General features: G+C 37.7%; 1 protein-coding gene across 2 annotated transcripts; it reads right to left on the bottom strand.

Annotated features, from left to right (window-relative positions):
* Positions 1 to 27790: 27790 nt before the first annotated feature.
* On the bottom strand, positions 27791 to 141033 carry CCDC91 (coiled-coil domain containing 91). 2 transcript variants are annotated; one of them, XM_064730407.1, is made up of 13 exons: positions 140714 to 141033; positions 117369 to 117411; positions 117185 to 117263; positions 112131 to 112288; positions 109045 to 109212; positions 107062 to 107166; positions 90039 to 90116; positions 80419 to 80526; positions 68041 to 68133; positions 67811 to 67879; positions 65905 to 66081; positions 53539 to 53652; positions 27791 to 29003 (listed from the first exon to the last, which is right to left on the bottom strand). In XM_064730407.1, the coding sequence occupies exons 2-13, from the start codon at positions 117396 to 117398 to the stop codon at positions 28884 to 28886; spliced, it is 1299 nt and encodes a 432-aa protein (XP_064586477.1). In that variant the 5' UTR covers positions 117399 to 117411; positions 140714 to 141033; the 3' UTR covers positions 27791 to 28883. The 2 variants fall into 2 exon arrangements, with proteins under 2 accessions (XP_064586477.1, XP_064586468.1); XM_064730398.1 differs by having other exon boundaries at positions 140763 to 141032.
* Positions 141034 to 144179: the final 3146 nt, after the last annotated feature.

Here is a 144179-nt window from a genome sequence, read left to right as displayed (position 1 = left end):
GCTCCTTTTCCTGGCTGACTGCTATTCAGTGTTTTTATCAGAGTTCTCAAAGGCTACAGGCAAAATAAAAAATATGTGAATTAACAGGTGTTGGAACTGTGAGTGATGCCATATTAACCTGGGAACAAATTAACAGAGATCACAGAGCAGAGTGAGCTTACTAAAACGGGTGCATTACACACCCTATGAACAAAGAGAGGTGATCATGCCTTTAAAATACTCAAATCAATAGCTCTGGAAAGCATGAAGATTCTAAAAAATGGTTATTTGTGAGTTCTGGTGATGTGTTGAGATTGTCTTTGCTGATATAAATTTTGGTTACAAAAGGAGCAGACAACTGAGTACAAAAATAAATGGAATATTACTCTTCCATCTGGCACCAGGGAGAATTTTTGGGAGTCATCTATCCAGTTGGATGTCTACCCTGGCAAAAGAATGTAGAAAAACTGGAAGTGTTTAGAAAGAGCTGTGACAATGACATGAGATTACAAATACTGCTTCAGAAATACCACAGCCTGAAAGCAATTTCATGTAATAGATAGCTTTCTAATCCAGGACAGGACATAAACAAGATTCAGTGACTGGAAGTTGCAGTTAGACATAATCCAGACTAGAAATTTGCCTTTTTAACAGGGTGACAACTCAGCCATCGGGATTATGGTGCTTGTCTCTCAGCTGAGACCTTGAAATACAACCCCGGCCTGGACACTTGGCCTTTGTCAGCCTGAACTCTGGGCTTGAAGCAGAAATTTCTGGGAGAGATGATGTAGCCTGTACTATATAATAGACAGTATAATTTATAATTTTCCTGTGCAGCATTTGAGAACTGTGAGAAATGCTGTTTACTTGTTGTGGAAAACAGGACCAGAATTCTTGTGTCTTCAGGAGAGATGTGGCCATCCACTGAAGTGCACTCTGCAGAACCAGAGAAGGGGAAGAATTTTATGAGGAATGTGCCCCACTGGATTGTTTAAACTCACTGCATCTGTGGCAGACCTGAATGAGGTTTTAATGTACATTAAAATGATTCCGTAGGCAGTTATATACTGTGAAGCCAAAACATTTCCTTTCCCTCCCCCTTTCCCTCCTCCTAAGCCCTAAGGCTTTTGATTTACAGTAGAAAAATGGAGCCAGTAAATCTATACTGTTCTATAAACAGGGCAGCACAATGTGTGTTAAAATTCTGGGCAATTTCTTGTAATTGTATGTACTTAAGCAAAATTTACATGACCATTATGGGCTGCTCTTGGGCAATGGCTCTTTGTCAGCCTACAGTGATTAGCACGTTGGCGCTGCCAGGACAAAATTCTGTCAGCGCCACAAGGAGCAATTTCATCAGGTTTCTTTTTACACAGGCTTGCAGCTCGCACTGGCCCTGCAACCTACCAGAATTTTTATTTTTTTTTTTTCTCTTTTCCCTAGCCACGCAGCCTGACTCTTCAGATGGAAATTAAAACAATTTCAAGAATGAGGATCTCTATCCTATTTCTAAATATAGGCCTGATCTTCAGCAGGGGGTGTGATTCCTGGGCCATGTGCAACAAAGATGACCTCTTTGTCAGGTCTAGCCTGCAGCAGGAAGTGTCTGCTCCTGGTCTACTTTTACATGGGTTCAAAAATAAACAGGCAGTTCCTCTGGCTGGCCTCCCTCTCTGAAGGCAGGCAAGGAACATTCTGTACAAGCAAGCACTCACAATCATTCGAGGGGCCAAGCCTAATGAGGTTAATTGATGCATCAAGGACGTGTGTTAATCATTTAACTAGCATGTTCATGGGTTGCACAGCCACATGTTGTGTCAGGGCACGGTAAACAAGGTGCTTGTACATTTGGGATACCCTACGGACGTGAGCTGAGAGAGAATGCATTTATTTTTGCAAAATGGAGTCTTTGTGCTCGGATCTGAAACTTATGTAACATGCCAGGGACACCAGAATATATCACTTTTCTAAAAACAGTTGAGTAAACCAGAAATGTGTGTGATATTTTACAGAAGAAAAAAAAAAGTGAATTTAAAAAAGGGTCACTTGAGTTCTATATGAATTACATCTTTTAGAAAAACATAACAGGGAAGGGAAAATTTTAAAGTTAAAGCAACATGAAAGTCATGGCAACGTGAACATGGTGGAAAATTAACCCCTCTTTAAACAATCTTTAGTATCCAGGAATTAGAAAACTACATTGCAGCAACAGGCTCACTGGAAGAGCAGAATTTGATGTGAAGAATGGGTGTCCAGTGCCCCATTCTGGCAATGCAAAAGAATTAACTGGAATAAAAGAAAAACGTACATTTAAACATGAGAGAGCTGCTCAGTACTGTTAGAACAGAAATCTGGGTGGGTCACTTTGACAATTAGCTCCATTAAAATGAGTGGTTGGCCCTGAAAATATGTTAAAATGTGATCGAACTTCATCTCCTCATCTGCACACACAGGGAGGAACAGAGTGGGAGAACGCCACAAACCTCCTCAGAGAAATGAAAAAAACAAACCTCCTCAGAGAAATGAAGCCTCGGGCTGACCCCTCCATGGGCAGGCACAGGGGACTGCCAGCCCCAGTACCCTCCAGTGAGATAAACTTGGCGAGATTTTATCTCACCAAGTGGGATAAAATCACCCAGAGCATCTCTCCAGGCCACCTCACAAACGGCGGGGTCACAGCCTGGGGGATTGGGACACTTTACAGGATGCAGGGGAAGGGCATCTTGGGTCTGTACCAAACTTATGGGGTGCTTTGTGAAGGAAAAAAAAAAGCTGGGAAAGGGAGAAATCGAGGTGGTTTGGGGAGGAGGGAGTGCAGAAATTAGGGAGGAAGTGGACAAAAGGGGTTGATGTAGATGGTTTCTTGCCCATATTCTTTTCCATCTGTGCCCTCTGCCTGGCCATCCCAATACACACATTGCTCCTGAGGGCTTACCTGTATTTGGAGGTCTGAATGGCCCCCACTGAGAGGAGACCACTGGCCCAGGTCAGAGGCACTGCTTGGTTCTTCTTATGATAAGAAGCAAAATCTGCTTCCCCTGTGAAGAAAGAAGATTTTCTTCCATCTTTCTTCCAACAGTGTTAAAATTTAATTCAAATAATTGCAAAATTCAGTTTTCTGGAGTAATGATTGAATAAATAACTTGAACATGAACTTCAGCAGAAGAGACATAGACAAGTACCCAGAAGAGTGAGTGTGACTGTATGTACATTATTCAATGATTTTTCTGGGTCTCTCTAAGTATATTTTTCTTAAAAAAAACCCCAAAAAACCAAGCAACCCAGTGATTCCAGGTCACTTGGCACATCATATGGAAAGCATTTAGCAATAAATGTTGGTGTCATCATATAGACATTTGAACAGAGAGTGGTAAAGTGAGTCCCTCCTCTGCTGCAGTCTTCAAGTGCGAGCTTAGGTCTGCTGTTTAAATTCTTCACACTGCGGTTCTCCCATTTGTAAAGGTGAGATGTAACTCACAGTCATTTTGTTTGAGGCTAAAAGATGGTGTAGAGTGAGGTGCTGAAAGCTGTACCACTGCAAAAGACACAAGTGGGTAGGTAAAATGACAGTCTCCATAAAAAAGCAAAAATCTTTCCTAGTGAACTTCATAGAGGGAGGTGCTTGGACAAGCTGAACAGATAGAGAACTAGGTTCTCATTGTAGATTGTTATTTTATAAAGTTTTTAATCAGTTTTTCTCCACTTAAGCATTCTATTTGTCTCGATGTTTCCTGTTTTCTCTTTCCCTTTCCCTTTTTTTTTTTTTTTTTTCTGGCACTGAAGCCACCGTCAGGCATTTGAGCCAGAGAATCACAGATCTAAACTGTTTCAAAGGCTGGAAGATGAGGGATGAAAACAGAGTTTTGGCTCCTAAAATGTAAGGTCAGCTGGGGATTCAAATTCCACTGAGTTTCAGATTGTGTGATTGTGAGATTCCAGTTCAAGCCCATCTCCCCAGTCATAAGGTGGAATTCATGACATTAAAATTCTTTCCACAGCACGAAAGGGATGTCATCATAAACACTACATTATGACTTCCCTACAGGTTGCTGCAGAAGAGGAAACTAACCCAGGAACAGCAGAGACATTTAAAAAACATCATGACCTTTGAGTAACAGAAAACATGGGAAAATCTAAGTCTTAAAGAAACTAATTTGATTCTGGTTTGGCACTCTGTGCAAATCCCTGCATAAAGAGAAGTTTAGGCCAGGGATTTCTACTCGGCCGCCTCTTTAAACTTCAGGCACAGTTTTGCATATAAATGTTCTAAATCTGAGGTCTTCATTTACCCTAAACCAGGCATTGATGCTTCCGAAGCATAGCAATTAATTAGGAGAGTGTCATTGTGAGAAAGGCAACCACAGTAACACTCACGCTCTGAATCTGGACATGGAAAAAATAACAAAGCAGAAACAAAAACAAAGAAAAGAAACAGAGCCTGTGTTGGAGCCTTTCTAAAAATCATATGCAAGATTCCAGATGGAGAGAGTGCTGGCTGCTGTTCATGTCTAACATGATCAGCAGATACATGAGTGGCTTGGAGACGTGAGAAGTGGGCTAGAGAAAGTGCCAGACTGCTAGCTGGGATTTCAAGGAGTGTTTGTGGTAAGCCACAGCTCAGATCTTTTTTTTGCTGTGGCCTGAGTGCTGTCTTAGAGACCATGAATGGAAACTTAAGGACCAAATATTTTGGGGCTGGTCATGATTTCAAGATAGCGCTCCCATTTTCCAACCTGTAAGCCATTTCCCTTCTAAAATCTTGTGAGCACCACTGAATGAAAAAAACAAACCAGTCTCGCTTCACCAAAATGTTTGTAGCACTCAGACCACAGTATTAATAAAGAAAAGGTCTGCATAGGTACTCTTCCCTTCCCAAGTTTTAAACTTTTCTTGTAATTATCTTTAAATTCTCCTCAGCCTTAACTACCCCAGGGTTTGGGCTGGGAAAGTCTCTTTCTCTTTGGATCTCCCTACCCTGCTGCTTTTGGCAATGCCCTCAGCCTCCCAGCATCTTCTCCCAGTGGATATTTTATGTTTTAGTGGCCACTTTCAGTCTGTGAGATTGTGTCCAGGCTTGCCCAAGTGGTTTAGACTCCTTTCTTTGCTCTTTCACCACTGCTGTTACGTAAGGAGGCAGTGAAAGACAAACCTGGTAAAATTCCTGCTGTGAGTATGTGTGGTCAGGCTTTTGTGGACAAAAGTGGTGGTTTCCTATTCCCAGACTTGCTAGAGTGCAGAATAAAAAGGATAAAAGCCAAAAAGACATGCAGTGTTTATGCCATCCAAGCATCTCAACCCTTTGGTTGGCGTCAGGTCCATTGACTCAGCCACAGAATTTTTATTATTTGCTTAAAGAGAGAAGCTGCAATCACAATTTGACAGGTGACAATGTCACCTACCTTGCTTTCTGTACTCTCTGGAATATCCAATACCTCTGGAAACATTACATGGCATTCTGATTTGCAGCAGAACCTGAACTAACCCAGAAAGTGAGGAACCAATTGGCCTACAGCTTTTGCTTATTAATCTGCTAAATATTCTCTACCAAATGGGAAACACCAGGAAAGGCAAGGTTCCCAGATGTTGGAATGATGTTCCAAAACCCCAGGGAAAAATAGTCATTAAGGCCTGAGCATTTACTGCAGATGTCAGGTTGTTTTATAGGCTTGACTCAAAGCCCATTAAAGTCAACAAGCATCTTTATCTTAACAGGTATTGGACGAGGTCTATGCATGTGAAGGGCTCTAAAGCCACAGCTGGCCTGATCAGGACTGATAAAAACTCTTTAGAAAGTGTCATGCAAAGGGATTTCCAAGCAGAACACTCATGGATTTTCTGTCTCTGTACTCATGGCATGGGTTACTGTGATCCAGAAAAGGGCCCAGCCCTGTGTGTCAGTGCTCCAGCACCATCCATGAGCTGGATAGGGAGAAAAGCCCTTTTCCGGTTGGATTTCCCCTTCAGCACAGCTTTATGTGCTTGTATAATAGGAAACAGCCCTTTCTATTTCTGTTCAAGCTCCGGAGGCTTGGATTTCCCCCAGAATTTTTGATTAACAGCTGAGCCTAAATCAGATCTGCCTGGGGTCTCCTTTGCCTTACTTGACACATCATAATATCCTTTCATCTGCTATTCCAAGCCAGTCCCTGGTTCTGTCAGGCAGCTCACTCTCTCCAAGGGAGACCACATCAGTCCCTCTCTCTTTCTTAGACCTTCCTGAGCTGTTTCAAAGCAGGATTTCCATCACAACAGGCAGAAAACTCTTTGTTTGACTGCCTCTGAACCAGACTCCAAAGGACACGAGATTATGCAGGGTGTGAGATGGATTTTGATATGTGAGATGGATTTTTCTGTATGCTCAGCTGCACTTCAAGTTTACCTGGGTGGCTCAGGGGCCAGCACAGTAAAGCCACAGCAGTGGATTTTCACAGTATCTCATGTAAATTAAAGCACTCATGCAGCACTAGCTGGGATCTGTACATCATTCCTCACAATCAGTCACACAGAGAAAATCCTTCTGGGTGGTTTGAACTTAAATAGATTCATTTCTTGGAGGTGGAGGAGACAAGGCTAAATCAAATAAAACTCATTTGCAGTTTTAAATGGGCTGCCATTTAATCATCTCTGAATTAACTGAGTCATATAGGATTTTTTTCTGTTCTATTTCTGTAAACTTGGTGCAGCTTGATAGGACTGGCAATATAAACAGCAAAAACTGTAAAAGGTGAATGGCAAAAATTGTAAGATTACTCATGTGTGAATTGCATGAATAGGAATGCAGCCAGAGCAAAGCCAAAGCTCAGATGGAGTTGAAGCCATCAAGGAAGGTAAGAATGAGAAAGTTTTGTGTGAACATTGGTGGAAGAAAGGGCAAAGACAGAGTGAATCCATTGCTCAATGGGTTCAGGGTCCTAGTGACAAGCTACAGGGAAAAACATGTAATTCACAGCTCACATTTTATGTGTGAGACTTGTCCTCAGGCCTCCTGAATTTCTGAGCCTTCTATTACAGTCTGCCAGTACCCACAGGAAAAAGAGCTGGGGATCTTCTCACCCAACAGAGGCAGGTCCATCACAACACATCAGGGGCATCCCAGCCTGCTAAAGGAGCTGGCTGATGTCACTGAGGAGCTCATTTCTATCCCCTTTGACAGGTTCTGGCAATGAGGGAAAACTCCTAATTCCTGGCAAAAGGCAGATGTTGCACCGACCCCAAAACAGAGTAAGAATGATTCAGGGCTGGCCATCATAACTTCTGTCCTTGGGAAAACTGGTAGAAAATGCTCTGAGAAGCTACTTTTTAAACACATGAAGGATGAGAAAATAGCAAGAGGGAGCTGGAATGGTTTTACCATGAGAATGTGTTGCCTGCCCAGCTTCATTGCTTCCTACAGTAGGGCCTAACTTTGTGGGCAACGGGAAGGAGAGGAATGCTGAATGCCCTGATTTTCATCAGGCCCTCAAAACAGCCTCTTGTAGAATCATAATGAGTTATGAGATATTGTGAGATACAGCTGAATGGGAAAACTGAGTAAGATTTTACTATTACACTTTACACTTAGCATATCAGACCCTGAAGCATTCTCTAAATGGCATACACAGTCTGTTCCAGATTGCAAGGCAAGATGTATTCCATTACCATCTGTATGGCAGATTACCTTTGTCAAGTGGGCAGTTTGCCTTATCTCTCTCTCTGAGTGACCACAATCACTCCTCCCTCAGGAGGGGACATCTGCTGATAACAGACTATTGAATGTCACTGCATGGCTGATAAGAACTATCACATCCCACTGTGAGATGCTCTACCCAGAATGAGGAGCCAAGCATTGCTACCCAGATATAATCCAGAGGTTCTGAAACACCAGTATGGCTTTCTCCACTGGATTTCCCAGAGGAACAGCTGCCTCTTTTTCCACTGTATCTTTGGAGGAAGGCTACACCCTTCTCTACAGGATCCCTGCTCCAGCAGAACCACACCTGACACTGCAGGAGGGCTGCAGCCACATTTCTAACTGGACTGCCATCAACACCCTGACCAACAGGGTGTCAGGTTGGGTTCTGACTCTGTCAGTGTTGTTCTAGTGTACTGCATTGTTTATTTTAGCCTTTTATTTTTTTTTTCCCATTAAAGAACTGTTATTTCCTGCTCCCATATATTTTGCCTGAGAGCCCCTTAATTTAAAATTTATAGCAATTCAGAGGGATGGGGAGGGTTTACATTTTCCATTTCAGGGAGAGGCTCCTGCCTTCCTTAGCAGACTCCTGTCTTTCCAAACCAAGACACAGTCCCTTTGCACTATTCTTCATTGTGGGACAAGAGGGACAGTGGCTGTTCTAAGGAAAGACCTTCCCAAATACAGAACCTGCCGCCTAACTGGAGCCATGTCGAGACAGCTGTAGATGAGACTAGAAAGACAAGAGTGTTTAAAATGCTTTGCCTTCTGGTTATCCTCAAAGAAGACTACAGTTAAAAAGGAAATTTGGGCCAGAATAATTTAACAAAGCACTTATTTAAGCTGCACAAATGTCACCCAAACTTATTCCTACCTCCAAGTAAGCACCAGTTAAAGCCAGAGGGACATAATGATGATGGAAAACCTTCTTCCCATTCTATCAACCCAAGCCCAGCATTGAGGAAAGCTCATCCAACCCCCAAGCAGTCGTCCTCACTGAATATTCTTCCAGAATGTTGCATTTATGCTTTAAATGATGTTGGACACATTTTCTGACTTTTTCCCCTAAGGATACACATCTGTCAATCCTACCTCCTAATGACTCATGGAAGTTTCAGATGTTTCATTAACAAATCCATAATTGACAATTACATTGCTCCTTCTTACACAAAAAAAGGACACTCAGGTAATGACTTCAGCCATAAGCTCGCTCAAATTGATGGGAATGTAAACAGAGGCATGGAACAAAACTATGGAAAGGAAAAGAGGAGGAGGACATTACTGTAGTGTTAAATTTTGTCTGGTTATTTAAACAAAAATAGGGAATTTTTCCCAAAAAAAATGTGTCTTCTCACTTCACATTCAACACTTTCATTACATAATGTCAAATATGTCAAAACATCTCCAAATTCCTTCACGCTGACAATCAGGTTATACTTAAACAAAGTTTGTGTGTGTCCTTCTCTGGCAGATATCAATTAAACGTCACTGTTTTAAATGCTGTTTTTAGAACTGGCTTTTATTTGTTGCCAGATGAGGTCACAAACTGCTTCCTGTCAGTTTGCTAGACATTTTCCTAAAACTCAGAACTGACAGCAGATGCGCTCTCTGTTGTTTGCTTGATTGCTTTAGGTAAAAGGAAGGGTTTGGGGAGATGAGAAGCCATGGGACACTGGTTAAGAGGTTGGGAAATGTTCATTCTCTCAGCAATCCTTGCAGCCCAGGAATGTAGCTGCATTTCTCTTCAGAGAGATTCTTCCCAAGAATATTTCTGGGATTCACATTCTCTGAACCTCAGAGAAAGAAAAAACAGTTCTTATCTCATTTACTGCTCCTGTGCTGTTCCCAAGTAGAATGCATTGAAGAAAAATGTTTACCTGAAGGGAATTAGTAATTAGATTCTAGTGTGAGTTTTGATCCACTGACCAATAGAATCCATGTGTGTATGTCAGGACTGTGGGGTGACAGCCACGAAATTCTGAGCAGTTAAGTTGAGTTGAATGCTTATACAAATTCAGTTTAAATGTAGTGCAATATAGTACAGAATAATATAGTATAATAAAGTTATTCATTAACCTTCTCATAAAATAGAGTAGAATGCATCACTTTCTCTCCCCTTTTTCCCGATCCAGGAAGATTTCAGCCACTCCAGGTTCCAAACAGACAGCTGTCCCACTCCAGGTGCATCTTTCAGGATGTCAGGCTGCTTTATCACTACTTGCCACAGCACAGCCTTCACACCTCACACAAGTTCCTCACCCAGAATCAGATTTCTCTATAATGCCCAATTTTTGCCCAGAGGCAAAGTATCAGAAAGTTCACAGTCCTGTGTTCCAAGTATGGCCTGATGACGTGACCCTGGGATACTTCCAAGGAATTAATTTCTCCCCATCCTAGCAAGACTGCAGCACCCCATCACTCCCAAGGTGGGTGTCATATTCCAGCATTTTCCCACTCATACCTTCCATGGTCTATCCATGTGAGGACCTTCTGTTTATTCCCCAGAGCCCCTGTGTAAACTAACACTAACTCTTGATCCCCCGTGGTGCCGGCAGCCCATAACTCTCCCAGGCCTGGAGTGAAGGCTGTGGGAACATCTGCCAGCTGAACCAGAGGATATCCCCTGTCACACCCACTCTAGGACTCTGACAGCCCAGGTGAAGAGTGATATTGGCATCCACTACATCTGCACAGGCTGACACGGTGCTTTAAAATGTCTGAGACATCAAGATGAGACCCTAGTTGACAGCATGAAAAAAATAGCATTTTTAAAAACACAAGAAAAATTAATTCCTCAGCGAATTACATTCTGTTCACTGGGAAAGAGAAAGTTTTCCCACAGTACTTTACCAAAAGACAGTTAATCAAACACAGCTCCTGGTATAAAGTGCAAATCAAAGCTTCTCTGAAGCAACATTTACCAGATTGACTTCATATACAAAACAAATTCTCAGTGGAAATGGCTTAAGACAGCAAGTGAATGGACACAGTACAAACTAGTTGGGTCACCAGCTGATTGCAATCAACTCATCCAGATGAGATTTTGTGGGATGCTGTAGTGAAGACAGAGGGGTTTCTATTCAGTCTTTTTGGAGAGTATGTGATCTTGAAAAAACTCTCATTGCTCAGCATGTGTCTCTGAGCAGGAGAGCTTAGATGGCATTGTTCTTCACTCCTGCCACAACAGTGGTCTCTGCAAGAACGAAGATGAGGAGCTTTCAAGAAATCAAAAGAATAAAGTGATATTTATGCCATGAGGGATAGCAATGCAGTACTTTCCTTCACAGTCCCGTGCGCACCTTTGTAGGCAACTCACCTTTTCCCCAAAACAGCTATCATACCCAAGTCCATGACTTGAAGAGGAGATGATGAATCCAACCTCACTGAGGGCAGAGAGGAGGGAGATCTGGAGGGATTGCAGCAGCTCTGAGGAGTGTATGTTAGTTCTCACAGGCAGAGTCAGATTCTCAGAAGCTGCCTGCTAATTCCAGCATCCAAAGGAGGCTTATGAAAATGGTGAAGGGCTAGAGGAGAAGAAATATGAGGAGTATCTGAGGTCACCTGGCTTGTTCAGATGGAGGAGACTGAGATCAGAGCTCACATCGGTTCTGCAGCTTCCTCATGAGGGGAGCAGGAGGGGCAGGCCCTGAGCTCGGCTCTCTGGGACCAGGGACAGGAGCCAGGGAACGGCTGGAGCTGGGTCAGGGCAGGCTCAGGCTGGAGATCAGGGAAAGGTTCTTCCCCCAGAGGGTGTCGGGCACTGCCCAGGCTCCCCAGGGAATGGTCACGGCCCCAAGGCTGCCAGAGCTGTGGGAGCGTTTGGACACCGCTCTCAGGGATGCACAGGGGGGGATTGGTGGGGTGTCTGTGAGGGATTGTTGGGGTGTCTGTGCAGGGATTGTTGGGGTGTCTGTGCAGGGACTGTTGGGGTGTCTGTGCAGGGATTGTTGGGGTGTCTGTGCAGGGATTGTTGGGGTGCCTGTGCAGGGATTGTTGGGGTGTCTGTGCAGGGACAGAGACTGGTCTGGATGACGCCTGCCTGTGCCTCCCAACACAGGGTAATCTACAGTTCTGATTCTGTGAACTCACTGCAATCCCCACTCTGTGTGTGCCAAAGCACATCCCATGGTTTGGTGCCTGCCGTGCTGCTGAAGCTCTTCCCAGTTCAAACCAGCACCGTGCACCAGCACAAGCCCCAGCTCACAGTTCCCCACCAAAAGGATTTGGCAGAGTGCACACCCTGAAGTTTTAGGTCAAACACACCATTCCCACATTCCTTGCAGCTCCCCTCTGGTTCCAGGCTGTGTGGAGTTTGTGGCAGGAGTACATCAGCTGTTTATGCACCACAGTGGATAGCTGCATAAAGATAAACCACATAGAGCTTCCTTTGTCTCACACACATACCAGGCTTTCAAAAAAATCCACTAAAACACACTCACACATCATGAATTTGGGATTTTAGGAGTATTGGGGATTATTATGTTAATGCTCTTCACTCACTGACTCCCACAACATCTCAGGATCTGGATCTCTCACTGAAACCTCCCCATAACCAGTAATTAATATTTTCACTTTTTCCCAAGCACTTTGGTTGTACTGGAAATATTTTTAAATTATGAATATACTTGACTTAAAGTTGTCTTTCTGCTCATTTCAATCACTTTTAAATCTATCCCTGAATTCCCCTTGGAAGTGCATATGCAGTGACAGAGTGACTGGAGAAAACAGCAGTGCTGGTCTGAACATCTGTGAGATGGGAGAAAAAAGGAAAAAAAGTTCAAGTTACCCCTCCCAAAAAAAAGTGACAGATGTGAGTAAGAGGTACCACTCATGAGACACCTCTGTGGAGTAAACATTTTGGAATAATATTCCAGGCAACAACTACAGAGGCTCTAACAACAGATTGACCAGCCATTTATTACATTTCAAACAAAATGACTCAAAGGAAAATCTTCCAAACAGGCACCACTGGGCATTTGACTCAGCCCAAGGAGTGTTTTAACTATTTCTGTGCCACACAGCATGCACGTGTCTCCTGTAACCCACGCCCTTCTACACAGGCACAGCACATCTGAACAGTTTTCCCACCAAATTTCTAAAGCCTGTAGCCATCACAGGGTGCTGTTGTTTCCTCTCAGCGTGGGATGCCAGGTCCAAACGAATTATTTAGCTATTTTAAACTTTTTCTTATTTTGTTTCTTTTTCCCCCCCTCTTTCTTAAATAACATTAGCATTCTGGGTTAGCTGAAGAGCTAAAACCTGGTTTTAATTTAAATATAAATAAAACCAGAAGTGACTATGTGATTGTACTAAAAATAAACTGGTTTCTGCTCTAAATGTTTCACTGATCTTAGAAGTGGGGGAGGAGGGGAAGGGGACAGGATGTCCAGCTCTTTTTTAGTCTGAGGGTGCCTCAAATCTGTGGCATTCTGTCTCTGGAGAAGTGGGCTATTTCTGAGATACTATCACTTTATCTGGAAATGTATTTACCACACTTTACCAGCACATCTACTCAGAATGTGCTTCAGAAGTCATGAGGGGAAATCATACACTGTTAAGACAGAGCATTCTTGAGTGAGCCCCAGTTATGGCAAATCCAGCAGCAGAAAGAGAGGCTGCGGCAAGCGCGGTTACTGAAATTTTCCAAATAAATACAGCAAACAAGTTGCTCCAGGAACAAACTGGTACCTATATGATTTATGGCAGCAGGAGCTGGGCCATGCAGGCAGGATGAACCCAATGAACCAGCAATCACAGGCCACCCATGGGCTGCAAGGCTGCCTGTGGTGCCTTCACTCCTTGTACCCAGTCTGTGACAGCCGGGACAGAGCTCATCTGCTCTGAGGTGTGTGTGCCTTCCAGCAGGGCCCTGCAGCTCCCACTGCCCTGCAGGCTGCTGATGAGCTCCTCTGTGGCTTAGTATCAACAGGGAAAAATATAGGGATCCTATTTACAGCCTGCTGGCAGCAGATAGGTTAAAAAAAAAATCAAAATTTCCTCCTCCAAAATCAATGTTTGCTTTACTGAGGGCCTCCTTAGGTGTACATTGGAAACAATTCTGTCTGTCTTCCACCACAGTTCAGTCACCCTACAGTTCAGTGTGCCAGCCAGTAGTAGTTAGCAGTCCAGAATCAACAGGTTTCTGCTGTTTAGCAGTACCAGACCATACTGGCCAAAAGCAAATGGAAAATATTAAATGTGACATAGCACCTGATGAATGGTGATAAAGAACAAAAAGCAAAGTAGGTACTGTGGGCACCTTGGCTTTTTTTTACCCTATTTGTGGCATGGCACACTGGCCCACACCTCTGATGTGAGGAGTGCTTCAGCAGCAGAACTCTTCCCCTGCAGCATAAATCAGCTCCTCCTCTCATTCCTTCTCATCAGCCACTCTGAGCTCAAAGGATGCCACAGGATTGATTGTCTGGTGCTGTCACTGTCACTCTGTGCAATCATTTCATCCCTGGCCAAACCACTAAAAAAATTATCAGTGTGATCTCTCAGTTAATGTCCTTTGGTAGCAGGAGCTTTACCCCGGCTGTTCCAAACCATGGCTGTCCACCCAATGCACAGAGAATGAGGGAGAAGTGTCTAAACACAGGCTGAAAGTAGGACCTGTGTATTTTGGCCCCTTTGTGATTATCCTGCCTACATGTAGTTCTCTATGCTGCCCCTCTGCACACGAATTTTTCAATGTGAGAGGCTCCCATGTCCAGAAACTGTGTGTTACTAACTCTTGGCATACTTAAAATAATTTAAACCTTAAAATTTTTTCCTTTACCACTTTAAGTCATGTTATGGGGTTCCAGACATACTCCCTGTCTATCCTGACCTCATTCTTTGGATTCTAGGTGCTAATGGAAAGGTGCTATTAAGGCCCTTGCTAAGGGGTGTCTGTTTTTTCTCAGCAAGTCAGTGGAGTGACCTTTCAGAACCACAAACTCTGTCGTGTTAGATTTGCTGCCTGCTTTTCCAAGTGGCAGATGCTCCTCAGACACTGAATGCCATTATAGGAATGTGCCCCTTGTTGATGGAGTGACAAAACTATCTTTTGTCCCCTTAAAAAGGAGAGAAGCCCAGAAGTTTCTTTCCTCAATTAGGTGAAAAAGGCATTTCATAGGCTTGGGGGACTTCACCTCAAAACGAAAGATAGCTAATTGGATGGGAGCCAAAAGGTCTAGCTTGGCAATTTACTAGAAAAAGAAGAGAACAAAGAAACGAATGGCTTTTGTGAGGTGTGTTACCAAGAGTAAGAACCTCTTGCACCTAAATCGGCTTTTTTCTGTAAGTAGTTTGTTATTTGCCTTTTTATTAAAACCTTTTTGTTTCCAACAGTGCAACAGAAGCCATCTTGCTGATTTTATACCTCCAAAGGTAGCTGAGCTCCTTTGGCTGAGAAATAGACCTCCAAGAGCTTATGAGACCTGGCTCGAGAAGGCTCCTATCACTTTCCATGACAAACGGGTTTGTGCAAGCATAGCAATCTCTGTGTTTGCTAGCACAGCTCTACACCAGCAAAGAACCTGAGAAGCAAACATCTCTGACCCTGCTGGAGATGTGGTGCTGTTTGGTGAGGCTGCAGATGCAGACACAGAATGGAACAGGTGATGGATTTCTGGAGCTGGTCATGAAGCCAAGCAGCCCCAGGCAGTGAAGGCAGGGATGTGTTACAGACATCTTTTATGAAAAATCCTCTTTTTTTTTAGGATTTTTTCTCCCGAGAAGCTGATAGACCTCAGGAACAAAATGTAAATAATGGTTATCTGCTGCTGTGGAATGCAACAGGTGCATCTGTGATTGGTCTCATGTGGTTGTTTCTAATTAATGGCCAATCACAGTCAGCTGGCTCAGACTCTCTGAGATAAGCTTTTGTTATCATTCTTTCCTATTCTATTCTTAGCTAGCCTTCTGATGAAATCCTTTCTTATATTCTTTTAGTATGGTTTTAATATAATATATACCATAAAATAATAAATCAAGCCTTCTGAAACATGGAGTCAGATCCTCATCTCTTCCCTCATCTTTGGACCCCTGTGAACACGGTCACAGGGATGGACTTTGATTGATGTGATTTCATTGGAGACAGAAGGCAAAACAGTTACTGGCTACCTAAAAGCTATTTTCCAGCATTAGGTCCCCTGCTGCACAGCCTTGGATAAAAGTGCCATCCCAGAGACTGAGTGAAGCCAAAGGGACTCTGCACCACTCAGGTAGAGCTGATTGCAAGGTCAGGCTGCCAGTGTGGCAGGGTTTTTGTGCCACTGGAATCTCAGTGTGGGAGGCTGGAACTCCAGTCCCTTGAGCAAGGAACAACCCATGCAGTGCAAGCTGACTGCAGGAGGAGAGTGCTTGGAAAAACTCCTCCCTTTCAGCGTGCCACCAAAGAAGCGAAACTGCAGGCCAGCGGACAGAGATGCTGCGTTGCTAAAATAGTTATTTCACCTCCAGCTCACTGGTGGCACTGCACAAACCTTCCCCTTGGTGTTCTGCTAACAAACAACACACTCCTCAGGGCTTGAGCTTCTCCGGGCTGGCCAGGGCTTCATTTATGTGCCTGGCACAAACTTCAGTGAGCCACACTAGAGCAGGCAGCTAAAATAGGCTTTTTCCTCCTCAAAAAGAGAAGAAAGGGTTTGTTGCAAGTCATTCCAGTACTATCAGAACCCCTTTTCCTACCCACTCCCATGCCTTACTAAAAGGAACATGAATGGTTATTATACCGATTCCATGTTGTCAAGATTAGATCCTGAAAAGAATGTCAAATGTGCTTTCCCACATAATTTACTGCTTCCCTGTGATTCATGAAGCCTCTTTTCACATGAATAATTGGTCGCTTCTTGTTTATGTATCACCATGGAACACAGCTCCTAGCAGGCAAAAAAATAGGAGCAAAGCTGACATTTAATCATTAGAGCCACATGCAACCTTCCCCCCACCCTCACTCCCAGCTCCTTGCTTTTTACCTCCTCCCATAAAAAGAAAGCACAGATTTTTTTTATGGAGGAAATAGTTCCTAAAAAAAAAAAAAAAAAACAAAAAAAAACCCAAAAGTTTTACCTTCCTTAGCACTCATTAGCAATTTTTTTTGTTCCATGCTTATTTTGCATTTCACATTTTCCAGTGTAAAGAAAACAACTGAAGAGTCCCTTACAAACAAAGTGAGAAGGTGGAGAAGGAGGAATGGCCTGAGTGCATGGCTGCTGGGAATGGCAGCTTTCCAAGTACAAAATTGTTTATTTCTCAGGGGAGATACAGTGAGGACATCACTTACCAATGGTCACCTGAATTAGAAAGCACCTCAGCATGTTCTCAGAATAGCATTTCAGCCTCCAGGCACTTTAATGACACTTAGTTTTTACAGTGCAGTAACCTGAGGTACAAATTAATTTATTTACAGTGAGTCACTGCTCAAGCAACTCTGGAGTCAAGACTGATTTGCAGAACTCCTCCTCTGCCTTCAACTACAGCTTCTTAAACAAGCCTGCATGATTAGCTCACTGTGACAACATCTGTGATGGGTAAGTGTGGATCTCTGTGTGTGTGTGGATATTGGTGTTTCCTGCCTGAAAAGTTGAGGACCACCTTGTGCAGTATTTTGACAGTATTTAAAAAAAAAAAAAATGAAGAAGCAAGTCTATTTCTCCTGACAGCATCATACCATGGCAGGCCAAAAACACATCAGAAAACAGAAGTCAGCAGGGATGCTTAACAGCACAGGAAAAAAATATATTGGCTTAAAAATATATTGGCTATCTATCCAGCCCAGTAGGTCATGTGATTCTACAGAGTGAATGCAAAAAAACTGAATGCAAAAGAAAAGGGAGTATTTGTTGAGAATACACGAGAACATTAATCTCCTTTACACCACAAACCAAAGCAACATCAGGTTTTAAGGCTGGAGAAAAAACAAAAAAGCTAAGTGGTTTTTACCTCATATAGACATGAGACAAAACCAAAGCCTCAAGATCTGATCTTGTTAAAAAAACAGAAGAGTGAGTTGCGAGTTTCTGTTTTCCTTTTTTTTTTGGCAGCCAGGTAGAAACAGAAGGGAGTGAAACTTTCATGAGTGTTGGGGGTAGGACATGGGAGGAGACAAGAGGACAAAGGAGTAAGAAAAACAACTGCTCAGAGTTGGCTTTTCTGATTCAAATACACCTTAGCAGCACTCAGTGGAAAGCAGACTCAGAAGTGGAAAGAATTTCTGGATGCAGATCAAGACAGCACAAATATCTTAATCTTTGCTGGGCCATAATCTCCTGAGAAGGCTTGTGAGAATTTGATCCTGTCATTCCCAAACTAGAATCTTAAAACTGATTTGGACCAGAACTATAGTTGGTTTGAAAATATTATTACTTCTTCCTGTGGAAAAAAAAAAAAGGAACAAAAATGGAAAATAATTCAGCCAAACCCAAAGTGCATGGACTCATTACAAGCTCAGGAAATCAACTCTATTTAAATCCCTTTCAGCACCACTCTCCAACTGTAATAGTGCGTGAGTGGAAGCAAACATTACACAGAAGTTCATCGCGGTCTCCTCCTCCCTGTCCCCACCCCAACCCGAGTTCTGCATCTCAATGGTCACTGTTTGTTTCTTCATTCTGATCAGCCTTGTCAAGCCTTTCTCTCAGCAACCACCATCTTCATGCTTTTTGGTATTGCTCACTCCCAGGTTTCTGTGATCTCCAGTATCTCACCCTTGCTCTCTTGTCTTGGTCCCGCTCCCAGCTTTGCTGATTTCCCTGGTGCCAGCTCCCAGTGCTGTGTGCTCCTTTCTCATGAGCTGCTTTGCTGTTCTTTATTTTGTCTTTTCTATGGAATACCTCAATGCTGGCTGAGTCCACCCAACTTTCTGTTTGCTATTGTCCCGTGCTGCTGGGACCCTCATCAGGAAATGTGTGCCAAGGAAGGGAGGAGCAGCTTTTCCTCTGGCACTGGCACTGCATGCCAACCTCTTCCTCAAGACTATGCCCTTCCTCCCTGCTTCTCCCGTTTTTATTTCCCAGCTTCTGATGGCGATAGAACAGCAGAGTGAGATCATGAAAGAGGTGTTGGAGACTCCCATTGGTTTTCCAGCCCTGTTGGCACCACTGGAGTGAGGATCCACTTAAAGGAGCTGTGACTGAGGTTCCAGTGTCAATGAATGTCTGGTGGGTTGTCCTTGGCTGGCCCTGGATGCCCACCCAGCTGGTGACTGTCCTTCCTCAACAGAACAGAGGGAGAAAAACAAGACAAAAAAGCTCATGGGTCAAGGTACAGGGAGCTCATCTTGCTGTCAACAAATCAGGTTCATCTTAGGGAGAATGAATTTAATTTGATGGCAATTAAAATTGAATTGGATAATGAGAAACAAATTAAAAATTAAAAAATCTTCTCTCCCTGGCCTGTTTTTTAACCCCGGGTTCAAATTCCCCTGTGGGGACACACAGGCTGTGTCTGGCACAAGGCAGCCTCTACAATTCCTCTTCACCAAAACTTTGACACAAACACCCAGTACAGTATGTATTTTACTATTTTATTATTTTGTTATTATAAAGCTCCAGGTTCCAGCATCTAGAAGTTCACCTTTTGTTCTGAATCAGCTCTAACTGCTGCAGATGGATTCACTGATCTATGCCTCTGCATGTTGCTGAAAAGACTGAGGAGAATTTGTATAACTGCAAATTAGTAAATTTGTTTCTTTTCTAAGACTAGCAGCATGTTTCTTATTTTGGTTATAAATGTGTAGCTTTGTTATTTTAATTTCATGCTTAGTGCAGTTTTCGCCTGTGCCATTTCTTGGCCTTGGATTGTCTTTATGTTTAGGCAAATTTTTCTCAAATGCTCTTCAATTCTCTTTAGTGTTTGATACTACTTTCTTTGGGGAAATAAATAGTTTAACTAGCCCTGAAAGTTGATAGCCCTTGTATGTTGATAACTAAAAATCACTTTTTGCAATAATTGGGGTTTTTCTCTGTGCCTGACAGGTAATTTTCAGATACTGAATTCACTTTAAAAAGAGCAAACCTCATACATGAGTAGAATCCACATGGCTCAGAATTATCACATCAATCCATGGTCTGATCTGGAACTGGTGAAAACACTTTTCCCAGGGAACACCAAAACCCTGACTACCCTGAGCAAGTTTACCGAGTTGTTTTCTAATTTTCCTCTGAGCTAATGATGATGAGCCATTTGCTCCACCTTTCTTTTGCTCCCTGCAGTGCTGCTGTCCTTGGGAAAGGCATAGCAGCAGACCTACTTCAAAGGACAAGAAGAATGACCTTCCAGCATGGCCATTTATTCATATTTTCCATTATCTTACATGTCAAATACTCCAGCACTGGAAAAAAGAATATTCATATTTCACATTATTAACTAGGTCTTAGTCCAGTATTAAATAATTATTTACTTACAGTACATAATTAAATCTTCTTACACTGCTGATGGATCATTATTCTTCCACAGTTTTTCCTTTTTTTCCATTGAAAGACCCAAGCTGCCTTTTGGTATTGATTTGTACAATGAGAACCAGTAATTTTCTACTACTTTTCCAGTCAATTCAGGGTGTGTATTGCATTTTCTGGGTGCTCTAATGAGTCAAAGTCCATTACATTGTCTTTGCCTTAATGAACTTTAGGAGGACACAATAAGCTTTGAAAATTTCTGTCTATGTCTGCTGAGAACCTGTGATTCGCCATATTTATTTATGTTCTTTGTTTTTAACCTTAGTTTAGATATCCTTAGAGTAACCAACAGGGAAAAGGATTACTACTTTTCCTTAGCAGCACCAAGCTTTCCTTCTATTCATTGCCAATCATATTTGAAACACAAGGCACAGATCCTGCAAATATATGTTTTGACCACTCCATCTCTGCACATTTTATCTTGTTTTATTGTGTGTTGGAATGAGGCAAGACTTGGAATTTATAATATGTAGAAACCTTCCCTTAACAGGACCATTGACAGAAATCTGACACATGGAGCACTTGTCAGTTCCCACATTTTTGCTTTATCTGCATCCAAGCTGCCTAGCAGCCTGTCAGCTTTGTATGGAATGAGCTAGACAATATGGGAGTGATTAATTCAGGGTCTGCATGATTTTATTCACATTTGTGGCCGACCATCAACTGGTGCAAGTGAGGACTCCACACTCCAAGCACAAAGGCTGCTGCTCCGGGAGCTGCAGCAGAAGCAGTTGGACAATTTTTTACACAAAGTTAAATCCCTCTGTTTTCTAGTGTATCCTACAGCAGTGATATTTGTGACATTTTCTTCTGCATAATCTTAGTAAAAAAATGTTTTGAGATTGTATGATGTAGGACAACTTGACAGAGTGGCACATTGCTTGTGTTGTCTCATTGGTACCAGAGGGGCAGGTGAAGTTATGGCCACATAACTGAAGGACAGGAGAAGCAGGACAGAAGTGTGGCAGCTTCCTTCTGGAGAGCCACATTCCACCCATGGCTACTCAGGTGAGTAAAATCACAGTAGTCTGTGATTTAATCACAGAAATCATAATATTTGATGTTTTCTTTAATACAGCACCTCTGGCAATCCTGGACAACTCAGATCCCATTAAGGGAGAAAAAGACTTCACAGCACTTGCATTTCCAGTGAGTGGAAAGCTTGAATTTTAAGGAGTTTAAAACCACAAATTGCAATAAAAAGCAATATTATTTATGAATAAAATTAATAAAGCCACTCTGTGACTTTTAAAAAATACATTAAGATCTTGGCATATTTCATGATAATGTTTGACTGGGATTTTCTAGCATTGTCAAGCAGATATATATTGGGGCACTAGTTTACAGGCCATTTTAATGAGAGGAAAACACAAGGTAGAAAGTGAGCAATTCCTCAAATCTGTCAAAAGAACTCCACTAACACACCACATTGCTACCAAATCTGAACCTAAAGTTGAATGATATGTGATACCATTTCTGCAAAAAGATCCCAGATTTCTAAATTGAGGAGGAAGCATTCTGTCCCATCAGACAATTTTAAGCATTAAGGACAAAGGACCTGTGTTTGAAGATGTGCAGTAAGATCCACACCATACCTGTCACTAGAAGAACGACAAGAGTCTTGCAGTACTGACAACCTCCTCCTTCTCTGTGCAAAGACATATCAGAGATTTTCACTAATAAAAAAGAAGAGAAAATTCAAGATTTTTCCAAGTTTTCTTTCAGTATAGGATCTAAAGTGAGTTTAACACAATGCACAAGAGGCAGCTACAGAAAATTCGACATTAAAAGGCCAAGACAGTAGCACAGCATCTCAGGAAGCACTGCTGCGTACCAGATGTATCCTCATGGTGCAATTGTGCTAAAACACTTCCTCTGAGACTCAGAACACCATAACCTATGTAAAGTGGGGGAGTTCCCACTGCAAACTTGGAGTACAATGACAGATTTGTCTAGAGAAGTTGACAGAATTGTGTCTTTGGAGATGGAAGCACCACATTCCCAGCTGGACTCTAGGCTGCAATACTTTTCAGTGGTTTTCTTCATCACAGAGTCCTTTCTGAGGGTGGCATAGCTGACTTTCCCTCAAAGCTCCATTGTGAAGAAGGCAAAACATTAGCTAGAAACAATGAGCAAAATCCCAGCCTTGGTACTTAACAGCAGGAGTAAAATCCACCAGCAAACTTTGACTGGTAAAGTCAGTGCACACATCTGTTCTGGTCGATTTCTGGACGCTTTCATAACAGTAAGTATTCTTTTCAGAGCACTGTGAGAAACACTACTGACCAACAGGCTTTCTTGATTAATAAAACCAAACCAGTTGGCATTCCAGTTTTGCCTTCTTTAAAGGAAAAATGTGTTTATTTCATGGACCCAACATGGAAGTCTTCAAAGTGTGGACCAACTCTTGCTATAACATAGAAAAGCTTTTTTAAAGTTATTAATTGAAATGTCTAAGGTTTGTCCTGGAGATGGTCGTGAGTAAATTTTGCATAATACCAAGAGTATACAAGGGATACAAAAGACTTTAATCCACTTAGCAGTTTAACCAAGAGGAAAAATTTGATCAAAACATATAATTGCTAGAGACAACTGAGTTACACGATTCTTCTGTAAAAATCAGCACAAAATTCTGGATGCTTATAATTTAAAATAAATATCAACATTTGGTCCCAACATACAATCAATCAATCACTCAATTAATCATCCTTTTGAATATTTCTTAAATGTTGAGGAGAATGACTGTACCCTCTGCCTTCAACTCACCTGTTCTTTGAAAAAATTGTTGAAGAAAAATTGTGTTAAAAATGTGCTCACACTTTGTGACTATGACATTTATATTACATATTGATATAGCCAAATTGAGTGAAACTTGATGCTCACCCTGCTTGTGATAATCTCTATTCTTCTGAGTAGTCTTGTCATTCCTGTGCAACCATCAGTACCTTCTGCACTTGCTGTCTGGAGCTTACAGGAATTTTTGTTCCAATCTGTGCAAGTGAAAAATTATTTAATCTAAGAAGCAAATGTATTTCTGATTCCCAAGAAGATGATTAGATGATACATTACCTTATGATACAACATCTGGATCTTCTTCCATTTTATATGGCAGACACATAAAGACTTCTCTATTGTGCATATAACTTTGTTTTTAATACTAGTGTGGCAATGAAGCAAGAATATTCATCACCCTGATTCAGTGGTATCCCCAGCAAGCTCCAGAGAAGATCCTAAAACGTCCTGCTCAGGATGCTCAGGAAATCATTAACATTTGTCAGACTAATGTATTTGAGCGTCAGCCTTGCAATGCTTCCAAGTTTTAAAAAGCATAAACTTCCATTTTTATAATTGATTTAATTTAATTTAAATTATTTTTATTTTATTTTTGGGTTTTGGATGTAATTTTGAAGTGCAAATTCTCATTTCATATTATTTTATGACCAGTAGTGTAGTAATAATGACACACAAGTTTTTCCCTCAACAACATCTCCAGCCAACGCCATCAACAGAAAAAGTGGTGACATTTTCTTCAAAGAACTGATCATAAAATCTGCTCTTAATTTCTTGAACCATACAAAGACAGAGCTGCAGGCATTATATTCATCAAGGTCAGAATTGCAAGAAATGTGGAAGATATTTTGAGCTGTAAATTACCACTTCAGAATCCCTGCTGACTTCCTGGGAGCCAGTGCTTCCCAATCATGCTCTAAATATGTAGTCTATGATCATAATAAAAGACTGGGATGTTCAAGTAATGGAATATTTAAAATTATTGCCACAAAAATAGAGACTGACCATATATCACCATGACCAGCCATCTTCTGGAAAATTTATGCAGCAACATTGACGTGGACACTTAACCAGTGCCCTAATTTGGTAGTAGCACAAGAACTGGAATATCTTTCAAGGTTCATTCAGCAAAAAAAGTTCTGTTTCTCCCTAGGTTAAAGAGCCTCCTACAGCATTGTGTAGAGAGGGTCAGTTAGGACAAGTTTCTTTTTAAATGCAGAGAGGCATTTGATGACCATCAATGGACCATTGCTGAAAAAAGAATGCCCTTTGCTTTGGCTTTTGAGAGAAGACAAAATATTTAAACATGAGGAAAGAAACTAAATGCCAATGATTTGACTGCTGACAGTGTTCTATACTTTTTACTACAGATTCATTATCAAATCTGAAAAAAAAAGATAAATTTCTAGCATTTTGTTGGGAATCATATTTTTAGGATATGTGTATTTATAAACATCTCATTGTTTTACTAGTGTTCACTGCTGCACTGTTTAAAATTGTCATCTGAAAAAAAGAGAATAGTTTGAGTATTTATTCAGTAATAGGTTGTGCACTGTATTGTTCATTCCAGATAATGGAAAGCATCTAAAAAATGCTGATTGTGTAAGTTTGAAATGTGAGGAATTACAGGCAATATAAGCTAATGTGAATCTTTGATGCATATTAAAATGGTTACAATTACACAGCATTCAAGGCATGGATAAAACATCAATACCACATCTACTACAGAAAAATATTGTTGCTATTATTGCTACTATCATAGGATAATAACTATAATTATAATTATTATCACAAGAATGATGTATCAAGAATGGTGAAGCAAATACAAAACCTGAGCAACTCAGCAAACACAAAACTTGATAGTGCAACTTGGGTGGTTTTCCTATGATGTTCTACTGTTCAAATACGACTCTAATTCAGCAGCAGGACGATTAGCTTTATGTGGGCTTTAAAATTAATTAACAATGAAAACAATGGTAGAAGATGAATCTTCTTGGAGCCTCAAAAGAACAATATTCTTGGGCAGAGCACAGAAAAGAAAACATTTTGTTTTGTCAGTTCCCACAAGAACATTAAATTGAATGCAAGGCATGAATTGTACCAATGAAAAAGTGTTTTCCAGTATTTCTTTGGCACATTTATGGCCCATTGATGAAAAAAGAATGCCACAGATGTTATAAAATCTTTCTATACAGTATTCAGGATGTCCACATTAAAAAAAAAAAAAATTAGGACAATCCCATCCACACATTATGTCACTCCTGCAGTGGAGTTTCCAGTACCTAAACTAAGCCCATTTGATAACTGCAATGCCACTGTATGTGATCTGAAAGTGACCATAAATTATATGAGTCCCCCTGATAAACAATTTATATAGGTGGCTAAGTCCTTCCAGGAAATAAGACAAAATCTTACTCATACTTCCTTCATCAAACGAGTAGAGAAAGATCTGTAAGCTCAAATGTGAGCACAGGAAATAGAGGAAGAGCAGGAACTTGAGTGCTGTAAGGGAGTTTTCGTGTGAAAAGGCATTAGGCTCTCTAAGGTCATGTCTGCATGGGTGATTCCAGACAGTCAGGAATCAACCTCACCATTTACTGAGCTGGCAGGACATGACACACTGCTGATCAGAAGCCAGTGTAAAGATGCACAAAAAATTCAAAATACTAAAGTGATCTCAGCCTCTGGAATGACTACTGCTTCTTCTTTGTTCTGCCACCTAATGATGGAAGTGAAGGAACTCAAGGGTAATTTGTCAATGAGATTCTTACAGCAAGGCAAAAATTCAAATACTCCCATATTGACAGTATACAAAAAACATTGCCCATTATTTCCTTTTGTGCATGACTTGCACACACATGGTCTCAGAGGCAATCTAGAATCCTGCAGTGGAAGCAGATGAGGAGCCAACAGAAATCCACAGAAATATAACACAAATGTGTTGGACTGTATGATGCCACAATGTTCAGTATTAACTCTGTGTAAACTATTGGCTCCATATCACACAAATCACAAAGTCTAGAACTGCTCAGCTCCAGACCATGGAGTAAAAGTGTTAAAATAGAGTGACCCTGACTAACACCAAGGAAAGACAGCATTCCAAACACTGGACCTACTGTTGCCCTGCTTTTTAAGTCACTTCTAATACACACTGTCCAACACATGTCTTTATATAACAAGATTTATTGTTTATTTCTAATATGAAGTATATGACCATAAAGATAAAATGTTTATTATTTGAGCTTTGTTGATGTTCTAGTTCTTGCATTTTGATTCTGAGGATTCGTTCCAGGGTTTCTTTTTCCTCTCAGTACAGTCTGGCCAATATTTAACACTACCAGCCAGGCCTCAGAGGCAGATAAAGTTCTACCCCACAGACACATGTATTTTCTCTTTTATGTCATTCTCCAGTCTATATGTAGGAATAAAAAATAATTTTAAAAAAAAGGTTGGATTTTGCAAACTTGCTCCTGTCTTTGAACTGAAAGAGAGCGGGTTCACATTGGATATTAGGAAATAATTCCTTTCTGTGAGGGTGCTGAGGCACTGGCACAGGCTGCCCAGAGAAGCTGTGGCTGCCCCATCCCTGGAAGTGTCCAAGGCCAGGTTGGATGGGGCTTGGAGCAACCTGGGATAGTGGAAGGTGTCCCTGCCCATGGCAGGGGGTTGCAACTCGATGATCTTTAAGGTCTCTTCCAATCCAGGCCATTCTGTGATTCTGATTCCCTCCTCCCAAATTTCCACAAACTGCACTCTCCTATGGTTAGATAAGAATAATGAAAAATATCCTTAAGCTTTAAAGCTTTGGATGAAGTATGGAGAAGGTGAAAGTTATTGTATGCTGCAAAGCTCACCTACTGAATAGGTCTGGTTTTGCTGTATAAGTAAATTTGCTCTCTGAGACTTGGAGTTTTGAATGTAATTCCAGCTCCCAGTTTGGCCTTGCACATCTGTGGTCTAGTCTGTAACTTTGCTTGCAGGACAGAGAGGAAGATAAAAGGACTAAAACTGTCAGAGGTAAGGAAAAAATAAGTACAGTTCTGTGTGACCATCACAATATTCAAGAGCTGAAATTAAATAACACATTCAAGAGCTGAAATTAAATAACATGATCTAATGGGAAAGATGCACCACAGTTGCCAGTGAAATCTTACTGACTTCAATCATAAGCTTCTTCAAAAAGTGCTTTTATATAGCGTTGCAAGTCAGAACACAAACCTCTCCTAATTAGGAGAAGGCTGATAAACAGGCTCTGGCTTTGAAGGGGAACACTTGGATGTCTTTAGTAAAAAAGGAATATTGTTTCGTGTACAGGTCTAGAACAAAACCAAGAAGTTCATTTAGGAATCCGCCCATACCACATTTCCACAACTAAACAGACATTGGGAGAAAGCACTAGTCAATCATTTTCCTTCTACAGTACCTTGGCATTCAAAAAATCCCGTGGGGACATCTATGTCATCTTTGGTGCAGTCACAGAGAAAAAAAATTCACTGGTTTAGGAACAGGAACTGAGGCAACTCTAACACTACAGGATTTTCTTGTCAGCCAGAAAAAATGCAAACTGATCAGTCAATCAAGTATCAAAGAGAAGACTGGATTGTAATCCATTTGCAGGGTAAGGTCATCATCTAGTAAAACCAGCACTGTTTTCTTCTTTAGTGAACCTTTGTGTATATAAAAGACAAAACCTTTGGGTTTGATTACAAAAATGAAGCACAGAAAAATTTAAATACAAACCTTAACATTCTGCAGTACATATTTCATACATGAGCAACCGTTTGGTGTTCCTTATTACTACAAGAAAGCAATTTATGAAAAGTGCTGATGAAAAAAAATCAGCTTAACAAAAAATCCCAAAACACCTCCAAATAAGAAGAACCACACTTAAAAAATGTCCATAAGCTCACTGTAAGAGAGATCATTCTTTATTTAAGTACCTAATCATGAGCACTTACTTTCCCTTACTTCATTCAGAGCTCTTTTACAGCTAAGGCCCCAATTCTACAATCAATAGAGTGTAGGCACAGAAATTCCATTCCATTCCATCTGCTGTTAGCAGAACCAGAAAAGTCCTATGAGTGATCCAAAGTCCAGTAATGCCAGTGGGGAATTTTTCTACTTCCTTGGATGTGCTCAGAAAGGGCATGTGAGGTCAGCAGGCTGCACTCCTTGTTGTGTCAGAAATTCCACTGAGGCAGTGCAGTATCAGTCTCCACATAATTACATACATCTTCTTCCTGAAACTGAGGTCAGTCACATTAATCGTAATTTCATGAGAAAAATGACTTTTGGAGTTGAACTAGCTCTGTAAAACAGAAATAAAATACATACTATACATTGGTCATGGTAATGTTTAACACTACCCTAAACAGATAGACTGTTTAGTTTTTAAATTTTTCTGTTCCTAGAGCTGGATTTGTTTATAAATGACTTAAAAATGCCTGACAACACTCTTATGTTTCAGTATTGATTCTTCTGTTCTACATCAAAAGCAGTAAGAAATAATAAGCTACTCAGGTTCACCTGAGGCAATGGACTTGGGTAGATATTTTGGAAATAGAGATGGATTTGTACCTATAATCAACTAAATGCTTGTCTCCAATTTTTAAAATATCAAAAATAACAGTGAATCACATTAACACATGGTGCCAAATTTAAAACAGACATAACAGGGAAATGTTAAAATTTCAGACATAACACGGAAACTTTTGACATGGGCTACTAGAAAATATAATGAAAGCAAAATCCTAAATAAAACAAACCCTAAATAAACTAATTTTTTCCAAGGATTTTTTTCCCTCTCATATTTGCTATCTGATAATAGTAGTAAAATAAATAAATAAATAGAAGAACATGATCCACAAACATTTCTATCAAGAATTTCAGATCAATCTTGACTCAATGATACAATCCAAAAAGATTGGAATATATTCATCATTTGCTAGATGGAGATTTGCAGCTTCACAAATCACACTGTATCATCAGCTCTGAGAATTTCAGTCCCTGTTTTCTGCTGGGGTTGGCTCTTCCTTTAATAAAACATTTAACTGCTTCTGTGCACATGAAAGGAAAAGTTCCAAACTATGCAGATTTCTCTGACGGACAACTTCATCAAGCTGTTGAAATAAAAGAAAAAAAATCAATCAACTTTAAGAAAACCTGAAAACAAATGCTAGGGTTTGTCAGCAAAAAACCAACCATATTAAACAACAAAAATTCAACAACTAAAGAACCTAAGTAATTTCAATGTGTATCATTTAATAACAACTTTTCAATGGATTATTTGATTTTCTCCAAAATAAAATGTACACAAGGCTAAAAGTAACTTTAAAGCTGTCAAATTCCACACAATCTATTTGAGAATGCTAAACAGCCTAACTGCCATGCTAGGTAAATCCCCATGGAAATTACAGCTGTTGCTTTTATAGAAACACTGCTTTGGGTTTAAAGTGATCACTACATATGACTGCACATTCAAATTTTCAAAGCCTACTTGTAATTTAAATGGCAGCATATTAAAGTAGTTCCCAGAGGAAAAATTCAACATATTTGCTATTTACTTCGCTTGTTCCTACATTTTATCCCCTAATGCCAAGCAATGTGAACTATATATATATATAAATATATCTTTGCTGTATAGACAATCTTCCCCACCAAAAAAGATAGGAACACCATAGCAAGATTTGGCAGGGTTTATCACATAAAGGACAAAAATATGGTTTACTGAAAAGCATTTGAATTTTTTAAACATTAATTAATGAATAAAATGCACTGCAAAATTCCTTCCATTTGAATGTTGAAGTTCAGACGTCAAACAAATATTATCACAACTGGGAGATGTTTTCAATCTAACTATCCTTTAATCAGCCCAAATTCAACTAAATACCCATATAATGACAACACAGGGTGAGACTGAAAAGTAGTGGTACAAGGCTAATATGGCATAAAAATTATGTCCCTCAAGGGAAAGGAAGTAATGGAATTTTGAAGAAGTCAGCACTTCTGCCAGATTATTGTGCACAGGTTCACATGCAATGGAAAATTGAAGGTTTTTCAAGAAAGTGTATCCTGACCCATATATTTTGGGCCCACAGCTTTAATTACAGCTTTCAACAAAAACTGATCTGTTTATCAATCAGCAGTCCAGTTAATTGCTCTAACAGTCACTTGAATGCCCATTTTTTTTATAACAGATAGCCTTTTTAAAAAACATCAACACAGAATGCAAGGCAAGGATAGTGACAGCTTCCCACTTCACTTTGCAAATGCTCTCAGGAAAAAGTTGCAGCACTGTGATTTAATACATAAAGGGAAACGTTTTTATGACCCTGTGCTTTTCTGCTCCACAAGTTCCTCTAATTTATGCAAAACTGGGTAGTTAGAATATTCTGACAATTTGTTTTAACAGAGATGAATGCATCAAATCTAGCTACCAGCAGAAAACACAAGTATTTTCTAAACATGACACAATCATAAAACTCTTCTTAAGTAATAGAAGCATAGAATCACAGGATGGTTTGGGTTGGAAAGGACTTTGAAGATCATCCAGCTCCAATCCCTTGCCATGGGCAGGAGCATCTCCCACTGGACCAGGTTGCTCAGAGCCCCATCCCACCTGGGCTGCCTGTGTTTCTGCTTCTGCTGCTCAAAATTCTGCATCTCTCTGCAAAAGCAGGCATGAGGGCTCCATACACAGCCTGATGAGAACCTGGCCCGCTGATTTACAGCAGATTTTAAAGCAGATCTACTTCAAATAAATGTAAAAAAGTCTGTTCTTCATATATTCAACTAACAGCTGCGACTGACAAGAAAATGGAAGAAACAGCAAACTAATCTCTAAAGAAGCTGTATCTGGAAGAGTGTGGAACAATGGAACAAAAAAACCCCACTCTGTTGTGCTGGTGCATTTTCTCTGATTTGAAAAGTATCTTGCCTCCTCTGTATCTTCTGGACCAAAATATTTTGCTTGGGGAAGCTTGCAGATCTGTTTTTGTGCTTGTGATCCAAATTTCTTTGGGGAATGAATGGGCAGATGCAGCACAGTTCACATAATATCTGTTGCATGTTAAGAAAGAACATGAGATACCTCTTTCTCTAATTAATATAATTCTCACATGAGGTCATCAGATTCTCTTGCTTCTGGCAGGTATATAAATTGGAGAAGCTCAGCATCAAACTGAATTTTGGTGGCTTCCTTTTATTGCATGTTATATCATTATACTCCTAGACAATTCTTTATTGAGCTTTGACCATGAGCCTTGGCTAAACTCTCCATTTTCTTTCCATGCAGCCTTTCCTTGAGAATTCTGCTTTAAAGGGACCAGAGTAGCTCACCAGATGTGTGTTCTGATATGCTGCTGTTCAGTTTGTTTACCAAGGCTGCAATCACAAATTGTATAGGATTAAATTTATTTCACCAAGTACTAAAGTAAATGTTTAATGTGTGTAGTGATTGGCTGCAGCATGAACAAACCAGAATTTCTTCAGGCTTGAGCAAGATTTTAAAAGTCTCAAATGAATTAAGTACACATTTGAGGAGCCTTTGTTGAACTCAAGTGGTTAGTTGGTAGTTTCCATTTGTGCATAAGAAAAGTTTATTGCTTGTTAAACATTTATGTAAATGCAATAACATAAAACTTGAGAATTCAGTTCCCCCTTGTTTGCTCAGTTTATGAATATGCATTGCCTTGAGCAGGGCATTCTAAAAATCTTCAAGGCTACAGTAAATGACAAAACAAACCAGAAAGACTTGGGATCTTCACATAACACAAAAAGAGAAGTAATGATTCTGTCTTTGAAAATGGTACATTTGAATGTATTCAAAAGGAGAACATGCTTGTTAATGGGAAATTGGCTTGGCTGGGAAATAGAAACAAATGAAGCTTTGTTATATAATATATTGTTTAATGAACTGTTAGAAATGGACACAGCCTTCTTGAATAGTGCCTCCACATTGCTGTGCTCCTGCTTGCATAATATACCACAAAATGGGAAAATTTACAAGATATTTTAAATCTCACTTTTCCTAACAGTCTTTCTGTGTTTTTAGGTCCTGCTCCTTTCATGGAATGACCTCATGATTTAAACAAACATAAACAGACATCTGGCTAATTCAAATGCGACTTTTATGCAAATGTAATTGGTATAAATAGCATATTTGGGCTGGAGCATTCACACAACCAAACCAAACCAATTGTTCTGATTCTATGCATCAAGTTGGTTTAGATCTGCCAAGAAAGGGCATTTTCCAACACTATACTGTCACTGCTGTCATTGCTAGTCAATATTTCTCTCTCACTCTATGAAATCTATTAGTTCAAAGTTCCCAAACTATTTAGACTGTGTCTAGTTGATGGAGCTCTAATTTGCTCAAAGCTTTAATGTTCCAGAACTTTATCATTTTAAGTTACACAACAGTATATTTTAATTCTGTACAGATTTTTTTTTTTCCTTAAGAACCAGAGGTTGTCTCTCTAGGCACTAGTATGGATCCTGCTGAGAAAGTGGATATATGAGATTTGGAAAAAAAACACTCCTTGAATTCCAGTCCTTAAATTCCCACTATCCTTCAGACATTTCATTTACCAAAAATGACCAGAGTCTTGCAGGACCATCCACACACTCAGTGCTGTTTGTTCCCCTCTCTTTAAAGCCTCAGTCCACTTCTCAGATCTAAGCGCATTTCCACAGCGCTTCTGGCCAAAGGTGCCTGGATGAGACACCCTCAGATGTGGGTCTCACCCCAGTCACATCCACAGCCAGGATGATGTGCCCTGGGGCCATACAAGGCACGACCTGAAGGCACAAACCCCAGCAGAACTCCTGAGCAGATGCATGAATTGGATTTGAGAAATGGAAAAAAAAAAAAAGAAAAATAAAAGGCACTGTGTTACCACCAGGAGAATGCTTCTACCCCAGCCTGCTCTATTTCACTTTAAGCCAACACATCCCTTTAAGTTCCTCTGCATCACTTCAGCCACCCATAGCTCAAACCAAATCACAGTTAACAACCATTCTTAGCTCTACATTTTCCTAGATTTATCTTACCTTTCAAATTCTCTGTGAACTGGGTAAAAAGTCTACATGAGTGATGCCTGAAGTAGAAATTTGTTTCTTACACAAACAACTCAGCATGCACATCCTTCATCCCTTCCCCTACTTGCAAATAGGTTTGTTTTCATGGCACTCATAGTCATCTTCCTCTATGAAATATTCACCAACTTTTTTAAACACTTCAAATTATTAGAGGAGAAACCCAGTCAGAACTCTATAAATAATTGCTGTATGTCAGAATAATACTCTCCCATTCTAGTAACTAACAAAATGGCACATGGAAAACATAATTTTAGGTTAAGCACTCAAACATATGAGATGAAATCCTGATCTCATCACAGTAAAGGTATATTTTATTATTAATCTCACTATGGCCTGAAGTTCACCCAGAAAAGTGAAGAAAACAAAATTAATGTTAAATTTGTCTCTTCAGTTTTCCTGTCTGTATAAATATGATTGTTTAAAAGTTTATTTTTCGAAATTATCTTTAAGATAACACAACTTCCAAATATCAAATGTATTTCCAGCTGTAGGAATTTATTCAAACACATATTGAAAAATTTACCTGTACTTCAAATGATAATTAGAGGATTAATGTATTCAGTAGCAGTAGCTCACTAAACTGGCTCTGTGATACTAACATGAGTAAAAACTGCAATCTTCTTTTTATAATGAAATTCAGCAAATACAATGACCAAAGATTAAAAAAATAAGAGCAAAGATGTTGAGGAAGAAAGCTTTTAATTGTACTTTTATTATTGGTGTCTTTGTAGTTGATCACACATAAAATAAATAAAAAATAATGCCATCATATTGTAATGAAGCAGAGCAATTTCCCTAAGAGCATAAAATCAAAAATAAGTTTTTGAGTACTGTTATTTTTCCAGGAAAAATGCAAAGAAGTTCATAAAGAAATTATTCCAGCACTGATATTTTTACACTTATGTTCATCCATTCAGGAGGAAGAGGCAGTGGGGGAAGACTTAAAATCCTCAAAAGTATCCTTGTTACTCAAAGAAAATCCTGTTCATGCAAAGACAGGGAAATTTCAAATGCAAAATGAATGTTTTGGAGACTTGAAAACATAGAGATGGGTGTGTGAATAGAATGGGTTCTGAAGGTGGAATTAAGGGACTGATAATAAGGATTTTCATTTATTTAGTGTTTACAAGTAGCTGCTGGTTGGCTCTTGAATAGGATTAATCACCAAGGCATTTCTTTGAAGTTAAATATTTATTAGCCACAGGTAATTATTCATAGACATCAGTCTGGCATAATTTCATCTTTTCCAAAGGGCTTGCAGAATAAGCATTCTTATATATTTCCTGTCCCCTCTCTGATGAATGTTCAATAGAAAGGGCACATTTTGACATCAGAGGTAAAACAGTTGAAGCTTTGTTTAAATAATTGGTAAAACAGTTTGTCCTAGTTAATTTAGTCTTAATTTCTCTAGGTATTTTTATTGCTGATAAATATACTAAAGCTTTGTCTGTTTGCTGTTTGCAAAAAAACTGATTTCCATTTGCTATTAGTCTGTATGGTTTTGGATTATATAACTTTACTAATTAAAAAAAAATTCTCTAAAAGAAAGAAAGTAGAAATTGAAGAATGATGACAGGCATACTTCAGATTATGTTTTTTTATAATTTTGAGAAACATCTTTTAGTAAGAGAATTATTATAGGACTAAACTAACAATTCCTGTTATTATTTGAAAATACTCTGGAATAATTTTTCATTTTATTCTATAGTTCTGACTTAGCACTGTTTGATCAACACTTAGATGGATGTGTCCATGGAGAGCAGAACACCAGTAAGAAGTGCTGATGATGACAGATTGCTTTTCTAAATTTTTCTATACTAGAGGAACAAATTTAAGTCCCTTTGAAATCAGTGGAATCAGGAATATACATTACTTAGTATAAAGCAGAAATTATAGTGATGCTTGATTTGTTCATGTATATAAACAATTTACTAAAAAATGTTGTCAGTGGCCCTTCCTCCTCTGTGCAGGGACTTGCTTGACAATGACAACAAGTTCAAAACACCCCGGGTTGCATCTGGAGCAGGGAATGCAGATGTAACACAACTTCTTGCTTGGAGTCAACCATTGACGTTGCAACTGAATTTGCCTTTAGGTATTTCTGCTCTTCCTAATCACCTGTACATCTGTACCTAACAATAATTACCTAACAGTAGGTAATTATTTTAAATTGAGTTTGGCATCAGTCTGAGCTATAAATTACAGTATGGTCTTCCTGAACAATGGTCTGAACTTTGGTTCTAAGTGAATAAATGGTTGCACTTTAAATATTCTTGCACCTTAAATGATTCTTTCTAAATATTTTTAGAGACAAAGTATTTTTGGAAAAATAATGGCTTTTCACGTATAATCAAAAACTTAACTTTTGCAGGCTCCTGCTGGCCCAATGAATGGTGAAAAGCACTACTGCACCTTAGTGCTAAGATTCCACTGTACTGGATATTGGCCAACAAACACAGTCCAACAGACCCTTGCAGTGTAATTAAACACTCATCAGTGTCTTTTCACTGCTTGATTGGTCAGTGCTCCTCTTTGAGGAAAATTCAAAGACAAAGGCTTTGCTTCGTACAACTTTTATGATATATAGACAGGTTTTGTTTAGGTTCTTCTCCCCACCACAATTAACCCACTCCAGTGACTGAGCCTGACATGAAAGGTTCTGAGGAAATTCAGAAATTCAGCCACATGCTAATATTTTCTAGTAAAACTATGGATTCAGAACTCTTTTTCGGTGCACTAACATGAACTTCTCCCCACAGAGTGAACAGAAGGCTTTGAAAAAATTCCTTAGCACACTAAACAGATCATATAGAAAAATTATTACCTTGAGGAACCTGCAAATCTGAGAGTTGGATGAGGAAACAATGAGCTACTTCCTCTCATTTCTATAATGGATGAGAAGGAAAACAGATCCATATGGTACATATGTGCAGCAGAGCTTATTTTAGAGTTAATCCCAGGACAGGACATTTTTGTCTGTCCACCTGTGAATTTCTACTATTGATAACACTTACTAAGTATATAAAAACAAGGTTCTTCATGGCTATAATTTATACATTATCTCCTACACATTAGAAAGTCATCAGTGTTCAAGACAACCTCTAGGAAAGAGTGATGTTTAATAAATTATATTGCCATGTGAAAATGTTTGGGTTTTTTCCCCCTTTAAATAAATAATGCTGCACCTTCTAGACCTTAAGGATTTTATGCTTGGAATTTGATCATTAAAATAATACCATATGTTGGACACATCTTTAAAACAGATTTGCCTAGTTTGCTGAAGGTGGTGGGAAAACAGCCTGTCAAACCTCTCAGAAACTCCACTGTCTCCCAGCTGGACCCAGGAATGTAAGAAAATACTAACTTTTCTTCATGTAAATACAAGAAAGAAATTTGCTTTCAATCAAGGAAATTAGATCAAGCGCAAAAAGAACTAAAAACCATTGTAGCATCTGCTCAGACTACTGTAGAAGGTGAAAAAATAGGCATTTTCTAAGCCCACCAAAATAATAATAATAATGAATATTTATGTGCATTAGCACATGAGACATCTCTGCAGTGACCTACCTACTTAACAGGTTACAAACATGGGGTTTGTTCTTTTCTAAAAACTATTTATAGACTATTGCCATACACGAAAAATAGGAGTTACCATAATTGCTACTATAACTGCTGATTGGTCCAGCAATCTGATTGTTGTGGTTTTAAGTCACAGATTCAGGATTATTAAAACAAACATACAGAAACACTTGCAAACAGTGTCTTCAAAACCTATGACTGACAAATAGTTGATATTTGGCCCTGGCAGATGCCTACACAGCTTCTGAAACACAATGGATTACAGTCTCCACAAGGCAGGCACGAGCAGCAGGCTAACCACAATGTGGCCAAATTCATCAGATCACTTCCTCTGATATGAAAAAAGAGAACTAGAGCTTCACAAGAGCACCTAAATAAAGGATTTATAAGTGACTCAGACTGATTTCTATCCAGGCTTGTCAGAGCCTGAATGCTCTGTGAGTGTAGAAGTCCTTAACAGTTTTCTCCTAATCTCCAACTGTTTTAAGTAACCAAATCAGTCTTGGGCACTATCACATCCTGATTTAATACAGCTACAAATGACTTGGCAGAGATTACACAGGGCTTCTGTGGAGCTTCATAAACCCAAATTGCCACCTTTCCAGGAAAATGCCTGAAGACTAGCAGCCTGTGCTTCCTGAAAAGCCCTGAGTGCATGGCTGGGTGATAGATCTGCTATCAAAGATCTGTTTCATTTGTCAGAATGCAAAAATGTTCCAAATTATTCCACACGTAACCACGCTTGGTTTAAAGCAGCAACAATCTTCCTACACATAAAAATTTCTATTGTTATCCAGCCAAATAAAAAAATGTTATCTGATGGGCTCATGTTGAGTCACGCTCACAGAATTGCCTTACAGTACCCAGATGATATCTACAGAACTGGATTAATTAAGACTAACTGAAAAGCAAAAGGCAAACACGGGCATTAATCAGAACAATATTTTTTGTTACTGTGAATATGCATTTTGCATTATCTGTGAGTAAGTATGCAAAATATACATAATCATTGCATCCTTAGTGTTTGCAGTGCATCCAAATTGGAAAAAAAAAATACCCTAATAATGTGTATGACTGTGAAACCACAGTTGTATATAATTGCTACTCCATTGCCATGGGTGCTTTCTAAACATCTCTATCTAATATAATCCTTCATGAACAGAAGGCTCAGCAGGAGCAAAACTTCCTTGCCTCTAAGAAGGGTAACAGGTGGGTGATAACACACACGGCAGAGAATCACTGCTTTAGGCTGGGAGGTGAAAAACCTGTGTTACATGGGAAGCTGAAGCTACAAATAACATAATGAGTCAGGCCGTAATTAATCTACCTAGATATCAAGGAGACTGCAGTTGGATCATGATTATCTGAAGGTTCCTGTGAAATTGTGACACTATCTGCCACAACCTCTAAAGCAAAGTGTCCCCTAATAACACACTGGAGTTTGGTAAATAGCAGCAGAAGCAGAAAAATCTCACCTCTTGGTTTTGCGGATCACTTGATTTAACAGCCAGGTTTCCATTTTAATGAAACTTTAAGATATGACAGGATGAAACAGGACATTCTAGAAGTCATGGGCAAAGGTGATACCACATGAAATACAAGTATCTTTCTAAAATTACCATTGTAAGCTACAGGTGATGGATTCACATGAAGAAATTAAATGAGGAAAAACAACCAGAAGCAAATCTGTGATAAATATAGCATTAAATCTGTGGCAATATACGTGCACTAGGATAAGCACTTATACATTAAGGTTCAGGGAATACAAAATAATGTCATACTATTCAGACAGAAATTTTTGAGCCCGCATTTACTACTGGACTTCTTCAGTATTGAGAAGATTGAACACAATGTTTTTTACTGACAGTAACATTTTACTGGAAAACTCAGTTTGGAGTTTGAAGCCAAGCTACTGCAGCAAAATTCAGGGCAGCTGCTGGCAAAACAGCTCATAAAGCTGCAGCTGCAGCACTGTCATCAAAGGCAAGCCCTCCTTGTTTCAAAACACACTCAGACTGAGTACCCAGGCTCTCAGCACGTCAGCACTTACAACACCACAGGCAGGACATTCTAAAAAGGAGGGAGAAATAACCAGCAGGACACAACAATCTGCAGGTTTTCTGCTCCATGCTGCTCCAAATACTTCCTGCAGCTGACAGCCAGTGCAGACTCCTCGACAGCAGGGATGGAGTGCATTGCCCAAAGCAGTTCCCTTTGGGCACCTGCCTGGCTGTTCTGCTGCTTTTCCAGATGCAAATTCGTGTCAAGGCTCTGCTGAGAAATTATGCCCAGAATATACAATTGCTGTAGGGGAGATGGCCACAGTAAAAGCAACACTCCATTTTCAGAAGGCTTCAAACCCTGTTTTATTATAGCATGCATGCTTTTTATACATTCCTACAAAACTCTTAAGTTTACAGTTTACTTATTGGTCAGGAAAGACAAGCAAAGTGCTTATTGGAATAGACAGTTGCAGGTTTCTCTTATTTATCCTTCTTTCTTTCCTGGTTTCTATGTCAATGACCTTGGTAGAAAATTCTTTCAGGGGTAAACGTGGATCCTCTTATCAAACTTCTTTCTAGCTCACAGAAGTTGCTGTAAAACCTCTTCTACACACAACCACAAACAGAACAGCAGTTTTTAACATCAGCAATAGCATATTTCACATTAGTTAAAAAAAAAAAAAAAAACAAAACAAAACAGAAGAAACTGTTGCTTAGCAGGGTGAGGTGGGGGAAAAGATTAAGGGAGAGAAAAATATACTTGTCCAAATTATATGAGTCAGTAGCCTGCAGCCAAAGCAGAAAAATAACATATATACTTATAACTATAATTCATTGAAGCATCTTGCTGAATTTCTAACACACAGGTAAATATCTGAATGCAAAAAGTAAACAGGAAACCACATCCCTTTGCTTCATCTATCCAATCTTGCTATTGCTGTAGGTAAGAAAATTTATTTCTTTAAAAATTTCTCTAGCTTCATAGACAACTCAATTAAGTCTCAAAGTTTGCTACCACTGGCTTTGCTGCAGGAATCTAATTGCAGGAAATAATTATAGGAAAGATTCATCAAAACACATATGGTAAGGCAACTTGTCCATTTACTTTTTAAAAATCTGAGTTCCATAGAAGGATAAAAACAGCAAAAGACATAACTAGAAAAAAAGAGCAAAGAAGCTGCAAAATCTGGGGTAAAAATACTCGGAATTTTCCTGCGTATGACCAACTACGAAAAGTCTCAAATAATTCCCCAGCTAAAAGAGTAAGCAGATAAAACTACTGAGGTTTAAGTATCTCCCTCCACATAAAAGGACTTGGGTGTAAATGAGAAGCAGCACAAAAACCCCAAACAAAACCTGAACTAGAAATATTCCTCAGCTGTAGGAAAACACAGCTCAAAACAGAATAAACCATCCTTATACACAAAGTTATCTACTCATTTTACTTGTGCAGTGAACAAGAGAAAAAAGTAATCTGCCCTCAAAACTTAACAGCCAAGACAATTTGCCAAACAATGTGAATTTGTGGTGGTTCTGCAAGGACTCTGGGTTTATCCTATCCTGGTACGTGGACAGAGAAATTCCACAGAGCACCTCGTTAAAATGACTGTGATTTCTGGATCTTTGCAACACAAACACAGAGACCACAAAACTGCCCCTGCATGTCATGGAAACAATGGGGAAAAGGGGCTTCTGTCTTCTGTCCCTGTCTCTTGGACAGAATTCCAGTGGGCCTCAATTCCAGTGTAATTAAACTGGTATCACAAAAATCTAGGGATGGAAGAGACAGTGACCCAACTTCTGATCTCTGCACCGGGAACTCATAATAAAATCAATCCGGGTGGAACAATTGCCTCTTCTCTTCTGCAGTGTGACAGCCCTGCAGGTGCATGCCAAAAAGCCTTTGCTGAGCACGGCCATCATTAACTTTCTAAAACTCTTTAGGATCCCCTTGGTGCTAAAAGAATGGTACAGCAGGGACTTGGAAAAAGCCAAGAAGTTGACCTATGACTAAGAAAATAAAACTGCAGATGATATTCTTAGCTTTAATTAATCCAAGTGATCATATTGAAATGATTAAACTTTCCATCTAGTACAAAGCAATGTAAAAAAATTGCACCAACTTAAAGATCAAATTTATAACTGCTGTTATGTTACAAAAATACCTAGTTGTACATTCTCATAAATTCTGAATCAAGAAATGACAGTGCAAAACAAATACGGTTACAAGCATATGGCTGAATTTGAAAGACAAAGACAGCAAATAATTAGGGTTTTATTTTCATAAGGATGACCAAAAAATTCCCAAAGTCCTCCTCCTCCTCCTCAAAACATTCACTTACTCAGTCTAATAGAATATTAAATGTTTAAGCTTCAAAACTCAGCTGACCTTACTTTCTCACTAAAAAGGATGGCAAGATAAGGGTATTCATGTTCATTTGCACACATGGATGCATAGATTTTTCTCGGGTCTGTTGTTCTTGTTCTTTTTTTTTTTTACTTTAAGTTACCTACTCTTGGTTAATCAAAATGTCTCTTGAAAATGCCCCTGGACAAGAGTCACAAGATGCACTAAAAATGGTTAATCCCACACACACCTAATCAAGAACTTTGAATTTTTTTCTCTACTCAATAGCAAAACATACTTTGAGAAAGTCATACAGAACACAAAACAACCGATCTTCAAACAGATGATCTGGTTACAATTCTCACATTTCCAGAAGTACACCATGAAATTCTAACACTGAGGGATGATCAGGATAACACAGCAGAGCCTCACTTGCAGGGGACCAGAGGTGTGTAAGGATGCTTTGCTTCCTCCTGTCACACACAGCCTTCCTGATGGACAACAGAGACTTTTGGGAGCCTCCTCTGCCTTCTTATCAAATATTTGCAGAACAGAGGGACCCTGGGTGTCAGATCTTGCTTTTCTCTGGACCTCAGGTGGAGTCCAATCACCTGATGATGAGAAAACCATTCCACTCTCCACTGGCAGACAGATCTGGGTGATATTAGCACAGTGCACACTGCAAGTCTTTATTCCTGTGAATATTCCACATCCACAGAGCCAGCTGAATAAATATGTGTTTGCAGAGCAAATCCAAAGTTACTCTTACAGCAATTAAGATGATACACACTGGATTAAAAACACAATACATCTCAATCACAAGAGCAGCTTTGAAATACTGGAGTATCCAGTCATCTCCTTGCCGAACATCATAATTCATCCTGTTATTTTTTTCCCTTTTTGGCTTTGATAGCACAATATTTTCTCAGTAATAACACCACTCGATTTCAGTTTCAGCTGGACTCTCGCCTGACTAAAGAGTACAGGCATAATCTCAGCCTTTGTAGATTAATACACTGTGGCACAAAAGGATATATGAAACAGTTTTAACTTAAGAAAAGAATTTCAAACTCTGGCAATTTTACACTGAAGTAATTGCAGAAAACCCTACAACAGGCTATGTATGTAGTTTCAACTAAATCGCTTTCATCAGCATAAATGATCACTCAAAGAGTTTGGAAATTATAATTTTGGTTATTTAACAATTTTCTTTGTATTTCAATGAAACTAAGTGGCATAGAATTGTATTTTTCCCCCTTTCCATTTGTTAAAACCAGAGCACCGTAATTTCCAGGAAAACAAACATTTTCTTGAATGCATTATGTTTTGCTATTGAAAAGTGGCAGAAAAAAGCCAAAATATCCTCTGAAGAAAAATGCCTGATAGGATCAATCAACAGAAGTACTGCATTCCTCCACAGAAGACGACTATAACTTCCTTTTAATATCAATTGATAGAAATACTACATTCCTCCACAGGAGACTATAATTTCCTTTTAATATTTGGAAACAATAATTTCAAAGCTTACAGAGATCTAAAAGTTCAGGAAGAAATGCCAGGCTCACCTCTGTATCCCCTGCAGATACATCACACTGCTCCAGGATCCTTATCCACAGAGGAGAAAAGGAGAGCCAGGTGCACCAAACTCATCTTACACTACAACATCCCATAAATCCCAGGCTTAATCCTTTGGATTTATGCTGCTCTTTGAGCTGGGTAAAGGAGCAGTGTGAAAACGCTCCTAAAACATCAATGTAAATGTTTCTTTAATCCTATTAAAGCCACAAAACAGGCCCAGCTGAAGGAGCAGGAAACTGAGCTGAGGAACTCTCAGTGACCCCATCTCCAGAGGAGTCTCTATTTGCACTGACCTGTTGGTCACAAGTTCAGATGTCCTGACACCAGGTGGATTCAGAACATCACCGTGGGGACCCCTTGGACACACTGGATGGGGGTGAGCTCTGCAGTAACACAAAATTTTGCACTGGTACCTTGCGGTAGCTGAGTTGTTAAAATAGCTGATGCACAAACAGAAGATAAGACTAAATATTTTTGAATTATTGTTGCTTCACACAGAAATTTATGTTTCCCAAACACAACACTGAATTCAGCCCAAAATGATACAGCATTTTAAAGCTTTTCTTTAAAAGTGAGAAGAAGGGGGGAAAGTTGAAAGAAAAACACTCAAGGTGACACCACACTTTAAAAACTGGGAAACTGGTCTGTTAAAATGTGTTGGTGGTAACGTTTAGGGTTTGGACTCCCATTAATGGGGCCCCAGGGAAAATATAAACACTCTTTCTGAAATTAAATCTTGAGTTTGCCCACCGCAGTCTTGTTTTCAGCTTCAGCTGCTGGCACGTCAGCCTGCAATTGAGGCCTTGTATCAAATGCCAAGCCAAACATTCAGCAACAAGAATGGTAATGACACCCTATTTTGTTCTAAGGCACATTAAAATATAGCAAGAATTATAAAAAAAAAAAAGGCAAAAAAATCACTCATTTGAGATTAATAACATAAAAGAAACTGATTTTCGTAACCTCTCTCACTTGCACTTGTCTTCAAATAATAAACCTTCAGAAGAAAGCTGTGCTTGACTCTCGAAATCAAGCACACTTGCAAAACACTAACACATATCAAAGTTCTGATAATAACTGCCTAAGGGCATAAGCTTTACCTACAAGAGTTCAAAACTAAATTCCCTGGTTTTGATGCACGATTTTGCAAGTGACTTAACAGGAATGGATCAATAATTGGAAGTCACTAATTTGTAACATAAATTCCTATAGACAGAGATATGACATGCTAATATAAGAACTCTGTTACTGGAACACCTCCTACCAACATCTCTTTAAGTTATCCCTTGTATTCCCAAATTCTTTTCCTAAACACTGTGTTCAAGGTGAGAGTGTGTTGCTCCAGCTATTAGTTTTTCCCTCTCTCTCTATCTCTCCCAAATCTCCAGCCTTCTGCAATCTCTCCATGTAGATGGATCTAGAGTAAGGGATGCAATGTAAGATACAGGATTGGGATCTCTTTCCTGAGAGGGGAATAGTCAGCCCTGCCTATCCTAATCCCAGGATCTGATGTCTCATGATGCATAGGAACTATCCCCAATGTGGGAAAAATTGCAGTCTGGATCTGCAAGGGATATATGGAGCTTCTAATATAAATACTGCTCTATGACACTCAATCCCTGATGTGAATCTGGGTTGAAAATTGACTCAGAAAGCAGATTGTACCCATGACTCAGACCAGGGATTAACAATAATTTACCTGTCATGGGTAGGGAATTTGAAGAAGCTGCCAATTCACCAAGGAGACAGAGGAGAGGGTGCACCAGGAATTGGTACAGGGACTTGTTCCACCACTAACGCACAATGTTAACTTGAATAATGTAAGATACAACATACTCTAGCCTGCTACCCAATAAATGGAGTGAATGCCAAGCTTTATCTTTAAAATCAGCCCCTCAATGTGAATAACAAAGTGAGACCAAGCAAGTGTCAATTCTTGGTTTAACCAACATCATTGTGTAGAAGCCCTGCACAGTTATTTGCAGACTGAATGGATTTCTTTAACCAGAGGGTGGTGGGACACTGGAGCAGGCTGCCCAGAGAATCTGTGGATGCTCCATGCCTGGAAGTGTTCAAGGCAGGGTTGGATGGTGCCCTGGGTCAGTGAGAGGTGTCCCTGCCCATGGTGGGGGGGCTGGAACCCAACATGACCTTCCAGGTCCCTTCCAAACCAAACCAAACCAAACCAAACCAAACCAAACCAAACCAAACCAAACCATTGTGATTCCATGATTCAGGTCTGAAAGCAGCAGATTTGTGTGTTTGATGTACAATCCCTGGAATAAGGAATTAGAAAGAGGGCAGATCCTTATGATAGTTCTAAGCTAGAGCCAGAAATGGTTGCAGCAGACACATTTAAACCATGCAAGCACATCACTCCTCAGCAGGAATCACATCAGCACTCCTGCTGGAACCATAAAGTCGACCATAAATTTTAAAAAACTGAATATTAGATGTAATAACCTGCAGTAACTGCAATACCAGTCTAGTTACTGAAGTTAATGTAGTACTATATGGGAAGAGCTCTTTTCTGTTCAAGACATTTGTAAGTAATTTAGAGGCCTTCCAAAGCAATAGTTTCACATTCACATGGAGTATTTTTCTGAAAGGCAGGTATAGGGGTTTCTTATTTTATTTCCATTCATCATCATGTCAGTTGTGTAACTATCTACTTTATTAGAAATAAAATAATTGAGCAAATTTACTTAAAAGAAAATAAATACTGGATGTGCAGAGTTGAAAAAAATTAGGCAATTCAGGTAAAGCAAAAGCAGCAATTTCTAATCCAAATGAGATTGGCACCCAAAGAATCTGAGCTCTTGGGTTTAAAGCTACATTAGGATTCACTTTTCAAGAGGAGATTTTGTGGATTTTTGGCAATGCTTATTGCCAGTAGATGCATCACAAAAGGAGTTACCATCATGCATGGAAGCACAGAAAGGAAAGGAAAGGTGCAGTCAACAACAGAAGTGTCAAGGACTTATCTAAATAGAGATATTACCCATACAATGAAAGTCTAGAAAGCATCCAATTCAATAATTTCAAGAAAGACAAAATATAGATAGCCAGTAGTTAAACACTATGTCAATTCTCAGTTGGACAGAAATACAAACAGCTTTTAAAACCACTTTTTAATTTTAAAAATTTGCTTTGATTGCAGTTAGGACAATAAGCATGAAGATTGGTGTGTGGGTAAGACGAAAATGGGTCCGGCCTCCTGACACTTCCTCAGTGGCAGAAACACCAATTACATATAGAGATTTTTCTACAGCAATAAAGTCACCTTTGAAAGTAAGAAATTAAAAAACAATGGCAAGAAAAAACATGTTTTGGTTTTTTTTTTCTGTCTGATAAGAGGGGCCAATAAGCCAAAGTTATTTCCAATCAAACTCATGTTTGAAGGTGTTTTCGGGTAGTATTATTATTTTCAAGTCCCTTTTTACAATCATAACCAGTTTCAGCCACCACACAGACATCTTCATTCTCTTCTACTGACCTTCCTCATTAGTTTGATCTAATTCTTACACTACAAAAAGGGTTATAAATTACAAGGTCCTTACAATGACTATATGACCTATATGACAACTAAAGCATTTATGCCAATATTGTAAAGAACTAAAACCTTATTTCAACTGCAGCATTTGAAATGTAAAGGGAGAACTTTTAGTCAGGTTTGTTTAAGAAAAACTTAAGAAAATTGACGATTTTCTGTGATGGTTCTGATGGATGAATCACAGAGTAACTATGTAGAGGTGCACACATCTTCTCATAAGGTCAGATTTCAGGAGTGAATTACTGGCAATTCCTCAGACAATTTGAAAACCCAAATGAATTTGCAGCAGCCTCTCCTCCACAAGGTGGATAAATCTAATTAAACTTGAGCTTCATGTATTCTTTTTCAGTCTTTAGCTTAAATAACTAAATGTAAGACATTAGTTTTCATCAGAAAATCTTCTCTTAAAATATTAAAGAATGAGGAAATTGCAAAGAAAATACTTCACATTTTAAGGAAAAAAATCTACATAGATAACAGGGGTTATAGCAATTGTAAAACAGATCATCTTCCACAATCTGTATTGGTAAAGGTGCTTTCACAATAGATTTAAATAGGCTTTGCTGCTAAATGACAAAAATCAAACATAAAACTCCAAAGAAGTTCTAAAAGTGCATTCATGATAAGTCAGATCTGTATGAATATATTTAATTATGACACATAGCAGGTGCCACTCGAAAAACCCCTAAAATGGGATTTTGTACCATAACCAACCCCAAAAGTCAGTGTATCAGTTAGAAGCCTACTCAAAAGGTGGAAATAAAGGTTTACTTGTTTCCTTCAGACAAAACAAGCATACAAAATACACTCCATAAACACAGTATGCTATTAGAAATAACCCTGAAAAATAAGGATAACCATGGAGGAAATCAGCAGTTTTAATCTGAATTACTGTCAGATTATGTCAGATATGTCCTGCTGTCTTGGACATAACTTGATCACTATTTTTCTTCCCTTCAAAAGCATTGTGACTACACTGCATCTGTGCACTGAATGAAATGCACAATTCCCCTTTCAAGTGGTAAATACTTGTTGCACTGCAGAATAATCCCACTGAAAGTGGGGAAAGCTATGACTGGCTCTTGCCTGGAATAACCTAACCTTCTATAAAGGTGTTTTATCAGGGTAAAACAGTATTTTCCAAATATTCCAAGTCTTTTTCAGAAAAGAGCAACAAATAACTCTGGTTCTTCTGGTTATGTGGCAAAGAGCCAAGCTGCCTGTCCTGGCACATCCTACACATCCCTGGGATGAGCCTGGAATTCTGTTTTCTAAAAAGCACCTGTATTATTACCAAACTAAAGGGGTAATTCCTCTATACAAAAACAGAAGAGAAACTTGTTGTATTTTTTTTTTTTGCTTTCCTGGGAGACATGGCTTATATCAGCTTGCCAGTGATTCTTAAATATAAATACTGTGGTTGAAATAAGCCCTTATTTTCTGTAGTGTCAGAAAAAATTATCTCTTAAACACATAACCCCCAAAAGTATCTCTTTGGCTATTCTATTCTCAATTCTGCAGTATTTTGGTAAACATTAGTCAGAGAAATGTTTAGCTCTGTTTTCTTCTAAAGGTTATGAGGCACAGCTGCACAAATCATATGGGAGCACACAGTAGTACAGAGAGTTTTGTTACACTGGTGACATCTCTGCTCTCAGAATCCGACCCTTAAATCAGGATGGGAGTGCATTTATGGCAAGTGCCTGACCTTCAGGGAAACGGCGCTGCATTAAAAACAGATCTGTCATTCCAGTGATTACTCAAGCCCCAACACGGAGTTTTTTCCTGACAGGCCAAAATATGTCCTTTAAAGCCAGCAAGAGCTGTGTACAATTAGCAGACAAAAGGTGACTGATTAATGTCCTCAGCTTTGCTGCCAGAAAACAAGCAGCAGATTTTCCTGAGGGGAGATGGATGTCAGTGTAAACAGGAAAAATTAAAATTTGCTTGTTGGGTAGTTATTCACCTCATGAAGTGAATCTTTGTGATTTAGAGAAGTTCTTTAAATAACCTATTCAGCACAAGATTTGTTTGGTAGAAAACTTTTCCTCTTGTAACTTACTCTCTCCTTCGTATACCAACTTCAAAAATTATTTTTATCTCTGTACAGCTAATGGTCACAATAATTAATTAGGCATAATAATCTAGATCACTTTTTTGTCTGCTATAAATAAATAATAAATAAATAAAACATATTGAATTAATATTTTTAAACATTCAATTGAAGTGAATAGGCAGTAAATTACTGAACTGTGACATTTATTAACAACCTGCAACCTACAGCACAGGCAAAATACCTGAATATTGTAACAGAATACTTTTGTAAACCTCTATTCTATAAGACTTCCTAACATTTGTGTGATTTTAGAAATAACAAGGCTTAGTTTTTAACAAAAGGTTTTGTTGAAAGTTTTAACATTTGCAGATTATGTTCAAGAACCCAGAACATTGTCCAATTATGAAAAAATAAGAAGCAGAGCAGAGAATTTCCTCACCTTTCTAACAACAAATAACTGGATACAGATCTCAGTTTGAAGTACAATAATGATCAATCAATTGCCTTGATCATCAGAATTCTTATGAGACACCTGAAAATATAAAGCTCCACCAGAATTCTCTGGGTGACATTCTGGTCTGTATAGATGTCCCTTGACAAACAGAAATGCTTGCTTAAGTCAGTATTACATAGCTTTCAATATTTTAATTCAGGTATTGAAAAAAAAAGTATAAAGTTTGTTTGTGTCTTTTACTTTCTATCTGCAAATTAATTAAAAAAATAATCTCATACAAAATTTAAATATATTTCAGGAATTGTCTTCATAGAACAGCAGGAGTTACAGAAAACTGCACAACATCTTTAGGTTCACAGTATGAATGCAAAGAAAAGGCCAGCACACAGCCCCAAAATAAGATTAAGAAGCAAGGAGATTAATATACTGCAATAGTGATATTACTCTATTCAGATATTGCTTATCTGCTATTTTACTATTTATTTTCAAAGTTCAGAGAGGAAGCATTACTCTCTTAAGTCAGCTGGCTTGGCTTCTCTCAGACCAGCGGATTCTGAAAATTCACCTTGCTACCTTAGAGCAATTCTTGTATTTACTTTCCATCTCCCTGGGCCACCAGGTGCAGGTAGCACCTCCTTCACATCCTGGGCCAGGGAGAGGAGACAAAGTGCAAGCAGAGGATGAGGGAAAAGGTGTGATCTGGATGAGGGAAAAGCTGTGATTCCCCTTTACACAGGGAATTATCACACTTCTCCTTTGCTCACATATCTGGAATGCTTGCAACACACCTCCAAAATTTCAGTCAACCTTGGAACGGAAAACAACAAATGTGAAATTTCCTTGTAGCTCTTACAAATTGCAATTTGGGAAAAAGCTTTGTTTATATCCACTTACTTCCGCATCAGCCAATGAAGCAAACTGTTTTAGTAAATGGGCCAAAGCCCTATGTGAAGTCCATAAAAAGTGCAGCAGGGATAGGCCCAGCCTGTCTTTTTACTCCTGACAGAGCAGCATGTACCCATTAATCAGAATTTAACCAAAAATACTGCAGAAGCAATGCAGTTGTACAGGTCAGGGAAGGGCACTGTTATGCTTCTGTTTTGTAGCTCAGGGATCAGAGTTTGCGAGCTCTAATCCTAAACCAGAATTTACAAGGCATTAGGCTCTACTCCTTGCTCTGATGCCCAGGTAACAAACACAAACATGGATGTACACACCTAAACTTGAGAGCCTATATATGTACAGACATGTACATTTATTCCACCACATCAGCAAGATGTTTGAGCAAAATAAAACTATTAATCCTTTAAAAATTCTAGTGCTTTTTTTATACTGAACGCTTGTGGAGATATTTCCTTATACAAGGTAGTTCAGCTCTGGGGTTTTTTAAAGGATTAATAGTTAACAATTAATGCAAAAAGCTGGCAAACACTTCCTGCACTCACTAAGGCACAGCCTGAGGGGCTGGAATGTGCCAATTAGTGCCAATTGGGGCAATTAATGTGCTGGGGCTCCTCACAGGGCTCGGTGCTTCCAGAGCACTCAGGTGAGCACTCAAGAAACCACAATGCAGAGCCAGAGGTTACAGCATGGTGAACATCAGGCCACAAGAGACAATAGTGATAAGTAGGTCAGTGATTCTTGAGCTTACATCAAAACAGATGGACTTTGGATACTTAAGGACAAGTGCTTCTTTACTCCATTCTAACCAAACTGAAAGATTTTGCTTCCCTCTACATCTGTGTCTCAGACAGAGCTCTATGGCACATGATATGCATTGAATCCAAACCAAAAATAAGATTTATTTTTATGATAGATGTGAAAGCAGTGGCTTTCCACTCAGCTCCACTTCAGTGCTGTCCTGGATTGCCAAGCAAATTGTATTCTATTTGCCATCTGTATGGCAGTTGTCCTCTGTTAATTGGGAAGTTTTCCTTATCTCTTCCACAACCACTCCTCCTCTGGGGAGACCTGCTGATAACAGGCCATTGAATGTCACTGCATGGCTGATAAGAGCTACAGCATCCCATTGGGAGATGCTCCGCCCAGAGGGAGGAGCCAAGCATTCCTACCCAGATATAATCTGGAGATTCTGGAACACTTCAGGAGGACTGCTGCCACAATTCCAATTGGACTGCTACCAACACCTGGACCAACAGGGTGTCAGGTTGTGTTCTGACTCTGTCAGTGTTGTTTTAGTTTACTGCATTGTTTATTTTATCTTTTCATTTTCTCCCCTAATAAAGAACTGTTATTCCTGCTCTCATATTTTTGCCTGAGAGCCCCTTAATTTAAAATTTATAACAATTTGGAGGGAGAGGGTTTCCATTTTCCATTTCAGGGGAGGCTCCTGCCTTCCTTAGCAGACACCTGTCTTTCCAAACCAAGACAAGTGCCTTTTTATCTGTGTGCTACCCTTCACCACTGTCCCCCCACTGTCCACCACACCAGCAATAATTTGAAGCATTGTTTTGCCTTCCTCAAATTTATTGCAGATGAACGCAAAGCAAGACTACACAGTCAAATATACCTTCAGGCAATTAATAAAGATAATTTTCTGGACATAGTGTGGATGGACCTTTGCTGGGGAAAACAATTCTGGCTAATGTACATTTCAATTTGACTCAGACAGATTCTTCAAGGTGTTAAAATGTTGAAAAAAATCTCTACAAGTTTGGTAGCTATGAAAAATGTCTTTGAACAGACAGGACAGCCTGACTCCAGCTCAGTTTTGACACCTGCTTTGGAATGGTGGCAGCTATGAGATAATCATGACATAATAAAGAGTTAAATTCCTGATTGAAATTTCCTTCACATCTTACATATCCCCATTCTTAAGGTGTTAGCTATGGCAACAATAAAAAAAAAAAATCTACTATAAAAATTTTCATTTATTATAGAACAGATGAAATAAAACTAAGACTGCAGTATATAATTAGAACTGCTGCCAACATAGTGCAATATATCTGTAAAAACTTGAGTTCATATGCCATAATTACAATGCACACCACATCTTCCTTTATTGTATGAAAATGCCTGTTTCAATCAAATTTTTTTTTCTTTTTTTTTCTCTCTTTGTTTTAGCTTTAGTGTTCTTTTTTTTGAAGATGGAAAGACATGCCAACAAATTCTCCCCTAGCTTTGGTGACTTTTTTGGCTTCAATACAGAAGAAGTTACATTTATTCTTGCCAGCATTTTAGCATGATGCTATTGTTGCTTTTTGTTAAGCAACTTTCTCCTAATTCAAATAATCCCCTGCTAACCAAGTACAAATACTGCTGTGCCCATGGTTTGAAGGGTTCTACAGATTTTCAAACAGATTTTCAAAACAATCATGACTCAGATGCAAGTTGGTACCTGGGATGCCCTGTCAATCGAAAAACCCCAGAAAACCTCTCCAAATCCCAGACAAGGCATTTTCCCTGAGTTCTTTCCAGGAATTCCTTACATAAGCTGCTGCTTCTTAGCACAGTCCATAAAGTATCTTTATACTCTTACAGGTGTATGAGTTTTGACCATTTCCTCTGCCTCTTATGTAATTCTATAAAAGCTATTATGCTACATGATTTGGAGTTAAACAAGTCTTTTCCTTCAAACCTGAATAGAGGCAGTCTTTATAAATCTTATGCCAGAAAAATCTAATTCTCCTTATGTATGATTTCTTTAAAAAATTAATGGATATGTGTCAACTGATCAAAAAGAGAAAAAGGTTGGCTGAAAAATTTGAATATGCTCTATGAAATGAAAGGAATTTATGCTCTACCAGATAAATCATAGTTTTTGTTTCTTTGAAGGGGATATTTTCATATATATCTGCACTGGAGGCCTTACTGACCCATTCATTTATGACACTTATGATGAGTTATGAAAAGTTATTTTAATAACAGACCTACTTTCACCTTTCCTACAGCTTATCCTTCATAAACAACTGACTTCAGATATGCTCAAACATCCTTATGGATCATGTTTTGCACTGGATTCTGTTTAAATTGTCTTTCCAAATCAAACAAATCCTGCTAAAAGGAAATGTCTCCACACACAGCATAATGGAAGGAACTCACCCAACTGCAATCCTAACTACCAGCAGAGTGAAACTTCTGAAGGTAAATCCTATTTCCCATAGTATTATTTAACCTATAAAAGCAGGGAATATAGAAGCAGAGGCCAAACTCATTATTTCTACTTCCTTCTCAGGACAACATTCCCCATTAGATTCAAGCAGAGTGATTTTGTTTATTGAGAATACTGAAATTTGATCTCAGGCTGCTACTGCCATATGAAAGAGGTTTTTAAAAATTATTTTTTGCTTATGTTTTTATAAAGAGCTTCAAAGGGGAGAAGTGTGTTATTTTTTTCTCCTCCTACTGAAAGCAAATCAAAGTCCCTTGAGCTACATTTTACTGTTTATACACAAGCATTAAACTGCCAGGATATAGCATGAATAGAACATCTGAAAACAACTTTCAGAACATTGCAACATTTCATAACAAGACCAATGCACTGACTATAAATCACACTTAATAGAATACTAGTACATTTTCAGGTTCTCAGATAATATGGGTTGAGAGGAAAAAATTAATGGCCTTTGTGTGCATAAAAAGTGCCCATTAAAATTCATTTGTGCACATAAAATAGCACCTGTTATTTGTACTGAAGTGTTTTCTATGATCTGAGCTCAGATCACAATTTAAATGTGATAGACAGCATTTATGCCCCATCTTTATGTTACTTTACGTAATAAGAAATGCTATAAATTTTAACTGAACCATCAATGTCAGTTTTTCAGATTGTTATGGACTTAAAAGTCTGCAAATATATATGAAGAAAGGTATCATAATAACAAATTGTTTGAAAAAACGAGTGAAAGGTTTGAAGACCCAACTCCTGATTCTGTTTTCCTGTGAATTTTAAGAGAGGTCTGAGGTTTAGCAAATTTTATCAATTTCTCAGTTCATGATGAAACCCCTTATCCACTGGTAACTCACCCTCTTCTGCTCTTTCATGTATTCCATCAGTTCCTCTGTAGTCCTTTTTACTGCTTCTTCAATTGCCTTTTCACTTCGTTTCTGCTCCTCCGTTATTGCTTCCTTGACAAATTCCTTTCCAAAAGAAAAGCATGTAAGTGTATATGAAAAAAAATAAAAGTCCCAAATGTGAAAAAAGGTCATCCCTTTTCCTCCTGCAAAATTTTTATTGCCTCTATGCTCTTTTCTCTGTTACAGTTATCCTAAATGTATGCAGTAGCTTTATAAAAATTGATAAATTCAGTACTAAAGGGTAAAGAAGAGAGAGAAAAAAAAGATAAAAATAACCATTTAAAAGCTATATTAATAGAAATACAAAAACCTCTGAAACACTGACAGTCTTAGGGCATGACCAGCTTTCTGGAACCCTTTCCCAGTGTCTGACCACCCTTTCCTAAAGAAGAGCTTCACAATGTCCAGTCTGAACCTCCCCTGGTGCAGTTTTGAGCCATGGCTACAACACCAAAGCTGGTTTCTAACCTGTGATACAAATTATCAAAGCTTTGTCTAAACTTTGACAAAAACTTGTCAAAATTGTTCATTTGCTTCCAAACTTTGGGAATTGCCAGGGACAATCTCTACACAGCAGTAAAAAGCAGCAAAGGATACCCAACACCCCACCCCCTAAATTAGCATTATCCTATATCAAATGCATTACAGTAGAGAAAGCCAGGACCCACTTCTTAAAACATCCCTGTCACCTGCAGTATTTGGTTAAGGAAACAAATTGCTGGGCTAATGTCACAAAACTGTCCCAAAACTGAAGTCCCAGATTCCCAAAGCCAGTCATGGAATAAACAGTGACATTATTAATCCAAGCGGTCTGTTTCCAAGATTCAGGAGAACAAAATGACAATACTCAGATTCCTATAAATCCTGAAAATGTAACATTTTCAGAAAGCAAGAAAAGTACCCAGTAAAAGTAATCTCATGATCTTAAATGATTTTTCAGGGAGATCAGGAGGTAGATGGAGAGTGCTGCAGAAATCAGGGAGAAATTGGCAATTCCTATGCCTTCGTTCTAGACATTCCAAATTGGAAGAAACAGAAACACTAGTGATGCACCTGAAGAATTAAGCAGGAAGTGGAAAAAACCTCAGTGGTTCAGCCAGGAACACAACATGACTTCTAGTGTATTTATTCACATACATGATTTATGATTTTTTCTTAAATTTTTGAACCAAAACTTTTAGAAAATCAAAGGTAAATATAAATGAAGTCCTTATTACTCTTCACCAGTTAGACATAACACTGCACTACCCACAAATTTGTTTACAGGCTTGCTTGACTGCAGGGCAGTACAGACATTTTATGATACATATTTACAGCTTGGATTTGGGGGAGTGGGGAAGGTTGGCTGGAGGACAGGTGGAGTTCTAAGGTTTTGGAAATACAAGATATTTATGAAGTTGTATAATTCATCTGTGGCATATTTAAGTGGCATTTTACAATAAGCTATTAGTGTACAAAATGAATAACCCACCCAAATTGGATCAAACTAATTTTTTTTTAAAGAAGTCCCTTCAGTGGAAGTTATTCAACTGAAAAAGAAGGCTCTATTTCTTACCTTTAGTTGTTTGCTCTATTTCAGCCAAAATGGAATAGTTTCTGCAAAACTACACTTTTGCTATTTTTATAGCAGAAAAAGTCTAAAATCCCAAATTTAAAATGTGTAACTATGTATTCCCCACTGTTCCAGAATGCAGTACACATGAAAATCGTTGTGAAAAGTGATTATGATTTTTTTTCTATTTTAATTTAGTTTACCAAAGAAAAATCCCAAGAAAAAGGTTTCTTTCACTACAGAACTCTGGCAAGATTAACAGAAAAAGTAGTAGAAAATTACATATTACAGAAATATGCTGTTCTTATAATTATATTCTCATGCCAGTTTAATTTGTCAAAAGGTCCCAAAATACTGTCTTGTGTTAGAATGGAGAAAAATCCCATAACCTACCCCATTAAACTCTTCAAAGCAAATTACAGAACTGATAAAGTGCTATATCTTAATATTCTATATCTAGAAAATTTTACACCCATAAAATACTTACAATCCCATATACTTACATCCCAATACTTACAAACCCATACAATACTTACAACTGATGTTAAGTGTCCTTGATACGATACTTGAAACACTACATAGTCCAAATAAGTATTTGGACTATAAAGTCCAAATAAAAACCCAATTAAATTCTCCAAGTCTATTAATAAAATGCAAGAAAACAGAAACCACTAGCAATACCCTTTCGGAACACTGGTTCATTACACTGATACTAAAAAACAGAAAAAGTAAAATTGGAAAGAATTCTCTTTCATTTCCGCTGGTATTGGCACAAGTCCCCAGGGCTGTGGTTAGATCACCACCCCTGGAAGAATTTTAAAAGTGTGTAGGTGTGGCACTTGGGGACATGAGTTAGTGGTGGCATTGGCAGTGTGAGGTTAACAGAGGGACTCAGTGATCTTAAGGGTCTTTTCCAACCTAAATGACTCTAGGATTCATCTACTGTCGCAGGTATCTTTTATGAAAAATCCTTTCCTTAGGATTTTTAGAATTTTTCCTCCTGAGAAGCCGAGAAGCCTCAGGAACAAAATGTAAACAATGGTTATCTGCTGCTGTAGAATGCAACAGCATTTGGATCTTTGTGGATCTTTGATTAGCCCATGTTGGATGTTTGTAATTAATGGCCAATCACAGCCCAGCTGGCTCAGACAGAGAGCTTGAGCCACAAACCTTTCTTATCATTCCTTCCCTTTCTATTCTTAGCTAAACTTCTGATGAAATCCTTTCTTCTATTCTTTTAGTATAGTTTTAATATAATATATATCATAAAAAAATAAATCAAGCCTTCTGAAACACAGAGTCAGATCTTCGTCTCTTCCCTCATTTAAAAACCCCTGTGAACACCGTCACAATCTACCACATTCTAGTAAACCAAATTAAGTGCTGATTTATCTTCCCAGTTTATAAACAATTCTCTGTTTCAGACACTGATCACCTCCTGTTACCACCTGAAAGTCACCTCAACACTTACTGTCACCACACAGATCCTGTGGCCACCAGACAGGACAATCTCATGTGACTGCACAAAAAGACTCCTGCTTTCATGGGCTTCATCCCAGCCTTTGGATTTAGCAGGCTGCTGGCAGCTGTCCACAACACTTTTGATTTGTTGGGTTTTTTTTCTGTGATTATTCACAGGATGAATCATACAGATCTGTTTCTCTGAGATCCCAGTATCTGTTTCTCATCTGAGCTGAAATGTTAACCTGCTGACTGGATTCAGGAGAAATGAGACAGTTCCATAAAACACACAGCTTTCTTCACAGGTTATGTCTTAAAAAACATAACCCTACAACTTCTGACAACACTCCTGAACTGGCTGATGTGGTTTGCACTGTCCCATACCTGCAGTTCAAAATGGGCAAACATAGAGTCCTGCGAAACAATGACACTCTTTTGAGACGATGAAAAGATAGCTTTGCTGTGATATCAGTGAACAGAAAGAAAACCCTTTTATCCCTTTCACTCAGTTCAGAAGTCTTCAAAGAGCCAGCCCTGCACAATAGTTCCCTAGTCAACTCAGTCATTTCCTTTTGATCTTAATCATTGATATTAGTTTTTCCTTCTGTGACAAGAATCCTCACTTCTTTTATATGACCTTCCACTAAGTGCTCTCCTCTAGGTACTCAATCATTATCTGTTTTTACTCTATTTCTGTCATTAGAGTAAATTATCAACTAATATAAATTAAAATTTATATTTAAATTCAGCTATTACCTATTACTGTTGAACAAAGCCTTAGCTGCAGGTACATTCTCTCAGCATGTGTCTACCTTTCCCTAATGTCTTTGCTCTTTCCTCTAATGCTATATCTACATTTAGACTCTATCCTAACTTAGATTTTGGTTGCAAATGTAAAAATTGTCCCTTATTTATTCCTTAACTAGAAAGGGTAGAGCAGTATTTGAGCCTCTTAGTACTATATTAATAGACTCAAGAAAATGGAAAAACCCAGTTTCCTGTAAGAAGGTAAGGAAGAACACTCCACAAAATGGCTCTTGAGGGGCAATTCCTCTCTCTCCTCTCTTTATTTTTTTTACATATTTGATCAGTGGCTGGAGAACCAAGTTATAGTCACAAAGTTGGCTTTGTTACATGACTCTCTATACATGTGCTTGAAATGATACCAGTCAGAAGATTAAGAATATCTAATAAAAAAAAATACAGTTATTTAAATACTCAATTGACAAATCACAGTCAACACTATATTAGAAATGACAACCACACAATCACAACATATAAATCTGTATGAAGACAGAAAGAAAAAGCAGTGTACTTGATACACCAGAGAACTCCAGACAGTATTTAAAAAATAAAACAAGCCATATGTTGCTTTGCAATTTTATAGGAAAATTCTTTTGTTTCCACACAAGGATCAGGTGGCAGCACTAAACTTTATCTAGGAAATGCAACCACAGACTGCAATGTTAGTGGTTTCTCAGAAAATAGTAACCCTCAAATTATAATGTCTGTGGTTACAAACTACTACAATCTACTTCTGAACTCAGACACGGTTAAGGTCTGTGTGCTGTGAACTGTTCCTTTTCCAGACTTTGCAAGCATATTAAAAATAAACTCATCTAATGGCAGGGATCTCTTTCCACTCAGCCCTTCTGAGCTGTGTCCTTCCTCACACATTCAAGATTACACAGAATTTTCTTCTAACGTGTCTCTGCAAACACTGGCCACACTTAAGTTTCTGCAAGATGGTGGAAAAACAAGAAGAAAGTAAAACTGAAAATAATGGTTTGCTGCCTTCTTGAGAGAAATGTAAGCACACACTCCCACTGGAAGCTGAGCAAGAAAGGCAAGAGAAATAGGAGAAGTCCTGTGAAGAGCAAAGGTGCTTCTTCTCCAGCACATTGTGTGATACCATGTTATCAATAGACTATTTAGTTAGGAACTGGGAAATAGAGGAAAAAACCCCAAAAACTTCTTGTATGAGTACACAAAATGCTGAACATAAAAAGTAATGTTACAACAGTCCAGGCCTGTTACTGAAAAAACATTTTGTCTTCCAAAGATTAGCACTGACCCAATCAAAATACTATGGGGTTGTAAAAAGTTATTTCTGAAATTACATTAAGAAATATGCCACTTTGCTAAGTACTTCAGAAACAGAATAGAGGGAATATTTCCAATTCATACTCCTCGACAGGACTCTGCAACCCTTGTAAAAGAAGAAAAAAATTGCAAGTGGACAAAGAGAGATTGATAAACAAAATAGTTTGTATTCCCTTAACTAACAATGCACTCAAAGCTCTGTATATCATAAATAAAAATAACTTTGAGGATAAAAAAAACTAGATTTCAAGGAAGTTAAATTATTATTGCATCATGTTAAAATCCTCCCTAGTGAAAAAAAAAATCATAGAACAAGGGCGAGCAATGCCAATATAGGTAAAAGTTGATCTTCTGGTAACATATACTATAAACAGAGTGATTAATGAGGAAAAAGAGACAACAGAAAACCTTGAAACAGAGGCAAAAAGCAATTTATAGCCTATTTAACAGAGGAAGTGTGATGGAGTAAAGGGCTGGAAAGTTGCAACAGTAATTATAGCAGTATTTACAAAGGAAAGGAAAAAAAAAGCATTAATAAAAATAAAGGAAAAGCGGGAGCTTTGAAGATTGAACCTTGTTTGAACATTGTTTCCTTCTTTTCAAATATGATATTTTATTTCTTACAGATATGATGCCACATGCATGCTGTAAACAAAAAATTATATTTACAATTAGATCTGACACCAAACCATGATTCAGTTCAGAGCAACAAGCAACAGGGTTTGTCTTGAGGGTGCAGAAAGTGTTTGGGAAGTGGGAAAGGGAAAAAGAAAGACTAAGAAACCTTAGAGTGATAGTGGTGCTCTTATAAAGAGACATCACAGAGATATATCAGGGTTTTCATTGTGTACAGAAATAGCTCACAAAGGGGCCATGGAGGAAAAAGTGAGTTAGACTTCCAAATTTGATATGAACCAAGAGGCAATCTTACACAGAACAAATTTATTGGACAATGAAAAGACAAGGCAGATGTATAATACCCACAGATTTCCTCTTTTTCCCTTACAATGTCAACCAAAAAATTCCTTCAATACCTACTCATTTGGTGCATGAGAAAAAGTGAATTGGTTTTTTACAGATTATAGGGCTAAGAAAGGGCCATTCAATAGCTAATAAATCTGACTGAAAGCTAGAGTGGGAAATAACCTTTTGGAAAACCTTTTTTTCCTTCTTAGTCCTTACAACCTTTTCAAAGGCAGGGCAGTGGGGAGAAATACTTAGACAAACAGTAATTTTCAACAAGAATTTAACAGCTAGTTTTAGCACTTGTAGAAAAGAAACAAAAGCCAGATCCTTAGGAACAAAGGTTTTTATTTACATATCTTTTATTCCCTTACACATCACTGGGTATGGAAATCCTTGAGAATTTTAATACCAAGTTCCTTCAGGCTTGCTAAACTATCACCAAAAGCACTCCCTCAAGTAGATGAGAACCAAAAAAGGTTTTGATAGTGTAGCAGGTAAGGAGCCACTCATTCTTTAGGATTTAGGTGATCTATACATTTTTATTTTAGGATTTAGGTGTTTAATATATTTTTATTGTACCTTCTAAGCAATGGCATATGCTGATATTCATAAATCCATGAAAATGAATTAAAAACCATTTAAATAATAAATTCTTTTTCAACTATCTAGATGTTGGCCAGTAAAATTGTATTAATGCTTTCTAAGACCATAGATTACAAATTTATTGTTCTGCAAAGAACACCACAACATGAACGTTCAGAAATGTGAACACACTCATTTGTCTTTAATTCTTAAAGACTTACTCAGCAAAGACCACTGAAAAGTTCCTTTTTTTTTCCCTTTTTTTTTTTTTAATAAGTGTTTCAGTTAGCTTCTCTTGCAAAAATATTTTTTCTTTGTATATCTCAGTATATCTCAGTTGTGGCTTGGCTGAATGAGACACCACAGCCTCAGTTTTCCTGAAATACTTTCCCATTGGTAAGATAATTTTGCCTTACTGCTTTTCCTCATGTCCAAGAGGAAGCTGAGTTTATGTTAGTTCTTTTAATAAATTAAAGGCTTTTTTTTTTTTCTTTTCTTTCCTAAATATTTTCAGCTTTCCGAACACTTGAGCACTTGAGCCTCTAATGGATCTGCTGTGTGGATTATGGCAGAGATGAACTCAGGCTCTTTTTCCCTGGAGAATCAGGGTAAACTACACTAGAATATATACAGTATTTTAAATTTAAGCCTTCAGGAAATGACAAAGGTGATTCTTTGCTTCAAATGCCTTAGCAGAATTATTTATTTAAAGCTATGAGATGGATTTAAATTTCCAGGGCTCACCCTGCAGCTGCTGGCTTTCCTTTTACTTTTAATGAATTTATTTTAAAGCAAAAACAGTGGTGCATAAATTCTCTTCAGTTTCTTTTGCTAATTCTCTTCCACACCACCATGGATTTCACCTCCTTTGTGTAGCTGAGTGTTTGGGTATGTAAAATGGTAACAACTGCCATGCAGAGAGCTCTGTGCATTATGGCTATGGGAGCTATTCTTCCCACAGCTTCATTCCCCACTAATTATCAATTTAATACAGCAGCCTTTATTCAAAATTGTATGGATATCACCATCCTATATCCACAAAGAATCTTTGGACTTCAGTTTTTTCAGTTAGTAAAAATAAGTGTAAAGAAGGATAGAGAGAATTGTCCATTGTTTTTTCAGTTTAGAGTCGTACCCCAGGAGCTTCAGTGCAATTTTGGATTCTGGGATAAAAAGCTTCTATCTCAGCCAAACTACCTCTTATGCTTTCTCCTTATCTAGAGGACATCCACTTTTTACTTAAATAGGTGTTCTCGGAAAAAAAAATTCTTGCGGAGGAATTTCACCACTCTCAGCACTGTCAACTACCAGACATTAAACTCTCCTTGCAGGGAAGATGCCACTGTGTTTTTACAGTGTTTTTATAGAAAAACTAGAAAAGAAAATACTGGAGACATGCCAAGCTACATCTAGTCTGTTAAACAGATGAGTTCCCAATCTATGATGAGTTTTCAATGTGTTGAAAGAGGATCACGGGGTTCCTGTGCAAATGAACATTATCTTTAATCAAAAGACTACTAGATCTTTTCAAGGAGAGCTCGCTCTTCCTGACTTGAAATGCAAGCCTGCTCTTCCCCCAGACTGAGAATGCTCTTCTAAAGTAAAAAAAAAAAATTAAAAAAAAAAAAAATCAAAAAACTCTTATAAAATCATGAAGCACCCAAAAAACACAATTATAAAATCTGAAGATGCTGCCAGTCTCAACCAAAATGGAAGTCATCTGGACTTTTACTACTTCACAACCTCAAAAGCATTCTCTAAAAAACACTTTTCCATTCCCCTGGTGATGTAAAATATCTCATTTATCCCTTTAGAGTTATAAGGCCTCAAAAAGTAATACCTTTACTTAAGTACAAATACCATGTTTTTAAGTAGAGACCCGAAGTCACTGGAACAGGCAAAGACTTCATGAAAAGCTTTCATTAAAAAAAAGAAAAAACCCAAAACAATATTCATGTTGCTGTAATCCTTTAATTTCTTAAAGAAAAAGCAAAGAAGGAGGTATGTCAAGGTTGCTCCATCAAGTTGAAATATTAACTCAGTATGTTTTAGTTCCTACTTTCACTCTAAGTTTATCTTTACTTGGCTGTTTCATATTTGGTAACAAATTAATTGATATTAAATGTGATCTATTTATTAAACTGTCTCTAAATCTCCCAGTTTTTCTCTGGCAATGTTAAATTAGTACAATAAATTTTAAATGGAAGTAGTATTTCCTTATCTGCAAACTTGACAACAACTTGACTGAGAACAAATGTTTTTTTTTAGGACAAAGTTTGTGAAGTATGAATATCTCACAAGTAGAAGGCACCTGCATAAACCTTCCAGATCTGGATCCCCATCCTGGCCACTCTGCAACAACACCCCCAAAAAAAAGTCTAAATACCTGGATCATCCCTGCAAAGGAAACACCCATATTTTCTTCTTTTAAACAAATTATTTAAGTGATGAATGAAAATTTCACTAATTCGCACAAGTGTGATCTTCAAATCTTTATTGTTCTTCTGCTAAAACTGCCCAACCAATGAAATGAAAACAACCCATACTTTAATGCTTTTTTCCATTTGCCTCCATATATGTAGTCATATAACTTCTAATGCATGTGTTTAAAAACTGGTGAAAAAAACCAACACATTTTATTTTAATAAATAAAATTAACGGATGGCAAATTACTCTTTTAAATCAATGAATCAAAATTCCTAACCATGTTTCTCTGGTCTAGAGGGTAAAGGAGAAGCCAACAAATTCATTCCACTTTTACATGGAAATTTATTTTCCCTCACCTTCATAACCTAAATGTTTTACACAGTGGTGCTACAGTTTTTAAAATACATCTTTTATAAACCTGCACCATGCAGATGAAAATGCCTTTTTCTCTATGGGTTTGCATCTCAAAGAAAATGATAACATTTCCAATGTTTTTTTAATTTTTCCATTAATTATTCCTAGAGTTATTTGTGGCATTTTGACTGTAAGCCATTCTGCCTCACCTATTTGCAGAAGACCAGACTAACCCTGTGATCTCCCAATTTCACAGATTTACTGCATCAGTGAAGGAAAACTCCTTCCCTTTAATACTATGGTGAATTTCTTTTTTAGTTCAAATCAATAAAGCAAATCTCTTTAAAATGATTTACAGCAAAATAAAATTTTATTCTAGGATTTTTTTATATTTAATTGTCTAAAATGTTATACTCTGTGTTTGCATTTTTGCCTTTACAGAGCTGACTTAATATATTGCCTAAACAATGACTACAAGAGAGTCAAGACTGCAGTTATAGCTTTTGTAAGACAAATCTTACAGAAAACAAAACATAAATAAAAAACAACTCTGTGTGGAAGGCTCTACACAGACAAAATTACTGCCCACACACTAAGTGCCTTGTAGGCCCAAGTGTTCCTCATTGTTAAACCAAAGCTGTATCTGATACCACATATAAGTTATCATTTGGCACATCAGCTCTGCAGGACTTCTTTTGCTGACAGAAAATTTCTGTACTTCGTGTATGCTTATAATTGCAACGGCCTAAAGGACATATGCAAGTTCTTGGCATAGGAAGAAGGGAAAATTTCTCCAAGAAACCAATTTCTCCATGAAAGTCCATCCTCCCGAGGGAATTTGTACTCATTAATAAGAGAATAAAGAGTGTAACTTCATATATGCCATAGATATATGTGATAGAGCTTTGGAAATCTCAAGAAAAATCTGCATTTTTCCTTAATTAAAAATGGATCAGGTGTTTGAAAAATGAACCAGACATGAAAGTGAAATAATCATGTTATAACCAGATAAGAGAGATTATTCCTGTTACAATAAAAGTTGTTAGAGCTGTTTGGTATTAAAAGAAGTGGAATTAACTAATGACACTCCTAAAGGATATTTACAACAGAATTAATCTCTAGGGCCTCCAACACCTCAGTGCTGCTCACCATCACAATACATCACTAGGTACTTCCAGACTAGGAACTACTTGATCTAAAAGAAGTTTGAGTGGAAAAACCTGTCCTTGGAGAGGCCTGAATTGCTTCCTCAGGGAAACACAGAAATGGCAGTGGATTTAGGACTGTATCAAAGAATATATCCATCCATATTAAACTACTTCTAATGCCATCCTGTCTTGTGACAACTTCAAAGGCAACATCAACCATGAGAGAGCCTGCAGCACCCTGCAGAGTGAAGACAAACCTGCCTCAAGTCACTGGCCCAGCTCAGCCCACATCTCTCCCATTCCCAGGACACTGAGTGTCCCCAAATCCATGAACACAGAACCCTGGCTGAACTCCAGCACCCAGCCATGGGAATCTTCCACCCAAAATCCTCAGCATCCATCAAAACCCTTCCCAAACTTGGTTACCATGATCCTCCTCCTCCCCATCTCTTCATGTTCCACAAGCTACCATTAATTCAATTTCTTTTAATACCAAGCATTGCTGTCAGTAAATGAACACTTTACCACTCTCCCTTCCAGGGACAGACTCTCTACACCACTGGCACCAGTTCTGCTTCTGGATAGTCTGAATGACTTGTATCTAACTAAAGCCCAAGCAATTGTTCTCAGCTTGAATTCAGCTTTGAACCCAGCTGTAAATCCTTCTGTTCTGAAGAAGAGTTTGACCGCCTGAAGGCTTGCTGAAAGTCCTGAAAAGTGACATTTCACCATTTGATACTTTACATTTGAAAGAAGTAAAGAAGATATAAAAAATAAAATCATTCTATTTACATTAGGAATTCAGACAATATGGAGTATGATAATGGCATAGCATCAAACCTTTTTTTTTTTTTTTTGTAGCTGATTAGGTATATGAGGTTATTAATTCTGTTTAAGACTGGAAAGGGAAATGGTGACTGTTTCCAAAGAGTACTTTATTTTACTTCAAATTCTTACTTTTTTTTTCTTATGCAGCACATAAAAAAATACAGCAATATCAAATTACAACACACCAATGAAATATATACTCCTTAAATTTCTGAAGACTATAACATTCAAATATGCCACCAAGAAATCAGTGAATTCTCAGGCTGCCCCTCCAAATATTTCCAGCATCACAGACCACAAAATGCAACTTTTAGAAGAGTAATTTACTTGCGATTTTAACATATTTGCAATTCGCAATTTGTAGAAATACTAAAAGCACTGTTGGGAATGTCTCTCTCAATTTGTGTTAACTGACATACATTTATTGTTATAGAAGCATTTCTCCAATGATTAGAAACATTTCTGGTTCATTACTGGTTTATGTTTCCAGTTTTTCTAACTTTCTCTTTATTCTGACCTGTTCTATAAGGAACAAATGTAACATCTTTAGTCTCCCACTAAAGGTGGGAAGGTATGGAAGTCATCTAAACTATTTACAGCATAAATGCCACTCTCTGATCTGCTCAGCCTGGGCTCCTTTTGAAGTCAGATGACAAACCCAGGCACAATTTACATCATTTCAATATATGTACCTTTAAAGGTCACAGGAACTTTGTTCTGTCTGTGCCAGCCTCTCTCCATACTCACAGATGAAAATAAACTGCTTGCTGTGCATTGCAAATATCAGCTAAGTGACAGATGTCACAGGAAAATCTAGCACAACAACAGAGGACATACAAAAGTAAAACCAAAAACACACAAAGCAGTTGCATGGAAGGGTAAAAACATACTAACCTGATTCTGCTTTCTTTGCTCTTGCATGGCTTCTGAAACAGCCTGGGAAATCTTCTCTCTGTGACTATCACGTTCTGCTTCCCACAGTTTTCTTTCTTCTGCATGAATCTTCTCCATATTTCTCCTCTCCTCTTCTACTGCTTTGAGAACAGCTTCCTGCACTACTTCTTTTTCAGCCTTTGAAACAGACCAGGCACAATTAGATGAGCAACACATCCAACTTGAATGACTCATATTTATCACCTTCACAAGATATGGGATGTGAAGGTGAACACTTCTGAACTACGAGGTTCAATTTATCTTAGAGTGTTACCAAGCGTGTATTACCTCTGGGCAATGACTAATGTAGTTACAGAAAGCAAAAAGGAAGTTACAGGAAGGCTCTTAAATTCCACCTACTGAAAACATAGACATTCATAACTAGTTTGCTTAATAAAAAAATAAAAACAAAAACAAAAACAAAACCCAGCAAAACCCATGCAAGAGTAGGTACATCATGGGCTTCCCTTGATATTCCCATGTAAGAGATATTCCTGCTCTTATCTACAAATATCTGAAGTGCAAAAACTGTCTAAGTCTTTTTTGTAGAAAATAAGCCAATAGACATTTGATAAACCAAATATCTTCCCTCCCAAAGCTCCTTAGCCATGCTACAAGAAGTACTGTTTTATTCTTATTATTATTTATTATTTATTATTATTCATTATTCATTATTCATTATTCATTATTCATTATTCATTATTAGTTATTTTATTATTCATTATTTTATACTGTTTTCTCCCCAGTCATTATATTCAACCATTATCTGAAATAACTGAGAATTTGAAGCTAGCAGCTCCACACGTGAGTAGCCACACTAATATATTTATCAGCAAGACAACCACTGCATAATATCTGCAAATAAAAACTGGCAAAATGAAGTTCAAAATAAGCAAACATGGGCTAACAAAACTTAATCACAAATCACTCAGCTTAAAAATACTATATTCTTCAGATACCTACACTTCCAACTAAAGCTGTTTATTTCAATTCACTGGGACTTAATTTTCTACTTAGATATTAAAAATACAGTAATTAAATTAGGATGTTTTATTACACACACATTTTCCTGTAGATATCAACCAGGTAAGAAATGTTTGTGGTACTACTGAATGCTATTCAGTGAGGTGCTCAGCCAGTGTTCATATACTACACAAAAAAGACACACAGAAAATTACAAAATAGCCTGATTCCAGGTAATACACACCAATAGCTTCCCCAGATCATTACATGCAACTGAACTTTTGTACTGGATTATGCACCAGTATTAGAAATTAATCTCAGCTTAAAATTTACTAAATTATTCTCCTAACACCAATGCACCTAATAATGAAATAGACAGGAGAAATCATATTTGAAAACTAAATAGTCACTTTTAGCCAAACACCAGCTTATGTAAAATAATTCAAGACCTGTTAAACTGTCCCTGTTGGTATATAATTTAAATAATAGTTCTCTCCTCACTGAAGATGACCATACTCAATGAAAGTTAAATAGGACATGATTGTTTTATTAAGATCATCAGTTGACCCTGAGAACTAGCTCTTCAAATCAAGGTGCACTGATGTCAAAGGACCACAAAAACAAATATTTAGGCAACAATAGCAACTGAAGTGCAATTCTGTGACTTCTTGTTATAAACAATTCAGAGGCTATTGTCCAAGAGAAGGCAGTTAGTTACATCTCTGCATCAAGGCATGGGATATAACAGATACGTTCATCTTCAGCAGAAGCAGCTTCTCCTAAGCACAGATGAGAACACAGAGCTTGATAAATATAGTTATGAAACAAAAGTGAGTGTCTGGGCTTGGCATTTCTAAGGACACATGGAATCCACATGGCATGCCCACTAATTGATGAGAGATACCTCTGCAGCAGCTGCCAGAGCCTCCTTGCTTCTCTGTCTTTCTTCATCCAAACACTTGTCCAGCATTTCCTGCAAATGTTATGAAAAATTAAACTGCAATAGACAATAAAGGAGTGGCTAAAAGTAATTTCAAACAGTCAAAGTGCTTCCTGTCAATAACTGTGACAAGATCATTCCCAACAAACTCCATGATGCTGGTCTCTTATTTTTTTGATAAACAAAAGCAGTACCTTGTGCTTTTGTGACTGCTGCATCATAGCTTCTTCTATCTTTTCTGATAACACCTCCTGTTCTGCTTCCAAAATGTCCAGAAGTCGCTGATGCTATAGGGAGAAAACATTCATATTTTACTAACCATGGCCAGTGAGTAAAACAGACAAAAATAATTCATCCAAGACACCCAGACTTGTCAGTTACTCACAAAATTACCTCAAATGTAGATTCAGTTAAATTACATTCACAGCCTTCCTTTAAGTGATTTCATGTAATGGAAAAATTCCAATAGTAAGAAATATTTAGTTTCCTGAATAATTAATATTTCCTTTCAGTCTAAAAAGTATTGTGAAAGAAGTTGAAAAATTAATCACAACATTAAAGCAATACTTACATAATTGATAAAGATGGTCTAAGCAGCACCACACTTTATTTCATTTAAACAGTTGCAGAATTTAAATTAACCTTGCACTACCTCAGTTGTATGTACAGAGAGTAGAAGGCAAATGTATTTCTTTCAACCATTTATAATATCATGACCCCGGGGAGCCAGGAAATATGAACAAATGAGAATTCTGCCTTTTTGTCAATTTCTTGTCATCCTAAACATTTTTTCAGGGAGAAAATGAACTCTGAAGTGACCATGTATTCTATATGCAGATACAGAACTGTTGATAAACACATAGATTTTTTTTCTCTGTATCAAGTAAAGAAATTGCAGGATTTGTGAGTTTTGTCTCTAAGAGCTAAGCTGTTTCCCAAAACCAAAAAGCTACTCCTGGAATTTATTGATGTATTTGTCATGATGTAATTGCTAGCAAGTCATTACATTTTTTACAAGTTATTTAAGAGATGATCTATTATAACCTGAAAGTACAGTATCAATGCAATAACATTTTACAAGATCACCAAGAGGAAAATTACAGTAGAGTTTTTTATAAGTGTATATAACAAACATAAATTTTATACACACACAGTTAAGCAGGAAAATCCCCCTTTTCTTTCTAAGAAACAGTAATTCATGTTTCACAAATTTTATTATGTTTTAATTTCAAGTGTCTCTAATGGCAGCTAGAAATACATTACCAAACTGCAATCCTATGTTCTGAAAAATATTTTTTCATTTGAAGAATAGAAAACTTTAAGACTGCTTTATAAAGCAAAACGCCTATCTGCCCTTCCAGGATAAACACGTAAAGAGGCATTTCCTTGTGAATTTACTTAAAATAGGTCTGAATGTGGTAGACATATTCCAACAGAAAACACCTGTGGAAGGAGTAGCAAAATTCACATCATGTTTATACTTAATGATGTGTAACTCACTTTTCTTGTGTTTTCAGACAACAGCTTTAACTATCAGGACACTTACAGAATATACATTTTCCCAGCAATGCAAAGATGAAACAAGAAATTGATTTTATTAGAAAAATGCTCCCCATGACTCTTCACTTGACTAACTGCACAGGTTACAAATATGTTATTTCACAATGACAATATAAAACAAAAATATGCAAGTATTTTTGCAGACATACGCCACAAATCCAAGCTCACTAATCATGCCAAGCAAAATACTGAATCTTTATTTTGCTTGTTGAGAAGCGGCACAGAAGATTCTAAGGAGAGTTCTTTAGAGAAAACCACCTCTATCTTGAAAACACCTGCAATAAAATTTGCAATAAAAGTTGGTTTGTTCAGTGAGATGAGGCTTTCTAGTTCACACCTGGCAGGCAGTGAATTCCAGCTTGACTCTGACCATCTGCTTTCCTGGTTTTCTATGAATCCATCAGATTTCTGGGTTACCTGTATCCACATTTCACGCTGCCACATCAGGCCAGCTACCAGATGTATTTCACACCATTCTCAACGGGACCAGAACTTTCTGATTCTAAACTCCAGAAGAGTTTTAAAATTTTATTTTCCATGTATGTATGAAAAGGCATTCAAGCCCATCCTGGAAGCCCAGGAATGCAGATATTTGCATTAATATAATATAGAACACCTACACATGGAGAAAATCAATGTCAGTCCCCCTGATGATGAAACAGTTTGATGACCAAAGTGCTTCACATAATCTAAATCTCCATGCAGAGTTAACTTCTCATTAACCTGTCAGCAACCTGCAATCCTGCAATTTTTTGCAGGATAAATACAAATATCACAGATATCACAACCAAAACTCTAACTACAAAAAAAAGTTGCCTAGTAAGTCAAGAATTTCAAAAACCTGAAGGCTGCTGTAACTGAAGTGTTTATTTTGATTAAGCTAGGCTCTCCTATTTCCTTGGGAGACTAGAAAATCTATATGGTATTGCATTTGGAGTTTTATGGAATTCACAGAAACTCAGCAAGAACTTCATGAAGAATTGCATCTGTTTATAAAAACGTGTTAGTTCATATTTTTCAAGATACCAGAGGCAAGTACTTGCAAGGGCATTTAGAATGCTTTCTAAATGTCCTTACAAATCAAAACCCTAAGTACAAACTCTATTAGCTTTCGAAATAGAAGCTAATAACTTCTGTCATAATTCAATACAATTTATTTTACATAAAATGGTACCACTACTTCTCATGGAAATACAGAATTTATCATTTCAATACTGTAAGTCTCTTGTGAATAGCTAGGTATGTCCTTTCCTGTTGTAATATAAATGCTTATTCATGTGGAATAATCCTCCCATAGATGATTACCTTCATATCTGAACTTCCAAAAGATCATTTATCATCACAAACGTTGCAACAGCTGTCCACACAACCCAGTAAAGCAAATTGTCTTGTATTAGTCCCAGAGAAATGCCTTGGAGAACTGTTTATTTGGCTTCAGGATCTATATTTGGTCACTCATGTTTTTCAGAGAGAAACATACCTTAAGCTATTGCATTACATAAATTATATGGGGAAAAAAAAAGTAAATGGAAATGGAAAAAACAGAATAAAATATTATGTGAACTGCTTCTCCCTCAAACAGATCTTAAGTCCAGAAAACCCATATGACATAATTACTATGGGTACCACATGAAAGCTTCCATTCTGCATGTAATTAATATGCAATTTAATAACTAATAAAGAATGTCTTGGTTTTCTCCACAGTACTTTGCCCCACAGCAGTGTTAGTCCTCATACAGAGGCACGGAATGTCCTGGAAAGATGTGCTTATTAAAATTATGTGGAATTACTGGTGGTATTATTAATCCATTTTTTAGCTAAGAATGTACCCAAAGGCATCTGAATCCCTTATTTCAGAAGCACAGATCTTTCAAAGGCATATTCACGGGTCTTGGTTATGCATATCACTTGAGCAGGAAATATTGGAACTTATGGATAGTAAAGGCTTCTGTCAACAAAAAAAATCTGTATAATGACAGTGTTCAGACAGACTTTGGCAAAAAAAAAAAAAAAAAAGCAGTAATTCAAAGGAAGTTATTAGCAATTGTATCAAAAGAATTCCAAGCTGTTAGTTTCAAAGGATCTGCATCACAAGCTATTCTAAGCCTTTTGGAACTATTCTTTAGTTGGGGCAGCTAGGTTTGTATTTCAGATTTTAAAACAATCCATACACCCTTTTATTAGAGCGAAGCATTTGGTACATTGAATTTCTAGACATGCAAAATGACTTTGGAGTCTGGTACCAAATACTCACAGTGAACTTTACATACAATCAGTGCTTCCTCAGTTGGTCTTTCAGACAAATTTATTAAAGAGGGTTGAAGGTTAAAAACAAACACAAGGTAAGAGTTTCACTTCAGCACTTCCACATTTGAGAGCTTTCAAGTGTCCTTGTATTTTTAGTTAACAGGAGATTACAAGAAGTTTTAGGTTCATTTATTTGCTTGTAGATTCTTGTTCTGCTATGGTAAAGGCATCTGAACAATAGACCACTGCAGAATTAAAGATCTCTTGAGTTAAATGGCTACAGCTAAACAGCTTTACCTCACAAACCCTCCCTTTCTACACCATGAATTAAAGCCAGACAAAGGGTGGGAGTTGAATCAATCTCATTCAGCATTTGCAGTTTCCACAGGTAAGAATTATCAACACGTTCCTCTCCTTCAGACAGTATTAAAGGAATAGTGGAAGAGTTTTGAGACTTCACTCTGAGCTATTTATATCCTATATATACCTATTTATACCCTATATATACCTATTTATACCTTTAATTTCCAATCAATGGAGAGGCCACTCTCTCCTGGTAATTGTACCTGTCAAGAGCACACTGCCCATGATTCAAACAGTAAACCTAATAAAAGCTTTCAAGGCAGAGTGATCTGTCTCCTGTAAGTAGGATAATGAGTTCATCAGACCTAACAGTCCTGTGAAAAGTAACCAAGCGTCTCCCAGGTTTCCTGTGAAAGTCAGGATGGTGATTTGCAAAGGAAGCCTTAAATTTGGAAAAAAGCAATTAACCCCTGCAAAGGTCCATGAAGTTTTTAAACAGAAGTTGAGGTGATGGTTTCTTTTAATAATCAACAAGCTAAGAAGCAGAAAAAAGGTAAAAACCAATCTAAATATGCTGGAACTTTGAATCCAATTATCCAACTGTTAATAAACAAATATACCTTACCAAGTTTCTGGAATGAAGAGCAAAGATGAAAATTTATAAAAAATGATGGCTACAGAACTGGAATTTTGGTGCATGAATCAGTGAGGGACAAAAATAAACGTCAGTGAAAGCTGCCCTTTGGTGCACCAGGGAAGTTTTCACCCAATTTTCAAAGTTTCCTAGGCTGCACATTCATACTGTGTGTGCTATCTGTAGGCACAGCAGAGAGTTGAACACAATAGAGATACCCAGAGAGATCTAAAAAGCCTTTAGCTTAGGCACAACAAATACTTCAGCTCTTCAATCCATCACTTTACCTGGTTTCCATTGCCCAGCACTCTCACTTCTTCCCAACAAAGCTACAATTTACCTTCTTTTATTCCTTAGACAGGGAGTTTAGGGTTAAGAGTGCAAAATTCTGAGTTGTAAAAATTCTGAAGAACAAATTGTGTCATGACATGATGGCCCAGTAAAACATAGGAAAGAGATTTCCAAAACAAATAGAAGAAAACCCCCAAACTTTTCTGAGACGTGGTATTCCACAGTGGAGAGAAATACTAGTATTTCTACCCTACCCTCTGGAAAGTAGCATGAGAGGGTCAAGAAGAGTCTTGTGAAAATCAGCTTAAAACAAAAGGCATTCAAAAATAGGTTATAATGTTTTCCTCCCTGCAAGAAGTTCTCTAGGCAATGGTTCCAAATGAAAATCGTTTGATGTAGATTCAAATATAAATACAGAGGTCCTGTGGTTTTTCTTGATTCCTGTAAAAAAGAAATCAAAAAAATCTTTCTTTTTTTTTTCCTGGAATGTGAGTCAGAGAAGACATTGTAAACAGATTTAATCACAATAGCAACTAGTCTGTCTTTTTTGTTATTTTTATATAGTAAATTTATTTCTGAAGAATCGTGAATTTTTTCTTTCAGGTAAGCATAATTTGAAGGATTATACAGAAGATATTACACTCACTTATGGGGTGAATTAAATAATGCATGAGATGAGCTCCTTTACAGCTTAAATGATGCATTAAAGCTATCAATAACTAATTCTAACAGTGCAGTTATAAATCCTTGTATATTCCTATTAATCCTAAACTCCAAATATAAAATAAAAAAAAAATAATTGGGTGTCTTGCATGAACTGGAATGCTTTTTTAAAAAATAGCTTCTTTCTGAGTCCTGTACTGTTTCATATAGAATTAAATGTGTTCAGGATTCAATCCACAAATAAAAATGTATTTTTTTTGCTATAGTAATGGACATCCAAATTATGTTTCTGCAGATTGGTTCCTTCTCAATATTGACTAAATAATCATGCAAAGATCACCAAATTTGGCAGGGATTAATTAATTTTGTCAGCTGCTATTCACAGCTTATGTAAAAGTAGTCAGTTAGATAATAATCCACAAATAAAACAGCAAAGAACATCACAAAACAGCCAAAATCAATATGACCATCCTAAAACTAAACAGGAAAAACAGGGCTTACATTAATTGGTGTATCACTACAACAAGTTATTGGTGTTTCCCCCTTCCACAGATATTTCATCTGAGGAAACAATTGTCATACACTAAAGAAATGACACTTGGAAACTTATTTTAATGCCATCATCACCAAAGCCAGTATAAGACATTAATATGTCTAATTCACCCTCAGTGAAAGACCAGTTTTCCTTTTAACAAGTATCCACTGAATTTTTTAATCAAATGAAACTGCATTGTAGTTAATTGTTTAATAGAGAAAAACAAAATAATGTCATCTGCAACACTGCAGGGGCTTTTTTGTACCTTCATAATATATGGACATAGAACCATCCTGCTCCTTCAAGACTTGGGAAAATTATCTTCAAGAATATTTAGTACATGTTACAGCACTTCATTCACCAGCATGGAAAATAAAACACTGGATGAGGCTTTTCAAGAATTCAACACTTCAAATCTGTTCACCTATTTTAAAAGAAACCTTAACTCACTAAGTTCTACTTTGATTTCTGTCTCTCATGAAGGGAACTAACAGTAGGAAGAAATAACACAGGTCATGGGAAATATTATTATCTATGTGAGAGGAAGGTGATGTAACAAAAACACATCATGACTTTGTAATGTTATCAAAATATTCCCATTTCTAAACCCTATTCAAAATATTATCCTGAGGAAAAAGGCAACCTTATTAAAATACTAGTAATGGTTTTCTGCTCCTTTAAACAGGGCTGTCTACATTTAACAGCATTTTCTTTTATACTGCACCTTTTCTTCAGCACTGCTAAGCTCTGCCTAAGTCAAATGACAAGGACTGGTAATTTTAAATGGTTTCTTACCCTGTCCTCACTATCTGTGGCATCTCAAATGTTTGGCAGTGCAAGGTGGAAAATCTGTCTGCAGAATTCCAACATCTGGTACATATTTCCACTTCCTCAAATTATAACTTATTACTGACTGCATGGTTGAGCTGTATCTTTGCGCCAGTTTGAGGTCCAAGTGTCTCCTAAAGCAGCAGAGCTTTTCCAAGAGACAGCGCAGGAAACAGCAAAACATCATTACGTGAGAAAAGCTAAAACAATGTAAATATAAAGAAAAAGTGTAATAGCAGTAATAAAATAACTAAGATAGGCTTCTACTTAGGGTTCCGCTCAGCAGCACACAGTGAGTGCACAAACTCTATCATTTGAGCCACATCAGAGGATGAAATTAGGTTTAAAACATTTTGCTGCATAAGTACTTCATTGTTTCTATAAATAACGTAGGAAGATATATGAAGACATCTAATAATGAAAATACTTTTCTTGGAAAGCATACATAGTAATAGAGATCATTAAAAACCCAACACACTTCAAGCTCCTGGGGATACAGAAATAAGCAACTTCATAAAAATGTGACAATAATAAAAAAGTATCAATGACTTCTTCTATTTTTTATCTAATTCATTTCCCATATGAGTTCTCCACAAATTGCTCCATTTATCAGGAAGAAATAAATGAAAAGAACTCCTAAAACATGACCAATGTAAACAGCGAAGTATTCAATAATGAAAGACAGCAAAACAGAAAAAACTCGAATTTGTCAAGTGGCGCTTGAAAGTAGCTCTTAAGAGTGATTTTCTTCTCCCTCTCTTTTGCTTATATAACTTGTTATCTTCAAACTACTACTTGTTAGGAATTTGCACCCTCAACTCTTGTCGATACTCTGAACAGCTAAGCAATACAGAATGATTTTTCTCAGTTATTTTTCTGTCAGCTGTAGCTGAAAAAAAAAAAAGAGTTTTTTCTGTTTTGCTGTCTTTCATTATTGAATATTTTGGAATAAATATTATATATAAAGGAAAATATAAAGGAAGAAAATATAATTTACAAATAAGATTTTTGGTGGGGACACTAAAAGTATCCTGGAAGAATTAACAGTGCAAAGGGACTGCAAAATCAACCTTTCAAACGGCATGTGAGAGTGGGTATATTAAAATTGGGTTAGTAAATTCTGGTAAGGGTTTATATTTTAAAAAAAAGCTACCAAACAGTTCTGCCTGTTACCAGGTTTTTTCATGGAAGGACAGAATCTCAGAATGGGTCAAGCTGGAAGGGAGCACAGTGGGTCATCTGGTCCCACTTCCCTTCTCAAGCAGGATAAATCCTGAAAAAAATTCAGAATTAGGATAAAACAAGCAAGGGAACAAACAAAATGCCATCCCAGCACAGGAAAAGCTGATTCTTGCTCTTTTCATTTTGATTCTCTCAATATACATGGAAATCAAGGAGGGATCTGGAATTCAGGAATACATTTCTCAAATTTGCCATAGCATTTTAATCAATCCTTGTTTTTTGCTCCTTTAAGTTCTGAGAAAGTATAACTTCACTCTTGGCAAAAGAGCAGCAGACCTGAAAACACACAGCTAGGTGAATTATGTGAAGGTGAATTACACGAAAATGTAACAGGAAGGACTGATTGGAAGTACTTGGTTTTGAAGGGAATGAATAAACAAATATTTCTACAGCAGCAAATGACAAGATTTCTGGGAATTGAGAGGAAATGCTCAAAGAAGGGGACATGGTAAATACTCTAAATAATTTCCAGACCTATCATAGTTGGAATTATTGAACTAGAAAGGTTATGCCCACCGCAGTGTTGGTATTTTCAGTCTGCAAGTCTTTAGCATTACTACTCTCACTGCAAAAATTTGGCCAATGTCTCCTAAAAATGCAAATATTCACAAGACTCCCAGAATCTAGTTTGCACATGGCCCCTGCAAGATCAGGCATTAAAAAAAAATTCACAATTACTACCATCAGATGGGAAAAACACAGAGCCTCTTTCAAGAGAAGAAAAACATAATCAAAGTTCATAAAATAAGCATTATTAGAGAAGCATGAGGCACATTTTGAGAAGTTATAAAAGCAATTATTTGGAATCAAAGAAAATTATATCACCTGTGAAAGCAAACATTTTCCCTGGCATACAAACAATTGCTGTAAAAGAAAAGTACTCCCTACATTCTACATTCTAGGAGTTGTTGGGAGACATAGTGGTACTTTTCACAAAAAAGTTATGCAAAGCACATCAAAATGAATCATCCAAATATAGAGAAGATAAGATACCTATCACATTCCATCAGTTTCTGGCTATTGCCACACCAGTTTCTTGCTTGTCCACAGGCTGCTTTTGAAAGCATCATAAACTTTAAAAGATGAGCTCCAGCCAATGGAGTTTTTATTCTGACTTTTCAGCAGTTGTTTCCATATTGAAGATAAACCAATACTTCTCTAAGTGAGTCTCAAAGAGACAAAAGATTTCATGCAAGAGCTTTTGAGTTACTATTTATCATACAAATGACAGCCATACAAACATCATGATAGAGTGGAAAAAGTATTAAAGACATGGGAGTAACTCTAGTTGTTTTAAATGCTGCTGCATTTACAAGTGTGAGACATGTTTCAGACACATAAAATCATCATGAAAAATAGATGCTGTAGGTATTTAAGATTTTATTTTGATACACAGATCATTGACTGTTTTAAGAAGAAGAAAAAAATGTACCTTGCTATAGACACATTTTAACACCATCTGCTTTGATTGAATAGTATGACAAATTTCTGATTATTAAAAAAAAACCTATTCAGAAATTTGTTGATTATGTTTTTCACCATGTATTTTCACACAGCACATGAGTAAAACCACAAGATCACAGCTGATGCTCATTTTCAGAAGGCATCAAAGGTTTGTGTCTCAGAAAAAGACAAGGATGGAATTTGTGATTTTCCAACATGTAAAGAACTGACATAGTATTTTCTGATATTTTCAAACTCTAAAAATGTAAAACTGACAAGCATAGCATAGATCATCACCCAGGATTCTTCCTACAGAGAGTCAGTTTGCTGACAAGCCTGACACATAATAATCAAATATCAGCTGCAGGTATTTTTCCAGCTGGAAACTGGGATAGGACAATGCAATGAGGTCGTTCACTTCTTTCCCCATCCTGGAAAACACAACCTTGTACACTGAATATTATCAGCAGGACAGCACCTCTCCGGACAGGATTTTAACCTGCGCCTCCACCTAATATAATTAAACCTCAAAATCAGAAACTTCAACAAACTATATCAGAAAGTTAAAAGACAAACAGAGAAAACCAGCCTTTCCTCCATCTCAAAGAGACTTTTGTGAGGGAGGGGCATGGGAATTTAGGGGGGAAACAAGAGTAAGTAGAAGCCATGACAAAGGAGTTATCATGAGATAATCTTGTTTGTGTGGAACTAGGAATAAATAAAACAGCAGAAAATTTAAAGGGAATGGCAAATGAGTACAAAAAACTATGTGGTTTGACAGTTTTACACAAGCTTAAAACTTTAAAGGCAAAATGCTGCTTGTAAGGGCACAAATATTAGAAGGGAACAGAAAAAGAAAGCTATTTTTGTGTTGAGTGTATACTTGTACTGTGCGATTACTGCGGCACCAAAAAAATTCTTTACAGTGATACAAACACTCACAGATCACCATGTAAAGTTGGTTATGCAATCCCATAACATAAAACAGTAATGAAATCTGTGTACAAATATCAGCAGTAATTTCATCAAACTCAACTGTTACCACATAAAATCATTTGAAGAAAAGGAAGTGTGAAAATAAACATGAAAACATACATTTAAGAATAGATGTGTTCAAAAAGAATAAAAAAAAACATACCACCCATTTCTCAGATCTTTCAACTAAGTTTTATGAGGGAATAAGATCTGCCAGTATAAATCATATTTAATTAAACCTGATAGCTCAACCACAAGCACCCACACTTGTCTATTTGATTAGGCTTCAAAATCCCAGTGTTACATTACAATCAGAAGTGCAAAACCTCAATTGTATTGAATGAGAAATGACTTGGAAATTAGTGAACAAAATTTACACTTTTTCTGGGATCCAAAGGGGTGTTAAAGGCATGAGGTGAACTCAACACTGTGTTTTGTCATAACCCCTCCCTATCCTATGACCAAGAACAGTTTTTTACATTGTTGGGCTCTCCCCAGGTAAATATGAACCTCTTCAGCATGTTTCCACACTTTTGTCCCATTTTTGGGGTTTTGATGCAAATCTCACTGATCACAGGTGCAAGTCATTGGTCAGTCTGTAAGAACAATCTCAAAAAATCTTCCTGTGAAATTTCTGCATTTCATGAGGTTCATTCCTTTTTAACATTCAGAAAGTGGTATCAAGTTAGCAAACAATGTGTTCATTTCAAAAACACAAAACATTTTTTTTTAAAAATTCATTTTACTTGTTCTTAGAGTTTTAAAGCAAGTATTAAATAACTGCAATTCTGTGCAATGACCTCACTCATTATACAATCAGTTTCCCCACACAATGACATCTTTCCTTCTTACTGTTGACACAGATGCTTATGTATTTAATACACATTTGAACTAGGTGTTAATTGATATGATTAGAAAAGTCAAATGGTCATAAAACACTTCTGGAAATGGTGGAGTCCTTCAAGGGGACTTTTGATGCATTTAGGACTAAGATACTGCAAGAACATTTTTAAAAAGTAATCTTTGGTATTTTTTGCAGAATTGTTGCTAACAGTACTCAAAATGTAACTTAGTTGCAATATAAATGACTCCAGGGAGCTACAAACAAATTAACTTCTTGGTTTTAGACTTCCATGCTCATGGTCATTATTATTTTGATTCTAAAGCTGCACTTCAGTCAAACCAAGATCTTATTGATAACAAATCAGGTTGACACTGTTCAGAGACTCATCTCTAATTGCTCTGATCTCAAAGACTTGCTGTGCAGTGTGCATTTACTCAAGTCATGCTGAATGAGCCAATTTAGGCATATATATATATATATATATATATATATATATATTTCTGGATATTATATAACTCCTCAAAGCTTTTTATTTTTAGGTAAGATTTCCATGAAATAAAAGTAGGTGAGGACAACACATGTTTTCGTCGACCATCTAAGAACCATCTCAAAATTTGGACCAAAAATTCATGCAAATCCCACACAATCAAATCCTTCATTTATCTACATAAATGAAAAATAATTGAATGGTTTTTCCAAGACCACATAAAATGGCAGCTGTTAAGAAGTATTAAGTTGCTCTGAGACTTTTTCTCAGTGCTACACACTCTACTTGAATCTGTTCCAAGCAGGCTCCAGTGTTAAAGAACATTTTTGATCCCAACAGATGAAGAGTCTCTATTTATACAGCATTTTTACATACTTTTTTTGTTAGCCGCATGCTGAGGAAACAAGGTGAGAGATGGATCATTTTTTGGGGGGATCATATGTGTTAATATTTTTTTCAAACAGGAAAGAATTGACACTAAAATAAAATCATGGAAATTCTTGCACGTGCACATCCATACCTGAGCATCAAGTAGTTCCTGACATTTGTGAGAATGTTTTTCAATGGCTAATATATACTGCTTTTCAATAGCTGCTTCTTGCTGCTGAACTGTAGATTGTAGCAGTGCCTGCAAAAAAAGGGCACAAAATACTCAGCAAAGATATAACTGGGATGTTTATTGGTAACTGAAGATCCACAAAGACTTATCTACAACCAGAATGTGGAATGCTTTTACAAATTTGGAATGTGCAATGATTAAAGTACCTTTCTGTGTAACACTACCTTGTTTTCAGTCATGACTAACATTTTTTGTATCTCAGATTTCTTATACAGTCTGCCTAAAAGACAGCAGCACACAGAAGATAGAGAGAGGGAGAGTATTTCTGTTAAATATACTCAGTTTAGTGGGACCACACAAGAAGAGGAGCATATGAAAGCGGCTGAAGAAAAAAAAAAAAAAGAAAAAAAAAGAAAAAAAAGAAAAAGCCAGACATATTTCCCTGGCTGACAAAACTCCACATCCTCTCGGCACTGTGTAAGATCCCATGGGCCAAGCATGATCTTCACAACCACAAGTCAAGTAAAAGCAGATGGAAATTCTGAGCAACATAAAACATGAAAGAATGCCCCCCCAGGATGTTCACACTTGAATGTGAGGCAGTGGAAGCCAAAGTGTGGAAAGTCAAAGCACCAAGGCAGTAACAGGCAGCTGATGGGAGCAGGAGCTGTGAGTGTGCGAGCGTGTGTTTGTGCAAACGCCTCAACTCACACGCGCGCAACTCAGCCCTGCAAAACCTTCAGCATCTCAATGCAGAAATACAAACAAAAATACATGAAGAAACCAAATTATCATTTGGAGAATTACACTCAGGTTTCCCTAAACAATGATGGAAGCTAAACATTTACCTGGCTCATGTGATTCAAGCCTTTTTCCCTGGTAGTATAAAGCCTTCTGGCCACTTTCCAAATATTCATCAGGCTATTTATACACAGTGTACCAAACTATTCTTGACTAGTAATCAATATACTGAAATAGTCAAAATGACTGGGTAAGTTAAAACAGACATGACTTTTACAGAAAACAGACCTTTGGCCCAAATGCAGACAAAGAAAAAGATCCCCATCTTTCAAACAGTCTTTATTTTAGAGATACATTTACTTCATGGAACATAACACACACATCAAATAAAATTTTGAATACTTTAAAAAAACCCCCAAGAATGTATAAAAAGGATAAAATCTTCTGACAATTTTTCAATTACCTTTCCAATTTTTTCACTAACTATCCTCTTATGCCAAAATCGCTGTTCTTCAGTAATGCTGTACCATGGTAGCAGTTCTCAGCACAAGCTCAGTGATTAAAAGGGTTAAAAATTGTGCTAAATAAAAGTATAAGAATACATTTACTGGTGTTTGCAAGGTATTTAGGAAATTGTAAGTTACTCTCAAAAAAGCCACTTTATTTCTTACTAAAATAAATTTTTTCATTCATAGAAATTTGAGCACTCAGAAAAACTGAACTCTCAAAGAAGCGTAACCTGTGTACATGAATCTTTATACTCTGCCTGAATTAGAATAGCCACATATCAGTGGCAAAAATTAAGCCTGGACCTTGGGGTTTGGGTTATTTTTTTGCCTAAATTATTGTAGCAAGGAATGTTTCATGTAACCAGTACAAAAGAAAACAAAATAATTCTGTTATTAGAGAACACAGTCACAGAATGGTCATCAGGCTGCCATGGCATTTCTCAGACAGATCTTGCTTATGCCAAGGGTTGAGTCACCTTATGCACTTTGCTGTGCAGCCTTCACTGGCAACTGCTAAAATCCTATTAAATGATATAAAGAACTTCCAGTTTTCAATGAAATAAATATTATTCATTAGATGGTATGTGGAAGCTGTTAAATTTTTTAAATTAACCTATTATTACTATTTTTCTTTGGAAAATACATAAAATTCCACATTTAGAAACAAAAACCTTCCTTTTCTGTCATGCTCACTATTAACACAGTTTAAATAGTACCACAGGGTTGATGCTGTATCTGACTGTTCCACTAGTTGGCCAACTGAGGAGAAAGAGAGAAAAATCTCTCTATGTAGCACAGTACTACAGGTTTCTCAATGGGAAATACAGCATAGATGTGTGATACCCATCCAAATCTCTGCCAAATTTCAAGATAATCAACTACTAATCAATATTTTTGATTTTAAATCATAATTTAAAAAAAATAATATTTTTTTTAAAAAATCATTTACCAATTAGCTCATTTGCTAAACTGAAAAACACATTTGGCTGCTTGATGATCAGTATCTCTAATCTTATAGTTACAACAACAATGACATCAAAAGTCTTTTGATTAATTGTTATCCTGGGCAAATACTCTTATCACTGCTAAAACACCCTTAATTAGTTAAGGAGGAGTTAATAATTATGCTGCTGGGCTGACATTCCATAAACCTACAGCCAATGACCTAACACCAAGCTGGCATTCTTGAAACAGTCTCCTTTTACTGGAATAATTTCAAGTGAGGTTACAGCAGAATAAAGCCTAAGGCACCTGTTGTATGAACTCAAGGGTAGGATTTCAATATGAGTGCTCTTGTTAATTAATTTTTCCTTCTATGTATTGTGCAATGAACTTCCCAGACACTGATGGGCAAGGATCATCACAGAATCACGGGATCAAAGGATTTTAAGGGTTGGAAGGGACTTTAAAGATCATGTAGCTACAACTCCCTGCTATAGGTAGGGGCACCTTCCACCAGACCAGGTGGCCCAGAGCCCCATCCAACCTTGGCTTCTTCTCCACTTTCTGATCCCTCTACTAACCCAAAAACACTGTCAGAGAATTGATACTGCTTTTCCTTCAATAACCAAAACACCATGGTGGCTTCTGACAGAACAAATAGAGTGAAACCCTTAAGTTCTCTATAGAGCCTTCATTTCAGTTTGATATGTGATGCATTATAAAAATCAAAGAAAAAAACATTATTTCCTCAAACCATTATAAAAATCCTCACACATCTAAATGACTGAACAAAACATTCTTAAATTAAATGAGGTGAACTAAGTAAATTAGTATGAATCCCTTGTTTGAGCTCAGATAAAGAACTAACCTTAGCTTTAAGTTTCATACATTGAAATAATTTTAGAAGACGTTGAGCTGAAAGTAAATTCAAATATCATCATAAGATCCATGACCCCTGGTCAGAGTATTTAGTCCTGGAACTGACAGCACACTACCTGTGCGCTGGGAATCCTGGAGAACAGCATTCCTGCACACACACCAGGGACTGAAAAACTGCGCTGTGCCCAATACGAGAAGAAAAGCTTAAAATCACAAATGATCACAACAATTCATCCTGTATTTCTACAGTGTGTTATGCACTGAGCACCAGATTATGTCTAAAATTTCTCCTCATACTTAAAAAGGCAAAAGTGCAGCAACTACAGTTTTGCTAAAAGTGGACACCCCTGCCTATTTTTAATACAAACCCACTTGCACAGCCCTAGTGCATAATGTGTTCATTCCACTGGCAATAGTAAAACCACAGCTACTTGCCCAGACAGAATTTATTGTAAGGCCAGAAGCTAGAATTTATGAGAAACCCTCTTGAATTAAATAGCCAAAATAGGACCATTATCCCAATTCTTCCCAAATTCCCCAAGAGTAACAAATTACCAAACCCCTTTCTTTCAACTCTTTTTACTACAGGAAAAAGCTAGGTAGAATAAAGGCAACAGGAAAAACAAAGCAGAGGTTATTATCCTCTCCTATCTCTTTTGAAAAAAAAAAAAAATTAAAAGCAATTCTGATGCATGCAAAACACAGGCTTCCCACATACAGATACATAGCATTGTGTGTAAATGGTAAACTCATATGTAACATCAGTATGAAATACAAATAATGGTGCACAAATTGCTGGGTTATGTTTTAGAATATTCCTTAAAAGCCACAGATAACCCAAAAGAATATCCTGCTCAAGCATCATTGGCTTGTTTAACTAGCTAAATGGAAGTCAGTACATAAAACCACTTCTTTACTTCAAAATTGCTGAGTCAGGATGACCAAAACAAGTCATCTTTAAAAATAAAAGTTACTAATGAGAAGTTACCACACTGCTTCAAACATGCGAATTGCATTAAATACAGCAATAGTACTTTGGAATTTTTTATGCTTTATAGCATTAGACAATGATTAATCTAATTCAGCATCCTGTCTCCACCATTTAATAAATTGCTGCTACTTAATTTAAGGGTGAAATGCAATTAACCAATTGCTGAACGATAAAACAGAGCGGAGGACACAATGTAAATTCTTTCCTAACCCGTGGAAAAGATGCCTTAACTCAATAAAATGTAGTATTTGACTAGTTGGGTTTTAATCCAGCCATTAGCTGACAGAGATGATACAAATAAAACTATTTTAGAAAAAGTATTTTTTGAAGTGATATAAAAAATTTAATTTTTTATTTGTTGAATATTTGTGGATATTTGTTGAGTATCCACAACCATATTCAACTGCTTGTGGTTGAATTCATACCAGTAAGGATCAACAACTTATAGTTTGAATACTATGCTGGATTTATCTATAGCTCAGTTTTAATGGTATGTGTGGGCAAAGGATTTATTTTCCACAAAACAATGTTCCCACAGACTCCTACCACACACAAACTGCAAACTCACTCTTAATCTTCTATTAACCTTCCAATTTTTATAATATTTAACATTCTATTTATTATTCTATAGTTAGAAGCACTTACAAAATTCATCCTTACTAGAAGGGGAGGGAGAGATTCCTTACAATTTTTATCATTTCTTTCAAAATGTAAATGTCATTTAATCAATGATAAGATATTTTTGATAACCAGAACTCTCAAAGTCTGAGACTGCATTGCGCCTTGCTTTTATTGGAATTCTGTAGAGAGACTTCCATGGTAGCATCACTGTTGTACAGAAGTACTCTTATACTGTAAAATCCCAAAGAATCTCTCCTTTTCCAGCCACCAGAGAAAAATGAGAAAATACTCTCCATGAGAAAAAACAATGTTGTTTTATATTCTAGGCTCACTTGAATTCTAGTGTGACTTGCACATGAACAAGCACAGAAGTTTGGAAGTGAAATACAAGCCCTTGCAACAATTTTGGATTTGTCCTTTTATTCATGTGTCAGGCCTTTCTGAGCCAGGATGTCAACTTGGAAACTTAATAAGCTAAGCTGATGTTAAAAAGAGCTGAGAACTGGCCACATTTCAGAGCTTTCCCTCACTAGGGATAAACTATGTCTAAAAAAAGATATCCTGATTCTAGATTAACTTCTTTTGTAATGAAATCCTTTAAAATTCCCTTTGTTTATTAGAGGGTAACCTTTCAGTTCAGGGGTGTATTATTGGCACAAATATTTTTGAAAGAAAATCTGATGGCCCCCACATACTCCATGCTTTGAAAATCTGTCTGTTCTTACATTCTGAAAATCTGAAAAAATCTCATCACCTTAAACTGAAAACTGGTGGACAAAACTCTTACTGCAGCAAGGGCTCGGAAGAACTTTGTGCCTTTAAGTTCATTCCTATAAAGGGAACACACATCTGATTCATGCAGATTTTCTTTTAGAACACTATTAATTGCATTAAATAATCTAAGGAAATAAAACCCATCAAAATAAATACACCTGCCTGTAACCTTATATTCTTTAAAGCTTATATTAGAGGATACTTTATAGGATGAGAAATAAAACTGATTAAAACTATTAACTCATCTATTTACAGAACTGTGACAATTTCAGAACAAAAGCTTGACTAAACAAGCACAGGAGAAATTCTTATGTTGCTTGTGGTAAATATCTTCAGATGTGATGTGATCCCACAAGCAAAACTTCCAAGATCTACATTTACTTTTCTTTACCGTGGTTAATTACCAGGGATAAAAGTTTAAAACAACAATGACATGGAAGACAGAAATTAAACAAAATTAGGTAAACATGAGAAGGGGAAACTTGGCCTACACAGAGAACTGAGTTAATTTTTAATTTGCTTTCCTGTGGTTTTTAATACAAATTTCGTGACCGTGTTGTGGATGGTTTATGTGTTGTAAGGAAGATTAGAATGTGAGATGCTTAACAATGGCCAAAGCTTTTGAGGGTTTGTGCTACAAAGCATCTAATGGTCTCTATTAATGGATTTCCAAACACATTCAACAACTGAACATTCCAAAGATAACTGAATTTAATTCTAAGGGTTTTGGTATATCCAGGTCGTTCAAAACAGGTCATTAAATATTTGGCTTCTTGTGTAAGCTGCATTTTCAGCACTGATGCCATATTAAGGACCAGTCAGGAGTAGGAATTGAGGGGGTTTGTCCTCAAACTTGAGTATCTGGTCTGCCCAGGGACACCACACTAGTGAAAGATCCATGTGGAAAAATACTGTCCCTTCCACAACAAATAAATCCCCAAAATACAGGAAAGGGACTAGAAGGAATTGTAAGCCATTTGGAAGTACAGGAAGATACATCAAACACAACAGAGGTCTGCAGCAGCACATCTGGAAGGGGTTGACTTCACTCTGAATGAAAGAAAACTCTGTTTTTCTGGTTACCAAAATGGCAACTCTCTTTTCCTTTGTAAACCAAAAGGAAGGCACATTCACAAATCCACCAACAATAACACTTACCTGTGCCAGAAACACAGAAAAGACAACTCAGTCAACTTTCTTTCACTGTTGTTCCACTCAAGGTTTCAATACCTGAGGATTTGGGGTTTGAGGCATTCTGGGGATTATTTCCTGGGGCTAAGGATGAACTGCTGATATTTTTCACAAGCTATCCTTAAACAACCCAACAATGTTGGGCGTTTTAAGTTGTGCTGTGGCTCTGCTTGGAGCAGCACCACAGAATTATAATTGAATTGGTTTCAGAGTGGATTAGTCAGAATTCCAACACTCCTGACTGCAACACAACCTAATTAGGGCCTGAGCAATCCCGATTGGAATAACCCTCATCAATTCCCTTTACTAAATCCCCAGGAATGCAAAATAAACTTGTTTTCATCACAAACAAGATCTTCCTTCCCACGTCTTTTTAAATGACCCATAGACTTCTTTTGGTGAATTTCCACACTCAAGGTAACTTGGGGATTAATTAGATAGCACTTAGAAAAACCTACTGAAAATGGAAATTACTTCTGCATATAAACAATATGTATTAGAGTAACACAGTCTAACTTCTAAAGAAGCCATATTTCAGCACAAAATTAAGTCTGGCTAATCATGAGTAAATTAAAAGAGTTAATGAATCTCACTATTCTGTCTTTCACTAAAATGACTAATCAGATTTCATTTACATTCCTAAAAAATGCTGCATTAGGAACCCTTATTTGGTCATCTAATTGTCACCATATCTGAAAAACAGAATCAACTCCTAAGGATCTGAGCAATTATAAAGCCCCAAGAACATTAGATATGACTTTTATAATTACAAAACCACATTTGACTCGCTTACCTAAGAAAAAAATAAGTCTTAGCCCTGTTTCATATTGAAATATTAACAATGAATTAACATTTTAAAAGAATCCATGAGATAATTTTCTCAAACAAAACTACAGAACAGATTTTATCTCCACTGATGATACAGTGTTACTTTTTTACTTAAAGTATGTGGCAAAGGATTACAAGAAAGGTATTAAAAAAACGAACCCAAAAATGCTTGGGTTTTTTTAAAAACCTTGATGAATAAGTCACCTCATGTTTGCAGACAGGGCTGATTGCAGTAATTTACTCAGAGCTTGGCATATCTGATAATATTTCTCATCAGAGTGTTCAACTAACCACAGGAGGCAACAGGAAGGCTTGTATGAGGCATATTCATGTCATGGTTCCATGGTATTAAAGAGTGACTTTATGTAACTTGAATATAAACATTCTATGAGAAATAACACACTAAATATAAACATTGTTTAGAGACACAGGATTCAATTAATTCCCTACTATTTTGTGCCAAATCACTGAAACTGATAAACATAAATCTTATTTTTCAGAGGGCGTGTCAGATCTACCCAGCTGCTGTTGACTGGTAAAACAGCTCTCAAAAAATATTATGGCTCATAAATGTATTCCTTTACCCAACTACACAGGAAGAAATTATTCCTTTAAAGGGCAAATATAACCCATGCAGAGCTCTCCTTTAGTTGACACAAATCCATTAAAATGGTGAAAAATTACACCTCAAAAACATTCAAAACTTTCATTCAACAGCATAAAATTGTTGGATTTCACAATTTGCCTATATTTTCAGAACTAAAAAGAAGGAAATGTAAGGGCAGCAATTACCAAAAGCTCACAAGCTTTTTCAAATGTAAGTCCACACAGGAACAGACAGACATTTTACAAGTATCTAGAACACAACACAAACTAAAATTGCTGCCATTGAAGATGTTCAGTGGCACATCCAAAAGTGCACAGTCCAAATAAAATTCCCTTTTGAGAATTTCTAAGGCAAAGGGGTCCTCAAAGAATTAAGGGAAGAGGAGCAAAATTCTCCCACTGGAGAAGTGGGACACCACCAGTGGCCATGTTTAAGTTTTCTCAGGAATGGAAAGTTTTGAACCATTTTTCTGGATAGGTTCAGAATGAAATTACTATAAGTCATATTGATGGAGACAAATATATTTCCACAGAGAGCCAACGTCAATATTAGTTAGAACACTAGTAACAGTTACTGGCAAGATTATTAAAAGGCTTTATTATCACAAAATCATGAATATTGGAAATGATTGCTAAAATAATCAAGTCAACCCCTAACCCAGCACTGCCAAGCCCACCACTACATCTTCCTGCCCTCCATGCCAGATCATTCTTTGGTTACAATTTATTGCTACCAAACAGTTAAAATCTGAAATTCCCCTCCACTAACTACATTGTCAGATTTGTGTTCTCAGCTCACAGTTGCCTACCAGGTCTTAAGTTCCCCTTTTCATTTTCAAAACCAGCCTCAGTTTCTGTTTCCTATTATCATTTTTAAGTCCAATTAGAATTCTTAGCTTTACCTTCTCCTCCTGACTTGATTCAGTTTTTGTCCTTTGTGAGTTTCTTACCCAACAGTTTCCATAACAGAACAAATGACACAGATTTATGCTCCATGGCAACATCCAGTTCTTTCATTTTAAAAGCTGACAGGATCCAAAGCAGCATGAAAGAAGAACTACAGATTCAGCTTTATTTCATCCATAACTCCCTCCCTCAGTGCTGTGTGGACAAAAACCTGCTGAACTGCTCTGTGATGCTGCTTGCCTGCAAGTGCAGCTCTGGAGACTGAAGAGGTCCAAAACGTGGATTTGTGATAAACAATCCAACCCAAAGTTTACCACAACTGCCTGAGAATTTGGGGTTTGTTCTGGTTTTAAGTTTCCTTACTGAAAATGGCTAACCAACCCTATCTGAAGTTTTCCAAAGTGCAGGCTGGGAAAACAGGTCATGCAAAATTTCAGACCAAACAATCTAAATTGAAAGCAACAGAAAAGACAATGAGAGAAGTCAAGCAATCAGCACAAGAAATACTAATAATTGTGCACTGCAGGCACTCATCCTCTTCATTACTACAATAACACCATTTGGAAATTGTGTTAGCTTGGCAGCTCATGTACCTTGAATTCTTCAACAATAATAGTTAAGGCTTCATGTCCAGCTTTTCTCATGTCTTCTAATTCCTGCTTATGCTTTTCCTGTACAAAAATACAGAAAATATTAAGCACATGACATAACAATTTTAATTCAGGAGAATAAATGAATAAATACCAGTTATTTTCATGGTTTGATATCTTTCATGAAGAAATGCACAGAGATTGATCCTTTAGATATTATATATATAATGTATATGAATATATATGTATATATCTATATATGTATATATCTATAAGTAGGTCCCACTATTAAACTTATTTTTATTTCTTAATTTTACTTTATAGAACACAGATGGTTCTAAATGGTTCTTCAATTTTTTTGGCTTTTTTTCAGAACTTTCTTTGTTTTTTAGTGTACCTGTGGATGGCAGGACTTCCAAATCACCTTTGTAGTAAATGTTATTTACTGCCTTGACCAATAAAAATGTTGAGATAAAGTAGTATCAGATTGAGTTTCCTTAGAAATGCACATTTTTTCCTATTTATTATGTGGCTCCTCTTTTATCATTTGTTTTATTCTTAAGATTTCAGGGAAAGTCTTCTTGCAAAAGAAATCCTAAGTAGATTTTTCAAAAGAAGCTACATTGTTCACCATTATTTTCAGCATAGTTATGTAAAAGGAACCTGGAGAGAAACATTCTAGCATTTTTTCCTTTACCTAATAGTTTGCTAAGGCTGCAATATGAACAACACCTCATTGGATTTTAACCAGCATTTCTCCCTTATCAATGAGCAGCACCACTTTTTCCAATCACTTATTAGTAAGAAGATCAAAAACATTCCCTCTCTCCCTGTTCTTTGCTTCAGGGTCTGTTCTTGTATCAGCTTATATGGCAAGATGTAATTGCTTTAAATCATCTTTGATTTTAACATTTAGCATCATAATGATTCTGTTAAGTTCTTATTTGAAGAAAAAACATTTCCTTCAATTTACCCAAGTGCAGAGAAAAAAATAATATTATTACTGAATGCAAAGGAGAAACTGAGGTAAACATTATGAAAACCAATGAGAAACTGAGGTAGACATGATGAGAATCAGTCCATAATGGCTAATTAATATACACACTAGAGTGTGCTATTGTGTATAAAATAGAGGTTGGTCACTATTTCTGCTCATGTGAAAGGAGAATGTGAGCTCTACAGAAGACACAGGAGCATCTCCAAATCTGTAGCAAAGCAAGTATTTCCACATTGGTCCTATCATCAACATCCTAGTGAAAGATACAGCTAAGAATCTAAAGATAAGGAAAAATACAGGGAGGAGAGAAAGATTTCAGATATCCCAAGATAACCAAAACCCCCAAATTACACACAGCCTTAAGCTCACCACAGGAAACAAGGAGACACTGATTTATTTCATACAAGTAAACATAATTTGTACCTGAAGCATAACAATGGAAGACTCTGAGGTGAAAAATGAAGTGAGGTAGCAAATAAACTTTCACCAGCAAGTGCCTAACATCGTGGTGGTGAGGACATTTCCTGCTGAGTTAGAAATGAGTTGAGCCAGAGTTGAGTGAGTGTGAACAGAGCAGTCTGCTGGGAATATTGTGACTGATTAAATGTGAAAAACTATGCAAAGGAAATAGTATGGAAGAGCCTGCACATGCCCCACACTGAAACAGAATTACAGTTCTCACACCACTCTCTGAGTATTTGGGGGGTATAACAAGGATCTCCTCCCCGTCACATGTAAGACATTAATATTTTGTGAAGAACAATTATAGTTTATATCTGCTCTTTCTCCTTCCCTACAGGATGTGCATACAGAGACTCTCCACTGAAGAGGACACTAAACAATAAAAAGAAGTGCTGAAGTTAAAGTGTTGTGAGTATGAAAGCACATTTTACTCCCAAAACTGCCTGATATGGTAAATAGCACCTACACAGAAGGCTCAGGAAGCCTTCCATGGCTGCCTTGAGGTTCTTAAAATATTACACAGATAGTTCTTTGGGATGAAGCTACAAATGTGCCAGGGCAATTTATGTCCTGGACACTTTCCTACTGCCCCACATAATCTAAATGGTGGGACAGGACAGCAAGAGGAAGCAAGGAAGGAGGAGTGAACGGGAGAACAAGAAGATAATATTTCCATTAAACAACACAGTGAGCATAAAAGGAGTTCTCAGCTTCATTAGGATATTTTTATGTCTCTTGTCTCAAAAGCATCAGTGTTCAGATCAAATGAAAGTCCACCATTGTCCATAAAGAATAAAGTATTGATTTGGAAAGGGTTGCCAGCTGTCATCAATGGCTACTGGTACTGAAGCCAGTACTAACACCCAACACAACTTTACATAGTGCATGTATTTAAAAATCTATCAGTATTTATTTACTGTATTACAATATTATAATTTAATTATAATTTTAAAATTATAATTAATTACTGATTATGATATATCCCTATTTCTTGACTGTAGTACACTTCATGATACATATAGATATGTATGGAAAAACTACACTTGTTTTTCTCAAAACTTTTCCACAGAAAGCACTAAAAAAGATCGTACAAAGCAAACAACAGTGCAGTGCTGCATATTTATCACAGGTGAGCCCTTCCAAAGGAACCACTGCATACAGCTCTGCACATGCTGTTGTGCTGTACAATTACACTGCACATGCTGTTTTCCAATATTTATTCTGGATACAATCTTTTATTACCAGTTTCAAACATATGAAATGTCAAATGTCAAAACTAATAGTAATCAAACCCACAATTTCTATCAACAAAACTCTAACTAGAGATACCTTATGCACCAAAAATTGGTAACAGTTCCATCTGCAGCTCTGTTAACCTTTGAGAAGTAACTAAAATATGCTTTAGAAATATAACTAATTGAAAAAATGTATATTGAATTTTCATAGAGTTGTACCATTCATAACACATAATGATGTTCACAGCACATTCCTATAGGATACCTTCAGTCTTTTCATGGATGTTTAAAAACTCAAGACATCTACAAAGAAACTTGACACTCAGTCAAGTAGCTTCAAAAGCATGCAGAAAGAAATTTCACTTCAGCATGAGTAAAAACTTTCCAAGATTTACTTCCAGAAGACATAAAAAAGAACTCATAGCATCATTATATGTAAATAATAATTTTATGTCGAGCTGTAAGATCACCATATCTTTGAAATTTTTCCAATATAATAAAAAACCTAATTGTTTTCTTCCTTGTTTTTAAAGTATAGAAAATAAGTTTCATTATAACATAAACAATCATACTTAGGACAAGATCAACAGAAAGTTACATCTTTACATTTGAATCTCCTTTTCATTTTCAGTATGTGAACTATTTTCTTTGTCTGCCTCTTTAATTAAAATTCTGGGAGGAAACAATGGTGATTTACTTAACTCTTCTTTCAATCTTAACTCCTTTTCTCATTTGTAAATATATTTTGGAACACTAAAAGCATTCCAAAGCAGACATACTATATGAAAACTAGCTGATCAACAGCTATTTTCCCATCAAAGTACAAGCAAAGCAGCCTCAACACAAATTGATGCCATGCTCATTCTGGGCTACAAACACATTTTTGCTTGTTGCTTTCCAGAAGACAAGTGATGATGTGCAGGTTGAACAAAACTCAGAGAATTCACTGGACAACCAGAGACACAAGTATCCATTTTTGCATCAACTCGCTGTATTTGTTACATAAGAAAATTGACAAGAATTTAGATCAAAATAAATAAAATAACCATCAGCTTGGGAAATTGAGCATCAAATCAAAGAGTTTGGGATAAAGTAAATACCAAGAAATACAGACATTGAAGATGCCAATACAGCCTTTTAAATTCCTTCTTAGCTGAAGATCTGCATGAAAAGCTTCTCTTGACCATGTTGTTTCAGAGAAAAGAGGGATATGAAATAAAATCAGATGCTCATCAGTCAGACCATATTGTCCAAACCAGAACACAAACATCATCTGCAACTGAACTCCCAAAATTTTCCTCCATCAGAGAACTGCTATCAAGCTGTAAACTTCAAGATTCACTTGTTGGTTATTTGTTGTACTTCCTGAAAAAGTCATAAATAGTCTAAGCATGAAGGGGGGAAAAAATCCAAAGAGATAGAAGTTACACTTTTACCAGAGAAAACAAAGAAGTACATAAAGAAAAGAGGAAAATTAACTACAGCTCGCTTACTTTAAGATACTGCTATGAATTCTGCAAGAAAGGGATTTTTGCCTGACCTCAGAAAAATTCCAGCTGGAAGGAAGCATCTCCCACAGACTAGAAAAAGGTATCTAAATCACAGATACACAGATTTTATAAGAAGTCCTTTACACTTCCAGTGTATCTCAGGGAACTTTTAATGCAGCTGAACAACTCTATTTTGCTTCCTGTAAAACCTCACACTGAACAGGGATAGGTTTCATAGTACAAGCTCCTATTCTTACATGGCAGATACACTGAAAACCACCAAAAATGTTATATTCCATACAACAATTATTTAAGTTTACAGTAACTGATATTTTGACTAGTTTACCATTTCAAATACTGCATTAATCAGATTTTTGGTTCAGGCATTCCTGACCCTGCCCTTAATTGGCAATGAGGTAGGCCAAATTGGAGTAAAATATTCCAAATAATTCAGCCTGGGGAATATCCCCTGGACTGGACTTATAACTTTAGTGACTGGGAGTGGGCTATTTATTTTTCTCAGTTTGTGACCAAAGTATTAAATCACAAAATCACACCATCATTCAGGTTGGAAGGAACCTCTGGAGGTCAACTAGCTTAACCTCCTGCTGAAAGCAAGATTAACACTGAATTCAAACCAGATTGTTCAGATCCCTGTCCAGTGAGATCTTGAAAAACTCTGAAGATGGGGATTTCACAACATCACTGGCTAAGACATCCTAATACTTATCTTCATCATAAAATACCTTTTCCTTATAACAAGCTGCGACTTCCCATGCTTCAATCTATCACAATGTCCTGCTACACACCTCTGCAGAACGTGCCTAGCTCCATTTTTCTGACAACTTTGTAGGTATTGACTGTCTGCTATTGGGATTCCTCTAAGCCTTCTCTTCTCCAGACTGAGTCAGTGTAAATCTCATCCAAAATCTTGGAGTTTCACCACAGAAGGCAATCAGGCATAATTTGTCTTTTGGTAAGTCCATGTTGGCCATTTCCAATCACCTTGTTCGTGTGCCTGGAAATGGCTGCCAAGAGCACCTACACCATGATATTCCCAAAGAGGCTGGTGTGCCTGGATCCATCCATCCATCATCCTTCCTGTCTCTTTCCAACAACCAGCATCTTCCTCCAGCCTCTGAGTGGATGCAGAACTCTCTCACAGCCAACTCTCTCATCACTCCTGAGCTCTGTGGGCTGAAGCTGCTCGTTTTCACAAACGACACCTCTTCATTCCCATTCCTTTTTGCTGAGCTGGTGAAGCTCAGGTTCTGCTGGCTTCCTATTCACCGTGCATTTGTGTGTGTACATTTGGCATGGGTCCCCAGAATTCAGCCAATTGTTGTGCTGGTTGAAGCATGAGAGCCTGTTTTGGGTTATTTCTCTCACCACCTCCCACCTCTGAGGTGGCTAAACCCCCACTTACAAATAGATGCCAAATTCACACGTGGGAGGAGAAAGAAAGCCTTGCTTAGCTCTTTTACAAGCAACAAATAACATGGACAAATCAAGATGACTGTATTTAATTCTCAAGAATGTGTTAAAGAATTGGGCTTGATTAGCAAAGATGATGACAACATCCTGACATCATCAAATGGCCTGACATAATGAAGTTCCAATTCTACAGGATTTGTAACAAACAAACAAACATCACCCTGATATCTCCCAAAACCCCCTTATATTCTGGAGACTAGATATAAACCTGGGCATCTAAAGAGCAACCAACCCCAGGTGAAAACTATAGCATACATTTATTGCTGTCTCTATTTTAATTACTGTGAAACACTGATGGTACTGAACTAACCGCAAAACCAGTTACGTCAGAGGAGAAAAGTTATGTTTGAGGATGTTGGGTAGGTGGTAAATCTAATCAAAGTCTTAATAAAAAAGATAAATTTAACCTAATCTCTTCCTCAAAGCAAAGCAGTTTCACTAAAATCAATGAACCAAAGTACAAAATCTATTTTTTTTCTAAGTTAAGCCAGAAAACATAAAATGGAACATTCGGAAAAAGTCAGCAGTGATTGACACCACATTAAGTTTCCTAGAGGTAACTAAAAGCTATGTTGGGTTTTAATTGATCTTTGGTTGGTTTTTTTTTAAATTAAACTGTGTTTTAAAAAACACAGACTTATTAAATTTTAAAATTACAGATCATTGAGCTATGTCAACGAATCTATTTTAATATGTATTACTACTGACCACAAAAAGCAAATGGTTTCATACAGATATTCAGAATTCTAAAGGTACAGTGAAATTAACAAAAATAGACATATATCTGTGCTTTTTGAAATATAGTATAAAAGTAATATAACTCAAGATTCTTGACATTTTTATACATCCCATTTACTTCTTCATCTTGATGATATTAGCACAATATCATCACTTTCAATTTTTTGTTGAAAGAAATAAATTGAAAGTTTATTGAAAGACATATTCTTTGATAAGTGCATAAATATGAAGCAGGGACTAACTTTCCCATTACTGTATCTGACAGTCATTCACTCTCCAGATCTTTTCTTTTTTGCCTTTTCCCTGTTTCTAGAACACCCCTTACTTTCTTCCACCCCTCACTCTGTCTTTCCCTCCAACGATGTTAAAACCGCGATTCTCATATTTGAATTTTTCATTTTGAATTACAGTAATTCCACAGCTCCCTCTTTAATCTATTCAATATGCTGCAGTTGAGAACAAAAAAGCAATTTCCCCCTTTTCCCCCTAAAAAAAACCCCAAAAACCAAAAAACCCCACCAAACATCCCACAGCAGCCAAAACTTTCCCTCCCCAGTAAGAGCTCTGTTGTTGCTGAAAGAATGAGAGGGAGAAGCAGAGGGATTCTAATTTGGACACAAATATTGTTTCCTCTAACTCTACAAACCCAGACCATAAAAACGCTGCCCCTTTCAAAGTCCCTCAGTTCCTTTCTCCAAGCCAACTGGCAAAGAGGCAAAAACAAGCTCACTCTTCCTCTGTTGTACATGAGAAATTAAAATGTAAATACATTTCAAAAAGGCTGTAGCATTAGGACTGAATTTGATAGAAATCTTGAGCTGTGTTTTAGCTTGGTTTGAGATTTCTTGGTATTTTACACTACGTCAGACCTCCCACAAATTGGCTTACCCAGATGAGAAAAATCATGATTAAGACACGTTCTTGTTCTGAGCAGCTCCCCTCTTCAGAGGGGCACAAACATTGCTTACAGTAAGGCTCTTGGCTAAAAGTGTTTGCAAAAAGGGAAAGCAAATCCTGCTGTAATATAGACTTCTCAACTGGATGTATGCAGATTTATTAAGCATATGTAAAGGTATTTAAAGCACTGAAGGCCTCACTTAAAAATGTAAAGCAGTGCAGCAGCAGTTAAAAATACAAAATATCATAAAAATGAATAAACACTTTATTCTTCCTTAAAAAATACTACTGTGTTTCGTTGTGCAATGGAAGATTCATCAGCCATGTCAGTGATTGTTACAGGAGAAGGTAATTTAATTGGTGGTGACAGAATGGGACTGTGCTGAAACTTGATAAAATATTGTCACAAGAGTTGCAACACGCTTCAAAGAGTTGCTATTTTTATTTAAGACGTAATCATTTCTTAAAAAAATGTGAAAGGAAAGACAGACAAATTTGATATAAACAGGATGGCAAGTGCCACTAGACCCCCATTCATGAGAGAACTCTCTAACAAAAATATTATGCGAAATATGAGATCTTTTAAAACTATTCCTGTAGCCTTTGTTAGCTACAATATCCCCTTTCTTCTGGCATGGGAGATGTCCACTGCATTTCTGGCTGAATTCCATAAAGCCCTGAATAATTTTCCTCAGCTGACAACTGTCACCACATTTATAGAAAACAACAGCGTGGAATATCTAAGACAAATCTATCTTAAACCACCACTGAACGTGTTGGAGTGACACAGAGTCGAAATGTGTCTTTATAAGCAGTGAGTCCAAGTCCCAGGGACTCAGGGAACTCCCCAACAAGCCCAGCTGAACACAGCTGTTCTCCCACTGGGAATTCTGTACAGGTAATGGAACTCCCAAGGCCCAGATGTTATCACACTCCATAAGAAACCCCAGAATTGTTCCCTCTACTGACCCTTCTCAGTTTGTTTTGTTTGGTTTTTTTTCTTCATTTACTCTTTTAAACAAATTACTTCACAAAAGTATTTCACTAAGTATTTTCAAAAAAGCAGGCATCACACACTGTGTGGAATTGGGTTTTAGCTCAAAAAGATGGAAATGGATCTCCTGTTCTGCTTATCACTAACAAGAAGCCTCTTCAAGCATAAAAATTACCTTTTCAGTTATACAGTTTGAATGTAAGGGAGCTTCAGGACATTTTACATTCTCCACTCTTATGAGCTCAATAGGTGCTTTCCTTCTGAGCTTCCCTGAAGTTATCAAGACTTATTGCAAATTCTCTGCCTAGCAAGTCAATGGAAATTTGCTTTTCAACGACACACTCACTTCCTATTTATCTCAAAAGCCAAACAAACTCAGCCCTTTGAAAACCTAGCACAGAAACTTTACGTTCTCCCTACATAAACATGAAGTACATTAAGCACAGACTTACTGGCTGAAATTATTCTTAAAATATATTTTAAAAATTATAATAACTGAAGAAATTCAGAATTTCTCTCAGTCCTTAATCGCAATGTCTTAGATTATTTTTTAAGCATTATTCAGACCTTCATTTTCATAATTTCATTTTGTCATTATGGTATTCTCTTCTGGAAATTAATGTTGATCATCCTAACCAATTATGTGCCTGAGAAAGGTTTAATTTGTAATGCATATCCAAAACCAAAACACTGCATTGTGTTTAAAAATACCTTCAAGTAAGGTAGGTTTATTTTTAAGGAATTACATAGAGCTGGGAAAATCTGTTTTATCTCAATATTCCTCCAGGTTTAAGAACAGATGTTCTGGTTTTCATGAATATCAGCTTTCTTTCAGTGATAAAAGTTTTGCCAAGAATAGTAAAAAAGTTCTCAGTAGTTTAAGTACATGATTATTTTAAATGTCACATGCCCTTCTGGACCTTGTGAGTCTTTAGTGAGGAAAAAACCTTATACAAGTCTCAGCATTAAAATTTTATTTATTTATTTAAGAGCAGCAACAATAAAGTAACCAATACTTTATCTCTGGAACTGCTTTCTCAATATGAGGAGTTACACAGAAGTGACCTGATACACACCTTTAGTAGTAGTCTAAAATAGTAGTTATTTGTTGACACTTTGCCTACATATTAACATTCTGGCAGTTCACTCAAATAAAAAAATGTATAGCCATAATTAATAAGGAAGTTTCCAAGAGAACTTAGAAGGGATGAATAAATTCAACTTTGATATGTAAATCATATGAGTTTTTTGGCTGTAACTTCCAGTGTGTGAATTAGTTAGATTAGAACACATTTATACAAATAAATGTAATTTGCCATGCTTAATACATGGCAAATTATACATTTCAGTTGGGTTTAGAAACACAAGTAAACTGTGTTTCAACACCAAGTGTATACTATAGATGAATAAAATTTAATAGAAATTGAAAAAGTAAATTTAAAGGTGTAGCAGAGTAATTTAACAATAAATGTATTAAGCTGCATTTTGCAGTCATTCATACTTTATTAATGTTAATATGTAGGCAAAGGCTCAACAAATAACTAATATTTTAAACTGCTGCATCTTTAATTTTTTTCCATCTTTATTAAATTTTATTCATGTAAAAAATAACTGGCCTTAAGTATTGTCTTAGCAATACAGCTACTCAAGTTCCTGTCTACACAGGTTTCTTTTTAGATCAATTTTGCACATTTTCATTATTCCCTCAAAAATCCAACCAGATACTACTCCTATCCACAAAATAAAAATCTTGATCTGAAAATCTTGATGAGACAAGACTGGTGGTAAAGAACTCCAACCAACCAGTGCTAAATATATCTGGGCATTTCAAAACTTTCTTAAATAGAATTTCCATATCAAGTAGGAGAAGAAGTAAAAGATGAATCCCTCTGAATGCACTCACTGTGAATGTGCAAATGAAGATGTGCAGCAGCTGTCACAGACTTTAACACACTGAACATAAATCAGTAAATGCACTCAAATCCAAGATGCATTGGCAAAAAACAGATCAGGACACATACAGAGCATCAGGACACAAAACTTGGTTTAAAAATAAAACTGTTTTGCTAGCACCTACTTGCACACTAAGAAAATGCACATTATTTAAGCACATTTTTTTTGAATGCTTTTAAAATCAGGGAGGCAAAGGAGGCACATAAGTGTAAATAAATGCTTGTCATGTTCTATGACTGAATATCAGATTATAAGGCAAGTTGGGCATCTCAAAGTTGTTAAATGACAGTGCAACAGCATAAGCGAGGTAGATTTTTAAAACAAAATTAAAATGCTTAGTCTTACATCCACTCTTCTAATTAATAATACTGAAACAAGACAACAAAACGATTAATAAAAGAATTGAAGTTTAAAAGGAAAACATAAGGTAAAAGAGCAGAATCTTTCTGTAATACAAATAAAAAGTTCTTTTTCCTCAGGAAAGGAAAAATAATTTAGAGGAAATAAGACATCAAAACTGGAAGGGGAGAGGGGGGCAATGAAGGCAGAGGGGAAACAGGCCAAAATGTAAACAGCTCTGAAATTATTAATAAATAAAGACTTTGAACAAAAATGAGTGTCTGAAAGAAGAGTACAGAGAGTAACATTAAAAAAAAATAAAGGTGAATAAATAAACGTGAGGTATCTGGCACTCACTTGAAAAAGAGGTGGGCAAGGGATTGTTGCCATATCCATAAATACCTTTAGCACTTCAGCAAAAAGATGCACTGCTATCTGTTGAAGTGTCTTTTCTGAAATTCCCCCTTTTTTTCCATATTCCATAATTTTAAACCCTGCTGTGACCCATGAAATTTCCTGGAATCTCATTTATAAATTTGTTTGCAGGTACAGCACATAAGCTTTTTTTTCACACCTATTTTTTTTTTTTTTTGTTATTAACATTCTGTCTCCTCTATGTCTGCACCTAAAACCAACCTAAATATTTTCTTAGAAGATAGTGTTTAACAGGATGTAAGTCATATATTAGTTTTGTAAGAAAACATACATTTTCTAGTACTCTGGCCATAAAAACCACCTACCTCCAAGACCTGTTTCCAGCCTCCTGCAGAAGAACACCTTTTCCAGGATCATAAATGCGCTCTCCTGGAAGGAAAGGCCAGCAAGGCGATGACAGGGCAGGCAAGGGAAGAGCTGGAATGTGTGGAGCTCTGTCCTGGGCTGAGGGATCAGTGAAGGATTTGGGGGTCAGGATTAGCAGGCAGGGCCAGCAAAGTGGGAAGTGCTGTGCCAGACAGTCTCCAGATGGATGAGGGCAGGTGAGACCTTCTCCAGACAACAGGAGGGAGCCTCGTGTGATTCCTCACAAGGAATGTGTCCAACCCTGTAGCATCCATGAATTCATCTTTCTTGGCCAATTCCCAAGCCTTTGGCCCTGGAAGGAGCAGTAACTACTCACCACAGAGTTAGCCCTCTTGGAGGGAAAAATAGACTCCCCCATGGACTTCTGTGCCACAACTTCCCCTAGTTTCTCCTTTCCTTGTCCCCTCACTGGCTTAGCATCCCTGGTGGCTGCCCCCCTTTCTCTGGAGGCCAGTCCCAGTCCCTTCTGCCCAGCCCTTAGCTCTGCCTCCCACCCCATCCCAAGTTAACTATATGATGCATTTATCCCCAGTTGTGTGTTGTTTTGCACCTTTAAGGTTTGTGGGTGGCAGATAGAGGCAGAGGGGCAGGGAGATAAATCAGCAGCTGCCCCACTCACTTAGGCTGCAGCCAACACCCCAGCTACTCAGGCTGTAGCTAAATCAGACAGTCGCCCTAAGCCACTGGCTGTTCTCTCCCAAATTTGCCCTAAACCAAAACAAATACACATCCCTTCCCCTCCTTAAGCTGCCTGCTCCATGTGGTTCCTCCTCTTTCTCCCCAGGTTCCCCTTCAGCTGCACAAGACCCTGTTGGAACAAAACCTTGCACAAGAGCTTTTCTTGCCTCTATTGCTGAGCCAGCTGCAGTGAGTGTTGAGTGGAGGTTTGACTGCATTGCCTGAATGTTAGCTCAGCTTGCTTTTCACCAGGAGAGGTTGGTTGGGGACAAGAAATAGGGAGCAGCACCTACCATTCTAACATCTGCATTTTTATAACCCCAGAATCTGCCAGTGGGACACCACAGTGATCCAGGAGACTCCTGGGGAACATAGATAACAAGCTCTGGAACGCAAGACAGCTGAGGAACAATCCACAAGGCACTCTGCTGGACCCAAGCCTTAAAAACATGGGAGGATTCTCTGAGGATGTGAAGATCTGCAGTGACCATGAGATGGTGAGTTCAGGAGGACAAAACCAAGGATCACAACACTGGAATGGAGGGAAGAAGGCTTTGGCCTCTTTGGGATCTGCCTGGGACATGGGACATCACCCTAAAGAAAAAGCCCCAAAGGAGCTGGTTCCTGCTCATGGATTATCTCCTCCAAACCCAAGAATGGTCCATAGGGACAAGCTGGCAGCAGGAGGCCTGCATGGATGAACATCACTAAACTCTGACATAAAAGGGAAGTGGAAGCACTAACTTCAAAAACAAGGAGACAGACACCACCAAATATGCACCCTGGTTCATGTGAATTTGTGTGATAAATGGGTCTAATATGTAAAAACCACCAAAACAACAAGAGATATTAATCAAACTAAAAATAAAGTCATCCTTCAGAGTTAAGAGGGAACAAACTGGCCCAGAATTGCAGCCTTACAATTTTCTATCTTTATATAACTGCGTTTAAAGACTTTTCCTCATAATTTGAAGTGTATAATATAAATTTGACATTGTATAGGTACTCAAATGAAAAATCTCCCAAAACATCAACATCCATGGAAATACATCAATGAAACAATACCTAACACCTGCAATGATTGAAATTAGGTTACTGCTACCTTTAATCCCAGCTAGGTGTTACTGCATGACCTAGTGAACTTCCTTTGGATCATTCTGCACTGTTCTGTCAATGTTTTCCTTAGGGATAATCTTCCTCTCCTGCCCTTCTGAAAAACCACTCAAACAAGGAGTCTATCTGACCTGCTCTCTTACACACAAAAATGTTACATAAAGTGAAGTCACACTAGCAACCAATTCATTTCCAATCACTATTCTTTGCAATAACTGTAATACTGCTACATAAAATAAGCCTATTAAAGTCCCTTTTAAAATAAAAATTTCTAAGGTGTTCCCTAAAGAAAGATGGAACAGAAACAATGGTTTCCAAAAGAAAAAAAAAACAAAACAAAACCTGTTGGTATTTTCATAATAATTACAGGTTTGATAAGTTGGAAGAACAGAAGTCTGCTTTCAAAAGATAAAAAAGAGGTTTATTTCAAAAAGAAAGGTCACACCACAGCAACTATATTGTTCTTTAGAAAAACAGCCTGCTTAACTTCCAGAAAGGGATGATGATGGGAAAAAATGTGTAAAACCGCAACGAGAATTTTCCAGTAGCAATGCAGCACTTCAAATGTGAGTGTGTGGTAAATCAAACAAACAGCAGTGAAAAGTATGATCCAGTTCTCAGTGAATCATCAAAACCAGTTGTCTGTAGACAGACCAAACATCAGGGGCCTTATCAGCTAAGCAATCTGTCCCAAGAATTAAGTTCCTGTGCAGAAGAGTGGAAACCAGGCACTATTTTTCCTTTTCAAATTAAGTGTTCCCTCAGTGATTTGTGAACAAGAGAACATCACCTACTGAACAGAAATGATAATTTTGCTATTGATGGCTTTCACTGTATTACAAATTGGAGTTTGGTAGTTTTAAAGTGCAGCCTTTGCTTATCTCTACAACTTTTTGTAATGTGGCTACAACAAAATTTTAGATTTCTAGGATTAAGTGACCACTAAATCTGCATTATCTCCAAAACCTTGTATGACTTACAAGCCCCAAATGGCTAAAAAATATGTAGCAACTCACACCTAAGGAAGAGCTGAATTTAAAAGTTGAGATGAATATTTACACTCTGATCAAAAAAAGGGAAAAATACAAAACTGACAGACCAACCAAGAAAATATAAAAATCAGACGTACATTTGCACCTGTTTCTCTGCTGCCTAAAATAAGCAAGGAATTATAAGGCAAAGATTGCAACTTTATGGTTGCAACCCTGCTCACAAGTCAAAGCCCCTAAAATTACATTTCCCATAGCAATTTTAACTCCGTTCACATTTGCAAGTAAAGAAATTAGAAATATACTCTGTTATTCTGCCTCCTAAATAGATTCAAACACTGAAGCAGGAATGTGGGAATCATAACTCTAATTTTATTAGCTTATATGAATTCAAGATCTCAAAGAGACCATTGCATTAAATATCTAAGCAACTTTATAATACCAGTTAATAGCAATTTGTTTATTCTGTTTATGAACCCACTGCTGCCCCTTTACTGTCTCTGGTTGTTGCAGCTACATATGGAAATAATGCTGAGAATGTGGAAATATGGTCTGTTCAATCCTAATTTTTTTAAAGCTAATTTTATTTAGATAAACACAGAATTTTTTACTTTTTGGTTTTACACAATGATAAATGCGGTATGATAACTCTATTGTCATCCATTGGTTAAATATTAACACTATAGCAAAGATTTGGAAGTCTGCCTCCCATGCTTAGGAACAGTGATTATCATTAGCCTTCAATTCTTCAATTTTTCAGAACTACTTATTTGCACACCTGTGAAAAAGAAAGTTTGTGACTAGTCCAGAACAAAACTTGCTTCTTTAGAATGGTAACCCAGCTTAGAGAAAATATTTTTATGTTCCTGCCTTGCCTTTCAAAGTTATTTTTTTCTATATCAAAAAACTTAAAACATATTTAATTGATGAAATTTTGTAAGAACAAAACTGTGGCGGCATAACTGTCACCCTTGACTGAGGCAGAAACCAATGGGAAAAGATGCAAAAAAAATTAGATTAGTGACTTAGTTGACAAAGATCACTGAAATCTTCTCTCAGAATTAAGTACAGTAACTTCTTCTTCAAAAAAAATAGGTCTTCTCTAAATATCACCTTGTTAAAAGAAGGTTTTAACAGATTAACTGACTGGCTTTGTTATATCTAGAGCAGCTTTTGAGAGTTTCCTACCACAAGTGCCAGAAGCCAGTAAATTAGTAAATATAAAGGTGCATGAAACAGTGCATGTTCATGTAAAAGGCAGTAAGAAAAGTCTCCTGAGGCATTGGTTTTATACTTTTACTCAAGCAATTTTGTTTAAAAGCAATTTTGTTTAAAAGGAATTAAGTCAATGCACACCTACAGCTTTGGGTGCTGGCATCGGTTCCATTGGAAATCTCATCCAGAGAGTTCCCAACGCTGTGCCAGAGGCACCACTGCAGTCTGCTTTAAAGCTCTTCAGGTCAACAGCACTGACAAACAACACTAATTACCAGTACTAATTAATTTTTTTAAATTATTAATTACTAATTACCAGTGGAAAAGGCAGAGCCAGGGACAGACATCTGTCCCCAGGAGCTGCCAGCTCTGCTCCGTGTGTGACCACAGGTGGTGACCCCGGTGCTGCAGGAGCCAGAGGAGAAAGACAAAAGAAACTGAAAGCTGCAGTGACAGAAGGCATCCTCAATTCAAGTCCCATGAAAGTAACTTTAACAGGCAGCTCTTAGAAGCACAATTCACTTTCCTCCTCTGGTTTGATTCCGGCTGTACCCAGAAGACATCAAGAGGAGGCGCATGAGCATTTCTACCAAGTTAAAGGTTATGACCCTTTTATTGCCATTTTTGAAAACTGCAGCACCTGACTCAAAGAGTTATGATATAGGCTGATAGGAGCAAACCTCAGTAGCATTTCCACTATTCAAATTCACAGTGATCTTCAAGCAGAAGTGAGTATTAACAACATGAAATCCACCCATGCTATGGTTTAGGATATACAATAAATTTAACCACTGTGGTACTCCATAAATCATGAAGGTTTTAAGTTGAACTTCCTCTTATATCATGGTTAAGCAACATTTAATTCATTGAGTAAAGTGTTACACACAAAAAAGAGGAAAAAACCCCCAGTATTAGATTATTATATTACTGTAAATTCCAGAATGTACTGCTATAAGGAATTCAAGACAAATTACTACAGCAACCCTTTAAATAAAAATGGGAAACAGTGCAATAGCTATTAAAGACCATCCACAAAAAAATTAAGTGAAGCTGAGTTACAGACACAAGCTTCTGAAATGCTGAAGCATAGTTTGCTTTGCTCTAACACTGGAAGATGACTGAAAACTTCAATGAAAATTTTGTCTGGAATGTGAAACTTTACACATGTATTTAATGGAAGATGTTAACTTTTACAATGGAAACAATTCTAATTCCACTGTCTATCATCTAATTACACTTAGCAGATTTTTATTATGCAGCATGAATTATTCCATATTGAAGTTAGGTAAACCAGCACAAAGAGTTGGCCACAGCACTCTAGAACACGCTAAGTCATGCTGTTAAACACAACCATTGAGCAAAGTGGTTTCCTTTTCATGTGTTTTATGAAATAGGTTCCTAACAAGGAAGAGTGTTCTGAGTTACAAAAATGTAGTTAGGCAAGTGGGATATTAAGCTTGCATTCCTGCTCATGTAAAAAATCATGTTCTGATCTAAAAACCTTAGAAATTCTTTAAATTCAAAATGCTTTGGAGCAGGCCCACAGATGCCAAAAATAATATTTGCTGGACATAAATATACTCAAAAAAAAATCCTCCTGAAAAACAAAGATACTACAAGAAAGAAATTACCTGGAGTGTCTTGTAATGGTCTTGATGTGGAAGCACTTTTTCTTTTTTTTCCTTCAAAAAATCCATTTCTAGTGCACTATGTTTTTCCAGCAAATATTCCAATTCCTATAAAGTTTGTAAAATAAAACACATGAAATTACAAACACTTGCGAATTGTGAAAATACAGATTCATTAAACCATTCAAACTAATTTAATTTCTGATAACTGTGATATTTGCTCTAGTAATTATCCCAGAGATAAAGGGTAGTGCAAGAAAAATCTGACTGCAGTCTTTAAATTGGCACAATACTTTACAAGTGTGAGGTATTTAAAACGCAAGGCATGTCTCATGTATAAGGAATGACCCATGTGAAGTGGCCAAGGTGCCCTTAATAACATCCTCTAACTTATTCTGAACATTGAAGGGTTCAGGCAGCTGGACCTGTTGTCCCAGGTCCCTTCCAACTGGAACCATTCTATTCTGTTCCAATTATTTTTTATATTTTCAGTATCTTGTTCTGCCTTTCTGCTCTTGAAAAGCAGCATATTAAATGTACTGTCAGCAAATGTTTTCACTGAAATGCAGGAATCCTATGACATTTATGCATATATGCAATGATCTCCATCTACATCTCCAAAATGAATAAAATCTTAAAATATTCTGGGATCTTGCTGAGAGCCACTCTGGAAGCCTGCCCAACATGAACCTATGGAGAGAAAGGAGAATAACACCACTGACAATAAACTTCAAAATTATTTGCTGTACAAAGAGCTAAAGATTTTTATTTTTCCTTGATGCAGCCATTGCTGTTGCACATTGCTGGCAACCTTTCAGTTGCTCAAGAGCAATTATTCCTCCAAGCCATGCAGGAAGCCAGTATAGAAACAAATGACCTGCCAGGTCACTGCACAGCTATTCAAACAAAGGCACAACTGGAAGGGTCATGAGGAGGACAGAAAGAGTAAGTCTTCTTAGTTCAACCCTGCTTTTGGACAGAATAGTCAAAACACTTTGAGAGACTTCACTGGTGAGAGAGAAACAGACAGTGGAACACCAATCTAAAGCCTCTCTCTCAACCTGTCTCCTCTTCCAGTTATTCACCCTCATTTTCATTTCCAAAAAGCTGATTTCTCCTTCCCCAGCACAGCTTGAGGCCTCCCAAGAAACAATATTAAGAATAACAGAAGTTAAACTCACTCTCCCATGCCTCAGTGACCTTTTGCTAACTCTAGATGTGTAACTGCAGGCACAGCCCTGCTTGGTGCTCATATTGTATTCAGGTCAGAAGGAATATGAAGAATTTAGCTACTAGAACTCCCACCCCAAAAAAATCAAAACAAAGCTCATGCTGAGAAAACTTGCATCTTTTTTTCTTTCCTGACAGTTTACAAAAATTCAGCCTAAAATAGACACCAGACCTTAAAAAAAAGTATTTCAGCTAAACTGAGTGGTGTGCCCAGTTCTGGCCAGTCTCTAGAGAGCATCCAGAAAAGGACAATGGAGATGGGGAAGGGTTTGGAGCACAAATCTGATGAGAAGAGGCTGAGGAAAAGCAAAGACTCAAAGGGACCTTATCTCTTGTAGTCAGGTGGGGCTCAGGCTCTGCTCCCAGGACAAAGGGACAGGACAAGAGGAAATGGCCTCAAGCTGTGCCAGGGGAGGTTCAGGTTGGACATCAGGAGGAATTTCTGCATGGAAAAGGAGAAAGGCACTGGCAGGGGGTGCCCAGGGAGGTGGTGGAGTCCCCATCCCTGGAAGGGTCCAGGGAATGCCTGGATGTGGCACTCAGTGCTCTGTGCTGGTAACAAGGTGGGGATCTGGCACAGGTTGAACTTCATAGCCTTGGAAGTCTATGATTCCAAATTTGGCCAGTTTCTCTGGAATTTGGCTAATTTCTATGAAAAAAATGAATTTCAAATAAATTTTAAACTTCTGTCAGCTCCACCTATATTTAATTCCTATATAAATGCCAAATGTTTTCCTACAAAATAACTAATCATACCTTTTTGATTTTTAGTTTTTCTTCTTCAGCACTGCAGAGCTTGATTTCAAGGTTTGCAACAGCTTGCTGAAGGCAGCTCTTGGGTTCATTTGTTCTCTTTGTCTCAACATCAGCTAAAGCCTTGTCTTCAGTTGCATTTGAAGAGGCAACTGGAACATCTGCTTGAGCCTAGTTCAGAGGAGAAAAGTGGAACTGAATCACCTCTCTCAATGCCTCAGGGAAACAACCTCTCCTTGGACTAGTCATTCCATGTATTCACTGAGTGCACGCTGCAATCAGTGGTCACACAAAGGGTTTGTGCTAAAATAAATATCTAAAATAAATATCTCATCCTTAGGCTAGACTAACAGAATAAAAGAAATCCAGACATCTCTAAACATTTCGTGACTGCTGTTTCAGTAACTGTGGAAGTACAGAAAACAGGTGAAGCACTGATGGTAAGCCCACACTCTCAGAAAAGAACACAAATAAATTTGTTTAAGATGTTTAAAACATTTTGTAGTATAGATAACAAAATTCAAAGCTTTATTTCTCCCCTTAAAAAAAAATAAGGGAAGGGGCAAAAACTTGTTCTTTTCACCACAAAAGAACGCCAAGGAAAGAACTGGTACATTAATTCAGCTGCCATTTTTTCAACAACCTGAAAGCCAAGCATGCTTGAGATTTGGGTGGTGAAAGAAATATCTCAGTGTCTTTATTAAAGAGAGCTTTGACTGATCTGACCTCATCCACCCCCTAGCACCTTTTATTCCAAACATACATTTAGATAATGCATGGTCTTTCCCATAAATATCCCTCAAATTATTCAAATAAAGTAACAAACGAAGCTGAGATCTTGACTGTACATGAATATATAAGATACAGCAGACAAGACAGAGAGAAAATTGTAGTTTGTGCTCTGAATTCTCCTGTAAGAAGCAAAAAGAAGCCACATGTGCCAATTCCATTTCTGAGTACTACTCAAGATTTGAGTCTGGCACCACCAAAAACTGTGAGTATGGAACCTGTAGCAGGGAAGGATTTTTTTACCTGAAACCTCAAGAGGCTCTGGAAACAGAACTATAAAATACAGTTCTACTAACACCACTCTCTAATAGGTATAAGAATATTTTATTTTCATTTTCAGCCCACCATTTTCCTTTTGTTTACTCCTTACTGCAAAGTCATCTCCATCTCAAAATAATGTTAAAGGACCTGCTCTCAACTCCCTTCAGCAGGACTTGCTGATCAAGTTTTTTAATTTGTACTATTTCCTGGATTACAGGGAATTTATAGAATGATGGGTCTCTCAGTAGCTGAACAGAAAAAGATGGGAAAAACTGAAACAAGAACCACAACTAGAATTTGCACACACACTTAGTCTGAAGTAACAAAGTGTATTTTTTATTTTTCTGTAAGATTACCTAACTAAATTACTTTATAGTTTTAAAAAATACCCCTAAGCCTTAGTGTTCTGGAATAACCCAAGTTCTCTTTCCAGAGAACACAAAAGCTAAAATTGCTGGCCTAGCTCAAACAAGAAAGGTTGAAGGTTATTCGCTGTTAGCCAAAATTTAAAAAGGCAGGATCTGTGGTGGCTGAAGAAAATCACTTTTTGATCATGCTTCCAGTAAAAGAAATTTACTTATCAAAACTTTGTCAAAGAGCCAGATGAAGAGTCTTCAACACAGAAAATTACTGTGGCTGGCATCAGTCAAAAAAGAAAACAAACACTCCTCCCTCTCAAGAAAAAAACCCATAACTTTTGGATTTATACATTTCTTTGATATCATTTGTATTTGGTCTGATTTCTTCTTCACTTTTACAGACTTTCCACAGTACATTAGCCTGGGAATGAACACAAAATGGTAACTTATTAATTAATTAATTCACATTTTGTGCCACAGACTTTCTGGAAGTGTGAACATACAGATGCCCCTCAAAGGAAAATTATAAGGCTCAGTTAAACCAAAACCTGTATTTTGTGGATTTTGTTTAAATAGCTCTAAAGAAATGCATTTAAATGATCAGAAAATGAGAATCTGACTTAATCATGAAATTCAGCTTTCACCAGGAGCAGCCTTAGGACTTGATAAAGGCTACCTGAAAAAGAAAAAAAATCAAGGAAGTGCTGAAAACAGAAGGGTTGACAAATAGCCAAAAACACTGATTGCTACACAGTGAGAAAGAGCCTTTTCTAATTGAAGTATGTGCTACCCCACATCCTGAAACAAGGAAGTTTACAATGAATAACATGTCCAAATGGGGGTCAGTGCAATTAATGGCAATAAAAAACTCATAAAGGTAAACCTATTTAAGTCTCATCTGCAGCAGCTCTCGTGATTCTGATGGAATTCTTATGATAATCTCCAGGCAGAAAGGCTTTTTTTTTCTTTGCTCACATAGTTGTTTAGTTAAAAACTAAACATTTTCACACCCCAGAAAGAAACAAAGCTCAGTTCTCAGCAGCACTGCAGCCACCTGAGAGATTAAGAACTCACAACTAGACCACCAAAACAAAAATCAACTTTAAAAGTAATGGAGAAGAAACAAAGTAAAGCAATTTAAGCCCCCTAAAATTAATATAATTATTATTAGGTAAAGATTAAACATTAATTCTTTAATCATAGAATGGTTTGGATGGGAAGGGACCTTGAAGATCATCTTATCCCAATGCTCTGGCATGGGCAGGGATGGGATTCCTTTCACTACATCAGGTTGCTCAGAGCCCCATCCTTGAAAATCCTAAAAACCTAGTTGAGTAAACATACAAGTATGACAAGCTTTAACAGTTTTTTTGAGACAACCTTCCTGTTGAAATTTCCTTCATGTATGGAAAGAAATGAGCATGGAAATCACCATCAGCATGCCTTTAACTTTTAATCACTCCAATACAGTTATCTCTTGCAGTTCAGATCAAAGTAGTATGGTTTCTATCAGTTACAGGTTTCATAAACAATCTAAAAATCATTTTACTTCAAAGTCTGCATCACAGAAATCCAAGGACCTTTTGCCCTTAAAAAGCATTTCCACCTAAATGTGCACAGAAAAGATGCAAAACTGATATTTAATACATTGAGTGCTCACACTAAAGATCAGAAATTTACCTGTTCTTCAGGAACAGCTGGATTTATCACACCCTTGCCTGTTTGAATAACTGTTGCCACTTTGTCACTTGATAAGATGAAAGGGTCAGAAGGAAGAAGGCAGGAAGAAGGCACAGAGTGCTCCAGGAGAACATCAGCAGACCTATGGACTTCAGGTACTAGAAACAGAAAACACACACAATATGAAGAAACACCCAAAACTTAGTTTTGTTTCTGGAGTCCATGCCTAGAAAAACCCATCACGAGTCTAGTCATACCAATGCAAGCTTATGTACCTCTTATAATTCAACTTCACTGAAAAGTAATTCACTTAAAGTGCCTGTGTTTTCCAGTAGTATCAACTTAAGGACAATCAAAATCATTATAAATTTAGACTTACACAATAAATTCAGTCACAACAAATTCAGACTTTTCATTTACATACAGGTTTTACAAGACAGCAGCTCTCAAAAGGATCAGTTTTAACTCTGTCTCTTTTGATTCACACAGTCTTACAGCTTCGGCATGATCTTTAATGAGTTTCAATCAACAGGAAAAGTATACTCATAATTTCCCAAGTTTTATACATTTTTAAGTTAAAAAAATCCACAACAGTCTTAGAAGCCACATACAAACAGCTTGTCAAGACACACAGTAAAACAGCTTTATATTTTTTAAGAGATAAAAGGACAACAAAGTAAATAACTCTCTAGCTAATAAACTTGAAGTGGAATCAACTCTGGACTGAGAGCTCTTCTATCCCAAATTACAGTTATGCCATAAAAACCTTCAACAGTGGATCAGCAACCCAGCACAACAGAAAATCTTGGTTTTAAGAAAGACATAAACTAAACAAACTAAATAAAAAGAAAGAAAAAGAGAAAGTTTTGCACACATTGTTAATTTAACAGCAAAGTCCTGCAAACTTTGACACGGTCAGTTCCAGGTGTGTCTTTGCAATAGGCAAAAACACACATCCAATTGTTTCAAAAAAGCAGCTCCCATTTTTATTACAAATCTGGCAACATGTAAAAGATGCCACTAGCCTGGAGCAAGGCTCAGCCTCTGGATATGCCTGTTTCACACTGCACAAGTACTCAGCACAAACCAGAGTGTATAACTGGCCTCAAGGCATTTGAAAAAACCCAATAATCCCTGAATCCAGGCACTCTCTGTCCCATCTTCTTCAGGTGCCAGTTCTAGGATTCAGATACAGAGGAACATGCAAACCACATTGAATGAAAAGAAGAAAGAAAATACACCATGAGGCAGAAAAGTATCAGTAAGGTAACTGCAATGATAGTAGATCTCAATGTGGCAAAAACAATAGAAAAAAAAAAAAAATCACAGCCCAGCAGAAGATAGAAACTTGGCTAAAAAGCCTAGAGGAGATTATTTCAGCAAACAGAACAGGAACCAGTTTAGGTAACTGCATTTTAATAGTTAACTCTTCTCCAGAGCTGGAAATGGGACTTTTTTGGCTTTCCTTTAAATATCTTAAGATAAAACTGCCCATCTGCCCTCCCATTCCAAATGTCTCCTTTCAAAGGCAATTTCCTATAATAATTACCTACTCTATTAGTTCAAGAGGCAGTGAAGTGACATAGAAGATGATCTTTTTGTATCTAAACAAGCCCTAAAGTCTCAGCTTTATGCTACCGCTTAATGGCCTGAGTCTCAGTTTTAAATCAATTTCTATCTGATGGAAAAACAGCTAAAATAATATACCAGGCAATTTCTGACCATGATCCTTGTGATGAGAGTGCTCAGCCTTTGGTGAGGATTACCATGGCACAGGCATAGTTCACATATAAATAATTTATCACAAAAGTAAAAACAGCCATGTAGACTGGGCACATATTTTAGGGTGTCCAATCCTAGAGATAAAACTCCATTTTCAGGTAGTAGAGTTTTATGTGGAATCTTCTACAATCAGGTGGAGCTTTCAGTATTTTAATTATAGTAATTAATGCTTTGCATCTTGAAGGGGAGAAAAAAACAAACCAGAAAGAAAATCCTCACTCCTTAAGTTTTCAAAATGAAGCCTAGGAAATGAGGAACAACCAGTGGTGAGCACTTATGAACATTTTGGTTTAAAGTTTTCAACTAAACACATGACCTTGCAGAAGACAAGAAAAGGTGGCAACTCTCCAAGGTATCAAACATCTTTTTTTAGAAAACCTTCTTTTCACTTTTCAGCAATGCTAAAGATTCATAAATTAGACATTCCTAGAACTGCATGTGCTATGTCTGTAATTCAAGCTCTCTTAATTCATTCCTCTTGTGTATATACTGGTGAAATTGCGTTTAATCCAGCTCAAAATTCGCTTATAAAGAGAACTCCTAAATCATTCCTGCTTACCATGCCTTAGCTACCATAATGGAACAGTTTCACAACCCCTGAAACAAAAACTTGCCTCTGTGGAACTACCTGACCTGACTTCAACAGGCTAAATCTGATGAAGTTTCAAAGAAATTTATTGTTCAATGATCAGAGCTGCAGCACTGTAGAGAAAAGAAGCATTCACACAATTACAGGTATATCAAAAGTCATACACCTGAAAAGGCTGAAATAAGATGCAGATATAAGTTATTGCCAGAATTGTACTTTAAAAGTATCTAAAAATTTCTGAAGACCAGGCTCCCCAATGTTAAGAATATTCTGTCATAATTTTCTATGTAAGAACTGCCAGAACCATGCAGTTTGTTAATAGCAGCAGAGATCAGGGACAGCCTGCAATCTTGCTAATGCAAGGAAAATTCTGTCTTTATGTTGGTAATGAAGCTTAAACAATTATTAAAATTCCCTGGGGGATCAGAAATACTGAAAACAAAACCAAATGAATGAAGATGAGCTGTTAAATCAACACTCCAATTGAGTCTTATCCTTTGTGCTGTGTTTCAGAATGAAGACATCAAATATCAAATGTATCACATGGTTACCCATGTGATTTACTAACTGGATGTTAGTTATATCTAGCAATTAAGAAGTAATATGACAGCAGAACTCTGAGCAAAAGACCATATAATAATCATTTGACATATTTTTGTAGAACGTTGCAAACTACTTGTAGCACAGTTCCCTTACATGTAGGTTTCAGCTGTTAAAAATAAAAGCACCCTCAAAAACAAAATTAAATTTCCTTCCTCAACTCCCCTTTCTTGATTTTATAATTCAAGGACACTTTCAGCTACACTGCATACACTGAAAACTCAATCCCTGAACATTTTCATTAAAAGTAACATTCAGGTAGAAAGTTTGAGTTTAAAACTGGTTTTGTGACCACAGTGGGAAAAACCACTCTGATGCAGCCTCAAGATGATTTCTGGTAACTCTTCCCCACATTTTATTCCTCCAAGGGCAAACTATTCTAGAAGAAAAGGAATTGCATCTACTATCCCCACATTTTAAATCTACAGCCACGTGGTCCATACTACCAGAAAAATAGTAAGAAGCCCAAAACCAATTTCAAGGGCAAAAATTGCAATGAAGTCAACACTGAGGCCTTAGAAATCATTTCTGAATTCTGCCTGCACACTGAAAAATACAGCCACAGGCTTCAGTGTTTTGTTTTATAACTTCCAAACAGCAGACATGGAGAAAATTCACAAGATTAAGAATTCCTCTGGAACATTTATCAAATCTTGTGGGTATGCAATGTTATCACCGCCCAAATTTATCAAAATCACCCCAACAGCCCCATAATACATTTGAATTTCCCAGCAAGACTTACTAAGAAATTTCTAGGGTAAGAAAGTTACATGTTTATATATACATAATATTGGGCAGACAATTCAGTTATTTCTGTTACTAAAAACATCCACCTACAAGTCAATGCCCAAGAAGCACTTGGCCAATACTATTAAAACCTTGCCTATTGCAATAAACTAATTTATTCACAGCAATATTTGCATGAAAAAGTCACATAAAGATTCTACAGTAACAAAATATCCAGAACACAGGAGTTTTCTTTTCATTTTGAAATGCTTAAAATACCTTGGTATAACTTATCCTAGACTTCTGTGTCACTTAAAATCATACAGAAAACTTCTGTGTTATGTACAAATAATTTCAATTCTACACACTTTAAAGGATTTTAATTGGACTTCACTGACAGACACTGCACAGCTCTATTGGATTTAATTTATTAAACACATTAAAACATGCTACTGAATTTCAGCAGTATTTTTAAATATCAGTCAAAATGACAAGATGAATAATAAAGTTATTTGGAAAAATATTGTTTATTTAGTATTTGTTTTCCTCTGTTTCAATGACAAATAAAACTAATTATTCTGTAAGAGATAAAAGCTAGAAATAAATTAATAAAAAAATTTTAAGAGCATGATTTATAGAGAGCTCATGTTAAGAAAAATCCCTGCCTTATTTTGCAAAATTTATTCTTCACAGCAATACAATGTGGGTTGTTGGTCATTTTTTCCTGGTGCAGCAAAAGTGCTGCTCTGCTTTGTGAAAAGAGTGAAATCTAGACCACAAGAAAATCAGTTAAGACCTTCATAACATTTTTTATTCCACTGATAATATTCATTTATCAATAATCTTCTATCAATTTCCTAAAATCCAGACAGGCACCAGGCACTTGTATAAATTAACACAACAGTTACCTATTGTTTCTGCTTCTGCTTGAGATAAAGAATATGTAATATATTTTTCAACTATATAAATTGCTGAAGTAAAAACAACCATTCTCTTCCCCAAAGCAAGTAAAAGACTTCATCACAATCCCATTTTTAACTTTTTCTGTTTTCCCACAATTTGCAACAGATCTTCCTCACTCAGTAGAAAAGAATATCCTTTGAATGAAGAACTTTCATTCCTTTTCTACTGTATAAACTGAATTTTCCTTTCATTGCTCAATAAAGTTTAACTTTGAGAAGTGTAGCTTCCCAAAATAATTGCTCAGGAACATCCTTATGATCAAGCTTTGACTGCTGGCTATTTTTTTATTGTGCATTATTTTGTGGTACACATCCTTCTAAGCTTTGATTTTTACAGTGAGTACATAAAGAAAGGAGTAGAAAATTAAGATTTTTTACAGTGATTCTGTCAATACCTGTAGGAAATGCTGCCCAAGCAATAGCAGGAGATGTGGTCTGCTTTTCACCATTTCCAAACTCATAACTCTCTGCTGCCTGGAAACAAGAAGAAACTGTTATATATTTTACAAAATGCTATAAATGTCCATAAAATAGTTGAAAATTGTTAAATTTCAAAGCAAAGTTATCCAAACAGCATACCTCAAATCCTCCAAAGTCATCATCATCCATCTTTCAGCAGGCACTGGAACACAAAAGAAATCTTGATTTTAAAACATTTTCATAACCTCATCCCCTGCTCGCTAAGAAATGAGCATTCAGTCCTTCCCTCCAGTCTCATCTGCACAGCCCACCGGAAGTCTCCATCATTTTTAAAGTCCTAAATCAGATAAAGGGGCCTGAATAAGAACTTTTTCACACAGAGGATGCAAGGCCAAGAATTGCAAGATCTCGCTTCAGAAGCGCTTTTTTATTGATCAAGTAAAATACAAAACATTGGGTGTTTAACAACAGAACTTAAATAACTTCAGAGGAAAACATAAGCACTGCCCATCAACATAGTCCAACATCTTTTGAAAGCAAAAATGCAGGAAAAACTTCCTCATAGAGGAAAATAGGAAGATGTTACCTAAAGGTTATATCCAAATATTTAAGTATAGCAAACAGGTCACCAGTACCTCAACAAATGGTACTAGATCCAACAAATAATCTAGTCAGGATAAATATATATATATATATATAAAATCAACAAATAAATACATAAATATGTCTAGGAAATAGGATTTCCGACCACCAGATTCCAAATTGAATGGTTATCTTCACTCATAAGGAAAACAATCCATCTTAATGCAGTCGTGATCTACCATGGACCTCGTATAGTTTTGTGTTTATGACTTAAAGCATAAAAAATATTTTCCATTGTTAAGTTGCTTTTCCAAATCAGCACTGTGATTAAATCCAAAAAGATTTCCTGCTTTTCCCCATATCTTCTTAGCTGTCTGGCAACATCAGAACAAACTGCAGCTTGGAAAAAGACTGTGGTGAATTTCTGGAAATTCTTCTGCTACCACAGAGGTCCGTCCCTAGGTTTCATGGAGGGACTGATTAAGATTTTACAAACTGATCAGCATTTTTGACTTGCAGCCCTGAATTCTGTGGCATTTGGATATATTTATAGTTAAATTGCAGTTCCTTTTTAAAAAAAAAAAAAGCAGGCTAAGTTACTCAGCTAATGAAACTAACTCAAGATATACAAAGCTGTTGAAAGAAAGGTATTATGTATTAATAAAATATATATATATATCTGTAATTCTGAGAGGTAAATGAAGGATGATCCAAAAAATCTATATGGTCTTTGTAGGATGTTAAAATGTTTATAAAGCTAATTTACTTCAGTTAAAACAGTCTATAGGATGGATAAACTTTCATTACTGCAGAAAAGATGGAAAGGGACTGTTTACAAGAGATTTACAAGAGGTTCAAATTGGATATCAGGAAGAAATTCCTTCCCTGTGATGGTGGGGAGGCCCTGCCACAGGGTGCCCAGAGCAGCTGTGGCTGCCCCATCCCTGGAAATGCCCAAGGCCAGGCTGGATGGGGCTCTGAGCAACCTGGGCTGGTGGATGATGCCCCTGCCATGGGACTGGGTGATCCTTAAGGTCCCTTCCACCCCAAACCCCTGTGATTCAAAGATAAATCATCACTACCACAGTGTAACTACAAATATTTGTCTAAATTGAAGTATTGTTCAATAGCCTCATGTGGTACAAGAACTCAGTATCTTTCTAGGGACTAGGAGGGATTTTGTTGGCTTTGTGCTGGTTGGGTTTTGTGCTGGTTCATTTTCCAAGAGAAAAAGAAGGTAATTGGGTATTTTTCCAATCAGTGTTAAGGTTAATTGGTCAAACATTCATGCAGTTTATCAACACTCAGAGCCTTAACACACAGCTCAAGAATGCAGCAAGTGTGAGCACAAGTGATGGACGGAGATTGAGTGGACAGCACAGGAGACAGCACAAACTGAGAATGTCACTGTATCCATGCCACATTCTGGGAAAAACCACCCAAACGAGACTGAGGATTGACACAATCACTGCACAACCCAGAGTTCAGGCACCAGGCAGAGCAGCCAGCTGGAGAAAGTGAGCCTTTAGGAAGGCAAACAGGTATTTTATCTATTTTATCTGCGATACATTCTGTATCACATCAACAGGTCTTACAGGCTCTACACAAAGTTCCTTCAAAGCAGATTTTCTCCACAAAGTGCATGAGACATTATTCCCATCATCTGAGAACTGGCTCTGTCTCAACCAGGGAAATTACATTCAGCACTGTATTTTAAAAACACAAACTGGAACAAGTTCAGAGGAGTTCAACAAGAATTAAAGCAATTTTGGAAAGGCATGCTAAAATGGAGAGTCTCTAAAAAAATAAAAGGCAAACAAAAATAGAAAATATGTAAAATCATGTTCTAAGAAGTGATTAACTACTTTGATTTCGCTTCAAATACAACACTGACCTGAGGCAGTAAAGACAGAAGGCCCTGTAAGAAAAACATGTGAGGATTTCCATTTCTCCTTCAAGAGCATTTATAAGAAACTATGCATAAATAAAACAGAGCTTTTGATAGAGAAAAAGAATGTAGGGCAGAAGAAAAACTGGAGAGCAACCTGTTATTGAATCCATCATCTTTTTTACTGCATTTCATATACAGTTTTTTAAGCCTGGTAACAGTCCCAGGACTATTCTGACCTAAGATTACCTTTACCCCACAAATTTTAAACACAGACGTTTTGTGGCTGTAACAGCGTGATTAATTTATGAATTATTCCACATATATGGAACAAAAGATAAACAAACCCCCAGCAAGTCTCTGTAGTACCAATGGTGTTTTCACACCTAGATGCTAATCCTCCAATTTCCAGTTCTTCAGAAACCCCACGGGAATTCCAGGCCAAGTGATTCCCCCCCAGGTGAGAGAATTCTAGGTCTGTTTGCTCTTTGGGTGTGTATAATATATTTTCATACATGCGCATGCACCTCTCTTTCAAATGGAAATCCTGATTTGTTTCCATGCTTTGATTACTGTGGACAAAAAAAAAATCTAAAAACATCAGAAACTGGTAAACTCAGCGTGTGTCATAAATATGCAGGCAGCAGATTAGGATAGAAAGCATGGAAAAAATCCTGAGGGATGCTGATATAAGGCACTTCAAAAACTCAGAGGCTGAGGTTCTCTTCAGAGAATGTTGGTGCAAGAGCTCTTGTTCGGCAATGCATTTCCCAAAATATGATCTCTTCTTGCATAAAAAAGGAGCCTTCTGCAAGGAAAAGGGCCACATCAATGTTATAGGAAAGGTTTAGAAAAAGAAATAGGAGACATTCACAGCCCTCAAAGTACATGTGCATTTAGCTCTAAAAATGTGTTAATAATGCATTATAAATTTGACTGATAACAATGCTGAAAATTTGACCAAATACAAAATTTCTAAATTCTATTTCTTATTCTCATGATGGAAATGCATTTCTGGTACAAATAAATAACAGAAGTAGCCTAACACCTCTCCTTAGAACTGCAAAAAATCTGGGAGCAAGTTCTTTTAATCAACCATCTATTCCAAAATGGGGAATCAGACTTTTCTTTCCTCACTGGGTAGGAAATTATTTGTGGCATCGGAATAGGAAAGAATACATTAAGTGCTGACAATCTCCAGGATTTGGAAAATACCAGAAAAAGACAAAACAACCCACACAGTCTTACCATGACTAAATGTGGTCTCTTGAAATATGCCCGATACTGGAATTAAGTAACTGTAAAATTGGGCAACAAGAAGTCAACCTCAAAATTACAGAGTCATAGAAATTATGGTTGGAAAAGACACAGTAGGTCATCCAGCCCAGGTCATTTCCAAAACATTGCAGTTCTCAGACAGTCATGTCCTAAAAGGCTTTGAGAAGCTCTCCAGTCACATGCCATGAAAGGAAGGAAACTTTCCACGGACAAGGAATATGCAAGCCACTGAATTTTGAGAAGGTTTTATCAACAAGTTTGAATCCACCAAATGGAACAGTGAATTCTGCCAAAATTCAGACCAGCAGGTCATCCAACCCAAGCTCCTGCTCAAAGCAGGGTCAACACTGCATTTCACTGCTCAAGGCTTTCTCCTGCATGGCTGGTAAGGCTGCATGGTGGATTTATTCAGATTGATGCGTACCCCTGAGAAGCTCACAAGATTTCCTGTGCCAAATCCAGGCACCAAAGCCTGGCCAGCAGCTTAAAACAGCTCATGAGAACTTTGTGAAATGTGCTTACCTAACAGACACACCAAAAGCATGTTTTTATACACAGGAAGATCAAGAGCCATTCCCAAGAAATAAGGCAGAAAAATGTAAGCTGGGAAAAGAAAAGACCCTCTTTCCCATTCCAACAATTAGGAGGAGAAAGAACATTGTAAACCCACCAGAAATCCTGGTATTCTTCATATGCAGAAGGCAGAAGTGGTGGAAAGACCAAATGGTGAATTAGGAAGAATTTCTCATTCACATCCACCTCTGATAAGTGAGAATTCAAATTAATCAAGTTTTGATAATCTAAATTTGTCTAGGTAATAGAGATCTGATTCTGCCAGGTACAATCAAGTGACTTATGTATAACGTGGCCTGTAAGTCTGAGTTTGAGGCCGAATTTTGCACATTTTAATGGAACACCTGACAGAATATACTGCTTTTTGTTTTGTCAGAATGGTGTGTGTGGAGCTGCCTGAGGGTGGGGCTGCTGCATTTTTATTTCTGACAAACCCCAGGGTAACTCCCTATCTGTGACAACCTATCAGTTTTATTTTCATTCCTATATTTCCTAAATGCCTCATCCAAGGTGTTCAGTCCAGGATAGGCTTATTATTTGTCCCTTGACTGGACATAACATAGAACACAGCACTTGAAGAATAAATCTTTGGCCAAAATTGCAGGTTCCAAAAAGTCACCTCAGGATGAGGTGTAGAAAAATAGAAACAAAACCAGAAAAGAAAAAGAAAACCAAAAAAACCCCCAATAAAACAAAACTAAAAAGACATAATTTAGAAAGCATGTACAGTGGCAACACCTCTGTGATAAAGAGCAGGGCAGATGATAAATTTCTGTATCACCAAGATCTAACTAGCTCACACGCACTTTTCCCCATGGCATTCACCAAAACTCCAAGTACCACTTACAAATTTTAAAATTCAGGAACAAACTTTCTTTTTTTCACCTGGATGATACAGGCTTTCCTCCTGTTATAATTGCTCTATACCAATTACAGCTGCAGGATAAGCTTTCGGCATCTTAAGAACTTACCATAGCTACTAAGCCATTAATTGGAAAAAATTAATTACAGAATACACATATCCCAAAGGATACCTAGCTCAAGTAAGAATATGAATGCAAAGCATAATGGAAACTAAAATACATTTAGATAATTTGTAGAATTCCCTAAAGAAGAAAAACCAACCTAACAATTCTGCATGCTGTTTTTCCTACCCTATCATAAGACAGTGAAAACCAGGAAACATCAAAACACCAGTGTTCTCCATCATGTTCCAGCATGGATCCCATCATAAAAGGGACATGTGGGAAAGTTGCCCTTCCAGGAAGGAGAGTGCTGGTCACCTCCCATAGTAAAGGCTCAGTGACAGGGCTGTCAGCACCTTCATTTTAACAGGGGACAGGAGCCTGCCCACCCACACATTGAACACTTCAAGGTTATGGGGAAAAAGAAGACAACAGAGAAAGTGTCACAGCAATTTTTCCTGGGAGCTGAGGCTGGTTCACGTAGCCTGGAGAACAAGAGGCTCAGGGGAATATTATCAGTCCTTACCACTCCCTTATGGGAGGGTGCAGAAAGTGATAGGAGAAGAGGAGATGGTCTCAGGTTGTGCCAGGGGAGGCTTAGATTGGATATCAGGGGAAATTTTTTCATCAAAAATGTTGTCAAGCATTGGAACAGGCTTCCCAGGGCTGTGGTTAAATCACAGTCCCCACAGGTATTTAAAAGACATGTAGATGTGGCACTTGGGGATGTGGTTCAGGGGTAGATTTGGCAGTGGGAGGTTAAGGGTTGGACTCCATGATCCTAAAGGTCTTTTCTAACCTAAATTATTCTCTGATTTCACTTCCAGTACTGACTCAATAATCACTTAAGTAATGTTAAAACTTTTCTAATAGAAAAAAAAACCAAAAAACCCAAAAAAGCCAGCAGTTCCACACCCACCTATTTTGCAGTAGTAGTTGCTTATATTATTCCATTCAAATTTATGGTATTTTTAAGAAAATATTAAAGCCTGGCCCATTGTAATGAATTTTCTCCCGCAGCCCAAATAAAGCATGAAAGTAATCACAATTTAGTTTGCAAAGCCTCTCAGGACAACTCATACAACCCAACCTGAAAGCAAGGCCAGCTCTGGCACTGCCTAAAGCCACACACAGTCAAGTTCAGAATATCTGCAAGAACCGAGACTTTGGTCTGAGATGCAGCAGCAGCCAAGCACTGGAGAAAACACCCTGAGAATTTTCTTTTCCTATTCACCTTTCAGGTCTACCCAGTGATCCATTTATTCTGAAGAGTTTCCAGAAGGTTTCCATGGTTAGAGATGAGAACAGCGAAGGAGGGAAAGAAAAAGGAAAGGGAAAAGGGAAAAGGGAAAAGAGAAAGGGAAAGGAAATAGAAGAGGAAGAGGAAGAGGAAGAGGAAGAGGAAGAGGAAGAGGAAGAGGAAGAGGAAGAGGAAGAGGAAGAGGAAGAGGAAGAGGAAGAGGAAGAGGAAGAGGAAGAGGAAGAGGAAGCTTTTTTTATCATTTAGTCCTTTTGTCAGGAGACCCCCTGAAGTGAAAGATCCAGATCCTGCAAAAAGCTTGTAAGGTTCCATATCCTATGATGGAATGTTACACACCTAGCATCAACAATAATTTTGAAATAACTACTTTCACATGCCAATGCTGCAAGTAACAAAACAGTTACAGAAAAAGCTGTAGCATTTGTATCAGCTTCAATGTAGCAAGACCATCTTACACGATTTGTAAGACTTCCATAACTGCCTTTCCCAATGTTAAAAGCCTTTTTAGAAGGAAAAAGAACCACATTGCATAAATAAACATCTCCGCTTCATATAGCCTTTATGAAAGAAACTTGAATAATCGTTAGAAATAATATTCTCATCTTCAAGATGCTGAATTTGTATGAGAAAAAACCCTCAGAAACTCCACAAAAACTGGTATTAAGATAATCTACAAAATCAATTCCACAAAAATTTGTGGTTTAGAATGTGAAGGCACTATTTTTCAGCATATAAATTTTGGTTTTTTTAAACAGTGAGCAAAGCACAAAAAAACAATGAAGCACAAATTTGAAATCCATTTCACTTCCATAGTTCAAACATAACCACACAAAAAGAAATTAAGAGTTTCTGCTTTTACCCATAAGAGAAAAATCAGCTCTGAGAGCTCCTATAGAGAGGGCAAGTACTGGTTTTTAAATTCACTTATGACATAGGAGGAGGGAAAAAAAACAACCCACAGCACCACAACCTTGTATAGAAAACATATTCAAGAACTGTCAATTTCTCAACCATATCCTAGAAGAAACTAACAGAGAAAACTGGGAAACCCATGTTCTATGAAATTTCCCCCAACTTTGACAAAAAATCATCTACTTAAAAAATACCAGCTTCTTCTCTCTAGATATTGAAAGATGGTTTCAAGTAATATATTACCTACTCCAGCAGAAATATTAAAATATGGTAATATTCAGCATATTTCAATACCTGCAGAACCTATCTTTCCCAAGACTTAATTCTAACAATTTCAGGAATTCAAGGGTGAGAGCTTCAGTCTTCACCTTCTTAGATCTTCAGTCATCATTATAATTGATTTCTTGTGACTAGAACATGGAAATGTTAGGTTTTGCTTTATAAAAATAAGAAATCACACAGTTAACCATTTTTCACATTTCTCTATTGGCCTTCTCTAAGCTTACCCTATCACAAATATTCTTTTACTTCAAAAGCCACGCATTTTTACAAAATGCACATAAACTTCTGTGAGAATTCTGGCAAAGTAGACACAATTTAAACACGCTGTGCTTTGGAGGAAATCCATTTTCTTTCACCAAGCCTTCTCCCTACCCATCTCTAAAAAAATCTCAGAAAGTAGCTTGAATTAAATTTGAATTAAACATATGTGTTAAGTACAGCCAGGCGATATGTATAATTAATCAACATCAAGTCCAGAACAATAATCTCTGAAACCTAATTCAGACTGATGATAATCAGAAGGTCTGGAATTTAGTTTGTATTCTACAACAACAACAACAAAACAACAACAACAAAAAAAGAGAAAGGTGAGAAAAACCTGACTTGCCATGTGCTAATTAGGTCACAAAGACCAGACACCATGAGTCCCACAAATGCTTGAGAAAAAGTGACCATGGTAGAATAAAAAGTCTCATACTTAAAGTATTCTAATTTTACTGGAACCCATAAATTGAACACAGACCTCTAAAAGACAGAGCAAGGCTGCTCTCAGAGCTGCACCAGGATTAGGACAAAACCCTTCGGACAGAAGTTGGAATAGTGAAAATTGTGACCAGATATTGGAACAGGCTGCCCACAAACATGTTGGACCTGAGGATAAACACAAGGAATTACCCTGAAGAAGTACCCTGTCACAAAGAATCATTCCTGAGGATAATCACAAAGAATTTGACTGGACATGGCCCTGACCCACCTGTTCTAACCAGATCTGCTTTACACAGTGGTTTGGATTAGAAAACTTCCAAATGTTCCAAAAACTTCCAAAAATTCCAAACTTTCAATCCTTCCATGGATGGTCTATGTTGCAATGTATTCAGTTTAATCCACAACAGTACCATTAAAAAAAAAAAGTGAATTCACTTTTGACATTGTTCTTCAGCTGAACCGTATTCGTAACTACCAACATCTGTCCAAGATCATTTATGACTGGGTTTGCTGATGACAGAAGAACCAACCTCAAGAGAGGAGCGGGAAAGGGAAAGAGTAGCCCTAGAACCTTCAGTGCTGTAGGAGGAATAAAAGGAGTGAAAGCCTAATGAAACAGGGAGCCCACAGGGAAGATGGAGACAGACTACTGACAAGGGCTTGGAGTGACAGGACAAAGGAGAATGGCTTCACACTGACAGAGAGTAGGTTTAGACTGGGTATTAGGAAGAAATTGTTCCCTGTGAGAGTGCAGAGGCCCTGGCACAGGGTGCCCAGAGCAGCTGTGGCTGCCCCATCCCTGGAAGTGACCAAAGCCAGGCTGGACAGGGCTTGGAGCAACCTGGGATAGTGGAAGGCGTCCCTGCCCATGGCAGGGGTTGGAAATGAATGAGCTTTGCAATCACTTCCAACCCATGATCTTATGTTTCTAAGAAATATTTTCATCATGACTTCAAAGAAAACATATCTTACAGAAATGTTTCATGAAAAAGGCTGAGGTGAAATTTTGGCACTTCGGAAAGAATATCCCAACAACAAAGCAAAACTGCATGGGGATGCTTCTTCTTTGGAAGCAATAAATTATTTTGTTAATTCATTAATTTATTCAAAACCTTTCCTAGGAATCATTAAATGGTACAATTTGATCATGAACATGGTAAGACAATTACAAATAACAACTCTTTTTCTTAAAAAGAAAAGTCCAACACTTCTTAATGAATCAATGGCTCTTTGAGCCAGGTTCAGTAGGCTCAGCCTTTATCTTCCTCTCAGCCTTTGAACAGACACAGTGCTTTGCAATTCAGGACTTCCCTCTCAAGAGAAGAGCTGATATCAGTTCCAAGAATTTCATACAACCAGTCACTCCAACTATATGCTTGATTTTTCTACTGTGATTTAGGTACACAACCTTTTTACTTAGAAGCAAATAGAGGATACAGAAACACCTCCTGTTAAGAGTTTGGGAATGCCAGAACAAACTGTGGCCTTTCTTCTACAGTTCATGTCTGATAAACTAAAGAAATGGAGGGTTTAAAAGCAAAAAGAAAGGGTGACATGTTTCAAATGCATTCCCACTTAAAATATTATTGAGCTTCAAGAACTTTGACAACTGAAATTCTCCTGCTTCTCCATGTTACTGTAAGCAGCATTAGCAAATGCAATAATTTTTTTTTACCTGCAAATCACAGTAATGTGTTTTAACAGAACTTAAAAAGAGGTGTCTGCACAATGGAGAAGCTTTCCAAGAGTAAAAGGCACCAAGTTCTGCCTCAAGGCAACTTTGTCACAGAACAGGTATGTGAAAATAGAAGGTTTGACACAATCTTAGTAACATTAAGAGCATCACAGCAACACAATTTAATGTAACAACATGTCAAACAAAAATCTAGGTCTTTGAATGCATGTTCATATGGATGTGTGGCAACTTGCACTAATAAATGTCATTAATGTTATGAAAAGAGTGCTCAAGACCTTTCACATTAAAAAGGAATATATGCTTCACAGAAAAATAAAAAGTAGAAAAAAACAACTAAACAAAACCAAACCCAGGGTAATACCAGGTTTTGGCACAATGCACTACCTAGGAAAATGTGGCACTGAGTGAATCACTTATTCTAAAAACCAACACTCCTTCACAAGAAGAAGAATCTTTAAAGTAAAAAAAGAAAAAAAAAACCTCAAGAAAAAAAACCTTTAAAAATTCTGTAGATCATCTTGTCATGAACTTAAAAATGAGGCTTTTTTCTCTTATTAAAAGTAAAAAAAAAAACCAAACAAAAGAACCCAAAGAACCAAAAACGTCCACAAAATCAGCATCACATGGTAAGATAGGATTATACTAAGGAAATACATTATTTAAGATACAATTATACTAAATAAAAATACACAGCATTCTTTTATCATTCCTCTATGTCTCCCAATGAACTGGAAGACTCACTTTTCCAATTAATAAAACAACTCCCCTCAGCTTCCTCCAAACCCTGAAAGCACAGCACCTCTCACAGGGAAAGGTACTTATTTCAGGCAAGAAACAAGACACTAATCTATTTCTCTGACATTATGACATTATGTCTCAGATTTTCAAGGCTTTCTTATTTTATAGGAGTCAGTTGCTGGTCTTGAAAAAGAAAACCTTAAATAACACTGATAATATCCATTTTGCCCCAATCACCAATTAGAAATTCAGATTTTATGGAAGTTTAATGCAAAAATTAAATACAACACAACTGGTCATTAAAAAAACCCTTTTAATCCTTTGTTTGCAAGCTCTAGATATAGTGTTAGAAGAAGATCAAGGCCAGATATTACCCTCCCTCCCACACAGAAAGAAGAATGTATCATCACTGCACCTTTTGCTCCCTTTACTAGTACTTAAAAAGAAGACTTGAAGAACTTTTTGTTCACATATTAAGCAGATTAACTTGATTTTCCCTGCACTCCAAAGAGATGGTCCAGCTCATGAAGAAGCAACTCATGATGTGACTTAAAATTCCTTTTCTTATGACTCTTATGAAGCAAACTGGAGAGGTTTCACATTGTCCAACTCCCAAATCACAAATAAGTAAAATCAAAACGCTAATATGCTTTCCAACAGAAAATACTGCTGCCAGAATGTCTGTGCACATTATCTTTCCTTTTTTCATCTTCGTTTTTGGTCTGCTCCTAAGCATGCAACACAACACTTTCCATCACATGACCTTTGACCAAATGGATATTATCATAATTGTATGTTCTCTGCTGCAATCAAAAAATATAAAATATTTATTCCTCACAGAAAGGGCTGATTGCCATCAATGCCTTTGTAATATGCTGAGGGAGCTGCAAACAGAGATTCCAGATCAGGCCAGAGCAAAAACAGGATTTGAGTTCAACACCTACATGCTTTTCTTTTAATCAGATCACAACACTTTAAAGTAACTTATCACTTCAGGTTGATTCTTTACGCCTACTATGCATTCTAGAATACAGCTCTTCTCTAAGGCCCAAAGCTTTTGACAAAGATTTGTCAGAACTACCAGGCCCCTCTCAGAAAGAGGGAGATGTTTCCTAAGATGTTCCATACTCAGCAAGTTACTGAGATGTTTCCTGAGAGATTCCATACTCAGAAAGGACATTTAAGGACCAATTAAGTGAGGAGGGCACATACCAAGAATATCACACATCAGTTAACAATTAAGCAAAAATTATTTCTCATTCAAGAAGAGTTAAACTCCCCTCCCAGCCCCAAACAAACAGACAAAACCAAAATGCTTCACATCTTCCCAGTTTAAAAGAAACCAATTGTTCCTTCTCCCAACTAAATTATTTTAAACCACAATTTTCTAAGTCCTCTAAGACTTTTGCTGAACTGGAAGTAAATGCATGCCTAACAGATATTCATCCTAAAGTATAAAACTTCCAGGCATGTAGAATACAGGTAGGTACGAGAACAAACGAGTAACAAGTTGTAGTGGACAGTTATTTATACAAGCACACAGTGAAATTAGAAATAATATACTTGAGAATCTATGGAATTATTTAAGGTAACAAGGGCCTTATGTATTCATGGCTTTTAACACCAGCACTGTTTAAAGAGGACTACTGAAATTTATTCAAATTACTATGCAAAAGTGTCCCTTCTGGCAATGCTGCGAAAACCAACAGAACCTTTGGGTTCCAAAGTGCAAACTACACACTACACGTAGAGTGATATCTTCTAACTATGTTAATTACTGGGCAATTACATAGTCTTCAGTCAGCAAAATTCCCAATGAAAACAAGTTCTGCTTGACTAAAGTCAGCAAGAAAAAACTTGAATATCACAACAACAACCATTAGTGCCCTACACTTACATTCAATGGTAATTAAAAAAAAAAAAAAACTCATTTAGCAATTTAAAGTTTCAGGTGATAACTTATAATCTTCTGTAGAGACTTTGACAAAGAAATGTATGTGAATGGCCAACCATCTTCTAAAATATATGATTGTAAAAAAAATCAACTGAAAAACTCACAACTATCCTCCTTCACTCATAATTAATAGGTTATTCCTGTCATCAAATGACTAGTTGCACACTGCACAACTTACACAGAAAATTATTACTGTAAAGCATTTCACTAAATAGGAACAAAAAAAAAAACCCTTTTAAATGCCAAAATAATTTTAAGAAATTCAAACCCAGTGCATTTCTTGAGAGCAGCTGCTCAGGAGGGAGCCTGGCTGGCTGGCACCAGAATTCTGACCAGGAGCCTGCCTAAGACTAGAACTGAACTCAGCTCTGAGACTGTTGGTCGCCATTCAGCCTTCCCTCTCTTTTTCATTTGGTGTGTGGGTTTATAATTCAAACCTTCTGGAGGAACCTGGACTGGATTAATAAGCAAAAACTAGTCATTAGCCCCTGCTGTACCAAAGACAATGTCAGTGTTCCATCCTTTGTTAGCTTTACCAACTTCACATGTTCTGCAGTCATGGGGAGTTAAACCAGGTTAAATACATATAGTTTTTAAAATACATAAATTTTTCCATAGGATTCAATGTTGACATAAAATTTAACATAAAAAAATCTTTTTTAAAAAACCCCCATTGAAACCTTTATTTATTAACTAGAGACTCTAATCAGATTATGGTGTATTTTACACCATAAGGAAATTGGAAAGACAACCATTTAAAATCAAAATGCACTCTGTTTTTGCAACAACTTTGCAACTTTTTTCCTTTTTTTAAATAAAAAATATTCAAGAATGTTAGAAGGAGAATTACTTCATTTCTGAGTGTGTTTTACAAATACTATACCTAGATCATAACTTGTAAAAAGTGATTTATATTTTTGTAACTATTTTTGAGTACTCTTGCAACTCAGTATCCATTTGCTTTACTAAAAATATGCCTTTAATACAGTTCACATCACAATAACTCAATAAATTAACCTCTTCCATCTTTCCTTAACACACTCTGGAATACATTAAGAATATTTAGCAAGCCAGTATCTTGCAAAAACATTTTGAAATCTTTTACTGATAAGTTCATTTTTAACAGTATTACCTTGGTCCTCTATGAGTTACAAAGGTGGTAACTTCTAAAGGTATGCTCTGAAAATACTAGGGATTTACACTACATTATTTCAACTTGCTATAACAAAAAAATGAAAAATAAACAAACACAAAATAAAACCCAAAGAAACAACTACTAACTTTGCTCAACTGTGAAAATACCACTCAGGCAATACAGATATATTCAGATATATATCTATATCTATATCTATATCTGAATATATATACAGATATAGATATAGATATAGATGATATAGATATAGATATATAAAGAGAAAGACAATGAACACACTGATTTTCAGATAGTTAAACAAAAGGATCTATGTATAGCAAAGTCTTCAGGGCACACAGTCAATTTAAATGAAAAAGTTTCCAAATATAAGTATAATTTGACTCAGTTTTTGAAATTTTCAAGCAAATTAGTTCTTGTCTCTTCTCCACTTAAAGATTCTTAAACCAGTATTGTTCTTTCAACCCCAACAAGAGGGCAAGTCAGGAGTTTTTATAAACATTAAAGGCAGTTCAAAAGTGCATTTGTAAGGATAATTTAACTAAATCCCAGGTACATTCAATATTGATGGAAGTTAAATAGCTGTATCACGCACTTTCTGAGCACTCTTTAATTAGAAAAAGTATTTATGAAAGTCCTAAAGCAGAACCTATTTTTAGTTCCCAATAATAAATTTCATCTGGTCTTGGAGCATCAGTATCTCATTTTATCATTCATCACACTGTGATTAACCCTAAATTTCTATAAGAATATTTTTAAGTGGATTAAACAAAAGTTTTGAAGTTCTCAGTTTCTGAGACCCCTTCCAGAGTCAGTTTACAATGCTACTGTCCATCAGTGCTAAACAACTGAGACTCCTTCCAGAGCAAGTTTAGAATGCTACTGTCCATCAGTGCTAAACAAATGTGCAGGAACTTTTCCAGAGGAAAATTTAAAAAAAAAAGGAAAAAAGGAAAAAAAAGAAAAAAGAAAAAAGGGGAAAGGGGGTAGAAAGTGTTTTGGGTAAAATTCAGGTGAACAAGGTAGACCAGGCAGATATTCCAGTGGGAGTGTGTCACAGCCCACCTAACCAGGATGGAGACAGATGAAATATTCTCTGAAGGACTTGGATGAGTCTCATGATTGCTGGCCCTTTTTCTGGGTGCCTGCCAGAAATGCAACCCAGCAGAGGGGAAACAGGACTGCAAAGAGGGCATGAGGTTCTGCAGGGAGGAATTCAGGGGGGCTCAAGCTTAACTAAAACTTAACCTGGCTACTGCCATAAAAAATTACAAAAATTATTTTATAAATACAACAAGACAAGGAGGGCTAAATCTCCATCCTCACTGGATGCAGTGGAAAATAATAGTGAGGAAGAATGAGGAAAAGGCTGAGGTACTTAGTGCTGTCTTGGCCTCAGTCTTCGTAGCAAGACCAGGTGTCCCCAGGGTAGCCAGCCCTGAGAGGGAGCAGAATGAACCCCGTATTCCAGAAGATGATGCTGCTGTGCCTCTCACACACACACAGATCCACAGGCCTGGCTGGGATCCACCTAAGGGTGCTGAGCAAGCTGCTGAGAGAGCCACAGAGCCACTTCCAACCACGCACCAGCAGTCCTGGCTATTCAGGCAGCTGCTTGGACATAAGAAAGTATTCCTCCCACCTATCAAGAGAGAGGGAAGGAGGATGTGACCTGATCTCCTGTGACAAGGTGACCCACATTTTGGATGAGGGAAAGGCTTTGGATTTCTTTTTACCTGGACTTTAGTAGAACTTATCTTTTTCCAATGTCTTCACCTGGAGAAACTGGCTGCTCCTGGCTTGAACTTGAGCACTCTTTGCTGGGTAAAATAAATGGCTGGTTGAACAGGCCCAGGGAATTGTGAACAGAGTGGCTGAGGGAGTTGGGAATGTTTGGTCTGGAGAAAAGGATGCTTGGGGAGGACCTTCTGGCTCTCCACAACTCAGGAGAGCGCAGCCAGATGGGGGTCAGGCTCTGCTCCCAGGGAACAAGGGACAGGAAAAGGGGAAAGAGCGTCTTCACCAGGAGATGTTTAGATGGAATACTGGGGAAAAAAAATCTTCCACAAAAGGGTGGTCAAGCACTGGAAAAGGCTGCCCAGGGCAGTGCTGGAGCCACCAACCCTGGAGGCATTAGAAAGACTTGGATATGGCACCTGGGGACATGGGTTAGTGGTGAACTTGGCAGTGTGAGATTAATGGTTGGACCCGACCATCTTGAAGGTCTTTTCCAACCTTAACAATTCCATGATTTCAAATAAGTACAACTTTTCTTCAGTCTGTAGTGGATCAGGCCAAGATACTGACTTTTCACAGTTTGTGAACTAAAAGCAAACTGACTGTGGCATGTGCATCGTGTGGAAACCTCTTCAGAAACTCACTATTAGACTATTTCAGAAGCTGCACCCCATGGAAAGACCTTTTAAAAGCTTAACTGGCAAATGCATGCTAAAATATTTTGGTTTCCATCTAAATCTACACTAAATTCCAATCCTCAGAGACAGGATTTCCACTTTATTTCTCTCTATACACACACACTAAGCTCAAGAACGGTAACACAGTAATATGTTGTTAAAATTTTGAAAAAAGTAATCCTAGCACAAAGAACTTGACTGTAGGTCTCTCTTCCTCAGAAATTTTTCAAAAATCCCAAACATCACTGTGTTCTGCAATAAACAGAAGATACTTATATGAAAACATAGGTATTTATTAGAAATGGATCCTAAAACAAATTCAAAGTAAAGCAATTCCATCTTTCTGTAAACCCACCTCAAGATAAAAAAATTCTAGCAGTGGGTTCTGGCTAAGTATTTAGGAATAAAGAACTACAAGACCAAGTTTTTGCAACAATACACAGAATATTGGATAGCTCTTACCTGCATTCACTTTATTCAGAAACCTTAAGGAGACACAGAATAAACATTAAGGAAACACAGAATGAATTCATAGCATTTAGTACCTCTATTTATTTACAATTTAACGGAAGTTTAGATAACAAAATAATTTCTAAACCTTTGGAAGTTTTGTATTGCTAATATTTAAATTTGATGTGGAATCACTTTCACTTGAATATAAACACCAGGGAAGGAGACAACAAAATTACTTACGAGCTTCTAATTTTAAGGTTTATAAGGTTGTTACAAAGAATCCTTTTATAATCTTGTATATTGAGATCAAATTGCTTTTGAATTGATGTAATGGATTGTTAGTTTCTGCTTCCCAGACAGAAGGGGGTTTGTTCAGCTGGGTTTTTAAATGTTAAAATACTTCCAGCACTAGGTTAGCTCCTGTTTTGCTTCAGATTATATTCTCTTTTTAAGAGCATGGTTAGTAACTGATGAAGCACCTCTAAACCTGTTCCCCTTCTTCCAAATTTCTTCTGCCTCCAGCTGATGTGCCCAAAAGCACATGTGCACCAGTAAGGATGTCTACAGCAGTGATTTTCTTGAAATGTCCACAGCTTAGGGCAAGCATCTGTCATCCCTTTCAGCTAGTATTTATTCAATATCCTCTCCCACAGCTGCATCCCCTCCCCAGAGTGCTCACAGAACAGAATAGTTCCGGCTACAACAGACCTACAACAACCATCTGGTCCATCAGCCTGAGCTCTCACCAAGAGTCAGAGAACATTAGGAAGGGCATTGTCCAAGTGTCTCTGGGACATGGACACGCCTGGGGCACCGACCTGGAAGCCTCTGCCCTGCCTGGCCACCCTCACCCACAGAGGGCACCCTCAGCCTCCCTCTCTCCAAACTGGACAGACCCAAAGTTTGTCTGGCAGCTCCTCACAGGACATGCCTTCTATCATATCCATACTGAAGTATGGAATTTCCACTCCATTTTCATACACACTCGCTGTCACTTGAAAGAGATGATTGCCATTTGTGACTTTTTCATCTTCTACTCAGATCAAAAGATGCAGTGGTTTAGGGTGGCTGTGCTGAGAGCTCTTATGAATGCCACGGTTCATGGCCAGAGTGTAATTCTCCAGTATGTACAGAAACAAAAATCAATCAGCCAGCATGCTCAAACACTGATAGCAACGTCCCTGTGAACTGCTTTTCTGTAAATAACACAGCACATTAAGTCCCTTTTTTAAGTCCTTTGTTGAAGGAAAAGCAACAGCTCTAGTAACAGATCCTAACAGATCCTACAGTCTTGAAATTACTAGTTTGCTCACTGGAATAATTTGAGTTTGGATGTTTTGCAATTCAAAACGTGCTTGCACACCCTAAATCCTTCATTTCCAAAGATACCAAGTTTTAAATACTGTCAGCCCTTATGCCAGATTCCAACTGTATTTATTCCTGCAAGCAACCTACCCTCCAGCAGAGATTGCTTTGTTTGATCTGCTACAGCCAGAGGAAAGATGAAGAGAAGCAAAAGTCTCCATTTGGAACCACCTCTGCTACCACCATTAAATATTTTACTTACTTTTTCTCAAAGGAAACAAACAGCTCCAACCATTACTGTTGCACAAGCCCCTAAAATCAATTTATGTATGCGCACAAAAATTTGCCATCTTTTCCGGGACTGCACTAAAATGAGAGGAATATTCCTGGAGTCTATGGAAGAACGGGTCTGAATGGGTCTGAACCTGACCTATGTTTCACTGCAAGTGAAGACTTGCCTGACTATTTCATATTTGAGTATTATGATGCCATATGTTATCAGATAAAGAGGTTCAAATTTGGTCCTTTCATCAAGGAAAGGCAAGGAAAATGCTGAACAGGTGAAAACTCTACATTCTAAAACTCACCACAGTTGTTCATGGGAGCCCTAAAAATCAGGATTTAGCACTATATCATTTTCACTGAGTGGAAGGTTTTGAAAGACCTCAGAGTTCTACAAACTGCCTGAGATTTTAGGGGTTTTTTGTTAGGTGAGTTGTTTGGTTTTTTTTGTTTTTTTTTTTTTTTTTTTTACTAAACTAGCACTACAGTTTAGACACACTTGATTTTCTTAAAACTAAAACTTAAGAATTTTTGCAAATATAACACAAGACATATTTTTAAGCTAAATCCATTTCCAAATTCTTCCTTGAAAGACATTCAAATGAATGAATTTTTATCATTCCAATGACAAATACAAGCACCTGCTTTTTTCTTAAGGGCATTATATAGTTATGATAAATATTTCTCTTTCTGAGGATCCAAAATAACTTTATATATATTATGCCCATTCCTCTAGCTGTGATTCAAAGCGTGGGAGCATTTACTAGGCAGTGTCTGTAACAAGGTGATCACAGGAAATTTCAGCCTCATGAGAGTCAACATACTTAAGGCAGACACAGATGTCACATAAATCTGATGGGAAACTGCAGAAAAACTCAATAAAAAGTACATCCCTGAAAACCACTTGAGGAACATCCATTGCCACTTGTATGTGTAAGTAAAAAAACTTAATTCACTTTTTCTTAATTCAGAAAGTCCTCTGTGATTACTTAGAAAGAAATTTATGGGTGCACAATTCTGTTTCTCCAACCACTCCCTAGAATGGAATTTACAATTTTAATGGTTTAATTGAAAGAGTGGACAGAACCCCCAGAATTCATTTCAGTCACACCTAAAATAAATCTGCCAACTGAACAATGAAAAGGAAAAAAAGCCTGCTATGTCAGACAAGCAAAATTCTTCACACTGGTCAATCCCAACTCTTCAGGATAAAGTAATATAAATCCTACTGCATACCAAGAAAGTTTAGATAATATAATTCTACATTAAGAAAATTACAAAGCACTTGATTTTTATGTGTAAAAATAATACTACTTCTTAAGACTCAGGTCTAGAGAGCAGATACCTTTGCTTAAAGGATGCAAAGTAATGAGGGAAGATTAGGGTTGCAAGAGGCTTTATCAGAAAAGATAAATCCAACCTTCAAATTTAAGGTATTTATTTTTACTAACACTAGCAGGGGTTATTTCCACATAATTCTCAAGTCTTTAGAAGTGTGAGGTAGAAAAAACAAGTCCTGCGCTTTGAATTTCTGATGTATTCTTGCATTGATAAATGTCAAAGTAACGAAGTAATGAAGCATAACAGATGTTAAAATACAGTGCTTGAAAGTCACCTTGAAACACTTTTCAGATGATCTACCACTTACACTGCGCTTAAAAGTAGATTCAGTCCACATGACTTAAAATTTAGAGTCTGTAGCCTGAGACTTGGAGTGTAGGGAGGGGAAAGCCAAACAGCAAGCAAGCAAGCAAGGAAACAAACAAACAAAACCCAGCTGTAAAAGTTCTGAGTATCAAAACTGGTTTAACAAGATTTTTTCTGTGTCGTTATTATAACCAAATTCATTTTCCTTGAGCAGAAAGAACTTCCCTGTAGGGGCACTTGAGCATGAAGCACTGGACAGATGGACAGCAGCAGATCCCACCACACATGAGGACATGGGGCCCTGCACACACAAACCACACCTCCAGTACCTGAACATGGGCAGGAAGGCACTGTGAACCGTACATTTAAGGACTCACAGAAAGTGTGTTTCCATCATACCACAGACCTTTTCCCATTTGGTGTTGCAAGCTTTCCTGGAAGCTGGGTTTCCAGCCAAGCCCTCAGAGAGACACACGCTTAGCTATCTGTCTCAGAGCTCCATAAAGATTTGGGGAGTTACTGCTCTTAAGATTACAATTCAGCTGTTCCTGTGGAGCAGAAATATGCTTCATAGCATAGCTGCATCTTGGCATCTCTAAATCTGTGTGGTTGCCATCAGCCTGACACCACAGAAGCAGCTAACAGTACCAAGACAGCAGATACTCTTCACCAAGCTCTGGCAGTAGCTGTGTCACTTGGAAAGAAATGTGAAGGAGCTGGCCTAACAGCCCATGGTTGTTTTCAAAGACATGAAGAAAACAGCCAAGGAGCTCCTAATCAATTGTAAAAGGACTAAAACTGCACTGGGAGTGATCACTGTGTCTCCAAATCCTCATGGAGGTTTCTGTGTGAATACAACAGAAGCAATGTGTCATCTGGTACACTCAGTTTTCAACCACTCCAGGTAGAATCAAACTGGTAGGAAGCCTTAAACTTAATTATAACAATGGTCAGAGAGAGATCTGGATGAAAACAAATCCAAAGGCAACAGACCCTATTTTAATGCCAATTGTCTCAATCTGGTGTGCACTTGACCCAGCCACGCCCTCAGTTGAGCTAAAACACCATTTCAGCTTCAGTGTCCCAGACTAACAGCAAAAAGTGTTACTGGTGGAACAATTCACACTGACACATTGAGGCACAGAGCACAGAAACTTATCTCCTGTACTTAATTGTCTTCAAAATACTCTAAAGAATCTCTTTAAGAAGCTCTGAGAAAAGGCTCTGGGATTATCTACCCTTCTTTGAGCTTCCAAGCATCACCTGTTTGAACGCTACTGTGATTTTCTTCTTTCAGGTCCTACCAGCATGAGGGTCACTACTGCACTCAACAGACACTGTCTGCCCTGCAGTCTGTGTTTGAGGATGGTCAGCAGTCTGCTTCCAGAACTAGGGAGTGAGAAACTGAGAGCCCCTGAAGGAAAAACAAGGAAGTAATTACAACACTTGCATCAATATTTACTCTAGACAGTCAAGCCATGGATGTGGAGGCACTCAGATCGTGGTCATATATTCAAAAAAAATATGTGGAAGAGCAAAATCTGAAGAACAGAAAGGCAAACAGCCAGGAAGTGCTGAGAACAGAAACTATATAAACAGGTCTGCTGAAACAGGTGTTCAAGCACTGCGACAAACACTACCCGTAATTCCTAAATTGCTGTAGGAAGGTGGCAAAAGATGCATTCACAGTGTGCAATTGACTGGCAAAAAGAATTGCTAGGAGAGAAAAGAAAAACTGTTTATGAAATAAACTAGAGTCTACTGACAAGAACCAAAGCCGCAGGCAGAGCTCAGCATGACAATATCCCAGAGCAGAAGGGTGGGCTCGGGCGCTGAGGAATCAAGAGGACACAGTCAACCCTGTTACACAGATCAGAAGCCTCAAAATTCCTAAAATATTTAAAGAGCAGATTTACAGAAAGTGGTTTAGATGCCTGAAGATTCTGAGAGATTTTCAGGAATACTTCAACACCTAACTCCGTTTACAGTAACAGATACTAGGCGCCCACGCACCTCTGAAAAATCACGCAGGGTATTTCACAACTGAAAGATTCTGGACAATGTTTGAAAACTTGGCCATGTACAGTCTGGTCTTGGAAGCAGATGAACAAAGAACTCATAGCCAGGATTTCCAAACCTCTGGGCTAGAGAACTACTCCAAGGGTTCTCCCATTGACAAGGGACAATAATTTTCTGGTGCAGAGAAGGAAGACGCAGGGAAGGAAGGCAGGCCCTTGCTGCACCTCTGAACTAATTCTCAAATCCCCTTTTGGGGCGATCCTTATGCCCTGTGAAAAATGCATGTATTTTATAATTGGCTTTTCACAAATATTAAAATTAATATGTGTTGTGTTAGAAAGTAATGCTGTTTTAATTCTCTCAAGTAGTGTGTTAAATATAGCTTTAGTTTATAAAAAATAGTAACTATGCTATGTAGGGTAAAATAGAAACTATGCTATGTAGGATACTTTTTAAAAAGAAAGGACTCGCAGCGAGATAGCAGCCAGAGGACACCTAAATCTTTTAGAGAAAAAGAATTTATTGCCCTCTTATCAGAAGAAACAAATTTCTTCCCGCCTCGAAGGTGCTGTCAGGATTCTGATGAAGAAGTTGTTGATGACCAGGCAGAATCCTGTGTTTGAATGGAATTTATGCATCATGTATGAAGTGTATGAACATGCAACAGGCTATTGTTTTTAAGGGTTAATCCTTTGTTAACGGGTGTCTTTTTTCGGGCTTGTGCTGCCCAGAAAAAGGTACCCGGACATCCATAACTCTTTGTCTCTATTGTCTCATACTGTCCTAATTCAAACTGTCCAAATTATTATTACTCTAATTGTATTCCTATTTTTATAACCATTTTATTACTACGAAACTTTTACAGTTTTAAAAACAAGTGATTGGCGTTTTTCACATGCCCATCATTAAGGGCATCACCAGCGCCACACGCGATGTCAGTGCTGCGGCACAGGGAGGGCTCCACAGGGCAGGCAGGTGAGGGGGCAGATGAAGGAAAGAGAAGGCAGGTGCAAGTAGGAAAAGGCAGGAGAAGGCAGGTGTTGGCAGGAGGAGACAGGTGAGGGCAAGTGAAGGCAGATGGAAGCAGGTGGAGGCAGTAGGGAACAGATGAAGCTGCAGCAGCTGGAGGCAGGAGAATGGCGGCAGGTGGAGCCGGACCTCGAAGGGCCCATCCCTGCGGCCACGCTCCGGCCGGGCTCTGCCGCCCGCTCGGCCAGCGCAGCTCCTGGCTGTGACCCGGGGCTGGCGGGGCTATGACCCGGCTCGGACCGGGGCTGGCAGGGCTCAGAGCCAGCCGGGACCAGCCCCGCTCCTGCCCCGGCCCGTCCCCGCTCCCCGCCGGCGCGGCCTCACCCGGATGTGGATCCGGCCGCCCCCCCGCTCCCCGCGGCCCAGGTCACCTTGATGCCTCCGAGCGGAATTGTCTGTCCCCAGGCTGGGCTGTCTCACCTTGTGTAAACGCAACTGATGGCGTCAGATAACTTCTACAATACGGGTTGCTTAATGAAGGAAACAACCTTGTGTTTGTAGCATTGCGTAAGATTGCATCACCGGATAAATATGCATTAGGTAGGCGGAGAGCGTGGATTAGATAGGCGGGTCCACCATGTGAGTTTTGCTTTACAAAAGATTGCGAGTTGTTACCACCTGAGCGTGGTTTGTGGAAAGCCCCACTGTGCGCCCTTTGGAGAATAAACAGAATTCATTCTGTAAACTCTCTAGACTGCTGTGTTTGTGTTTAGGGCGCTCCTGAAGTCCGGAACAGCCCCCGCAGCGCCGGGCGCTGCTGCTCATCCCGGCCGGGCTCGGGGCCGCCCCCGCCGCTCGCTGATCCTGCCGGGCAGGGCTGGAATCACGGCTGGAATCAACCACATCTGGCTGGAATCACGGCTGGAATCAACCCCGGCATCACCCCCGGCCCTCGATAGAGCCTCTGCCCCTTGCCCTTTGGTTCCCGGTCCGTGTTTGCTCACCCGGCCCGACTGTGGGTTCGGTAAGTGGCAGAGCATCAGCGGTGTCTCTTCAGTGTCACCCCAGAATCACGGGGTCCTGAGGGTTGGAAGAGACCTCTGGAGATCATCCAGTCCAACCTCTGTGCCAGGACAGGGTCACGCAGAGCAGGTGGCTCAGAAGTGGGTTTGGAATGTTTCCAAGGTGGGAGATTCCACACCCTCCCTGAGCAGCTGTCCCAGTGCTCTGCCATCCTCAATGGGAAGGAGTTCTTCTTCATGTTGAAATTAAACTTCTCATGTTTTAGTTTATGGTCTTTGCTCCTCATGCTGTCAGTGGGTGCCACTGGAAAGAGTTTGGTCCCTGCTCTTGGCACTCCTTTGAGATACTTATCTGCATTAATGAGCTTTCCCTCTCAGTCTTCTCTTCTCCAGAATAAACAGCCCCAGCTCCAGCAGTCCCTCCTCACCAGACCTGCTCATCACTCATCACCTTTGTGGCCCTTCTCCTTGTCTTTCTTGTGCTGAGAAGCATGGAAATGAATCAGGAACTGACAGGACAGTGAGGATCACGCCAGCCCTGGGCTGGGCAGGAGATTAGCCTTAGTGCCATTCTATGAGAGGACATGGCATAAAGAGGCCAAAGGAAGGGCAGGCAGCTGAGCTGTGAATGACACATTGTGATGAACTGGGAAAACAACTCGTTAATTTCACTACTGAACCTTTTTTGTGAACAGAACTGTGTCAGTATCAAGTAGAAAGTTACTTAATGAACAGTACATTAAAGGTCATAGAATGAAAAAGATGTAACATTATGCCACTGGAGCAGTACCTTGCAGCAGTTTCCTGTTCCATACTACACGAAGAAACATAAGATCACAGAATTACAGACTGGTTTGGCTTCCAAATGGGCAGGGACATCTTTCCATTACCCCAGGTTGCTCCAAGCCCTGTCCAGCCTGGCTTTGGACATTTCCAGGGATGGGACAGCCAAAGCTTTTCTGGGCAACCTGTGCCAGGGCCTCACAAAAACATTATTAAAATGAAGAGATATTACAGTGTAGGTTTTGTGTCCCATTATACCTGATTGCAGTGTTCCTGAAGGTAGCTATAGGACATGATTTTTTGGAGGGGTAAATAGCATACAACTTTATCAGGCTTCTTCTAAGATACACCATGGGAAAAAAAACTTGTGCCTGTGTGCTGAGCATTATAAAATTTGACAGTTTGATAGAAGTTTCTGAAATCATTCATACTCAGCAGACAAAAACAGCAATTAAGGACTTGTTCTCAGCATTAGTTAATCTTCTACTGCAGCGTTACCCCACTAAAGACCCTTATATCAGTCAGTCAGATGGTAGAATATCTTCTTGGATGTAAAGGGGAGAAAAATCTCCCTAAAAACACCTTCTCAATATTCTATATTAATGTTGGTACGTTGAATAGGTTTTTTGAAGTTTTAGTCAGTAGTTATTTGTTTGGTTTCTGTAATGCTAAAAGTGAATGTTTAGATTCTCAGGACTTCGGGAGGTTCTTTCCAGGGTGGTGTTCAAACCTGCTCTGAGGCCTGCAGTGCCTGCTCTTGTTTTGTCAATAAATTGAAGATTTCACTTATTTTTACTATCAAATTTTACTATATTATTCTCTTTGTACAGATTAATGTAAATTTGGATTACTGAAGGCAGTAATCCACAAGTATGTTATTTATCATCAATGTGTTCTTGTATTGTCTCTCTAACGTGTTCCTTTTCTGTTTTAGAATTTGCTATACTGTTTTTTAAAGAAGGGATAAATGTACTCTGGGCAAAAAGCCAAGAAAAAGTAGCTCTTACCAAGCCAAATTAGATAATTACAATTTCACTCTGTCTTTAAAGCAAAGCTGTGCCTTTTGGGTTGTGAAAATTATTATTTAACACACGTAACTTTACACTTTCCTTCTTATCTAATGAAAAATGTCCACTCAAAATGTAGAGTCCTCCTCTAATTAGCTTATTTTCCCCATTTTGAAATGTAATAGAAGTAAATGTATTCCTTGTTACAATTATTATTATTATTATTGTTATTATTATTACTATTATTCCTGATTTAATTTAATTTTTTATGACCAATATCAGATTTCTCTTACTTTTTTTCCATGTCAGAACTTGGTAGATGAGAAAAATGAAAGCACTTTTGTTTTGATTTTTCCACTGAAACGGCTGCATTAATTTTGTATCTTCTATCCTTAATTTAAATAACAGGAGCACAAGAGGAAGTGTGCCTAGTATACTAGAACTGTTCCAAGAAAGAATTCAAATATTAAGGGTTTTTTGTGAATGATTATATGTAGCTTGTCCAAAAATCCATTTCAACATCTCTTCCACACAGTTTAGATCTTTTTAACACAGGCCTCTATCTCTGGTTGGGATTTTTTGTTTACTTATTTATTGGGTTTTTTTAAGGCTATAGTTTTCAAAATATCTGTATTTTTGGTTTCCTTGGGGTTTGATGGTTTTTTGGGGTTTTTTTTGATAATTGTTTTCCTATCTTCTCTACTGATTTGCCGCACTGTAGTCCTTGAAATAAGCTGCTCTTGGTGAATCTACTTCAACTTTTTCTTCATCTGACCTGTCTCAAGGCACCCATGAGCTCACTTTGAAAATCTCTCTGGATAATGCCCCTTATATTTTAGGAGTATTTCTTGTAGCACACCCTGAGGAAATAGAGCCAAAATTTTATTACTGTCCTGCACTGCATTTCATTGAATACCTCACTTTGGTCAGACTGTCTGTATAAATTGTTGTCATTTTTTTCCAAAGTAGAATTGATTCTCAACAGCCACTGTATTTTGGGAAACAGAAGGGCAGAGAAGCAAAATGGAAAGAAGAAAATCCATTTGTCTCAGCCTCAGACTCATTCCTTGAAGTGGACAATTTAT

This window comes from Zonotrichia leucophrys, chromosome 1A (genome assembly GCF_028769735.1).
Source record: "Zonotrichia leucophrys gambelii isolate GWCS_2022_RI chromosome 1A, RI_Zleu_2.0, whole genome shotgun sequence".
NCBI classification, from domain to species: domain Eukaryota; kingdom Metazoa; phylum Chordata; class Aves; order Passeriformes; family Passerellidae; genus Zonotrichia; species Zonotrichia leucophrys.
The sequence above is the reverse complement of the archived record's forward strand: the minus strand, read 5'-3'. Positions and strand labels throughout refer to the sequence as shown.

Coding starts and splice junctions, on each gene's coding strand:
- CCDC91 (XM_064730407.1), bottom strand. CDS start 117,398: ATGGATGATGATGACTTTGGAGGATTTGAG. Junction 117,264..117,368: donor ATGACTTTGGAGGATTTGAG/GTATGCTGTTTG, acceptor TCTTGTTTCCAG/GCAGCAGAGAGTTATGAGTT. Junction 109,213..112,130: donor CAGCTGTTCCTGAAGAACAG/GTAAATTTCTGA, acceptor CCTCTGAACTAG/GCTCAAGCAGATGTTCCAGT.